General features: G+C 35.3%; 3 protein-coding genes across 5 annotated transcripts; 2 read left to right on the top strand and 1 right to left on the bottom strand.

Annotated features, from left to right (window-relative positions):
• Nucleotides 1–2,922: 2,922 nt before the first annotated feature.
• Nucleotides 2,923–77,453, bottom strand: PARPBP (PARP1 binding protein). 2 transcript variants are annotated; one of them, XR_008960793.1, is made up of 12 exons: nt 77,373–77,453; nt 72,877–73,032; nt 61,452–61,685; nt 55,034–55,141; nt 40,378–40,548; nt 39,120–39,274; nt 28,901–29,084; nt 26,103–26,281; nt 24,113–24,194; nt 6,557–6,692; nt 5,408–5,872; nt 2,923–4,230 (listed from the first exon to the last, which is right to left on the bottom strand). XR_008960793.1 is itself a non-coding variant. In XM_026499797.4 (11 exons), the coding sequence occupies exons 2-11, from the start codon at nt 73,027–73,029 to the stop codon at nt 5,535–5,537; spliced, it is 1,740 nt and encodes a 579-aa protein (XP_026355582.1). In that variant the 5' UTR covers nt 73,030–73,032; nt 77,373–77,453; the 3' UTR covers nt 2,923–5,534. The 2 variants fall into 2 exon arrangements, 1 of the variants encoding a protein (XP_026355582.1); XM_026499797.4 differs by having other exon boundaries at nt 2,923–5,872.
• Nucleotides 3,922–4,841, top strand: PMCH (pro-melanin concentrating hormone). Its single transcript, XM_026499800.3, has 2 exons — nt 3,922–4,293; nt 4,635–4,841. The coding sequence occupies exons 1-2, from the start codon at nt 4,045–4,047 to the stop codon at nt 4,839–4,841; spliced, it is 456 nt and encodes a 151-aa protein (XP_026355585.1). The 5' UTR covers nt 3,922–4,044.
• A 73-nt stretch (nt 77,454–77,526) lies between the features above and the next one.
• Nucleotides 77,527–117,216, top strand: NUP37 (nucleoporin 37). 2 transcript variants are annotated; one of them, XM_026499798.4, is made up of 10 exons: nt 77,527–77,596; nt 78,847–79,067; nt 87,173–87,297; nt 90,525–90,597; nt 91,981–92,075; nt 106,516–106,606; nt 113,724–113,905; nt 114,402–114,452; nt 116,353–116,446; nt 116,954–117,216. In XM_026499798.4, the coding sequence occupies exons 2-10, from the start codon at nt 78,912–78,914 to the stop codon at nt 117,065–117,067; spliced, it is 981 nt and encodes a 326-aa protein (XP_026355583.1). In that variant the 5' UTR covers nt 77,527–77,596; nt 78,847–78,911; the 3' UTR covers nt 117,068–117,216. The 2 variants fall into 2 exon arrangements, with proteins under 2 accessions (XP_026355583.1, XP_026355584.1); XM_026499799.4 differs by lacking the exon at nt 77,527–77,596 and adding an exon at nt 77,608–78,218.
• The last annotated feature ends 4,761 nt before the right edge of the window (nt 117,217–121,977 follow it).

The raw sequence follows: 121,977 nt of genomic DNA on the forward strand, positions 1-121,977 counted from the left end.
GGTAAGTTCATTGTAGTGAAAGATTTGTGAATATCTCTTTCAATAATTGATAGTCCATGTGGACAAAAAAATAAATGAAGCATACAAGATTTAAACAACATATTATCATGTTTCATCTTATGGACACATATAGAACCCTGCTCTCACAGTAATGTACACATATTCTTTTCAAGAATAAACAGAACTTTAATGTAAAGTGAAGATACTATAGGCTATAAGGCAAGTTTTCTATATGTTGAACTACATGAAATTGGCATTTCTATGTCAAAAACAGCTGAAAATCATAATTACATGTTGTTCAATCTAAGATTTTAAATACTCTATCATTTATAGACCAAAACTTCTGACAACAACTTTGTTGGAACTTGGTACTCCCCAAAATTCAATTCCCATATATTTGGAATGTTAATAAAAACAATAAAAACTTAGAATTAAACACTGAATATTCTATTTGTCAAAATTGTGGGAATTAGCAAAAATGATACATAAAGGGAAACATATAGCCTTAAGTGCTTATTTTTAAGTATAAATAATAATGATTTATTCTTCTAATTTAAGAAGTTATAACAATTTAAAAATAAACCCTCTCAAAATAATAAAAAGCAGAAATTAATGAAATAGAAAAATAGAGAAGAGCAACAAAACCAAAAGTTTGTTTTTGAAAAGGCTAGCCAAATTAATAAACCTTTAACAAGCCGATCAAAAAAGAGGGGGAAAGAGAGACAGGCAGAGACCACAAGACTACAAATAAACATAATTAAAATGAAATACAACTACAGATGGAGCAAGGTTTAAAAAAATTTAGAAGAAAACATTATTAATAACTTTATACTAGCAAACTTGAAAGCTTAAGTGAAATGGATAAATTCTATAATAATTTAAATTCCTGAAACTAAAAAAGAGAGAGAGAAAGAGAGAGAGAGAGAGAAAAGCTGAATGTTTCTACGGTTACTGAAGAAAGTGAACTAATCATTAAAAAAAATCCCACCAAGAAAACACCACACTCAAATAGTTTTACAAGAGGGAAAAGAAAAGGAATCAACTTACCCCCTAGTTCATTTTATGAAGCTAGTATAACCTTAATGCCAAACCAGACAAAGGCAATATAAGGAAGGGAAAGTACATATCAATCTCAGTCATGATAATAAATACGAAATGTACTAAATCAAATATTACCACAATGAACCCAATTATATTGTTAAAAGGTTTGTTTCATGAACACATGGTTGATTTAACATGAGAAAAATCTGTTCATTTCATTTACTAAAGACTGAAGGAGAAAAATGATATGATCATCTCAATAGATACAGAAAAAGTATTCAGTAACATTCAATAACAATTGATAAAAACTATTCATAAGTCAGAAATAGAACATCCTGCAAGTTATAAAGAATATCTATAAAAAACCAAGAGCAAATATGCTCAATGGCAAAACATTAAAAGCACTCTATAAAATCAGTAATACTGCAAAAATGTCTGTTACCTCCATTTCCAACATTTACTAGAGGTTTGGTCAATATCAGTGTTCATGCTCACATAGACACATACACACAGACACATATGAATATAGAAGGACTTGGAAGGAGGAAATAAAATGCCATTATTTTATTATTTATATCAATTATCTTTATGGAAAACCCCAAAGAATTAATACCCTTATACCCTATTTGGAATTAAAAAGAATTTAGAAAGTATTTTGTATATAAGAGCATTACACGAAAGCCAATTGCACATGTACAGCCAGGAATAACGTTAGAAAAAGTAATTTTTTAAAGATACCATTTACAATAACTAAAATGGTTTAATTATAATTATAAGGAATTATAATTCTTTCAACAAAAACATGTAAGAACTTTATGAAGAAAATAGTGAATGTTATTAAAAGATTTTAAAAATCTAAATAAATATGGAAAAGTACCATATTCACAGGTAAGAAAATGAATTATCTTGAAAGTGTCAATTGCAAAAAAAGAAAAAAAAAGTGTCAACTGACCTCCAGAATTAATCTATAGAATTAATACTATTCCCTTCAAAATCCCACCAAAGTTTCTACTTGAAAAGCTGATGTTAAGATTTATATGAAAAAAAAAAATGGTCAAGGATAGTCAAGAAACTGCTATGGAAGAAAAACTGGTGGGTGAACAGGGAGCTGGAAAACTTGACCTACTGGATATCGAAAATTATTTTAAAATTATATCAATTAAGACTGAAGATTTGGCAGTGAAATAAGAGTTCAAAAAGAGACCCACATGTACACAGAAAGTTGATACACTGCAGAGAAGTCAGTGCAGATTAGCGGAGACAGGATGAATTATTCAAGAAATGTGTGAGGACATTTGGAAAAAGTAAAATTGTATCTCTATTCTACATCATACACAAAATTTCAGATGAATTAAGAATTTAAATGTAAACATCAAAACATTTAAAATTTAGGATGTATAGATGTATGTTAACAATCTCATGGTTGGGAAAAAATTTCTAAATGATAACATGTTGAAAGTACTAATCATGGGGCGCCTGGGTGGCACAGCGGTTAAGCGTTTGCCTTCGGCTCAGGGCGTGATCCCCGCGTTATGGGATCAAGCCCCACATCAGGCTCCTCCGCTATGAGCCTGCTTCTTCCTCTCCTACTCCCCCTGCTTGTGTTCCCTCTCTCGCTGGCTGTCTCTATCTCTGTCAAATAAATAAATAAAATCTTTAAAAAAAAAAAAAAAAGAAAGTACTAATCATAAGGCGAAAGAAAAGAAATTTAAACAATAAAATTTAGCAGTTCAGTTCACCAAAAGACACCATAAAGGGGTTGAGAAGACAAGTCACAAAGTGAGAAAAAATATTTAAAACACATATAACTAACAAAGAATAATATCCAAGATATATAAAGAACTCCCATAAATCAATATGAAAAAGGCAAACAATCCGAAAGAAAAATGGACAAAGATATTTTTTAAAGGGAGTTTTATATAAGAGGAATGATAAATGGCTCATAAACACATTAAAAGACACCCAACTTCTTTGAGAATCAGAGAAATACAAATTAAAAGGACAATAAGAGACCCAAGTATTGGTTAGGACGTGGAGCAATGGGAACTGTCATACCTTGCTGGTGAGAGCGTAAATTAGCTACTACTATTCTGTAAAATTTTTAACATCAGTAAAGCTGAACATGTATATTCCATGACTCAGAAATTCCATACCTAGGAATATACTCTAGAAAAATTTTTGCACATATGTACCAGAAGACAAACACAAGAATGTATTCTCTTATTTGGTGGGGTCAAAATGAGAAATTATTGTGAAATATTTGATTAAGAATCATACAACATATTCATCCAAAATTTATATTTATGGAACACATAAATATTCTCTTCATGGACTTCTTATTCATTATCTTTAAATTCATTAATAAATGTTGATAATATCCTTTTGTAAATGCAGAGATAAAACACACCCGACAGGTCAATTTTTGATATATCATGAAAGACTTTTTGTTCACACCAACAGGCTTATATACTGTAATCACCAAAGACTAAACTGAGCATTTATGAAAGAAAATCCTTTTGAAGATTATTTCGATTTAATCAGGATTAAAAGTAAATAACACTTTTATCCTTATCAACTTTAAATAAAATACCTTTAGTTTAAATATCATACTTAATCAGAAAATATACAAAAGAAAACAAGAAGAATGTGGAGAGCCTGGTGTCCTATGGTCTTCCTTAATAACAATCCATTTTCAAGAGACTGTAATCTACTCAACAGAAAGCATTCTAACAAGGATCTTAATCAGATTCTGAGAAAATTCACACTCAAAATAAACAATATGCCACTAAAACCAAAACAATGTAGGTATTAGCAGCTATACAAGAGGTTAGCCTCTGTCGGATGAGTCATTTCTAACATGATGAAAGTCTACGTCTTTGAAGTGCTTTCTATTCAAGCTGGAAAATATATAAAGGTAGGAATCACCTACAAAGTAGGTTGACTGAGAAATTTTTCTTCATTTTACATATCCTTACTTGACTCTATGCAAACATCAAACTAAGAATGGCAAAAATGAGTCTCTCTTCCTACCTGTTAATACTAACTTTTTCTCTGTTTTCTCAAGGCATTTTACTTTCAGCATCCAAGTCCATAAGAAATTTAGAAGATGACATGGTATTTAATACATTCAGGCTGGGGAAAGCCTTTCAGAAGGAAGATACTCCACAAAAATCAGTTGTCGCTCCTTCTCTGGAACAATATAAAAATGATGAGAGCAGTTTCATGAACGATGAGGAAAACAAAAATTCAAAGGTGAGTGGCAATGTGACTTATCCTTTCTTCAATGGAAATTTGAGTGATTTTTATGATATCTTTGAATGTAAAATTGATACTTTTATAAACAGAAGTATATACAGTCACACTATGCTTTAGGACAACTGATGAAATTTCATACATACCAGGTTGTTCTTCCACTCTGGACAACACCTCATATCTGAAAGTTTTTTTCCCCAAAAACTTGTATCTTATGTATGTTTAAAGAGTCAAAACAGTGCAGAGGATCTTTGAGTTGATCAATGAGAATATTATACAAATATATTATAGTTCTATTACCAGTAAGACAGCTAAAACACAAATCAACCTTTTCTTCACAGAACACAGGCTCCAAACATAATTTCTTAAATCATGGTCTGCCACTGAATCTGGCTATAAAACCTTATCTTGCACTAAAAGGATCTGTAGCTTTTCCAGCTGAGAATGGAGTTCAGAATACTGAATCAACACAAGAAAAGAGAGAAATTGGGGATGAAGAAAACTCAGCTAAATTTCCTATAGGAAGGAGAGATTTTGACAGTGAGTAGTCTTTTTAAAATTCAATTCTTATATCTTAATACCATAAAAATAGAGCTCTGAGTTTAACTGGATTTGGATCCAATCTTAACAAAATCAAATAAGACCATGGCTCAATTACACTTAACATTAAGTGACCCTTGCCAAAGATGTGGGATTAAAGGGCATTTAAGAGTTATTGTAATTTTGATTTATTCAGAATTAGCTGTATTAGATCCATTCTCTTATTTCTAATAAATTATGTGTGATAATAATAGTGCTTTAAACAATTTAAACTTTTTTTTCCTCCAGTGCTCAGGTGCATGCTGGGAAGAGTCTATCGACCTTGTTGGCAAGTCTGAAACCTGTTGGACCACATCATCTTTTCTGAAGAAAACAAAATCATTTAATTGTCTGTCGGGGAAAAAGCCCTTAACATTACTATGACTTGTATTATTTCAAATGTTTGATTTAAAAGAAAGCAGCTGTTAACATATACCTGTAGCCTAAATGATATGCTTTATCTGTGCATTAAACTTTGTGAATATTCTGCATAATAACGACTTACTAGTATTTTTTAAATGCTTAACATACTAACCTTATATACACTTCAGACCAATATGAAAAAGAATCATAACTTGCGCCTTGATCTCTTAAAAATTAAGTAGATGCCTTTGGTGAATAGTTTGATATATACGGAAATCTAAAGCACATAAAAAACAAATTCATAGTCGAAAAAATTGAGTTAACTTTGTCTGGCCAGTAATCAATTTGTCCTTGGCTGTACACTTGTTTTTTGCTACTCTGGCTACTTTGCCGCATAATTTATTCTGGAAATTGTTTGATGTCTCAGGTATCTTAACATTTTTATGTTGAGGTAGTTCATTTCCATTATCACAGAGATTATTTTTATCACCTAAATCCACCTGTTTCCTTTTTGAGCTTTTATTTCCTGTCTGACTACTTGATTTTCTTGCTACTTTTTCACTTTTACTTCTGTCCAGATGAACATTTCCAGAACTTGTTCCAATTGTTGGCCTTCCAACAGATGCATTTACACCTTCTGTTATGCAAGATGAAAAGAGGAAAGAAATTATATAATATTTAGTATTACATGTGAAAATTTTACAATAAACTTTAAAAATCATTTAAGAATATTCAAAAATTTGATTTTCAATCACATAATTCTATAAGTTACATGATTAACAAATACAGCTACATTCCTAGCACATTACTCTTCATTCGCCATATCATTTTTTATCCCTCCAAACAACAAATATTTGCTTTCTTTGAATGTGTGACACTCAATCCGAAATGCTACAAATTATTTCTTAAATACATTTAGTTAAATCAAACTGTGTCCTATTCCTCCTAGATTTGTACCTAGATTTAACTTTTCAAATAAACCCAGGTCTTAAAAATATAAACCTTTACATTTCACATTTCATACTTTGCAAAACAAAATCTAGTTTCACTTACGGTACAACCAATTTTGGGTGCCTGGGTGGCTCAGTCAGTTAAACGTCTGCCTTCTGCTCAGGTCATGATCCCAGGGTCCTGGGATCAAGCCCAACACAGTGGCTCCCTGCTCAGGTTGGAGTTGGCTTCTCCCTCTGCCCCTCCCCCTGCTCATGCTCTTGCGTGTGTTCTCTTTCTCTCTCTCTTTCTCTCAAATAAATAAAATCTTTTAAAAAATTAATATACTAGAATTAAATAGTTATTTAATTACTCAAATAAACTCAATTACCAGTAAGGTCATCTTCCATGTGAAGCACATACAAAGTCTTGGATGTTGAATTAACATCATTCCATTTATCCTTGCTTACTGTGCAGTCATCTTTATAAGTACAAGCAAACTGGGATCTAATTAAGGTTTGCTTCATCTAGTAACCGGAAGAAAGAAGAAAGTATGCAATATATTTTATTTGATTTATTTTCAGTTATTTTTTCATCCAGATAGAAATATACTCTATGGTAATCAAGACACAAAATTTTCCTTAAAAATTCCATTATTCGGGGCGCCTGGGTAGACGTTAAGCGTCTGCCTTCGGCTCAGGGCGTGATCCTAGCGTTATGGGATTGAGCCCCACATCAGGCTCCTCTGCTATGAGCCTGCTTCTTCCTCTCCCACTCCCCCTGCTTGTGTTCCCTCTCTCGCTGGCTGTCTCTGTCAAATAAATAAATAAAATCTTTAAAAAAAAAATAAAAATAAAATATTCCATTATTCATTAGGAACTTTTAACCCTTGATGTTTCATAGTTTACAAACTCAACCATTGCTACACTGGCATTTTTCTTCTTTTCAGTAATACCAGCTTTATGCACACTTTTTATACTTTTTAACAGTTCAGAAAAATCAATTTTAGACTCCAGAATATGTGACTATTGAATATTTAGGAAAATAAGAAAGACGATTCAAATATACCATTCTAGGAATATTTGACCAAGTGATTTAATGGTCAAATATTCAAAATAAACTCTTGCATTTATCTTCAAAGATCATAAGTAGGAGAAAATTAGAAAGCTAAATTCAATTCTTAACCACAAAAAAGGGTGTTAAAAAAGTAGTTTTGGAAATGTATTCTGCAAACATAAAACCAGTGGCCATTTTAGGGATAGAAACAAATTTCAGAACAAAGTAAGCTATACGGATAATGCAAATTTCAATAATTACAGCTGATGCGTAATGACATTCAGTTATCATGGAGAGATATCTTCAAACTGAGACATCAAATCCTTTTCAGAAACAGACGTTTAAATTTCAGATAAATGAATAAATAAAGAGGACCTCAACAATTCAAAAATTTAACACTTCAAAGCATAACTACATTATGCTGAACATTACTTACAAAATACTGATTGATAGCAGTTTACAAAGTCTGAAACACCACAATTTTATATTTCATATTCAGTAGTTAAATATTATGTTATACATTCAGAGAGATCACTGCATTAACCAACTTAGATGTTAACAAAGATAATGGCAGTGAAATCCACAGACTACAGTTTAAAAGAAATTAGATTATTCCAGTTGCTTCATAAAAGCAAGTGTTTCCACGGGGTGTCTGGGTGGTTCAGGGGTTAACTGTCCAACTCTTGATTTCAGCTCAGGTCATGATCTCAGGGTCCTGAGAATGAGCCCCAGGTCAGGCTCCAAGGTCAGCAGGGAGTCTGCTTCTCTCCTTCTCCTTTTCCCTCTGCCCTTACCTCATGCTTTCGCTCTCACCTGTTCTTTCTCTTTCTCAAATAAATAAATAAATAAATGGATCTTAAAAAAAAAAAAGCAAGTGTTTCCAGAATGACAAGTTTAAATCTTTCTGACTAATGGTGTCTATGAGAGCTCCAGTCCCCAGATCACTAAAAATTATGTTTAATTTGCTTGAAAATTTAGAGTTTGGTTGGAGTTTGATATCTTCCATTTTAAGCACAAAAATTCACAAAATTGAAAAAAATACGAAAATGTAAAAGATAAAAAACTATTTTAAAAAGTACAAGAGAGGGGCGCCTGGGTGGCTCAGTTGTTAAGCATCTGCCTTCTGCCAGGGTCCTGGGATCGAGCCCCACATCAGGCTCCCTGCTCTGCTGGGAGCCTGCTTCTTCCTCTCCCACTCCCCCTGCTTGTGGTCCCTCTCTCACTGGCTGTCTTTCTCTGTGTCAAATAAATAAATAAATAAAATATTTTAAATAAATAAATAAAAAGTACAAGAGAGTACGCTCTTGATTATGGATGACGGAACTACAACCCAATATCTTCCTGAATCTCTATGAATACAACTACTATCACACAGTTTCCATCATGAGATGCCTTAAAATATAACCAAAGGTCTTAACTAGTCCTTTCTGGACTTTATAAATTCTATAAATACAGAATTAAAGCAAATGATAAAGGTATTAAAATAAATTTTGTTAATAAAATGAACTTTGTAAAGTTTATACTATGTCACGTTTATTTGAATAAATAAACAATAGCATTATCAAAAACCTTTTATTTGTATCGGCAAAACCAGTGCTGTTGATGTTATCTTTATTATTATTATTATCATTACTATTATCTGTGACATTACACAACACTTCTTTCATTTCACCAGAGTTACTGCTTAGAGAGAATTATAAACTTATTGCCCGTAATGAGTTATAAAGAGTATGGTAAGACCATGAAGGCAAATGAATGCTAAGTGGCTGGCTAGGATCACTTTTGTAGTACCCAGGTAGTGAATGCACCTGTGGGTGGCTTGGAGGACTTTAGCATCCCACCACAAAATCTTCATCAGCACCCCCCCCAAATACTCTAAATAAAAATACAATAAGTATATTATTTAGGACAGAAGATTAATGTTTTCTCAATCTCCTGGTTAGCAAAAATAAACATTTCTTTAGAAAGCTGTGTTATTTTTAGTAATTTTTGACACACATCTAAGTAAAAACCTTTCCTTGCTATGTAAATACAGTCACAAAATAAATGTAGTAGTCCCGCCTACACTAGGTTTCCTCTCTTCAGGCCTCCTATAGCGAAATTCTTGAGCCTCAGTGACAGCAGGGTAATTTCAGAAAACCATGGATTCTTAAAATACCGAGGATGGACTCAGATGTGAAAGGAAATAGTTAACCACTTTATTCACCATAAAATATATTATTTATTAAAATATCAAAACATGAGAACCACAACAGTTCTATGGTAAACTTAGAATACTTATGTCCAAAAGAAATAACTGACTAATTACATTGAAGATATTTTTTTTCTTTCTGTAAAAGATCATATATGAGGTTTTTTTCCCTGCCCTGTACAAAAATCTCTCTTTTTTTAAATCAATTATGACTTACTAAATTCCAACTATAGGCACACAGTATACTAAAGAGATTACTAGAATGGCTCCTATAATCACAAAGACATCTCACTTATAAAATCTGCTGTTGACACACAGCTGGAAGAAATAATAAATTGGATAACAGACTCAAGATTGAAAAGATGTCAGAGGGGCGCCTGGGTGGCACAGTGGTTGGGCGTCTGCCTTTGGCTCAGGGCATGATCCCGGTGTTATGGGATCGAGCCCCACATCAGGCTCCTCCGCTATGAGCCTGCTTCTTCCTCTCCCACTCCCCCTGCTTGTGTTCCCTCTCTCACTGGCTGTCTCTATCTCTGTCAAATAAATAAATAAAATCTTAAAAAAAAAATTAAAAAAAAAAAGATGTCAGAAAACTAGAACCAAAGTAGAAAACAATAAGATGAAAATGAATGAGGATAAACAAAGTCCTGTATTTAAGTTCAAAATATCAATTACAGATGAGGATGAGGATATCCTGACTTAAAAGCAACATATGAAAAAGACCTAGAGATTTTCATTGATCATGAACCTGACTGGAGCCAACAATGTGATGTCTGGCTAAAAAGATCAGCACAAAAAGACAATGATGTGATGGGAAAGGCACCAGATTTGCAGTTAAAAACCCGCCTTCTAATACTGGCCCATCAGCCCTACCACTTATAAACTAGGTGATTTCGGGTAAGCCTCTGAACCTCTCCCACTTATCCGCACATAAATGGGAATAATATTTATCTTACAGAACTGTCAGAATTAAATAAAGTTAAAAATTCGAAAGGACTACATAAGTTCTTAAGATCCATTTAGATACCATGCAATTAATTAATGTAATAACACATATGAAGACAGCTTTTCTGTAGAGTAAGAAATCTGTTAAATTAGATTCCGAAGGACCAGACCAACTCCATAAAATTATTCTAGGAATGCAACTCAAAAACTGAACTTACAATCAGTATCTTCATTTTAGTTATTAAAACAATACAAGCTGCACTGGCTTGTATTTATAACTTAAAAGAGATTGCTTTTCCTTTGTTCATAAAAGTTGAATTTTTCTGCACAGGATTAGTGGCTACATAGAACTGAGATTACTTCCTGTTGCAAATCTTCCAAATCTCTCTGTGTATTTGATTTGGAATCACAAACAAGCAAAACAATTCCCTCTTGAAAGTGCTTTTGAAGTACTAAACAACTAAGAATAATGTCCAGATTCATACATGGCTGTTAAAATCATTTTATGTTCAAGTCATATGAGAGAAAGGGATTGAACATTTTCCTTTGTAGAGTGATTTCCCCTCTTTGGAAAGATTTCTATCCACAGTAAAATTGCAATGAACTTCAAACTTGCCAAGAATTGGAAAAGTCCTTTTTGCCACAAGCTCTTTTTAAATTGGGATTATTAGTAGGTTCCCAGTTTGAGGAAAATAGTACTTCACATAGGAAAGCCTGACTCCAGTTAAATTAAAACAAATGAGTCAAAATACTGTAAAGTCACAGTCACTCCTGGAGTTAGCTGCATTAGTAAGGTAATGAAAGTGCTAAGCACCATTATGCTGATAAATATATCAACAAGTCTGAAAAAGGAAATTATCCTCAACATACTTATTAAATATGGAACTGAAAATAAATATTCTAAATTTATCTTTTCATTCTTACATTATCTTTTCCAAAGAACAAATTTGCTACCCTTAATGGTGTGTGGATTGTAAATACATCAAATAATCCATTTCTTCATCAGTGAAATTTCATTTATTTTGTTAAATAGCAGAAAGATAATATTTTCAACCTAAATAGTAGCATTACTTTTTTTATGACTCTTCACTATAATTACTATGCTTTTATTTACTCTTTGGAAACAGCATAAAGTCTTTGTAGTCTAATACCTGAATACAAACCCTTGCTCTTTTACTTACTAACTATAAGATCTAGAAAATGATGCCTTCTAGAATTTAACAAGGATTAATTGGGATGAAGGATATAAAATGTCTAATATAACACTTGACACTTAGTAGGTACTCAATATATACCAACCTCATTATTTCCTTCCAATGAATTCAACTTTAGTTCAGTCTAATGAAAACATCCCATATTCATTCTAATGCAAAATGCTGCTCACTCTCTTAAAGTCTTTGCTTAATATCACCTTCTCAGAGAGACCTCTGCTGAGCATCCTATTTAAAACCAAAACACACACAAAGGAACACACTCTCCTAACTTCCTCCCCCAGCTTTATTTCACTCCACAGCACCTTCTAATGTTCCACATAATTCACTTGTTCATTTTGTTCCTTATTTGCCTCTCCCAACTAAAATGTAAGCTCCACAAACAAACCCTTAGTTTGGCAACTGTTGGTGAACTGCTCTGGCCTTCCTGTGGCCCTCCCCTCCTTACTGGACTTGTGCAGGCCTCTTCTTCTAGGTTCAAAGGCTGATTGTTTATGGTGAAGGTGATGGGGAGTGTGCAAACCTCTTGGTGGAGTGTCCCTAAGAGTGTGAAACAGAAAGGGGGTGTAATGGTGGGCCAAGGACTTCTGTTTAAATTCTTGTACCCCAGCCCCACAAATATCTGGGGAAGACTTGTCCACGAGGGCAGGGGTTTTTGTCTGTTTTGTTCACTGATATATCTCCAGTGCTTAGGACATAGCCTGGTACCCAGGAAGCACTTAATACATGTTTGCTGAATGAATCAATTAAGTAAAATTTTAAGACTATAACAGATATATGCAAGAGAAAGGTATGAGGGAACAGAGACATTACGAAGCAAAGGCTTGGAGGAAGAAAAAAGATTTACAGAATGGATTCTACTCTTTAGTGAAGAGAAAGGAAACCATATGATACAGAAATGAGAGAGGCAGACTGGCAAAGAACAGCTAAATCACCCCAAGGACAAAAGCTTTGAGATAGAAAAACATGTACAAAGTAAACTCTATTCTGTTCAACAGAGTGGTGAAACAATTTGGTAAAGAACAAAAGAGATGCATACACACAGAGAAAACCTATATCACATTTACATATTGAGAATCATGCAGCTGAGTCCTTGAGCCCCGTTATATCCATGGGCCCTTTAAAGTTCTTAAGTAGTCCACCCCTAGATTCTCATGCACATATCCTTACAATAAGCCCTATAAAAAATAATGTTCCTTAAAACCACAAAAGCCATATTTTCCTTAAACTTGCCCCACACTATTTATTCACTTATTTTGTACAACTACCCAATAACATAGTCTATACGAGTAAGATAATCTATTATTTTCATCAGGTTATTTGCTCAGCTTGGAAGCCTCTCTTCCATTCTCTCTCCCTATTTCAATCTTATTCTCATCTCTCGAAGTCAGAGCATCATTTCTCTACTTATTGGTCTCCCATTATTCCTTTTGTAGCTATCTCTAATCCACCAGAATTGCAACTGCTTTAATACGCTAGCCACATGTCATTCATCAATTAAAATTAAATAAAATTAAAAATCCAGGGCCTCAGTTGCAGTGGCCATATTTCAAGTGCTTGAGAGTCATGTGTATTAGCAGAGTTACAGAACATTTCCACAGAAAGTTCCACTGGAGAGCACTATTCTAGAACAAAGCTTTATCATCTATACCCTGTGGCACTTTTTTTTTTAAAGATTTTATTTATTTATTTGAGATAGAGAGAGAGAGAGCATAAGTGGAGGGGGCAGAGGGAGAGGGAGAAGCAGACTCCCCACTAAGCAGGGAGCCTGATGAAGGGCTCGATCCCAGGACCCTGGGATCATGACCTGAGCAGAAGGCAGATGCTTAACTACCAAGCCACCCAGGCGCCCCATCCTGTGGCACTTTCATGTGCTGCAAATGGATTCGCAAAGGACTCTGGGACATTTTTTGTATGCTGTGTCTGTAATATTGGAACCCATATGCAACTTTATATTAGTAAAAAAGACTTCACATCCATTCCCCATGTCTTCTAACTACCATCTGATGTAAAAGAACCAATTAAGCTTTGGAAAAAAAATTACAATCATTATATCTTCTAGAAATACCATTTCTTTCCTATTTTCTCCTCTCATTCTGGGACTCTAATTAGGTTCCAAATTGTTGCCAGAGCCTCAAGATACCCACAATCTTTGTTAGTTCTTCTTTCCCTCAGTAGAGGTCTTTTACGTGGGCCAACATCAATTCTTGGCTCATACCTAAAACTGGCAAATAATCCCAGGGAAGAAAGCAGCTGATGAACTGCTCACCTCAAAAAGACTTTACCCTCCTCAGATTTTTAGTTTACTTAAACTGTTTTGCTTACATAGTTTCCCTATGTCTTTAAAATATATTCTCCCCTATTTATCTGCTTTTTATTTTGTTATTGTAGCAAAAATGGTATTCTGCTGTGACCTACTATATCCTAGTTCAAAACAGAGGCCTCCAAGTCTGAGTGATTTCTTGATTCTGTTCCCTCCTTATTTGAGAGCATTTTATTTTCTCCTCAGTTACATTTTGAAGGCCGCATACTTTCTGTTATTCCTCATTTTTCAGTAGCCTGAGGAGTGGTGGAAGCAGAAGTAGCATTCAGCAAAGAAAACAGACAGTTTGAAAACATTTCTGGGTTCTACACTCTCTCCTAAGAGTTTATTATACATTATATGTACTATAAGAAGTTTTACTCCCTCTACTTAGCCACTATATCTCATTCAAATGGAAGGGGATCATTTGAATAATTTCCCCAGTTCATTATGTGGCATTAGAGGCCATATTTGTGTAAGTGTATAAGTTCCAGGGTTCATTTTTCACATTTTTGCCACATTACTATCTAATTGCCACTTCTATTTCTCTGACAAGGAAAAAAGAAAAAGAATACACGCACTCAGTTGGCTCCTCAGTTTGGGAAGTATTAGTGATAATTCTCAGGATTTGTCAACTCACTAGTATAGTATCAGGGAGTGGGTCTATATTAAGTCGCTAAGTCATGCTGTGCCTCTTCCCTCTGAAATCTTTAGTTTCTTCCTTTGGCCATCGTTTTTGAAGTTACTGTATCTAATTGCATTAGTCTTTATTGTTTGCGCTTGGTGAATGTTTTTGTTAGTTGTTACTATTTTATAGACATTTTAAGGGGAGAGAAAGTCTAAGAGTTAAGTTTAATCTACCATTTTAATTTGGATATACTCAGTTTTCTAAGACTCTAAAGGTTAAATTTGGATATCTAATTAAGAATTTTCTAACACCATGAGCATTGGACTGCCTGACTGCTTACAAAGGGTACCAAAGTTATTGCCAGTCTATTTTTCACACTACCTGAGCCCTAATTTTCACTGTTCCAGCTACTCCATGTTTTAAAGATACAGTATTTTCCTGATCAGCTCACTTAAGTTACTAAATCTGTTAATGCTGATTATTCTATGTATTATTGTATGTATATGGGCAAAAACATTAGACTCAGGATAAGGAAAAGACTTGTACATGTTGACTTTTCAGTTATACCTGCTGAGATACTGCTAAACCAAGCTGAAAGGATTAAAACTAATTAATTTACAGGGATATAAGGAGGTATCTTCTTGAAAATCTTTAAGGAAGAGGTATGAGGATACTTGTATTAACTGCTTGGAATTGGGGGGTGGGGTGGGGAATGGGATGTAAACATTCTCTAAAGTTTCCTATCAAAACCATGAAGTTTCAAGAAGAACCTTCTGATTTCTGTCACAGGGGAATTTATTTGACTGTCATGGATAAGTTTCCTAATAATCAATAGTAGGAAATAAAACTCGAGGACTTAAAATGAATATGGTGTGATCAGAAGGGTGTCTATTTTTATTTATAAATGGGAAACTAAAGTTTAAGAAAAGTTAATTTGCCCCACCTAATAATGACATGGATGCTTCACAATCACTTATCATCTACAACATCAAAATTCTAAGTTCCCTAATATTTTCTATTTTTGAAGTGTTCTTTCCAAGACACTATTTCAAGTGTAGATCATATACTCTTTCCATGACTAAAAAAAAGAACTATATGCAAAAAGAGCAAAAGTAACCAGATAATAAGACAAAAAGCTGTTAAACTACTTTTCCATAGTTACTTAGTAGTAAATATAATAACATTTTTTTGTTACTCCAACAAAATACTTTAGCTGGCTATGGTTTAGCTCTATACCTGGCTAAACCAATTATTTTCACACTTTGCTTTTATAAAGACCACTATACAGTAAAATACAATCATAAACACCAATTCCTTCCTCTCTCTATTGCCATTTAGTGTCAGAGCCAAGTAGACTAAGTCAGCTCCACTATTAAGTAACAGAGGCAACATAATTATAATCTCATTAGTATTTAACCATGGCTTTGCACACTGACATAAAACATTTCATAGTAGTTATGAGATCTTGGATAAGGTGTTTCCTCAGGATTTTGGTCTCTCATCTATATATGATACTATATTAGATAATCTCTCCTCTACTTCCCAAAACTTTCTAAATTTGTCTATACATTTTATAGTAATTAACTCTTACTAGTTTCTAAAAAAAAAAACCCAAAAAACAAAAAACCTTCTCATTCTTCAAATAGATTTTTTCATTTTGATTTACTTAATTCTAACAAAATATCCCAATGATCTTTTTTAAATTTAAGTTCAATTAATATATAGCGTATTATTTGTTTCAGAGGTAGAGTTCAGTGATCCATCAGTTGCATATAACACCCAGTGCTCATACATCATGTGTCCTCCTTAATGCCCATCACCCCCTTACTCCATCCTCCCTTCCCCCTCCCCTTCAGCAACTCTCAGTTTATTTCCTATGGTGAAGAATCTCTTATGGTTTGTCTCCCTCTCTGATTACGTCTTGTTTTATTTTCCCCTCCCTTCCACTATGCTCCTCTGTTTTGTTTCTTAAATTCCACACATGAACGAAATCATATGATAATTATCTTTCTCTGATTGATTTATTTCACTTAGCATAATACCCTCTAGTTCAAACTATGGAAAGAGCCCAGATGTCCATCGACAGATGAATGGATATATATAGATATATATATAGATATATATATAGATATATATATAGATATATATATAGATATATATATAGATATATATATAGATATATATATAGATATATATATATACACACACACACACACACACACACACACACACACACACACACAATGGAATATTACTCAGCCATCAAGAAAAAAATGAAATCTTGCCATTTGCATCGATGTGGATGGAACTAGAGGGTATTATCCCAATGATCTTTAATTGAAAATATTAAAGTTTGTCAGTATCCATAGCAGGGAAAAAAATTAAAGAACTTATACATTACATTTCTGGTTCTAATGAAGTCCAAAGAATGGATTTTTTTAAAAAAGATACTATGCCTTGACTGTAAGTACTTGTGTAATATAACAAAGGATTAACAAATTTTACTCATAGAAAAATTGTATAAAACACTTTGATATATTCCACAGGTATTAAGTACTGACAACTAAAAATAACCAAAAGAAAGACAAGACATTAATATAAACTAAATGGATTTTGGGTATGAAACAGATAATAACAAATAAACAAATTTTACCCATAGAAAAATTGTATAAAACACATTGATGTATTCCACATGTATTAAGTACTGACAACCAATAATAACCAAAAGAAAGACAAGACTTATTAATATAAACTAAATGGGTCTTGGGTATGAAACAGATGTTAACTAAAAGTTCTTCTAATTGGGACTAACTTTCCAAATGGCAATATAAAGAGCATACAAATTAGAGTTCTCAAAGTTGTATCAAGATGAATAATGGTTTGATAATTTAAAGTAATTGTAAATTTTACACAAAAATTTTGTTGAACAAATGAATGAATTCCCAACCATAGAAGAGTATCTCTACCTGCACATAGTAGATGCTCAAGAAATGTAGCTGAATGCATTAAGACCAAGTTTCTTTTTGAAAAATAAGACCAAGAAAATTTTAAGCATTTAAAAAACATATTATTAGCTACTTACAGGCACAAATATTTGAAATGAGGACAGGAAAACTTAGTTCAAATCAAATAAAGATATAAAAACATAAAGAATAGCTCCAGTCAATAAACAATGTGAAATGTTCTTCTAGTCTTAATCTACAATTATTGATATTCTGCCGTTATGTCCTTAGACAGGAACAAAATGCAATTCATGTAGTCTCTCAAGATTCAGTTTAAAATGTGAGAAATGGAACAGAAGGAGGAGTCAAGAGATTCAAATAGCAAGATTGATTTAATGTGCTGTTGGCTTTGAGGAAGGAAGAAGCACTATAAAAAGGAACGCTGGCTGATAGCCTTTAGAAACTGAGAGTACCCCTTGACGGAGAGCTAGTGAAAAAAGCGGGACCTCAGTCCTACAACTCAGGAGCTGGAGTCTACCAACAACTTGAATGAGTTTGGAAGCAAATTCTTCTTCAAATACTCCAGATGGGAACCTAGCCTGGCTAAGACCCTGAATTTGGGTTTGTGAGATCTGAAGCAGAGAACAGTCAAGCTCGCTGACCTACAGAAACATTTTACAAATAAAGATGCTATCAACATTCATGTTCAAGTTTTTGTTTAAATATATGTCTTCATTTCCATTGGGTAATACCTGGAAGTGGACTGTCTGGATCATATACTAGATCTGTGAACTGAAGTTCTAAAATGTTAAAGAACTTAATCATAGTCACATATAGAAACCTGCAGAGCTGAATGTAATTCTGGATCTCAACTCACCAGGAAACCCATCCTCAAATTCAAAGAAATGTTTTGTGTTACATGACTCAATTAAAGTTGATTGACATTAAGAGGAGAGTTAAGATGGCAGAGGAGTAGGGGACCCCTTTTTCAGCCGGTCCCCTGAGTCGAGCTGGATAGGTACCAGACCAGCCTAAATAACCACGGAATCAGCCTGAGACGCAGGAAGATACATCTGGATCTCTACAAATGAACATCTCCAGCGCTGAGTATTGAGATAAATAAATAAATAAAATCTTTAAAGAAGAAGCCCACATCCCTAAGATCCCTATAAAACAAGGGGCACGGCCTGGGACCCAGTCAATAATTTGGGCTCTGGACAACCCCGCAACCTCTCCTCAACAGAATGACAAGAAGGAGAAGCCCCCCACAGCAAAGAAAAGACAATGAGTCTGTGGCCTCTGCCACAGAAATAATGGATATGGATGTAACCAAATTATCAGAAATGGAATTCAGAGTAACGATGGTCAAAATGATGAGTAGAATTGAAAAAACTATTAACGAAAAGGGTACTGAGAATATAGAATCCCTAAGGACAGAAATGAGAGCGAATCTGACAGAAATTAAAAATTCTATGAGCCAAATGCAGGCAAAACTAGAGGCTCTGACAGCCAGGGTCACAGAGGCAGAGGAACAGGCTAGTGAATTGGAGGATGGGTTAATAGAGGAAAAAATGAAAATAGAAGATGGTCTTAAAAAAATCCACGGCCACGAATGTAGGTTATGGGAGATTACTGACTCAATGAAACGATCCAATGTTAGAATCATGGGCATCCCCAAAGGGGTGGAGAAAAACAGAGGTCTAGAAGAGATATTTGAACAAATTGTAGCTGAAAACTTCCCTAATCTAGCAAGGGAAACAAACATTCGTGTCCAAGAGGCAGAGAGGACCCCTCCCAAGCTCAACCATGACAAACCTATGCCACGTCACGTCATAGTGCAAATCGCAAATATTAGATCCAAGGATACAGTATTGAAAGCGGCCAGGGCAAAGAAATTTCTCACGTACCAAGGCAAAGGTATAAGAATTACGTCAGACCTGTCTACACAGACCTGGAATGAGAGAAAGGGTTGGGGGAGCATATTTAAAGCTCTTTCAGAGAAAAACATGCAGCCAAGGATCCTTTATCCAGTAAGGCTGTCATTCAGAATTGATGGAGAAATAAAGACATTTCAGAATCGCCAGTCACTAACCAATTTCGTAACCACGAAACCAGCCCTACAGGAGATATTACGGGGGGTTCTATAAAAGTAAAAAGGCCCCAAGAGTGATACAGAACAGAAAGTCACAGCCAATACAAACAAAGACTTTACTGGCAACATGGCATCATTAAAATCATATCTCTCCGTACTCAGTCTTAATGTGAATGGCTTAAATTCTCCCATAAAACGCCACAGGGTTGCAGATTGGATAAAAGGAAATGACCCATCCATTTGCTGTCTGCAAGAGACTCATTTCGAACCCAAAGATGCATTCAGACTGAGAGTAAGAGGATGGAATACCATCTTTCATGCAAATGGACCTCAAAAGAAAGCTGGGGTAGCAATTCTCATATCAGACAGATTGGATTTTAAACTACAGACTATAGTTAGAGATGCAGAAGGGCACTATATTATTCTTAAAGGAAGTATTCAACAAGTGGATATGACAATTATAAATATATATGCCCCCAACAGGGGAGCAGCAAGATACACAAGCCAACTCTTAACCAGAATAAAGAGACATATAAATAAAAATACATTAATAGTAGGGGACCCCAACACTCCACTATCAGAAATAGACAGAACACCCTGGCAAAAACTAAGCAAAGAAACAAAGGCTTTGAATGCCATACTCGACAAGTTGGACCTCATAGATATATATAGAACACTACACCCCAGAACCAAAGAATACTCATTCTATTCTAATGCCCATGGAACATTCTCAAGAATAGACCATGTTCTGGGACACAAAACAGGTCTCAACCGATACCAAAAGACTGAAATTATCCCCTGCATATTCTCAGACCACAACGCTCTGAAATTGGAACTCAACCACAAGGAAAAATTTGGAAGAAACTCAAACACTTGGAGAATAAGAACTATCCTGCTCAGGAATGACTTGATAAACCAGGAAATCAAAAATCAACTTAAACAATTTATGGAGACCAATGAGAATGAAAATACAACAGTCCAAAACCTATGGGATACTGCAAAGGCAGTCCTAAGGGGGAAATACATAGCCATCCAAGCCTCACTCTAAAGAATAGAAAAATCTAAAATGCAGTTTTTATATTCTCACCTCAAGAAGCTGGAACAGCAACAGAGGGACAGGCCTAATCCACGCACGAGGAAGCAGTTGACCAAAATTAGAGCTGAAATCAATCAAGCAGAAACCAGAAGTACAGTAGAGCAGATCAACAGGACTAGAAGCTGGTTCTTTGAGAGAATCAATAAAATTGACAGATCACTGGCAACACTTATCCAAAAGAAAAGAGAAAAGACCCAGATTATTAAAATTATGAATGAAAAAGGAGAGGTCACGACGAACACCATTGAAATTGGAAGGATTATTAGAAATTTTTATCAACAGCTATATGCCAATAAACCAAGCAATCTGGAAGAGATGGAATCCTTCCTGGAAACGTATAAACTACCAAGATTGAAACAGGAAGAAATTGATTTCTTAAACAGGCCAATTAATTATGAAGAAATTGAGTCAGTGATAAACAACCTTCCAAATAACAAAACTCCAGGCCCGGACGGTTTTCCTGGGGAATTCTACCAAACATTCAAAGAAATAATACCTATTCTCCTAAAGCTATTTCAAAAAATAGAAACAGAAGGAAAGCTACCAAACTCATTCTATGAGGCCAATATTACCTTGATCCCCAAACCAGGCAAAGACCCCCTCAAAAAGGAGAATTACAGACCGATTTCCCTAATGAATATGGACGCCAAAATCCTCAACAAGATACTTGCTAATAGAATCCAACAGTACATTAAAAGGATTATCCATCACGATCAAGTGGGATTCATACCTGGGATGCAAGCGTGGTTCAATATTCGCAAATCAATCAGCGTGATACATCATATCAACAAGAAAAGACTCAGGAACCATATGATCCTCTCAATCGATGCCGAAAAAGCATTTGACAAAATACAGCATCCTTTCCTGATTAAAACCCTTCAGAGTGTAGGAATAGAAGGTACATTTCTCAATCTCATAAAAGCCATCTATGAAAAGCCTACTGCAAATATTATTCTCAATGGGGAAAAGCTGGAAGCGTTTCCCTTAAGATCAGGAACTCGACAAGGATGCCCACTCTCGCCACTATTATTCAACATAGTACTAGAAGTCCTTGCAACAGCAACCAGATGACAAAAAGGGATCAAAGGTATTCAAATTGGCAAAGAAGAAGTCAAAATGTCTCTCTTCGCAGATGACATGATACTCTATATGGAAAACCCAAAAGAAGCCACTCCCAAACTATTAGAAGTTATAGAGCAATCAGTAACGTGGCGGGATACAAAATCAATGCTCAGAAATCAGTTGCATTTCTATACACGAATAACGAGACCGAAGAAAGAGAAATTAGGGAATCCATCCCATTTACAATAGCACCAAAAACCATACGTTACCTTAACCAGAGACATAAAGGACCTATATTCTAGAAACTATAAATCACTTTTGAAAGACATTGAGGAAGACACAAAAAGATGGAAAGATATTCCATGCTCATGGATCGGAAGAATTAACATAGTTAAATGTCCATGCTACCCAGAGCAATCTACACTTTCAATGCTATCCCGATCAAAATACCGAGGACATTTTTCAAAGAACTGGAACAAATAGTCCTTAAATTTGTATGGAAACAGAAAAGGCCCCAAATCTCCAAGGAACTGTTGAAAAGGAAAAACAAAGCTGGGGGCATCACAATGCCGGATTTCGAGCTGTACTACAAAGCTGTGATCACAAAGACAGCATGGTACTGGCACAAAAACAGACACATAGACCAAAGGAACAGAATAGAGAGCCCAGAAATGGACCCTCGGCTCTTTGGGCAACTAATCTTTGATAAAGCAGGAAAAAACATCCGGTGGGAAAAAGACAGTCTCTTCAATAAATGGTGCTGGGAAAATTGGACAGCTACATGCAAAAGAATGAAACTTGACCACTCTCTCACACCATACACAAAAATAAACTCCAAATGGATGAAAGACCTCGATGTGAGACAGGAATCCATCAAAATCCTAGAGGAGAACATAGGCAGCAAACCTCTACGACATCGGCCACAGCAACCTTTTTCATGACACATCCCCAAAGGCAAGAGAAACAAAAGATAAAATGAATTTATGGGACTTCATCAAGATAAAAAGCTTCTGCACAGCCAAGGAAACAGTCAGAAAAACTAAGAGGCAGCCCACGGAATGGGAGAATATATTTGCAAATGATGCTACAGATAAAGGACTGGTATCCAAGATCTACAAAGAACTTCTTAAACTCAATACATGAGAAACAAATAAACAAATCAAAAAATGGGCAGAAGATATGAACAGACACTTTTCCAATGAAGACATACAAATGGCTAACAGACACATGAAAAAATGTTCAAAATCATTAGCCATCAAGGAAATTCAAATCAAAACCACTCTGAGATATCACCTTACGCCAGTTAGAATGGCAAAAATAGACAAGGCAAGAGACAACAATTGTTGGAGAGGATGTGGAGAAAGGGGATCCCTCCTACATTGTTGGTGGAAATGCAAGTTGGTACAGCCACTCTGGAAAACAGTGTGGAGGTCCCTTAAAAAGTTAAAAATTGAGCTACCCTATGATCCAGCCATTGCACTACTGGGTGTTTACCCCAAAGATACAGACGTAGTGAAGAGAAGGGCCATATGCACCCCAATGTTCATAGCAGCAATGTCCACAATAGCTAAATCGTGGAAGGAGCCGAGATGCCCTTCAACGGATGACTGGATTAAGAAGTTGTGGTCCATATATACAATGGAATATTACTCAGCTATCAGAAAGAACGAGTTCTCAACATTTGCTACAACAAGGACGGCACTGGAGGAGATAATGCTAAGTGAAATAAGTCAAGCAGAGAAAGACAACTATCATATGATTTCTCTCATCTATGGAACATAAGAACTAGGATGATCGGTAGGGGAAGAAAGGGATAAAGAAAGGGGGGGTAATCAGAAGGGGGAATGAAACATGAGAGACTATGGACTATGAGAAACAAACTGAGGGCCTCAGAGGGGAGGGGGGTGGGGGAATGGGATAGGCCGGTGATGGGTAGTAAGGAGGGCACGTATTGCACGGTGCACTGGGTGTTATACACAACTAATGAATCATCGAGCCTTACATCGGAAACCAGGGATGTACTGTATGGTGACTAATATAATATAATAAAAAATCATTATAAAAAAAATAAAATAAAATAAAAAAATAAAAAATAAATAAAAAAAAATAAAATGTGAGAAATGTAAATGAGAAAATCATGTCTTCCCCTTCATTCACTGAACAGATATTTATGGAACACTTACAATAGCAAGAACTTATTCCTTTCCTTCTTTCAGGTCCAGCAGGTGGAATAAGCCAAAGACTAATTAGTCAAGATTATATAAAAGGAAAGTTTCTATATGTCAGTATCATAATTCATTTTCCATTTAATTCGTATTGTTCCATGTATAATATATATTTATAATATCCAGCTCAGCTTTCTATATTTCTTCTACTAATAAAACCATTTTTATCATTTTTATGACAGTACATTAAACTATACCTTAATTTTTTTCTCTTGCATTGACTTATGGATGCGTTCTCTTAGGGGTTTCACTGATGAATTATTCACTTGTGTGGGAGATCTATGTCCAAAAAAAGTAAAAATATATAAACAAAGGTAGCTTTTTAACTTGTTTTTGCCCCTCCCTTACCCAAAAGCAGTAATAAAATAAAAAGACAACTAAATCTAGTTGTTTATAATACTGCATAAAAGTGTATTACTATTGAGAGTTCTAAATATTAATAATTTGCTAAGTTAATTAATTCAGTCACTACATACTTGAGTTTCTAATATACATATGGCACTGTGTAAGATATTATGAAGGATAGAAAGTAGATTCAGTCACTGCCCTGAATTCAGGCATCCTGAAGCCTAAGGAAATAAGATATCCACACAACTAAAATTTAAAATAAAAAAGGACAAATGCTGTGGCAGGGGAATTCAAGAGAAAAATACAGTTTAGAAATAGGACGGTCAAAGAAGGCACAATGGAGAAAGAAATGCTGGAGCTTTGGAACCAGGCAAACCTGGATTCCTCAATAAATTCCTTTCTGGCTTAACAGAGCCAGAGTCATAACCTCTTTAACTCAAAAGACTATTATATAAGAATAAAGAAGAGTCTATTCTAAGAAACACTAGTTTATAACCTTACATTCACTTATATTCATACACCACATTGTCCTTAATTTTATCATTTCAATGCAGACCATGAAAAAATTGACTTTACCATGAATTGGCCCTTGTCTGCACAAGGATAATTGCAAATGGTAAGGTAACTATAAACAATTGAAATATGTTTGGTCACGTGGTTGAGAAAAAAAATTCTTTAACATGGATGTAGGGATTGATTTTAATAAAATTCTATAAACACAAAATAACTTTCTCTTAAAGAAATGATAGAATTGAATCTGAGAGAAAATTTAATCATTTATGTTTTTACCTAAAAAGCAAACTTTGTTAAACAGAAGTAAGGTAAAAGAAGAAAAAAAAAGATTCATTTTTTCTTTCCACTTTTTTTGTAAATCACTGATAAAAAAATTTTCGTTGTTAGGAAAATATTTGAACACTTTTAAGGTAGAACATAGGAGAATTACATCATGTCCAAATATAAAAGAATAATCATTAAAAGCTGGTGAAGAGATTTAAATAAACTGGAGGACAACATTGAAGGACAGACCATCACAAAGTTTCTCTTTAAAGAGAAGACAAAAATGGAAGAGAGCAAACAAGTAGGATGACTTTGTAAAGTTTCTCCACAATGTACTAAATAAAATTTAAAATTGCTGTTCTAAAATTTTACATGTTTCTATAAATGAATGTTCATTAATGCAAAATATCACCAACCTACTCAATGTTTGACCTAGTTATTATTAAAACTGAAGCGTGTCAATGTCTTGCACACAATACCAAAACTATTTTGGTAAGTATTTTTCTTCACAAGAGGAAGAATCAACAGATGTCAATTCCAATGTGAGTCTGGTGTATACGCTCTCTCCTGTTCTCACGCAGAGCAGCACAATCCTTGGAGGACAGACCTTACGTTTTGGAGCAAGGCAGTTTTGCTACTTGCTAATAACTGTACTCTCCTAGGCAAATTACTTAATCTTTGTCTCTCAAGTACCTAATTGTTTGCTATTACTGAAAGATGTTGTTATGAGAGCTGAGATAATGTAAGTAAAAGCAGTCACCAAAGTTTTTTGACACACACAGGAAAGGAAATAAATATTTCCAAAGCAAAAAATAAGCGCAAAAAACTAAAAACAAAAATACCTGTCATATTCTCTCACAAAATATTATGTTTTTATAAAAACGTTCTCATATCCAAATGTTCAATCTCCCTTTAACTTTTGTTTTCTCTCTTCAGTTTTCTGTAGTCTCCAAGTTTCTTATCATAATGTATTTCTTTTTAATCAATGAGGTGTTTTTAAAAAAAATTCCCTTTATAGACTAGAGTTAGCATTCACATACGTATAACTTCCACATTACTTACCTAAAAAGTGTAAGAATAGAAGTTCCATTATGATGAATTGTGTTTTCATCGTCATATAAAAGCTCTGCTTTGTTTTTGGTAGGCATACTGGCTGCTTCTTCATCCAAAAGGACTAGTAAAGTTTTCACAGTATCTCTGCCACAGTATGCAGTGCCATGGTTTATGGCATAAGATTTTGGCTGGAACAAAAAATACTATTAACCAAATGTAACAATCACCAAAGTTGGGGCAATCAGCCATTCTTTTCCATTTCAATAACATCTGGCTTTAAGTCATAAAATTTAGTAACTATCTAGCTATGTGACCCTAGGTAGCCTCATGACTGGCCTCCCTGTGTATTTTTTCTCTCTTATACCAAAGAGAGATGGGGTTCCATTGATGTGAATACCAACCCCGCGGATGGTTGTAAAGATCTATTCAAATGCAAAAATTTAGAGCTAAGATTCATTCATTCAGTAATCTATTGATAAAGACACACCAAGTGCTAAGCACAGTATTTGAAGCTAAGGCTACAAAGGTAAAAACCACAGCCTCAAGGCACCCAAAGTCTCCTTGATAAAGTACGTAAGTAACCAACAACTGCATTACAAAGTACTAAGTGCTGTTTCTAACAGAATCTATACATGGTACAGTAGGAGCACACAAAGGTAGTGATCGATTTACTCTGGAATCAAGATGGCATCATGGAGGAGGAGACACACAGGCGTGGGAGGGAACGTGGCACAATTAAGGACCAGGTTAACATGATATGGCTGAAGAACAGGGTAACAGAGAGGGAGTTACGTGAGACGAACCTACGAAAGCTCTATAGATCTGGCAAAGAAATTATAAATCAGTCTGTTAACGGAGTTAAAATCTTTTGCTTTATTAATCAAGGACATAAATGCTCCTACTTAGATTATAAAAAAATGATGGCAATGCATAAAATATTCCAGGGTAAGAATGTTATTAAATCTGGAGACAGGGCCACAAATTAAGAGGCTGCAATAGTCCAGCTTGGAAATGAAGAAGGTAGTCGCAATGAACTAAAATAGTAGCAGTGCAGATAAAGAATAAGCAGGTTAAAAGAGGAAAGCTAGCAAAACTTAGTGACTAGACAGAATAAGGGAAAGTAGATGATAATATAATATATGCAGACACATCTAAGCACAAACTCTGAAAATATTTCTAGCTGGGTTTGATACCAACTTACCAGTTGATACCAATTTACCAACTGTATAATTCTGGGAAAGTTCCTTAACCTCATTGTGCTTCAGTTTAATCACTGGTTAAATAGGGTTGATGATAGAATGATAGTGCCCAACCCATACAGTATGTTAGACATTGTGCCTAAATAACGTCTGGGACATCTGTTGTAGCTGTGCCACTTTCCCCAACTGTCATTAACATAGTCTTGACCTCCTTTCTCTCCTGGGCTTGACCAAACTGTACTGTATAGCTACACTTAAATTTTAACAAACTGCTTATCGCAATAATGATTGCTATCACATTATATGTGTTTATCACAATAGTAATGGCTTATCACAATATATGTGCTTAACATATATTTTTCATTAGTACCGGAGAAAAGTCCATATTGTTTAATATTAACTTATTGAGAATTATTGGATAGTATTTTTCAAAGATTTCTGATTTGGTTGAAAACGTAAAATTAAGAACCAGGTTGTTTGTATCTTTATTTCTTGTGACAGGAAATGGCAGAAACTGGCGCTCTTAATTACCTGAATTGTGACAGTTTCTGATTTAGACTTTTAGTAATAACTTGGTTGTCTTTTGAGCCAAGCTACTCCACAGGAAGCATTATCACACACGAAACACATGGGGCAACAACCCAGAATCTCCCCTATGTCCCACCTTCCAATTAATCTGAAAACATGTATTGTTACAGAAAAATACCTAAAAATGGTTCCCAAGGACCGTGAATAGATGAATAATAAAACATAAGCAAATTCTTTCTTCAGACACTGATTATCACAATCACACCTAAGGAAAAGGGGCTTTTGCTGCTTGGATTAAACTGCAACAAATGGATTGTGACACATATGCCCAAATTCTTTTTTAGAGCTAAAAAGATGGTAGCCAATTTCTCTTATAATACTATAGTTACTGTACCGTACAATGTAGAAAGGACGGAAGGAAGGAAGGAAGGAAGGAAGGAAGGAAGGAAGGAAGGAAGAAAGAAAGAAAGAAAGAAAGAAAGAAAGAAAGAAAGAAAGAAAGAAAGAAAGAAAGAGGTAAACATTCCGGGAATATATACTTAAGAAATTTCTAATTATAGGAGAAATTCCTAATGTTTGCAGTAGGCTGGTAATAGATGTAGAAAACAGCAGATCATAAAGATGAAAAAAATTCTATTAAAGAAGAATAAATAGAAACCATTTCTGTTGCTGTTCTACAGAGTACCTAGTACTGGGGCCAGAACCGGAGAAACCTTGCTCTTATTTTATATTTGAATAAATGGCAAAATAATGATTTCATAGGAATAATTATTGAAAAATATTATAAAACACTTTAATATTCATCAAGAATTATAAATTTCTAGTGCTACAAGGGATACTGAAGATTATCCACCACGCTACTTTTAACAAATACAGACAATTTGGCCCAAAGATGTTATAATTTATTTCAAGTTGAACATAATCCTACATAATCCTATTGAGAAACTTAAATTTTTAACATCTCATAACACAGGAAAAACATTCTTCTGACTTAAGTAGCAATAGTAAAACATTTCTATTAACAAGTAGAAGCGATAATGTTTTGTATAGAAGGATAATGAAAAATAAAAAGCTCATTACCCGTGCGGGACTGACGTCAGTGGTACTAACAGCTACATCTCCTTGTTGAGAATTGATAATATTTTTAATCCTCAAATCCAAATCCTGAGTTACTTCCTCTACTGCTTTACAAAAAGGGTCCCTGCTGTTCTGGCCTTTAATCAGCTGCATCTTTATCACTGAGAGTATCCGACCCCCCGCAATGCTGAAAATAGAAATAAGATCACCTTTATAATAGTATTAGAAATGACAATATGCTTATAAGCTTGAAAATAAACTTCTCAAAGTTAATCAACACTTTTCAAAAAATACGACTTTGATCTTATAAATCAAACTAACACATTTAAGAAAAGGATGAGAACCATGAACAACAAAACTAAAAAATTTTTCTTAAAGCAAGTTATTTCAACAAAGTTACTTCTGTCCTGATTTGAAAGGTGAAGGGAAATATTTTAGTTATAGGTGATATACAGTAATAGATGATATATATAGGTGCAGTTATACACACATAAAATATTTAAAATATGTACCTTTAGATACAAGGTAACAGAAATGCTACCTCTCATTGAATACCGAGAATCCTACATTGCTTTAATCTTAAAATCATTTCAATAAGTATTATTATCCTTAAATCACACATGAGAAAATTGAGTCTCAAAAAGTTTAAACAGCTTGTCCAAGAACACAGAGTGTTTTGGGCTAGGAAGGAGGTAGTGAGGACTGACCTGAAACATGACATTGCTTTCTAATATGAAAACTGTTATTATGTGGAAGGGGAAATTAAGTTAGTTAATATTGATCTAAAGCAAACCAAAGACTGGACCAACTATGTTCAACAGACAAGTGTTTTAAAAAACCTGAAATCAATTATTTCTTTATACTAAGCCTGAACCTGAATGAATTTAGGTTGCAGTTCCTGCTCTAGAAGGCTGACCTAAAAAATGTGAGAAATATATAGGAAGAAGGAGTCTGATCTATTGCAAGGAAGAAATTAGAGGTGTCCAACAATAGAAGAGGGCTCTTTTTTAATGTCAGGAGATCTCCGCCCCTAGAGGTATCCCTGGAAAGGCTGTGCAGTGCTGAATGAGAAGGTGGTATGGCCTGGCTATAAAGTCAGAATGCCTGAACACAAAATAACAGCTCCCCATCTCTCCACTTCCCCCACCTCCTACCTTGAGTATGCTATTTAACTTTTCTGTGACTTTTACAGTGGCATAAAGGAAATTATGAATTAGAGTTTTTATCCACACTGCCTTATTGCCAGGTTTTATGTTTTAGGGAAGAAGCCAGGTTTCCTAACAAACACTGGAAATATGATTGTTCACATTCAAATAGCTGTTCCAAATAAAGAAGGGAAGTTAAAAGAATTGCAGAAACACTTAATGTATGATTAGACCAGTGTTTCCCAAATTTGCCTGATTATCAGAATCATATTCAGTATTTGTTTAAAATATCAATTCCAGATCCCACTCTGTTGAATCACAAAGTGCAAAGAAGAGTACTGAACAGTTGCATTGTTTTAAAAATACCACAGGTGATTCTGACAACTATATAAGCTTGAGAAACATTTCATTAAAAAAGAAAGAAAGAAACTGAAGGAGACACCCATATGTTATCAACTCTAAATTAAGCTGCTTTAGCCTTCCCTAACTCCTATTAAATTCTCAACTGACCAACCTTGACCCATAGGTAGACATCTCTATCTACTACCCCTATTCAGCAGGAAGAAACTACAGAAGATGGGACCTTCTGCCTTCAACAACCTTCAAGATTTAAGGGTCAAAGTTGTTTAGGGGGGCAATGATGAGGGAAACAAAGGCAAGAGAAATGTAGCTTAAATTAAATCTCCTTATAGCTTGCAGCCCAATGATACCCAAAACATGTGTGACCTTCCTCAAGGAACTCATGGCCACCTTAGTGCCTTTATGTTTTATTAAAGACTGAAAGTAACCTTAACAGCAGCTAACCCCTCAAAGTCCTGAAAGGCTTGCTTCCAAATTCCTTAGAAATTTGTACTATCCCTAAGCATCACTAATTAAAAAACATATAATCAGTTACTCCTCACAATCCCAAGGCAGTTCTTTCTGCCCACAGATCCTGTCCCCATGCTATAATAAAATCACCTTTTGGCAACAAAACAAAAGAAAGAAAGAAAGAAAGAAAGAAAGAAAGAAAGAAAGAAAGAAAGAAAGAAAGAAAGAAAGAAACAATATATTTACTAATCCTTATACTACCAGTTTATACTTGGCATACAGAAGAAATGATTGCTACGTTTCTTGAATAAATGACACTATCACACACGACAATCTGAAATTTTTAATAGTAAGACAAAAGATATATATTTTACTATTACTATATTATCATTTGTGATAAATACTTAGGAGCTTTCCACTTGTACTATGACAGACTAAATAAAAACTCTGGGGGAATATCTCACTGAGTTTGGCAGCAATAGGGGGAAATCTCTAAGTACCACTTAATCTCTCCCCAAAAAAGGAAAAAACAAGTGCTGGAGTGGAAAGTTGGGAGCTGTGAAGTGGGAGGCAAGCAGAATGAATGGATTTTTCTGAAGACAAAAATCTCTGGTAGCACTTTGATCAGGACACAAAGCCCCAGGTAGGAGAGGGCAAGCAGAGAATTTCACATCAAGTCTACACATTTTGAGGGAGAAGGAAGTACTATGGCTTTTATTAGACTTATTTTATGTATTTTATATTCTTGAAGCTCTTTTTTGAAGCACTAAATATCTATTTGGTGATGGCATAGAAATACGATTGTTTATTTATTGACCTTGTGTCCAGTAACACTGTTAAAACACTACTAATAATATTAATAATTTGCCTTTAAATTCCTGGAGTTTTATATACATATACAATATTATTATCATCAAATAGAATTTTATTTCTTCCTTTTCAATTATTATATCTCCACTTCTTTTTCTTGCCTTACTACTAACTGAACTGAACATCTGATATTACGTTGAAAAGAAATGATAAGAGCAGGACCTCTTATCTTGTTCTAAATCTTAAATAGAATGCTAAAACATTATACCATTAAGTATAGAAACCCTTTATCAGGTTAAAGCCCTTATTCTTAGTTCATTTTACACAGGGTGGGCAACCCTGCAGAGTAGGTATGTTCCAATAGACTCCTCATCTTAGACAGTCCCTGGGCTTTTGTCTTTGCACTCTCAGACTTTAGTGGCTCTAAGAACAGACCTTCCAAATCACCAAACACTCTCAAAATAAAAGCTCACTTCCGTGCTTGACTTCCCTTTCTGGCTTTCTTCCCTCCCCTAGTTTTTGGCCTGTATTCTCATTACATATGCCTACTCATCAACGCACTCAAGACGTATTTTAAAAATATGCTAACCAGCATTATTAACTATTTTCAATGGAAGGGTCAACCAGGGGACCTAGTGTGCCATATTTGTGTAATCAGAAGTCTGAGTAAACTCTAAGAATTCTTTGAGATATATATATATCATATATGTGTATATATGCACTTTCTTTTTCAATGGTTTTTTCCTTGATTTTCAGTCAAAATCACAGAAAGTAAAGTCACCTTTACTTCCTTTTCTCATTCTTTCTATAAGAACAAATACACTAAATATTAAAGATGATATGACTCCTTAATTGAATTATATTAGGAAAAAGTTTATAGGATTTGTGTTTCAGATACTTGCCAAGCTCAACATTTTGACGCTTGGCAAAATACCTCAAACACCAGGGCTACGACTAGTCTACTGCTATACATTCTCTACTAGAGCCAGATATTAGCTCTTCAAATATCTGCTCAGCAACATGGTGGCATAATCTAGACTCTTGCTTCTAGAGACTGGAGTCTCTGAAGTTTTAACTCAAATGACACCAGGACATTTGTGCTAGGCACTGGGATACGATGAATAAAATATTTCTCTTTAAGAGATCATGTGAGAAAGTGAGATATTAAAGGTATAGAGGGAGTTTGAGTGGGTGGGTAAGGGAAAAAGGAGTTATTCAGGAAGGCATCCCAGAAGATACATTATGAGTACTCTGCAGAAACATTAATAGAAGAATTTAGGTGAAAAAGAGGTATACTGCAGCTCCTGACTACCAAATGTATCACATTAGAGCCCTGGGGCAGAAAGAGAAAAATAAAGCTAGTGAGGAAAAACACAATTAAATCTCCAGGCCTGGGGGCACCTGGGTGGCTCAGTTGGTTAAGCGTCTGCCTTCGGCTCAGGTCATGATCCCAGGGTCCTGGGATCAAGCCCCCCATCAGGCTCCCACTCAGTGGGGACCCTGCGTCTCCCTCTCCCTCTGCAGCTCCCCCTGCTTGTGCTCTGTCTCTCTTTCTCTCTCTGTCAAATAAATAAATAAAATCTTAAAAAAAAAAATCCCCAAGCTTGTATTAAAGCATAGTGACTGAAAGAGAGCAATAAGCAATAATACAGATGATTGGTAATACTTTAGTGTAATTATTGAATATCTTTACTATATGGATTGGCTTTCCCCTACCATCTTCAAGAATTAGAAAACTATTTGCTAAAACATATCTTTAAAAATTATGATTAAAAGTGGTCCGTAAGATATATCAAAAATGCTTCTAGAATTTTTTTAAAGATTTATTTATTTATTTATTTATTTGAGAGGGAGAGAGAGAGAGGGCAGACACGGAGGAAGAAGGAGAAGCAGACTCCCCGCTGAAGAAGCCCCAGTGCAGGGCTCGATCCCAGGACACTGGGATCATGATCCAAGCGGAAGGCAGATGCTTAACCTACTGAGCCACCCAAGCGCCCCTAGAATATTTTTAAACGAGAAAAACGTAATAGTGAGATTTTGGACTGGATAATTTCAACTAGATTTAACATTGTATAAATGTATAACATTTAGTCCAATAAATGTAATTCAAGTGTACATTAAAAAGTTCTCATAAACTTGAAATACATAATTTTAAACATTTGAACAACAGAGAACTAACTAATTTATGTAACCTGAAACCGCTAATTTAAGATATTTTTCAGGAAAGTATAGTATGCATTTTATGGTGGCACCTACTGGCAAAAGATAGAAATACAACCAAATTACAGCTAAGATGGCCTGATGAAAAGTTGGCAGTGGGGAGGGAAGTGTGAGAATCAGTTCTTTTATTTCGTCCCTATCTATTCCCCATCCTCTTTTTGATTCAAAGATTACTGTGACTCCCTACCACCTCAACCCTATTACAGTCAGTTATAAGAGTTAAACGCATGTTTATCTTTAAGTTTTAAGGTTGAGAGACAGAGGCCAGAGCAAGATACAGGCAGGAGCTAGAGCACATAGGATTTCTATATCATATTGAGGCTTCTGGAGTCTTATTCTGTACCTAATATGAAATCACTGAAGGATTTTAATCACAGAAGTAACATTTGCTGTTTTAGAATGACCACTGGCAGCTGTAAGAACAACAGGATGGGGCAACTCAAGATTGGAGGCAGAAAGAACAACTCAGAGAGAAGTGAAGAAGTTCAAGCAAGAAAGGATAAGTCTGAAAACAGACTTTCCATTAAAAAATGGAAATAAGATAGCAGCTATAGGAATAGAGATGAAAAAAAGAATATCAAAAATGTTAAGAAGAATTCATGGATCTTGGTGACTGAAGAGATAGAGAAAGGAGTAAAAGGGGTTTAGGATATGTTTCAGATTTCTGGTTAGGTAGCTGGAGGAAGAGAGGCCTCATCGAGCTGGGCACTTCAGGAGGAGAAGCAGGTTTGCAGGAAAAGACAAAGATTTAGTTTGGAACATGTTAAGTTTTAATTGCCTTTGAGATCACAACATATAGTTACAGATATATTTTTGAAACTCAGGAAAGAGGTTTGAATCCCATTGAAATTTAGATTTATAATTTGCATATATGTAGTCCTAGATGTAGATGGAAAACAAGAGAATGAAATCTCAGAAGGGAAAAGAGTTCTAAGAAACAAAATGATCAAATTTAAGGACTCAAAAGAGACCAAAAATTCTACACCAACTAGATCACAAGTGATCTTTGGCAGAATAGCTTCAATAGAGTGGAAAAGTGAATTACTATGAGTCAGTTAAGTACAGACAAGTAAATAAATATTGAGTGTCTACTCTGTGCCAGAAACTGTGCTAGGACTAGGGAATATTAGTGCAGAAAACCAATAAAACCCTCATAGACTTTACAGCCTGGAGAGAAATATATATTAAATAATTAGAAATTCAGAAATGGAATAAAGGATAGCATTTTTTTTCAAGAATCTCAGCTATAAAAGGAAGAAGGAATTGACAAAAACAGGGAAATTGGCTTATTGTTTTATTCTTACAACCTTTATAGACTGTGATGAAAGTACTAGTAGAAGTTGAAATTCTAAGACAAAATGAATAACCAATAAAACAACGTCCCAATAGGTTAGCCATATTATCCCCACTATAGAATATCCTCCCTTCTCCCCATCTAGATTTCATTTCACACCCATTCTCCATGCCTGCCTAACTCCTTCAAGTTCATACTTCAAGATTAGGCTGACCTGTAACAGCCACCCAGGTAAGCATTCCTGACACTTTTATCCCTGGCTCCCACAAACTAGGTCAATTGTCCTTTTCTCTGTACATTCTTCTATTGTTGTATAAGCAGGATATATGTTCTTAGCTTTTAATAACTTTTAAAAATTATGAAATGATTATATACTTACTATATACAAAAATCACCATAAAGATGAAATAAAGAGAAAAAAAAAGAAAGATTTCTCAGGTGGACTATTTAGACACCCACATGAACATACCCACTATTTAGACACCCACTTCTTTAGTGTCTTCCCTAGAACATAGAGTAATTACTCACTGTGCTAAGATAGGATATTCAAAATAACTCATTGATGAGTTAAATAATTTAAGTCTAGGGGCGCCTGGGTGGCACAGCGGTTAAGCGTCTGCCTTCGGCTCAGGGCGTGATCCCGGCGATCTGGGATCGAGCCCCACATCAGGCTCCTCCGCTATGAGCCTGCTTCTTCCTCTCCCACTCCCCCTGCTTGTGTTCCCTCTCTCGCTGGCTGTCTCTATCTCTGTCGAATAAATAAATAAAATCTTTAAAAAAAAAAAAAAAAGAATTTAAGTCTGTTCTCATCCTAGATGCCTCTAAAATGTACTTCTGTCCTGTAGATAATTCATCCCAACCAGAAATTCCTCCGAAGGTAATGTAATTATAACAAACTACACTGGATTGAATATATGCATTTTTATCTGCTTCCTCCTAAAACTGCACTAAAAATGACAAAAAGGCAAGTGTTTCAAAATCCACAAAGAAAGAGAATGTTAGAGGAGACAATAACAGATGACAGCAGAGACATATAATGAAAGCATGGAAAAATGAAAAGCAGATGGATATGTGGTAGCTGACTACTCAGAACAGAGAAAGCTAAAACATAAGTAACTGTTAAAAGAGACACCAATAAGAAGCAACCCCAGAAATTCTCAGAAATTGAATTCAATACTGAAGGCTACAATAAAGAGGGGGTTGCAAATGAGAAAGCTGGTTGACAGTCTACACTGGAAACACGTAGACACCTAAATCTCCTCTCCTATTCTGAGCAGTCAGGCCTGTGCACTTCTCTCCCCTCAGCATGGAAAGCAAGATTACTCTGAAGAAACTAAGCCAGATCGGCTCTGGACCTCGAGGCAACAGGGACTGAAAACAGAGTGCTTAAGTAGAAGTCTACATACTGAACTGGGAGACTCAGCATCAACCCTCACCCTACCTCAAATTTCAGAATATTACTAGCTAGACTAAAAGCTTTCTGCAAGGGACTGAAGGATGCCACTCTGGAAATTTTGGTCTAAGTCCCAAAGAAAAGACCTATAGTTACCGACATTTGGAGAGTCCCCAACAAAAGAGCCAAATGGATACCATGCTATAATGAAATCCACTGTACAGAGCTACTAATCAGCTTTCTACAGTCTCATTCTTAAATATGATAAAAGTACTGTTTAGAATCACCACACATTTTAGAATGACCTCTAACATGAAAGAGGGCAAAACAAATAAAAACATTCAACTTAGATAAAACAAAGACCACCCAGGAAGCAGATAAAAATAATCTTAAAAAATAAATATAATAATCTTAGATAAATGAAACATGACATAAGATCACATATAACTAAATGTGAGAATATGATAAATATTTTTGCCTCCTATTTTCTCAGAAAGCCATGAGAATAAAATAAGGGGTTTACCAATTAAAAATAAGGTCACAAGATCCAAAAAACAAGGCAGAGGCAAAGAAAATTCACAAGATAATGAAGCTTCACCATTACCACTGTGAACAGGCCTAACAAGCAAAAGTACACACTCAATGAAGAACATAGAGGACACTCCAGAAGGAATGTCTTCAAGGGCAAAAACCAGAACTGACAGATGATCTAATAATAGGAAGAATATGTATGGTTTTATTGGAAAGCTCAAAAAAGAATCAATGATAAATATATAGTAAGTAAAGCAGAAGAGGAAAGTAGATAATTATTAACTCTAGGAAAAAAACAAAAATTTCTAAAAGAAAGGAAGAATAACCACAGCATATCACAAAGCTTAGGTATAGGCAGTATTTACAGAGTCTTAATAATATAAATTCTATGGGGCGCCTGGGTGGCACAGCAGTTAAGCGTCTGCCTTCGGCTCAGGGCGTGATCCCGGCGTTATGGGATCGAGCCCCACATCAGGCTCCTCCGCTATGAGCCTGCTTCTTCCTCTCCCACTCCCCCTGCTTGTGTTCCTTCTCTCGCTGGCTGTCTCTATCTCTGTCGAATAAATAAATAAAATCTTTAAAAATATATATATATATAAATTCTAAAATATAACAACCTGAAATTGTGGTATAACTATATTAGAAGGATGAAAGAAGAAAAGTCTTATGTGCGTAACAGGAGGGGGAAGACAGAAAGAGGGGCTGGGAGGTTGGTGAGTGAGTGGCAAATCACCATCTTCCAGGGTAGGAAGTTAATAATGTCTCAAATGGAAAAAGTCAACAAATAGCTGCATTAAAATTTCATTTAAATGAGGTAAATAGAAAAACAAACACAAAAAAATTTTAAGGACAATCTGTGGAGGACTTTTTTACTATTTGACTTTAACAAAATATAACTATATTTGCTTTGCTAAAAATAGAATATTTTTAAAAATTATCTGCTATCTCAGAAGAAATAGCCAGCTAATACATTATTTGAAAGTTCAGAAGATGTCCGATATTGGCTATAAGACATATTCAAAACCCTCTTCCAAATTTACTTTCTTGTAATGGATATTCATAAAGACAGAAGGACGCAATTCAGAATAAAATCCTGAGAAACAAATTTTTCTTGGAATCTTAAAATGAAAAGAAGTTTCATGAAATAAGATACAGTCATTAAGACAATGGATTCCAGGGTCAGAACTGAGTACAGATCCCAGCTCTGCTACTTAAATAACGATGTGACTGAGGTAAATCACTTAGTCCCAGAACTTCAGTTTCTTCCTCTCTAAACTGGGTATTTATATAGTACCTACCATGTAAGGTTGTTGTAATGATCAAATGATAATCCCCATAAAGAGCCTGACACATAAAAAGTGTTCAATAATACCAGCTGTTTGGTATGCTAAAGCATACCAACCAAACTGACAGTGACCTACCGTGATTGCTAACATATACAGCCCACTTCTGCACCCCCAAAATTAATCACAAAATTAGTAATCATCCAATATGCATATATTATAAATGGGAGTTTATCAGATATGAAAGAATCTCTTACTTCCAGTATCATATAAAAACAAATTCCAGATAAACCAAAGATTTACACCCAAGAAAATGGGAAAAAAGCAGAAAGTAGAATATAGATTTTATCATATCTTTGTCAATCTCCTCATTCTTGGTATAGGTTTCCCATTTATTTAGTGCTAAATAAAAATTTTAAAGAAATTATCTATTCAGTCATGTCCAGTCCTCCAAAATTTATTTCTTTCAGATAAAGACAAATAGCCCTCTTCTCTAGTCAAATTTCATGTGAACATGCCATTTGACTTTGGCAAAAATTTTAGAATCAAAGATAGACAGAAACTTAGGGGGAAAGGTCATGAGATTATACCTTATTCATCTAGGTATTTTGTTTCTTTTCCCTACTGTTGATGTTTAGTCATTTCAATAGCTCATGTATTCAAATCTACATCTGATTCTGTAAAGTTTTAAAGACAGATTAATAACACACATTGGTAATTTATGAAAAGTCATTACCTTGGATTTGGTATTTCTCCAAGAATCTCATCTAATTTGTCAATGAAGTTAATAAAATTAGACAGTCCTTTTACATGTGCCCTTAAAGGATCAGATGGTGATGGTGCATATCCCTTTCCTCCAAGCTCGAGTGTTCTAATAAATGATGTGGCCACCTGTGAATTAAAATAAATGATTTAGTTATATTTAATGATTTAGTGAGTTAAAAATAAAACTTTATGAAGCTGGGTATATTTATATTATTTCTGAGTATGCAGGTAAAGTAAGCATTTTTTATAATTCGTGTCGCTTTGATTCAGAAGCAAATAATTAAAGAAACAGATGCCACGCAAAATTTATGCCAACAAGGGCGATGGCAATGCAAGTGGAACTGAGGAGCCAAGTCAGGTGACAAATTAAGGGCGTAAGAATATATTCATAAGAGTATATCACTGACTATAAAATATTAGTGTATGAATATATTCTCATATAGATTGAACTGGAATTTTTAATATGAAACAAAGGGGTTTTTTAATGTTGACTGTGTTGATTTATTCAAGGGTGGGCAATTAATTCAACTCTTTCAAGCTTTATCTTCTTTATTTATAAACTGAACATTTAGACTAAATAATCACAAAGCCCTATCTAGCTTTCACATTTTAGGATTATTTGATCATGTGTGGTTCAAAAGGCCTTACAATGATAAAAAATACATAGAGGATGGCTACACCTAAGAGCATCTCCATCAAAGATGAAATGTTCTAAAGTGTATCCTAAAACAAATTCTATGAAATTTCAGTAATTTGGAAGAAACTTCCAAGGTTAAATAACTTAGGAAACAACGGATTAAGTAACAAGGTTATTTTACACCAAGTTCTTAATGGTAGGACTTCTCAGAGCTTTTGATATACAAACATGCATTACATATACCCAATAAAAGTAGACACTATTTCCAAACTGTTTGCCCTGGAAAACATTTATTCAAGGAGCATTTAACAGGGACTTTTGCCTTTAGAAATATTTATTCAAGCAGAATTTAACAGAGATACCACTCTATAGAACACATGTAGGAAAACACTGCTTTAGAGAAATTCTCCCTTGTCAAATTTGAAGAATATGGTAATAAATAAAAATAGCATAGATTTTCAAATACAAAGGAAGAACATGTATGCACAATTTAAAAGTTGTTTTATCATAGCTATAAGAATTCTATATTAAGTTACATGTATCCACTGTTCATAAGTCTTTAAAACATATTGAAAATGTAACATGTCCATACCAAAAAGATAGACATCTTTTTCTCTTGAGCAGCATGTTTCAAATCAGTGAAGGCTTCTCTTCCAAGTCCTCTATCAGGAATATTGAGAACATGAGCCAGAGCCAGGTCATTCTTTGAATTCACTAGCAGGCTTAAATAGGAATAGATAATTTTTCTTGCTAGTAACTGCACCTGTACAATAAAATATTATTTTCTTTATTGAAGTTGTACTAAATCAATAATTTTTTCTTCACACACAGTAAAAATACTTATGACCATTCAATAACAATATCTCACTCAACTCTATGTGAAAAGAGAGAACTGCCATACAACAAAAGATTGAGCTGGACAATTAAAATATCCCTGCTCATGAAACAAATGTGTCACCAATAAGTATCTATGAGCAAATCACAACTGTTGAAAAATACCTCTTAGAAAATGATATAAAAGATAAAAGTCCAAAGTCTGCGTTACTGATAAGGCTGGATATCATTCCTTTGCACACATTTGTCACTAAATAACAAGGAGCAATGAAGCCGCTTAAAGCTTAGGAAATGTGCCAACTGGCACTATTTGGTTCTATACCTATACAGGGCTGGAGATAAGGGCTTAAGTTAAATGGTTAAATTCAGGAGTAATTATTAGATACTGACTTTGACAATACCAAATAACCAAGTAGGTATAACAATGAAGAGATTCAAGCAAATGATAAGAAAATAATAACAAGTAGTTGATGTTGATATTAACTGGCCTAAAACAGAGTTATAGACTGTTCAAGCACAAGATAAATAATATTTGTGAGAATTTAATATGGGCATCTGTTCTTTCATATATACTGTACTTGTCTTTTATGGTCAAGGGCATTTTACAAACCAGGGCATTCAATGATCTTATTCTTAAAATTACCTACTTATAGCTAGTTAAGGCCTTGCAACTTCTAGTACTGGGGAAGTGAACTCCCACAGGTAACTATAAAATATTAGTAAAATTTCAAAAATGTAACTACACTGGGAAGTACACACAAAGCAGACCCAAACTAGAGGAGAATTTAATTTTTTTTTTTATTTTTTTTTATTTATTTATTTTTTTTAAAGATTTTATTTATTTAGGTGACAGAGAGACAGCCAGTGAGAGAGGGAACACAGCAGGCGAGTGAGAGAGGAAGAAGCAGGCTCCCAGCAGAGGAGCCCGATGTGGGACTCGATCCCGAAACGCCGGGATCACGCCCTGAGCCGAAGGCAGACGCTTTAACGACTGCGCTACCCAGGCGCCCCGAGAATTTAATTTTAAAAGAACTGCAACAAGAAAGGTTAAGAATAGCAAGTCTGTGGTTACTCAAGGTCCTAAACTTCCTGTAATAGTGGAGAAGTGAGTGATCCTATGAACCTCACAGATAACAAACATAAAATAGTAAGTAAGAAATTTTAAATACTATTTAAAGAAACTGGAAAGTATCCAGAAGAAGACAGAAGCTGGAGGAATATTTAATTTTAGCCTAACTGCAATAAGAAGGGAACAAATTAGGGGCATCTGGGTGGTTTAGTCAACTGAGCATCCAACTTTTGATCGCAGCTCAGCTCGTGATCTCAGGGTCATGAGTTCAAGCCCCACCTTGGGCTCTATGCTGGGCCCCCCCAAAAAAAGTATGATTTAAATTTGTGGTTTACTGGCCCAACTTTCATGATTATGGCTGCAGCAGATAGAAGTGACTATAATGGTGCCCTTGAATCCAGGGCTGCGAAAGCAGCTAGAAATTTAAAGGGGAAAACCCTAGAAATAATTGAGAGCATTAAGAGCCATAATCCATAGCTGACAGCAAAACTACACAAGCCTGGGGGAAATTCCAGGGAGTCCATCAAAAACACAGGCAGAAATCAGAAAGAAATATATTCAAGAAAGATTGAGTTACGAGGAACAAGAGCTATGAGTTGGAAGGTTTGCTAAAATGAGTGCATTCCACAACTGTGTGTAGCTTCAGTCGCAGAAAGATGAAGTTGGATAGGCTTGAAGTGTTAAGTGTACCGAGCCAAAACTTGTCAGAACAACTGGAAAATACAGGAAAATCCCTAGGAAAAAAGAATCCAAGGAAAGAATGAGCTCCATACTTTCCCAAATCTTTGGCTTACTGCCACATTTGGCAGGCAGAAGAAAGATCTACAAAAGCAAACCTAAAAAAAAAAAAAAAAAAAAAAAAAACACAGCAAAGGGAAAAACCATAAGAATAAATAACCCAAAAGATGCATACCAGGGAGACAAAATATGAAGTTGAAATCCAGGCAACAAAACTGCCTAATAGAATAAAAACTCAATTGTCTTGAGAAGAACATGAGAAAACCCAGAATCACTATAAAATAGTATCTGTAATGTCCAGTTTTCATCTAAAAATTACTAGACAGTTCAAAACAAAAACAAAAAAACAAAAACAAAAAGTGTGACCCCTTCTCAAGATAAAAAGCAATCAATAAAAATTAACAACAAGTGAACCTAGATGTTAGATTTAGCAGATAAAACACTGAGGTCACCACTATAAATAAATTCAAAGAACTCAAACAAAAAATGTTCAATGAATTAGAAAAGTGTTATCGATGAATTAACAGGGGAAATGACAACAGAAAAGTGGACACTATAAAGAAAGTAAATTCTAAAAATGAAAAGTACAATGACCAAAACAAAATAGGTGGGCTCAACAACTTGGAGAAAGTGGAAGAAATTATCAGTGAACTTACAAATATATAAATAGAAATTACCAAAACAGAAAAACAAAAGAAAACAACAGAAAGAAAAATAAAATCAAAGAGCTCTGTGGGACATGTATTTAGAATTCCTGCAGAAGAGTAAAAGAAGCAGAAAAACTTATTTCATGAAATTATGGCCAAAAAGATCCCAAATTTGGTGGAAAACATTAATTTGTAGATCTAAGAAGCTACTCAAGTAGGAAAACCACAAAGAATATTATTCCTGTATTATAAGTAAACACTGACAGCCAAAACTGAGAAAAAATCTTGAGAGTAACCAGAACAAAACGACACATTACATTATTTTGGAACAATGATAAAGTTAGTAACAGATCATCAAAAAGCCAGAAGACACTAGAACAACATATTAAATATGCTGAAAAATTATCTTAAATATTAGTATACAATCAAAATAATACAGTATTTATAAAGGGACACTCATGTCAATGAAACAGAACAGAGTCCACAACTAGACCTAACAGATATGGCCATTTGATTTTTGACATAGGTGCAAAAGAAACAATGGAGAAAGGACACTCTTTCCAATATTGGTGTGGAAGCAATTGATAAATCATATGTGAAACAAATGAAACTCACCTAAACTTCACCTAAACCTTAAAAAAAACATTTTTAAGATTTTACTAATTTATTTGAGAAAGAGAGAGAGTGAGCATGAGTGGGGGAGGGGCAGAGGGACAAGCAGACTCCCCGCTGAGTGGGGAATCCAATGTGGGGCTCAATCCCAGGACCCTGAGATCATGACTTGAGTTGAAGTCAGAAGCTTAACTCACTGAGCCACCCAGGTGCCTCAACCTCACACTATTTATAAAAATTAACTTAAAGCAGATCACAGGTCTAAATGTACGATATATATAAAATTGTAAAACTTTAAGAAGGGAACATAGGAAAAAATCTTTATGACTTGAAATTAGGCAGACTTATTACACATGACACCAAAAGCACAATCTATAATAGGAGAAAACTGATAAATTGGGTTTCATCAAAACTAAGTTATTTTTATGGAATTCTCATCACCTTCTCAAATACTTCCACCCCTTCTTCTTGCTCTGGAATCTTGTTTGTATCTAATTCTCAAATGTCTCTCCCATGCTATTTACCTGAAATCCTCTCCTTGCCTATTCCCTTAGAAAAATGTACTCCACAAATTATAAACTCAATTCACTCTTAAAACATGAAGTTCATTAAGTTCTTCAGTGACTGACAACTAAAGACCCCATAATTTATTATCTATAAACTATAAGAAAATATTTTCCTAATTTATTCAAAATGTTTTCATATTCTGTTTAGTCACATTTTAAATTAGGAAGCATAAAAGGGAGCTTTAGAAGCTAGCAATAAAAATTATAAATTATTAGGAAGTCTCTGAAACAATTATTAAGGAAGTCTCAAGTTCATAGACATATTAAAAGCACTTTTAAAGGTAACATGCTTCCGGATTATTTAAATTTCTTATGAAAACCAATTCTTAAAAAAAGGGAGGCAGTGTCAATTTTAAAAAACTTCATTTAACAGGAAAAGTTTACATTAAATATGGACTTGAAATTTAAGCAAAATTGATTTTTAAAAAAATCTTAAATATTTGTGGGAGTTAAGATGGCAGAGGAGTACGGGAACCCTTTTTCAGCCGGTCCCCTGAGTGGAGTTGGATAGATACCAGACCAGCCTGAACATCCACGGAATCAGCCTGAGACGCAGGAAGATACATCTGGATCTCTACAAATGAACATCTCCAGTGCTGAGTATTGAGGTACGAAGCGGGGAGCCATGAAACCGCGCACAGATATCGGAAGATAAATGGAAGGGAGAGGGAGCCCCCGTGTTTGGGTGCCACAGAGCGGTAGCCACCTGCACGGGGAATAGGCAGACTCGTGGACCGGCACCCCCAAGAGAGCAGACTGAGACCGTAAGCAGGGGAACACACGACCAGAGTGAAAATCGGAGCTCCGGTGTGCTCACTGGAACCAGAATGAGACCAGGAGCTCCAGAGTGCGGGGGAGCAGCTGGCGGCTGGCGGTGTTAGAAACACAAAGGACAGAGGCGCGCCAGCCCTGGAAGTGAGGGCTGGGACGCCAGGTGTGGGACGCACATCCCGGGACACTGCAGGGTTGAGCAGCACCAACAGAAACAGAGTTAAAGTGGCCAGAACATCAAAGGAGAATGGTCGACGATCCCTCTGTTCTGAGACAGAGGCTGAGATTCGGCCGCTGCTGCTCTGACTCTCAGAAGAGGCACAGCAAACCACCAGGGAAAGCCACCAGAGAACAAAAGCCTGGAAACACCGGCTCACAGCGTGCCCACCCCCATCCCCCCTCCCAGGGGACACAGAGACTGTACCCAAACAGGGTTACCTGAGTATCGGGGCGGCAGACCCCTCCCCCAGAAGGCAGGCTGAAAAATCAAGAAGCCCACATCCCTAAGATCCTTATAACAAGGGCGCACGGCCTGGGTCCTGGTCAATAATTTGGGCTCTGGACAACCCTGCAACCTCTCCTCATCAGAATGACGAGAAGGAGAAATCCCCCCAGCAAAGAAAAGACAATGAGTCTGTGGCCTCTGCCACAGAACTAATGGATATGGATGTAACCAAATTATCAGAAATGGAATTCAGAGTAACAAAGGTCAAGATGATGTGTAGACTTGAAAAAAGTATTAACAAAAATGTTAATGAGAATATAGAATCTCTAAGGGCGGAAATGAGAGCGAATCTGGCAGAAATTAAAAATTCTATGAGCCAAATGCAGGCAAAACTAGAGGCTCTGATGGCCAGGATGAATGAGGCAGAAGAACGTATCAGCAAACTGGAGGATGGGTTAGTAGAAGAGAAAACTAAAATAGAATCTGGACTCAAAAAAATCCATGCACAAGAATGTAGGTTACGGGAGATTACTGACTCAATGCAACGTTCCAATGTCAGAATCATCGGCATCCCCGAGGGGGTGGAGAAAAACAGAGGTCTAGAAGAGATATTTGAACAAATTGTAGCTGAAAACTTCCCTAATCTAGCAAGGGAAACAAACATTCGTGTCCAAGAGGCAGAGACGACCCCTCCCAAGCTCGACCACGACAGACCTACGCCACATCACATCATAGTGCAATTCACAAATATTAGATCCAAGGATACAGTATTGAAAGCGGCCAGGGGAAAGAAATTTCTCACGTACCAAGGCAAAGGTATAAGAATTATGTCAGACCTGTCTACACAGACCTAGAATGAAGGAAAGGGTCTGACGGACATTTTTAAAGCTCTTTCAGAGAAAAACATGCAGCCAAGGATCCTTTATCCAGCAAGGCTGTCATTCAGAATGGATGGAGAAATAAAGACCTTCCAGAATTGCCAGTCATTGACCAATTTCGTAACCACGAAATCAGCCCTACAGGAGATATTAAGGGGGGTTCTATAAAGGTAAAAAGGCCCCAAGAGTGATACAGAACAGAACGTCACAATCGATAGAAACAAAGACTGTACTCGCAACATGGCATCATTAAAATCATACCTCTCAATATTTGGTCTCAATGTAAATGGCCTAAATGCTCCCATAAAATACCACAGTGTTGCAGATTGGATAAAAAGACATGACCCATCCATTTGCTGTCTACAAGAGACTCACTTTGAACCTAAAGATACATTCAGACTGAAAGTAAAGGGATGGAATACCATCTTTCACGCCAATGGACCTCAAAAGAAAGCTGGGGCAGCAATTCTCATATCAGAGAGATTGGATTTTAAACTAGACTATAGTTAGAGATACAGAAGGGCACTATATTATTCTTAAAGGATGTATCCAACAAGTGGACATGACAATTATAAATATATATGCCCCCAACAGGGGAGCAGCAAGATACACAAGCCAACTCTTAACCAGAATAAAGAGACACACATAGATAAAAATACGTTAATTGTAAGGGAACTGAACACTCCACTATCAGAAATAGACAGAACACCCATGCAAAAAATCAACAAAGAAACAAGGGCTTTGAATGCCATACTCAACGAGTTGGACCTCATAGATATATATAGAACACTACACCCCAGAACCAAAGAATACTTATTCTATTCTAATGCCCATGGAACATTCTCAAGAATAGACAATGTTCTGGGACACAAAACAGGTCTCAACCGATACCAAAAGACTGAAATTATTCCCGGCATATTCTCAGACCACAATGCTTTGAAACTGGAACTCAACCACAAGGAAAAATTTGGAAGAAACTCAAACACTTGGAGACTAAGAACCATCCTGCTCAGGAATGACTCGATAAACCAGGAAATCAAAAATCAATTTAAACAATTTATGGAGACCAACGAGAATGAAAATACAACAGTCCAAAGCCTATGGGATACTGCAAAGGCAGTCCTAAGGGGGAAATACATAGCCATCCAAGCCTCACTCAAAAGAATAGAAAAATCTAGGGGCGCCTGGGTGGCACAGCGGTTAAGCGTCTGCCTTCGGCTCAGGGCGTGATCCCGGCGTTACGGGATCGAGCCCCACAACAGGCTCCTCCGCTATGAGCCTGCTTCTTCCTCTCCCACTCCCCCTGCTTGTGTTCCCTCTCTCGCTGGCTGTCTCTATCCTGTCGAATAAATAAATAAAATCTTAAAAAAAAAAAAAAAGAATAGAAAAATCTAAAATGCAGTTTTTATATTCTCACCTCAAGAAGCTGGAACAGCAAGAGAGGGACAGGCCTAATCCACTCACGAGGAAGCAGTTGACCAAGATTAGAGCAGAAATCAATGAATTAGAAACCAGGAGTACATTAGAGCAGATCAACAGAACTAGAAGCTGGTTCTTTGAGAGAATCAATAAAATTGACAGACCACTGGCAAGACTTATCCAAAAGAATAGAGAAAGGACCCAAATTAATAAAATTATGAATGAAAAAGGAGAGGTCACAACCAACACCAATGAAATTGGAAGGATTATTAGAAACTTTTATAAACAGCTTTACGCCAATAAATTAAGAAATCTGGAAGAGATGGAGGTCTTCCTGGAAACCTATAAACTACCAAGATTGAAACAGGAAGAAATTGATTTCTTAAACAGGCCAATTAATTATGAAGAGATTGAGTCAGTGATAAACAACCTTCAAAAAACAAAACTCCAGGCCCGGATGGTTTTCCTGGGGAATTCTACCAAACATTCAAAGAAGAAATAATACCTATTCTCCTAAAGCTATTTCAAAAAATAGAAACAGAAGGAAAGCTACCAAACTCATTCTATGAGGCCAATATTACCTTGATCCCCAAACCAGGCAAAGACCCCCTCAAAAAGGAGAGTTACAGACCGATTTCCCTAATGAATATGGACGCCAAAATCCTCAACAAGATCCTGGCTAATAGAATCCAACAGTACATTAAAAGGATTATCCATCATGACCAAGTGGGATTCATCCCTGGAAGCAAGGGTGGTTCAACATTCGCAAATCTATCAGTGTCTTAGATTTTATCCAGAAAGAAAAATTCAAAAATCATATGATTCTCTCAATAGATGCAGAAAAAGCATTTGACAAAATACAGCATCCTTTCCTGATTAAAACCCTTCAGAGTGTAGGGATAGAGGGTACATTCCTCAATCTCATAAAAACCATCTATGAAAAGCCTACAGCAAATACCATTCTCAATGGGGAAAAGCTGGAAGCCTTTCCCTTAAGATTAGGAACACGACAAGGATGCCCACTCTCGCCACTATTATTCAACATAGTACTAGAAATCCTTGCAACAGCAATCAGACAACAAAAAGGGATAAAAGGTATCCAAATCAACAAAGAAGAAGTCAAAATGTCTCTCTTTGCAGATGACATGATACTCTATATGGAAAACCCAAAAGAATCCACTCCCAAACTATTAGAAGTTATAGAGCAATTAAGTAATGTGGCAGGATACAAAATCTATGCTCAGAAATCAGCTGCATTTCTATACACGAATAATGAGACTGAAGAAAGAGAAATTAGGGAATCTATCCCATTTACAATAGCACCAAAAACCATACGTTACCTTGGAATTAACATAACCAGAGACGTAAAGGATCTATACTCTAGAAACTATAATCACTCTTGAAAGACATTGAGGAAGACACAAAAAGATGGAAAAATATTCCATGCTCATGGATCGGAAGAATTAACATAGTTAAAATGTCCATGCTACCCAGAGCAATCTACACTTTCAATGCTATCCCGATCAAAATACCGAGGACATTTTTCAAACAACTGGAACAAATAGTCCTTAAATTTGTATGGAACCAGAAAATGCCCCGAATCTCCAAGGAACTGTTGAAAAGGAAAAACAAAGCTGGGGGCATCACAATGCCGGATTTTAAGCTGTACTACAAAGCTGTGATCACAAAGACAGCATGGTACTGGCATATAAACAGACACATAGACCAATGGAACAGAATAGAGAACCCAGAAATGGACCCTCGGCTCTTTGGGCAACTAATCTTTGATAAAGCAGGAAAAAACATCTGGTGGAAAAAAGACAGTCTCTTTAATAAATGGTGCTGGGAAAACTGGACAGCTACATGCAAAAGAATGAAACTTGACCACTCTCTCACACCATACACAGAGATAAACTCCAAATGGATGAAAGACCTCGATGTGAGACAGGAATCCATCAAAATCCTAGAGGAGAACATAGGCAGCAACCTCTATGACACCGGCCACAGCAACCTTTTTCATGACACTGCTCCAAAGGCAAGAGAAACAAAAGATAAAATGAACTTGTGGGACTTCATCAAGATAAAAAGCTTCTGCACAGCCAAGGAAACAGTCAAAAATACTAAGAGGCAGCCCACGGAATGGGAGAATATATTTGCAAATGATGCTACAGATAAAAAACTGGCATCCAAGATCTACAAAGAACTTCTCAAACTCAATACACAAGAAACAAATAAACAAATCATAAAATGGGCAGAAGATATGAACAGACACTTTTCCAATGAAGACATACAAATGGCTAACAGACACATGAAAAAATGTTCAAAATCATTAATCATCAGGGAAATTCAAATCAAAACCACACTAAGATACCACCTTATGCCAGTTAGAATGGCAAAAATTGACAAGGCAAGAAACAACAATTGCTGGAGAGGATGTGGAAAAAGGGGATCCCTCCTACATTGTTGGTGGGAATGCAAGTTGGTACAGCCACTCTGAAACAGTGTGGAGGTCCCTTAAAAAGTTAAAAATTGAGCTACCCTATGACCCAGCCATTGCACTACTGGGTATTTACCCCAAAGATACAGACGTAGTGAAGAGAAGGGCCATATGCACCCCAATGTTCATAGCAGCATTGTCCACAATAGCCAAAGCGTGGAAGGAGCCAAGATGCCCTTCAACAGATGACTGGATTAAGAAGTTGTGGTCCATATATACAATGGAATATTACTCAGCTATCAGAAAGAACAAGTTCTCAACATTTGCTGCAACATGGATGGCACTGGAGGAGATAATGCTAAGTGAAATAAGTCAAGCAGATAAAGACAATTATATGATTTCTCTCATCTATGGAACATAAGAACTAGGAAGATCGGTAGGGGAAGAAAGGGATAAAGAAAGGGGGGTAATCAGAAGGGGAATGAAACATGAGAGACTATGGACTCTGAGAAACAAAATGAGGGCTTCAGAGGGGAGGGGGTGGGGGAATGGGATAGACTGGTTATGGGTAGTAAGGAGGGCACGTATTGCATGGTGCACTGGGTGTTATACGCAACTAATGAATCATCGAACTTTACATCAGAAACCAGGGATGTACTGTATGGTGACTAACATAATATAATAAAAAAACATTAAAATAAAAAAAAAGCTTAAATATTAACCCTCTAAAAATTTTTTCTTAAATATTAAAAATATGAGACAAATGTTACCTTTGGAGAGGGGCTCCCTGATCTCCTAGTATAGAACAGTAATTCATTTACTGCCTTTCTTATCACCCTGTTATAACTATGCATATTAGTCAATTATAATTCCCTGCATAGATCTTAATGGTTTCTGGTGCTGTGCATTTTCTTAATCTTTCTACTACTTCATGAATTCTAGGAGAGCAAATGATGTACCCTTAAGGCCTAAAAGAATGACTGGCATTATTGCAGGTAATCAGTCCATTTTGTTAACAGGTTCTCAATTAGTTTTTGTTCAATGATAAACGAAAAAAGCTTAATACGTGTATTTGGTCCTTTTAGAAATTTCAAAATGAAAACTATTGATAAAAACGTACTTGGGATCAAATAAGCACTCATATAATTGTATTACATTGCCTTAAAAAAAATTACTCCAAGCTACAACTAAATTAAAATCACCCTTAAGATCCACCCTAAAATATTACAACTTAAGGCATAATATAGTTTTCTACTTAGATTTCAAGTGTCCTTTTATCTTTACTTTTAGTGTAAATCATAATACTTCATGTGAATCTATAATACAAAAGTTTCCATTTTAACTGCACAGTTCAATAGTCTAAAACATATGAATCTCCTCTTTATCTTATCCTTTCACATTTCAAAAGCGTAACACATTTTGTGAAAAATCAAAAGAAAGAAAAAGTGACATTCAGATTGCAATTAGAAACTTCAGTTTTTATACATTTGATTTCATTCAATCCCTGTTTTACTGTGCTTCTGCTGTCCAAAAATAATGAGAATTTACCAAAATGTATATATCTGATCCTTACTGGGTACAAACCAGGGCTTAAACCATCACATCTACAACTTGTTCTTTAAGGCTAGCAAATTCTGCCCTTCTGATCTATGATGCTAGACGAACATCAGGGAAAAACATCTTGGAGTCCTCACAGTTAGAGTGTTTCTTTTAACTCATGGCTGCAATTGGAAATCTATCCCTATCATTATGGTCATATAACATGGCAGTTATGGTTTCCCTGCTCTTGTATTTGCAAGTGTGTTTTAAAGAGGCTCTCTGGAAAAGCATTCCACATAAATACAGTTAGGATGTCCAGAAGCAAGGGCCTAAATTGAAAAAATCCACAAGATTGAGGCTTTTACCAAGATACCAAAAATAAAGATAATGTTCTGTTTATTTATTTAATAAACTGATTCAATCCATACCACAAAGTATTTGCAATGTTTGTTTAGAAGTTGAACAATTTTATTTAAGCTTTCTGGCAATTCCATGTTTCTTTTCCTATCCATTAATTATTACTGAAATGCAGATATTCAATCTCAATTTGAAGAAAGTTTTCCTAGATTGAGATTAATAATTTATACAGTTATTTTTTTACTTTCTTTGCCAAACACATAAATTCTTACATATAATGACCAAAAAAAAGAGTTGGACTAGAACTAATATACCAGTAGAATTTTTTATTTAACTGATGATTTTCTTTTAGGGCTTTTATTTCATTTTTTCCCTTCTCTACTTCAGAACTTCTAAAGCAGTTTAGTACCTTAGGAAAAATAATGTAAGGAAGCAAAAATATTGTTTCTCAAATTCATGCCATTCATCTACTTGATGACTATGGTGTGGCATTAGTAAGCTACATTTTGTGATCAAAATATATCTATGCAAGACTGAGCCCGAAAAGTCACTTTGGAATTTTAAAAGAAAAACATTGCCTTCCAAAAATACTTTGCAAAAAGAAAAATTAGAAGTCTGCAAGTAACAGAAAAATAGTTGAGAGGAGGCTGCTACCTCAACAGTCCTCATGAAATCTAATCTATTGGCTAGCAGAGGATTAACACAATGAAACTATCACTGTTTTTTAAAATGAGAAAACTATATGCTTGCAGTGAAGACCCATTAGTTTCTATATGCTATACTCTTTTTTTCATGGATATCCATTTAAGATAACATTTTATATCCATAAGCGAAAAATTATAAACACCTAGGTATTTTACACATACAAATTAGCTAATTTCTCTTAAGATACAATAACAATTATTGTTTCCTCCCTATACAGCCTGTAAGATAAATCAGAGAGAAGAATAAGTGATCAACTCTCTTGATATATGAATGTACCCCTTAAATACCAATGAGAAAAGACCAGGCATTTGGTAAACATTTTACCAATATTTGGGACAGGAGGGAAAAACAATGTAAGTGAAAAATTAACTTCAAGCAAGAGAAAATAGTTACAAATCACTGAAAGGAATCACATCTGGGCAGAAAATATTGAAAGATGGACTTGGAGTATTTTGTTACGCCAGAAAAAAGGGAAGTGCTAAGAAGTCTAATAGGGAATGTAAAAAAGATACAGAAGCCAGCTTGAACGGAAGCCCTCCATTTTAGCATCAAAGATTAATGACTGCAATTAATTTTAAAACTGAATAAATAAAAATTCATGAGTTCATAGCAATAAATACACACATAAAAAAAGGAGAAAGATAAATTTAAAAAAATCTAATTTGTATCCTATCTTATAAATAACTATAATCCCAACTCCTAAACTGGTAATGAAAGAGAAAGAATTAAGTAGTGACTCTGACATTCTTAGGGAACTAGTTCCCTAAATAGCTTTATCTTACCAAGCTCTGCTTTACTGAGAAATGTCAGCTAATTAATGTAAAGACACGACAGAGTTAGAAACTCACCATTTTGCAAACACTAAAGAAATAACTGATTCAAACAAGGATCATGAATGCACGTGCAAAATCACTGGGTAAAAGGCTGCTGGGAAACAGGGAATTTACAGTGTCACCCCACAGATTTTGGCTCACAGCAAAGAGAGATCTGGCAATTTGGGACAACTTGAGTTTGTGTTCCTAATGTGGTCCTCACCATCAGTTATGAAGTATTTGTTATGAAACGTTAAACCTCAATCTAAGCAAGCTTTTGCATAAAACTTTCAGTTTACTGGAAATAGAGGAACAAGATAAATAATACCAGGAGAAATTAAATAGATAAATAAGAAGAGAAAAAGACTAAGGGGAATTCTTCTAGATTAAAAGAATCTAAAGAGATATAAAACCATTTGGGGGACAAATGGAGAAATCTGAATAGGGAAGACAGTAAGTGATATTAGGGAATACTTATGTTTTCTTATATATGATAATGATATTATGGCCATGCCTTTACTTTCAGGAAACGATATGCTGAAGAACTTTAGGGATTAAATGTCATGATGTTAGAAACTTAACTTTCAAATACAGCAGAAAAACTTATTAGAAGCAGATGTTCAAGCACATAAGTCTAGGAAGTAGGTGCACAGGTATTTAATTTTGGCCAGTGACAAATATATTTCTTAAAGTGCCATCTGTATGGCATGGGACTTATGGGAGAACCTGCCTTAACAATATTTTCTTAAAAATGAAGAAGCTGATTCATCAAACTGAATGAAGAAGATGGATTTAGATATGTTGAATGTAATTTTACTGCTTTTTCTAATACTCCTAAATTTTTATCTTGTCAATGATGATTTTATTTACCATAGAAACCTCCATAAACATAATCCCCATGGTTAGTAAGGAGTTACTATATTTAATTAGGTACCTAGCATAGCATTTAACAGAAGGTAAATTATATTAGACAAAACCTGTGGTTTGTTTTCTGTGGTTTGTTTGCACAAGAAACTCTATTATCACAATTTGTGATGTATCAGTTATCTACTGCAAAGGAGACAGAACAGATTTTTCAATTGTACATATCCTCGCAAGAATCATTCATTTAAAACCGTAAGTGAATTTACCAAATACAAAGATTCAAAGAGTTCTGGCAACCTAGACCTTCCAATTACTTTTCAGAGACTTAAGAGTGATACCTATTTTTGCACACTGCCTGTTACCTTGGCCCAAAACCAGGAAGAAACTGATTGTTAGGCTCTCAGCAGTCTCTAATGTATTACTCTTTGCAAATACAGTTTTGTCTAAACAAATTAAAAACTTTAAAAAATTAATAATAATAACTGTAATGCACAAACTCACAGTGATTTGAAGAGGATCATATCCTGCTTTAATCTACTCACAATTTATCAGTACCTTTTCATTATCCTGGTTGTGTTTACTCATTGGTGATCTTGGTACATAAAGATCAGTTTCATCAGCTACTACATACTGTCTCCCAGACAGAAAATCCCGTAGTTGACTCTGTAGAAAACACAGGAGGTTACTAATGATAAGGTGCTATGACAACTATAAAAAATGTTTCACACCAAGCTATACATAGTGTCACTGATATTCCAGTGTACAGTATTATTACCTGATCTTTGTTGGCAGTAAGTGCATATGGAGTTAAACTTTCTAACATAATGCTTGTTTCCAATGGCTGTAAACTTTCTAACATAATGTTTGTTTCCAATGGCTATACTCATAAGAGTTCACAAGTTTAGAGTTAAAAGATAACCTTGGAAATTTAATCTGAGCTTTTAGTTTTTATAGAAAAAAATGAATGACAAAGAAAAGGCTTACCTAAGGCACACAATAAATGCTTCATCTTGGAATTATATATAAGTAAACCTAATGTCCTAACAGCATAATATTTCAAACAAAATAAGAATCTCCATGAAAAAATAATTTATAAAGACATTTGCTTTCACCCTAGCACAGTACTCAACATCTCCATTATTTGTTCTAAGGGATCTAAGGTTATATAGGCTTTCACACACCCCATTCCTAATGAGTCAACCTGGAGGGAAGGTACAAACTGAATTAATGAAGTCTAATGAGACTGCAAACCACTTGTCCTCTCAGCCATTGCAAAATTATAACTAAAACAACTCACCAATATATACTTTTTTTCTTTTCTTTTTTAATTTAAATTCAATTAGCCAATACCAAAAAAATCATTTTGGGAGAATTTGTGTTTGACAATCACTGTTGTTTTTTTTTAATTATTTTAATTCCAGTATAGTTAACAGTATTTTATTAGTTTATTAGTTTCAGATATACAATATAGTGATTCAACACCTCTATACATTACCCAGTGCTCATCACAAGAAGTGCACTCATTAATTCCCATCACGTATTTCACTCGTTCCCCCACCTACCTCCCCTTTGGTAACCATCAGTTTGTCCTCCATACTTAAGAGTCTGTTTCTCGGTGTGTCTCTTTTTTAAAAAATAATTTACTATTTAACAAATTTTGAATAGAGGTAGTCCTCACACTTGTAGTTCGTATGTTTTCAGAAGAGATGTTAAAAGCAAAGATTTATTCTTCCATAAATACAATGTTATTTTTTAAATGGGATAATATTACCCTTTGGTTTAAAACTATTTTCATGTTTAATGACATATAAAGTACAATATTCTAGATCAGTTCAGTGAGTATGGTCCAAGGACTCCTGAGGTCCCCAAGACCCATTCTGGGGACCCAGGAGTTTCTCCATTTTCCAACTATGTACCAATGTGAATCCAAATTTTCTTTATATAATCAAAACAACATATCAAACAGAAACAGACATGAGAATCCACACATGACATCAAGGATATTTCTAAAAATGTAAAACAGTGTCACTATTCTCACAATTTTTGTATTCTTGGAAAATTTATTCATAAAATACTATTCACAGTAACACGTAATAGATTTGTTATTACTATTTTAATAACTGATACTTTAAACATATCTCAATTTTAATCTTTAATATCAACAGATATAACTCATATAAACAAAATCTCCTTATAGTCCTAAATAATTTTTAAGAGTACAAAGGGGTTCCTAGACCTAAAAATGTGACAAGGATTCTAGATAATATAGAGTAAAGCTTTCTAAGGTAATCACAAAAACCACAATGGATTTCCTGTGATACACTATTAATTTTACTGACTTATACCTTCCTGATTTGATAAGTTGTTATTCAATTTAATCCTCTTTTTTTAAATAATTTTTGTTATATTAGTCACCATACAGTACATCCCCAGTTTTTGATGCAATGTTCCATGATTCATTATTTGCGTACAACACCCAGGGCACTATGCAATATGTGCCCTCCTTAATACCCATCGCCAGCCTATCCCAGTCCTCCGACCCCTTCCCCTCTGAAGCCCTCAGTTTGTTTCCCAGAGTCCACAGTCTCTCATGGTTCATATTTAATCCTCTTTTTAGCTATATTTTTCCATCCAATTAATGGTTACCTTCACTTTACTGTACTCACATCAGACCCATTTCTTTATCATTATTTAGAAGTGAAATGACTGCTGCTTACCCCCAACAAACTACAATATTTAGCCATTTTAATTTTAAACTAATATCAGAATCTCCCTTAGTATAAGCCTTCCATTTTAGCACACATATTCCCAATCCATCCTTATCATTTTAACTAGACACACATACCCTCCAAGTTTCATTGCTCATTACCATCTTCCCCTAGACAGATATCTGCTCTCCAGTTCATCTGTTTAATTATTATGGTCTTTAAAAGGGCAACTTCTTCACTTGAAGTATGAAGATGACATTCTTCAAATTTTTGCATATCCTCACAAATCCTTCCTTTAACTTAGCTGGTAAGCGATACCTTGTTGAGGATAAGATTCTTAGGTCACTGTCCTCTTCTTCCAAGACATGTTATTTAATCACTGTTCTTTTTAAATAACTTGTTCTTTCCACCAGGAAACTTAAAATATTTATCTTTATCCTAAAGAGTTCGGAAATTTTACCAGGGTATATCTAGGTATGTGTCTTTTCAATACAGCCTGGAACTTCATAAACACTCTTAATTAACAAACTTAGAGAAATTTTATTATAACAAATGTGGTTAGAAGGAATATTTTATTTAATCATGACTTCTTCTGTATCTGTTCCTTTTTCTCTTCTGGAATTCCTATCATGTGTTATGCTAAATCCTCTAGATTCAACCTCCAAGTTTCTTAAATTTCCTTTAAGATTTCTTCATCTTCATATTTTTCTCTCTGTACTTTATATTTTTTAAAGATTGTTTTTTTAAAAAGATTTTATTTGAGAGAGAGAAAGAGAGAGAGCGAGAGAGATCACAAGCAGGGGGAAGAGGGAGAAGCAGGCTCCCTGCTGAGTAGGGAGCCCAACATGGGGCTCGATCCCAGAACCCTAGGATCATGACCTGAGCCGAAGGGAGGCACTTAACCGACTGAGCCACCCAGGTGCCCCTGTGCTTTAAATATTTATTGTATTTGACTTTCAGAACTCTAATTTGTGTCTGAATTCATCTGTTGCATTGGGAAGACTTTTCTTTTTTCTCCTTTTTTTAAATCTAGAAAGTCTTACGTTTAGGTGTATCCTTGAACTTCCTTGAGTACTTACTATATTTATGGATTCAAGTTGTCATTCACCACTAAGAGCTCTGTTCTATTGGTCACATGTGTTCTGAGTTAACTCATCTTTCTGTGACTGCTGGGAGTCCCTAAGTGGCTGTTGCTTTTCTTCATTGGCTCTTTGAGGCTCAACCTTGACTGTTGAGGTAACTTAAGTGATGACAATTTTACAAGTAACAGAAATTGAAATAGTCTCTACTCTTTATGAAGCATTAGTGGGAAAATAAACAGGATAGCAGTCACCTGCTTAAGCCAAGGGAGAGTCTTTTTGTGGTCTCTCAAGCATCACCAAAAGTATGCCCATCCATTCAGCTACTTCTTGCCTTCCAGAGTCAGAGAATCCCGGCACACTCACAGAGGGTATTTGTTGACCTTCCTCAGAAAATCCCCAGATTTTGGAGGACTGCTAAGCTCTTCTTGAGATCTACCATTTCTTCTCCTTGGGCTAGGTCTCCAATGTTCTTCAGATAATTGTTCAATTCATGATAAAGCAAACTCTGTACCAGTTATCTCTACTTGGACTCCATTTAGAATTCAAGGCCTTATATGCTCCCGGATGTTCACAGGCCCTGCATCCATGTTCCCCAGGAGATGAATTATAATGTATGAAATACAGGGGAGAGGGGCATTGTTCAAGTTATCATGTTCCCAGAACATCCCTGTCTAACCTTTATCTTAATTCCTCATAATTTCTGCTTATTTAGGCTACAATTAATAAGAAAGATACATAAGCATATGTATATTTAAAGACACTTGTAGGGGCATTGGGTGGTTTAGTCAGTTAAGCATCTCACTCTTGGTTTCAGCTCAGATTATGATTTCATGGGTTGTGGGATCAAACCCCTCATCAGACTCTGCTCAGCAGGGGGGATCTGCTTGGAGATTCTCTCCCCCTACCCCTCTCCTCTCTCTCTCTCTCTCTCAAATAAATAAATCTTTCTTTTAAGATACTTTTACCATAAATTAGGGTTATTTTAATGCATTTTTGAGGAAATCAATCTAGGGATCTATTTTCCTGCTCACTTTTTCTTCACTGGAAATTTCCCTAGAGCAAACAAGTATCAGAGATCAAATCTCCCATTTTAAGTGCAGAAAAATTTCAACTTCACATACTATCATCTCAGCAGCTTCCACTCCTTTCCTGATGTTCTGCAGAAGAATGTGTTGATATTTGGAGACACAGAACTCCCTCCAATGTAGACCTCTATATCTCATAATATAGTTGATGCACTTAAATGAAGAGGCTTATTAGAAGATTTAGACAGGAGCGAAGGATAAGGTGAAAACAATGTGCCCAAAAACCTCAGGCAGATTATATGCTCCCTGGCTTATCAGAAGATTCTCTTTGTTGTTCCTACAATCCAATACTTGGGTTTGATTAGCCTCTCTAAATTAACTGTATGAAAAGTAGTCAAAAATCTTGCTCTACAAGCAAATAAAATATAGGTAGGGAGGAATTAAAAAAAACTATCTTCCCTCACAAGTATCTTTACCATAGTGCGGGTATGCATGTGTGTCTCAGAAAGTTACAACAGGGGGCCACCTGGGTGGCTCAGTTGGTTAAGCATCTGCCTTTGGCTCAGATCATGATCCCAGGGTCCTGGGACTGAGCCCCAAAGCCGACATTGAGCCCTGTGTTGGGCTACACGGGGAGCCTGCTTTTTCCTCTCCCTCTTGCCTCCCCCCCCAAACTCGTGTTCTCTCTCGTTCTCTCTCTCAAATAAATAAATAAAATCTTTAAAAAAAAAAAAAGTTATAACAGGGGAGAGGGTTCCATTATAGCGCAGTGAGGCCAAGACAGCAAACTGCTTGCCAATATCCACTATCCCCTTCTTACTCAGTAACTGAGATTTTGTTTTTATTCTGGCATGTTACCCAGAAAAAAAGAGACTATATTCTTCATCTTCCCTAACATCTTGGTGTAGCCATGTGACTAAGCTTTGGGCAAGGACATGGAAGAAAAAGAGCTATGTCTCTTTAAAAGGAAAAGAGAGTGCTGTGCTCTCTTACTACTTCCTAAGGCAAGGAACACTGATATGGAATCTGGAGCTCCAACAGCTATCTTGGACCAAAATGATCTTGAGGGTAGAGGTCAAGAGCTAAGATGGGTGTTATACACAACTAATGAATCATCGAACTTTACATCAAAAACCAGGGATGTACTGTATGGTGACTAACATAATACAATAAAAAAATATAATAATAATAAAAAAAAAAAAAGAGCTAAGATGGGAGAGCAGAATGACAGAAAAATTCTAGGTACCTGATAACCACAGAGCTATCACATCACTCCCAGATGCTTACCTTAAGACTCCTTTTATAAAAGAGTGAAATAAACTTCCATTTTCTTAAACCACTGTTACTATTGAGGTTTCTATTACAAGCAGCCAAAACATGATTCCCAAGTATCAGATAGAAATATTTATAAAATATTTTAATATCTTAGAAAATATAATAAACATTTTCTCCTAATTATATCTACAATTATTTAGTTATTACCACTATTTAATTACTACTTCATTGGTACTCAGTAAATGTTAAGATAAAGAAATATATTTCAATACTTTAAAACAAACTAGATACATCCAAATATATTCTAAAACAGTTTATTAATTCTAATGTAGATAAAACCAAACTGCAAAGGATGGCATCCCATTAGTTTTAAAATTAATATTCATTAAAAAACTAAATCAGTGAATATGTATAAAAAAATAGTATATTACTTCCTATTTATTGCATCATACTATCATCCCAAAATGATACCTCATCTCAGTAAAATATTATTAATCCATAGAAAGTCAAAACTATCATTTATACAACATATGCCAAGTGAATAGATGCACGTTAAACCAAGAAAGTAAAATAGAAAAGCAATCCTTGGCACGAATTCAAAAAGAAATCATGCATTTGGGACTGATCTCTTTGTTAAAATTTTTTATCTGGTAAGAAGCTGTTCTTATATTTCAACCAAATAACAGAATTTCAGCAAAATTTACCACTGAAATATTTCTTTCCAGTAAAAACTAACTTTCAGGTAGCTAAAATTTCCATTTCTAACATGATCTAAAAAGCAAAAGCATTATCAAGTTACTATAAATGCTGATACCATAGTTTAAAATAAAAATAAATCTAGCCAAATTTTCATTTAAGATAGAATTATTTAAAAAATACTTACAGGGGATATGTTGGCATTATTTTCATAACTAGAAATCAAAACACTACATTTTTTATAAACATCGATCAGATCTAACATATTACTATTCTTTAAGAAATCGTCGTAAGTCCTCCTAATGTCCTCATAATGGTCAATCACTTCCATATTTTCAACTGGTAAGTTCAACTTCTCATGTAGGAAGTATTTCCAGGTCAACAGGACATCGCTGAGGGAAACTGTAAATTCTCCACTGTGCTGAAAGAGACAATGCCAAAAATAAAAAGATAAAATTGAGTGCCAGAATTTTCACTAACTTATAATTGAGATGGGAAGTACAAACTGAATTTTGTTACAGAAAAGTCTACATTGATTCTTGTGGATTTGAAGAGAACATCCAAATTGAGCTATGGAATAATTTTAAAGCCAGATATAAAAGAAAAAGATTTTGATGGTTTTATAAAATATAAACAACTATGGCAAGTTTGTGCATAAAAAAATTAGCAAATATATAGTCATTCTTCACTAAATTTCTTCTCCCCAAATTCAGGGAATGGGTGGGCAGTGATCTGTTCTTAAGTACTACTGATTGGGGAAACATTTGATTCTGTTAATATTTAGTTCCTTTTAGCTCTTCTAGCTAATGTATCTCTTATTCAAAACTTTCAATGCCATAGCGAATCACCACATACCACACGATTCCAACTGTTAGTCTTAAAACATGATCATAAAAACTAAATTTTTAAAAATCACGTTGTATTTCATTACTGTTCCAGGAAAAGCAAAATATCAGTGCTAAAACCGTGCATCAGAGAAGAATTTTGATTCTTCCCTGCTCATGGACACACTAAACTATAAACAAGTGCTAAAAAGCCTCAGTTTCTTTCTGTAACTTGTTGGATGTTCCTATTGAGGTAAAATTGTTCTTTTTTTCAATATCAACATGATGTATTAGTCAGTAGACATGCTGAAGGTTTTTTTTTTTAACTGATTGCATTCTGATCCCACTTAATATCTCAGATATTAATAATGGTGCCATCCAAAAAATGCCAGCCCTAATTGAGTAAAAAATTCTAAATACTCCTTTCCAATACAGCATGAGTAACAAATATTTTAAGTATCCATACGTAATTTTGTGAAATGTATTATGTTGCTCTCTTCCATAGTTAAGTTCCCTTAATATGTTAGTAGTTTCTGATAACACCAAGATCTTTCCATCATTTGCACTGAAAGATGGGTGGATATTTAAATAAACTATAATTCACTGGAACTAAATTTGTAACATCCTCTTTAGCCAATGAAAAATAACAAAAAGAATCAAACAGAGCCAAATAGGGGCACCTGGGCGGCTCAGTCAGTTAAGTGTCTGCATTTGGCTCATGATCCTAGGGTCCAGGGATCGAGCCCCATGTCTGGCTCCCTATTCAGCAGGGAGCCTGCTTCTCCCTATCCCTCTGCTGCTCCCCCTGCTTGTGCTATTTTGCTCTCTCAAATAAATAAATAAAATCTTAAAAAAAAAAAAAAGAGCCAAATAATATACGTTTTTCTACCTGACTCTTTTAAATCTATATTTCTTTTAGAAAAAGAAACTACTAATTACATTTTCTAATTACTATCCAAATTTAAGGCAATTATGCCCAAACTGCCTTAAAAATAATTAACTTTTTGTTCATCTTTATGGAGACAATTAAGAAAACTATCCTTACTGTCCTTGGAGGGACCTGTTATGTCAAAATTATAAAAATTCATTATATTTCATGAAATTAATTCAATGGAAAACCAAAAAAAAGTAACTCTCAAATCTTGAATCCATAACCCAAATGTAAGACAGATTTGTAATTTCTCAGCATTGCATCAAAAATTGTGTACTAGGACGCCTGGGTGGCACAGCGTTTAAGTGTCTGCCTTCAGCTCAGGGCGTGATCCCGGCGTTATGGGATCGAGCCCCACATCAGGCTCCTCCGCTAGGAGCCTGCTTCTTCCTCTCCCACTCCCCCTGCTTGTGTTCCCTCTCTCGCTGGCTGTCTCTATCCCTGTCAAATAAATACATAAAATCTTTAAAAAAATTGTGTACTTTACTTCCCAATCCCACAAAAATTACACAATAAAATTTCCAAATGGTATTTAAGTTAAATAAATTCAGCTATTCACAGTTTCAAAATGAAGCTGTTTTATCTCAAAAATTCCTAAAACTATTTTGATATGACATCCTTCATATGAAAAATAAATTAAAATATTGCCTAATGTAAATGTACAATTCATTCTCATTCTGTTGACCATAACTAGTTAAAGTAAAACCATGCAAGCTCTTGATCTTGTGAGAAAAGGTTTTGACTAGATTAACAGTGTTTATACTGGGATTGTAAAAACATTTTAAATCCAAATAAAAATGTACTCCAGATATCAGTTTTCATGATCAGGTGCCCACCATGACAGCATATTCTATTATTCAAACCAGTAACAACTGATTCAGAGAGCTTGTGGTCAAATCAGAAAATGTTTTGCTAGGAAAACATGCCAGCTGGCTAATGTCTGAAGGAAGTTCAAGATGGTCAATGCTTTAATTCTCTGATGGACATAAGAAGGATTGTATTTCATAAGAATAAAATGAGAAAAAAACGAAGTTACACTTTTTCGGAGCACTTGTACTTTGTATATTTTGCTGAAGTTATTTTTATAGTTATTCAAAAACTTGAATAAACTTTACATTTTAACTAACTGGAATTTTTGTTATCAAAACAGAAAAGATAGCAGGTCTACTTAAGAACATTAATTGGCTATGTGACCATGGGTAAAATACTGAAAATCCTGTGAATACTTTTCCTCGGTTATAAAATGAGATTGTAGAGATTAAATAATACCTGATGAATGGTAGATGATCAAAAAATGTCATTCTTTCTCTTTTCTTGTTCAAAGTAAAATAATTGTTTGTTGGGGGGAGTATTAGATAAATGTAATACAATTGTAAAAACTGTTTCTTCTTATTTATTATGTCAATGTTAGGTCATTTTCAAATCTGACGGTCAACCACAGGCTGTGGCATTCCATGAAGTTATAAAATTAATATCTTTGTTTCATCCAATGGAACATTTGTAACGTTCTTAAGGCTATTTAAGTTCGTGAAAAATAGCATTTATAATGTAATTGCCAGACAGAGTCAAACTATGAAGTCAATTCTAAGAAAAGGAAAAGCTAAAACACTATTTGCAACTTAATAATAAAAGTCATATATATTTGCCATGTAGTCTTCAATGAATCTATAAATTAAATCTCTAGCAGTATAAAACTCCTACAGGTTATCCAATTTAAGCTAAAAAATCTTCCCTCAGAAAACTTGCCTAAGACCTAAAACCTAAAGATTATTTTAATATACCTTTTCTTTATCCCCATTAAAGCAGCTAAGAAAACAAACATGCCAGTAGACAAACTAATAACTCTAATAGGTATTCACAAGTTTTATTGTAGTCAAATTCAGCTGGCAGGATCATACTTTAGAGACTCGTGTTCTCAAACTTCAGAGAATTAAAAACCTAAATAGAGGGCAAACACAAAGTGAAAAATATAGGTGAAGCATATATACAACCAACCCCAACTTTTTATTACCATCTACTACTTACAAATGCACTTGCCGGCATATGTGTATGTTGTTTCATATTGCTGAGTGATGTACAAGTCTGCACAGCCGGGGTGCCTGAGCTAACTTCACATGGAGAGTTAGAGTCAATCAGACCTGCAGCCCACCATCTCCACCACACATATGCACACAAATACACAAACTGTGATAAGCTCAGTTGCAATTCACCTCTCCTCTTCTTTCCCACCCAGAGTCTGAACTTTCACAGTGAATTAGCAAGTAGAAAATTAACAAGTAGAAAGAGATTCTGAGTGAGTGCTATACAGACAGCCCAGAAGAAAAAATGACTTGAACTGAATATTTCAATATATCAAAATTTTTACAATGAAAACTAAATTTTCTTCAGGGTACATTTCACTTACCTTTTTGATACATTTGTGTTTCAAAATTATTCATAAATGAATAGAAGGTGATTTGAACATGGTCCACTTAATCCCAAAACAACAGCCTTCAATTACTATACTATAATGATTGTTAATAATTGCATCAATTTCTCTCTCTTCTCATTTTCCAGTGAAAGGTCACCAAAGTTTAACCTTTAGCTAGTCTATTCCATTTATATAATATCCTCAGAATCTATTAATTACCTTGGTACCATTTCTTCAGGTTACTAAAGAAGGAGAAATTTTTTTTTAAATGCCCAGGCAGTAAAATTGGAAAGACTTGAATATGGATTACAATGGAGAGCAAAAGAAAGAGATTTTACAATGACTTTTGGGTGTCCAGCTTCACTGACTGAGTGCACAATGGTATATAAGACTGAGACTAAGAATATGAAGAAGAAGGTAAATTGAGGGAGGAAACAATATGGTCTACTTTTAAGAACTGATGTGGAGACTGTACTGGGACATCAAGGTAAAATGTCCAGTAAGTACCTGATCATAACAAAGTGAGACTCAGTAGGGAATCTGGCATATAAATACTCATGAAACAATGTAAAGGAAGTATATCCAGTGAAGGTAGGTAGAACAGAGTACATCAAAAGCTATCAACAAAGTGTGTTACAAAGAGTATCCAAAGGACATGTAGAACTCTTAAAGAGTAAGAAAGAGAAAAATAACTCAACAGTAAAATGAGCAAAGGATATGTATGAGCAGATAATAAAAAGAGGATACCTAAATGGTCAAATAAGCATTTTAAAATATGTTTAAATGCTCTAATTAACAGAAAAAGTAAAATGAAATACCCTCTTTTTTCTTGTTCTTAGATAACGACATCTAATATGGAGAAAGATAAGAAAATGGTACTCTCCTATACTGTTGATATAAATGTAAATTCTAATAACCAAGTTGAAGAGCAATTTGGCAGCATCAAGTCAAATTAAAGATGTATCTATCATATGACCCCCTGCATATGGGGCCTAGAGAAACTCTTGCTCCATGCACAGACATCTCATTTCAATGAAGAATTGTTTATAATATCAAAAAACTTCAAACAACCCAAAGGTCTATCAATGAGTAAAACATACCAGTCATACAAAGGACGATTGTTAAAATAAATAATTAGATCAATTTTTCTGTCTATCAGTACCTGAAGAGGTCTTGAAAACAATGTTGGATAATAAAAATAAGATGCAGAAAGAATGTATACCATCTGTTATAATTTTAAAACAGACATATTAACATGGCAAGCTGCCTGACTGGATACGCAGGTAAACCCCCCCGGTATAAAATACCCAAAACCAAAAGAGAAAATAGGAAAAATTTTTTAAGCATGACTGAATTGTTCATAAGAAAAGGGAAATTACAAAAGGTCAAAAAAAAAAAATGAGCAAGTGCCAACATAAAGGGGTAAGCAAATGGTGGGACCCGTATTTCCCTGGTAACTACCATTCCCTGGCGCTAAACAAGTCTAGGAGACAAAGCTAAGCATAAGAAATGTGGGAAGTTGGATCAGAGACCACCCACTCCCAATCCCCCCACCCTGCCAAAGAAGTCAAAGCCTCTAAAGGTCAACACTCTTACTATGTCCACTAGAAAAAAATCTGCCCAGTAAAAAGGTGATGATGGAGATACTTGCCAGTGAAGAGATTTCTGGAGTATCCTCAGTACTATGCTTACCTCTCTGGATAATCTTCATTCAGACTTTTTTTTTCTTTTTTTTTTTAAATTTAAATTCAATTAATTAGCATATAGTATATTATTAGTTTCAGAGGTAGAATTCAATGATTCTTCAGTCTTATGTAATACCCAGTGCTCATTATATCATGTGCTGTCCTTATTGTCCATCACCAACTTACTCCATCCCATTGCCCCACTCCCCTAAAGCAACCCTCGGTTTGTTTCCTATGATTAAGAGTTTCTTATGGTTTGTCTCCCTCTCTGATTTTGTCTTGTTTTATTTTTCCCTCTCTTCCCCTAGGATCCTGTTTTGTTTCTTAAATTGCACATGAGTGAGATCATATAATTGTCTTTCTCTGACTGACTTATTTCCCTTAGCATAATACCCTCTAGTTCTACCCACATCATTGCAAAGGGCAAGATCTCAATTTTTTGATGGCTGAGTAGTATTTCATTGTATATATATATATATACCACATCTTCTTTAACCATTCATCTGTCAATGGACATCTGGGCTCTTTCCATAGTTTGGCTATTGTGGACACTGGTGCTATAAACATTGGGGTGCAGGTGCCCCGTCAGATCACTACAAAGATACATTTGTATCTTTCAGGTAAATACCTAGTAGTGCAATTGCTGGGTTGCAGGGTAGCTCTAGTTTTAACTTCTTGAGGAACCTCCATACCGTTTTCCAGAGAAGCTGCTCCAGATTCCATTCCCCCAACAGTGTAAGAGGGTTCCCCTGTCTCTACATCCTTGTCAACATTTGTCATTTCCTGACTTGCTAATTTTAGCCATTCTGACTGGTGTGAGGTGATATCTCATTATGGTTTTGATTTATATTTCCCTGATGCCGAGTGATGCTGAGCATTTTTTCATGCGTCTATGGCCATTTGGATGTCTTCTTTGGAGAAATGTCTGTTCATGTCTTCTGCCCATTTCTTGACTGGATTATTTGTTCCTTGGGAGTTGAGTTTGATTAAGTTCTTTATAGATTTTAGATACTAGCCCTTTATCTGATATGTCATTTGCAAATATCTTCTCCCATTCCACCAGTTGTCTTTTGGTTTTGTCGACTGTTTCTTTTGCTGTGCAAAAGCTTTTTTATCTTGATGAAGTCCCAATAGTTCATTTTGCCTTTGTTTCCCTTGCCTTTGGAGACGTGTCTAGCAAAAAGCTACTGCGGCTGAGGTCACAGAGGTTGCTGCCTGTGTCCTCCTCTAGGATTTTGATGGATTCCAGTCTCACATTTAGGTCTTTCATCCATTTTGAGTTTATATTTGTGTATAGTGTAAGAAAATGGTCCAGTTTCATTCTTCTGCTTGTGGCTGTCCAATTTTCCCAACACCATTTGTTGAAGAGACTTATTTCCATTGGATATTCCTCCCTGCTTTGTCAAAGATTAGTTGACCATACAGTTGAGGGTCCATTTCTGGGTTCTCTATTCTGTTCCATTGATCCATGTGTCTGTTTTTGTGCCAGTACCATACTGTCTTGATGACTACAGCTTTGTTATAGAGATCGAAGTCCAGAATTGTGATGCCACCAGCTTTGGTTTTCTTTTTCAACATTCCTTTGGCTTTCTGGGTCTTTTCTGGTCCCATACAAATTTTAGAATTATTTGTTCCAGCTCTGTGAAAAATGTCGATAGTATTTTGTTAGGGATTGTACTGGATGTATAGATTGCTCTAGGTAGCATAGACATTTTAACAATATTTGTTCTTCCAATCCATGAGCATGGAACATTTTTCCATTCCTTTGTATCTTCCTCAATTTCTTACATGAGTGTTCTATAGTTTTCTGAGTACAGATCCTTCGCCTCTTTGGTTACGTTTATTCCTAGGTATCTTACGGTTTTTGGTGCAATTGTAAATAGGATCAACTCCTTAATTTCTCTTTCTTCTATCTCATTGTTTGTGTATACTCATTTAGACTTTTGCCTAATAATTAATTTCTGCTGAGAGAAGGGAGAACAGTCAACCACTTTGGCAGAAAATTGGGAGTTTATTCCCTGGAGAGGGCGAAACGGAGTCTCTGGACCAAAGAGTGCAGGTAAAAACACGAGTACCCAAATGAAAACAACAGGAATCGGGGCGCCTGGGTGGCACAGCGGTTGGGCGTCTGCCTTCGGCTCAGGGCGTGATCCCGGCGTTATGGGATCGAGCCCCACATCAGGCTCCTCTGCTATGAGCCTGCTTCTTCCTCTCCCACTCCCCCTGCTTGTGTTCCCTCTCTCGCTGGCTGTCTCTATCTCTGTTGAATAAATAAATAAAATCTTCAAAAAAAAAAAAAGAAAGAAAGAAAACAACAGGAATCACGCGACCATTTATATTCTAAAGATTGATACTTCTTTCAAGCACCCAACACATTGGCAGATCAACTTTACACCATTTGTGTAAAGACTCTTTTCCGAAGAAACTGTTCTAAAAGGGAGATCTTAAAGATAAGCATCAGATGTTTCCCAGCCAAACTGCCCAGTCAGATCAGATTGACAATCTCTAACCCTCCATGCAGAGTTTCCAGTAAGCATTTTAGTGCTCCACTTAAATATAAGTACATGGTCAAGGATCATCATGAAGAAAGTCTCTGATTGGAAGAATAAAAATTCTTCCTAAATAAGACTAATAAAACAAGAAACTTGGAGGATACAGATTATGCAAGAAGAAAACCTCAAAAAAATATTAATAGTCTCAAAGGAGAAATATATGCTTGAGGCAAGAAGAGTATGATATTTTAAAAAGCGAGAACAAAAAAGAGCTCTTGGAAATAAAGACAGATGACAATGGGCACGTGGCTGGCTCAGTCTATAGAGCATGCGACTCTTAATCTAGGGGTTGTAAGTACACATTGGGTGCACAGATTACTTAAAAATTTAATCTTAAAAAAAAGAGGATGATAACAGAAAATCCAATAATTATTAAACTAAAAAGCTATCAAATATTGAATATCTTATTGAATACTGTTTGGAAGAAAAGTAAAAGGTAAATGGATAAACTGATACATTCATACAGTGGAATATTATTTACTACTGAAAAGAAATGAGCTTCAAGTCATGAAAAGACATGGAGGAACCATAAATGCATCTGAAAGAAAGTGAAAGAAGCCAATCTGAAAAGGCGATATACTTCACAATTCCAGCTACATGACATTCTGAAAAAGGCAAAACAAGGCTGACAATTAAAAGATCAGCCGTTGCCAGGGGTTGGTGAGAAGAAAGGATAAATAAGTGGAACAGAGAGGATTTTTAGGGCAGCGAAACAATTCTGTAAATACTATAAAGGTGCATACATGTCTTATACACTTGTCAAAACCCACAGAATGTACAATACCAAGAGTGTCTAGGGATAAAGATTCAAGATGTCCACCGCTTACCATCAAATTGTTCATACAGAGTAATATGAATAATATGTATGCATGTGTATGATACATACATGTATATATTTATGTATTTATATTACGTACACATACAAAAATATTAAAAGAATAATGATGCAAAGGTGGCAAAATATTAATTGGTGAATTAAGTGAAGGGCATAAAGGAATTCAGTGTACTATTCTTGTGACTTTTCTGGAAGTTTAACTTTTTTTTTAAACACAAAGTCCAAAAAGTATGACTTCCATTTTTTTTCTTCAACATACGTATAAAAAATTGATTTTTAACAATGACTGTGATTAAAAACAAGAAACAAACAAATGGAACATGTAACCATCACCACTACCCTTTGGTTACACCAGTTCTTTGGCATTTTCTCAAATCTCTCTACAGTCTCTTGTCCAGGGCCGCTGCATATGCTGTTTCTTCATCTTCATCATCTTGCCTCCAACTCTTTGCCTAGTTAACTCCTCTCCTTCCTTAGCAATCCAACTTGATCTCTCCAACCAATTCAACTCCTTGGTCTCATAGCATCATATACCTCTTCTCACAGCTATAGTTTTGTGTTTATTTGTATTTTTCTCTACTAAATGTCTACCTCACTCACCAGACAGTAAGCTAGGCAGGAACCATGTCTGGTTTTGCTCACTATTTTAACCCCAACACTTATCATAATGCCTGGCGCAAAGTAGCTTAAAAAAAAAAGAAAGAAAAAAATATCCAGAAGGGAGAGTGGAAGGGAAGAAATTAATATTTAACATGTATATAAACAGCTGTGTGGGCCTCTTTGCTGTTCCTTGAACATAACAGGCATATTTCCACCTCAGGGCCCTTGCATCAGCTGATCCCTTTGCCTCGTAATCCCTTCCCACAAAAATTCCCATGACCAGTTCCTTCTTTGCTTTTTTCAGATCTTTGCTCAAATGGCAACTTGTAGATGAGGCCTTCTTTGACCATCCTATTTCAAATTGCCAAGAACTCTTCTACCTCAAACTCCATACAATCCTTAACTACATCTCTTTTTTATTTTTCTCTGTAGTACTTAAATGACCGAAAATACTAAATATCTTATTTATTAGAGTATTATCTGTCTCTCCTCACTAGATTAATGCCATAAAAGCAGAGACATCCTTCAGAATATTTAGAATAATGTCTAGCACATAGTAAAAATTCAAATATTTGTTAAAAGAATGACTATGTAAGATAGAATTTTATCAAATCTGTGTTCAAAATTTACCTTAATATATAGTTTTAAACACGCAAAACTGCCAACTGACATGTGTAGTAAAGACTATCTCTTATTTTAAGATCATACAATTCCTAATCTTTAAGCGTTAAAATACTCTTCCTTTTTCAAAATGGTTCTATTCTCAATGGCCTTATTTGCCAACGTGAGAAATGTTCAAATCTGTCAATGTCTAATTTTTTTTGGAAATTTTATTGGTATATGAAATCTAAAAATCTGGGAACTATTGACATATACGATTAAAATAATTCATCAGAATGTCATTTCACTATCTAGCCCAATATATCCACTGAAACTATTCCACGCTTCAAACATGCTCTCTGGTCAAGAAAATCTCCTAATTATCTTCAAACCGTCAAGACTTTAATCCCCCTGGATGCTGCTTAACTGATTTTTCCCCTCCTTCATCCCTTCTGTAAAAGCTTCCCACCCAAAGACTTCCCCTCCTTTAAGTATACTAACTGAAATCTAATATGTTTAAGTCATTTTCTTACCACTCCAGCCTATATTCATCCTTCTCTTATCTGAACACCTCAAGCCCTTCATGTACAGCTCATTCCAAAAACTAGTTTGGTCCAAGCCAACTACATAAAGATCAGATTAAGAAAAGATTTTAAAAAGACAATTTCCAGAGTCTCAGTGCAGATTAGGAGAATCAGAATTTCCAAGACCGAAGCACAGAAGCCAGTATTGTTTAAAAACCCTCCCAAGTGATTCTGATTCATAGCCTGGCTTAGGAATAATCAATCTATACCATAGAGTCTGAAATTAGTCATAAAATACTTTGATTATATTAAAATAAACATTATTTATGTGTGCCTTCTAGAACTTTTTAAAGAAGAGAAATCATAAATAAAAATATTTTAACCATAACAGTTGCATGTTTAAGACTTCAAATTAAACATGGAATGTACATGTCCTACATTATATTATACATATGAAGGCTTTAATTTTGAAGCAAATCATTTCGAATCCAATTGTAATATTTTGACATAGACATGCAGAAGCATTTTTGAAAATAGTGTATTGATATTATCATAGGAGGGCATATATTGCAAAGAAATTAATGTAATTAAAATAAGCAGCTACCAAAATTCACTTAAAAAAAAGAGTAAACCTAAATATAGTCTACTAACCTGTTTGTTGTTCTCCGCCATGGAAAGCTGCAATGCCAGCAGCATGGAGTCCGCACCACATACAGTAGTTCTCTCAGAGTTACAAAGAGTGTGCCAATTCCTCCTGAACTCTTTAATCATATCCAAGATAGACTTCTGATTAAGCTCAGCCATCCTCTGAAAGTAGGACAGAATGCAATGTTAAAAAGCTTTTTTTAATTGGAAACTAATATTTAACATCTGTAAGGAAGCAGAGTCAGAGAAAAATAAGCAGTAAATGAGAGGTCATTTCATATTTACTAAAATTGCTTTTAATTAAATTTCGGAAAACAGAACAATACAATTTCTGCCCAATCATATTTTCCTCTCCTTTAGTTTTCTTAAGCCAAATCTTTTGAAATAATAAAATCCAACCTTCAATCTGAAAATTCATACAAAACAGATATGCAAATTCTGTAAACTTATAATTATAGACACAGACATAGCTAATTAAAGTTGTATTTTCAAAATATTTGTTTTGAGATAGATGGTAATATGTGTGGTAGATAGCCACCAAAAAAAAAAAAAAAAAAAGGCCAATTTCCTTCCATCCCTATATTGTCCCAAAAGAAGTGATCTATTTTTCTTTTTTTTTTTTTTAAAGATTTTTTATTTATTTATTCGACAGAGATAGAGACAGCCAGCGAGAGAGGGAACACAAGCAGGGGGAGTGGGAGAGGAAGAAGCAGGCTCCTAGCGGAGGAGCCTGATGTGGGGCTCGATCCCATAATGCCAGGATCACGCCCTGAGCCGAAGGCAGACGCTTAACCGCTGTGCCACCCAGGTGCCCCAGAAGTGATCTATTTTTCTACCCTTTAAATATGGATCAGTCTAGTAACTTGATTTGACCAATTGACTATGGAAGAATGACATCCTGGGGGTTCTAAGTCTAGACAGAGCTCAAAAGGCCCATGAAGAAGAGTTAATGCAGCAGGCCTGATGTCTATCTTTTGAAAGGACTGATTACAAGGTTGGCCCTTGGCTGTACCTGTGAACTTAGAATTCAGGAGGGTTTCCAGTAAGAGTGGCTCACTTGCCTAAACTGTTTACACAAATAATATAGTTTATGCTGAACACATGCTTTTCTTCTGAGTCTGGAATTTTGGAACATAGACCGAGGATGCCTACATCAGTACCCTGGACACTGAGTCTCTTAAGAGCTTCCCTGACAGACAATATTTCATATGGGTTCACAATTTGTTGTTGGAGGATTTAAGCAAGTCCTGTGTGACTCCACTAAGAGAGGAGTTTTGGAAGCTTATGTCTGATCTCCCCAGGACTTCGTCCCACGCAACTTCTCCCCATATAGCTTCTCTCTTTGCTGATTTTGTTTAGCATCTTTTTGCTGTAATAAATTATAGGTATGGGCACAACTATATGCTGAGTCCTCTGAGTCTTCTTAGCAACCATCCAACCTGGGGGTGGTTTGGGGGCCTCTTGATATAAGGCTTTGCAGCTTTAGTCCTTACTCTCTTGCTACTCTAGACTATCACATGAAAAATTCCGAGTTCAGCTGCTGGAGAAGCCATATAAAAGAGAACCAAGGCACTCCAGCTGACAACCAATACCAATTTAAAGACATGAGAGGCTATGTTAGACTTTCCAGCCCCAATCAACCTGCCAGATGAACTGCAGCCACATTAGTGATCCCAAGCAAGACCAGCAGAACCACCTAGATGAGTCCAGCCAAAATTGCTGGTCCACAGAATCAAAAGCAAATAAAATGGTTGCTGTTTTAAATCCAGTAAGTTTTGAGGTGGTTTGTTACACAGCAATAGTTAACCAATACAGTATCTAGCATTTAGGAGTTTTCTTCGTGCCAGAAACTTTTCAAAAGCTTAATGTTTATTACCTCGTTCAATCTCTGCAAGAGTCCTATGAGGAAGGTTCATTATTATCCTCATTTTACATCTGAGAATGTGACATCCCATGTCACTCAGCTAGCAAAATGGCAAAACAGACTTAAACCTAAGATACTTAACTCCATAAGCTGTGCTCTTAAACCACTGTATTACATAACCTCTCCTGATAGACAAAAGTCTTTCAAAATAATTGGATGTAGTTCCAATGTCTCAAGTCTATATAAGGAAGCAACATATTCAAGTCTATATAAGGAAGCAATTCCTTTCTCTGAGTTTATAGACAAGGCTGCTAAAAGGTTTTTTTTTTCCCTACTTCCTTTTAAGTATGCTAGTCTCCAACATATACATATGCTATTATCTTATTTGGGGTATATTTTACTGTACACATCCCATTTATTAACTCTTTCTGTTATCTTTTTCTTTTTTTATGTGGCATAAATAGAATCCCAAACATTTACAATGTATTTTGGGTTTATACAATCAAGAAAAGGGGCATATAACACTTACAAAGCAATAATTCATCAACTTAAAGATACAAGTAAAAAACTATCAATTAAATATCTACATATATAGAAATACCAGTAAATAGCTAAAAGTTATATTTCTCTTCAAAATATTACCCTCGTCACTTAAAAGAAAAAAAAAGTGAAGAAGTAATGCTTCAGTGATATGATCAGTTTGCCTGAAATAAATCTTTAATACTAAATTATTTAGGGTACTATTTAAAAGTATTAAGAGTTCTGGAGCACGTGGGTGGCTCAGTCAGTTAAGTGACCCACTCTTAATTTTAGCTCAGGTCAGGATCTCAGGGTCCTGAGATCCAGCCCCACCCAGTGCTCCAAAGCACATAGTCCAGCTTGAGATTCTCTCTCTCCCTTCCCTTCTGCCCCTCTCCTGTGCTTGCGGGTGCACCCTCGCTCTCTCTCTTTCCCTCTAAAAAAAATAAAATAATAAAATCTTTTTAAAAACTTAAAAGTAATATGAGTTCAGATTGCTAAGAATGAAAACTAGTCAAGAATTAGACTGTTCCGAATCCTGGCTGCACCACTTACTAGCGGTGTGATTTATACCAAGTTATGTCACCTCCACTACCTCAGCTTCCCTGTACTGAAAATGAAAATAATAATAGCTTCTACCTCACAGGGTTTTGTGAAAAGTAAATGACATAAATACAAGTTTAGCTTTTAGCACAGTGTCTGACACATATAAAAGAAAACAGTCTTGGGGCACCTGGGTGGCTCAGGTCATAATCTCAAGGTCCTAGGATCAAGCTCTGCATCATCGGGCTTCCTGCTCAGCGGGAAGTCTGCTTCTCTTTCTCTCTCCCTCTGCCCCTCCCCACTGCTCGTTCTCTCTCTCTCTCTCTCTCTCTCATATAAATAAATGAAATCTTAAAAAAAAAAAAAAGCCAACAGTCTCATCCAAGGGTCAGCACACAAGTTGGAAAGGGCCAAAGAGTAAATATTTAAGGAGTGTAAGGGATAGTCTCTGTCACAACCATTCAACTTGACCTTGCTGTGTGAAAATAGCCACAGATAATACATAAACATATGAGCACAGCTGTGCTTCAACAAAACTTTATGGAAACTGAAATTAACTTTCATATAATTTTCACATGTCACAAAATATTATTCTTTTGCTTTTGTTTCAACTATTCAAACATTTAAAATCTATTCTTAGCTCAGGAACTTGTGGCACAAAAGCAAGTTATGCCCTAGTTTGCCAAATCTGGTCTAGTCTTAGCTCTTTCAGCAGCTAGCTGGCTGTATAAGCCTAGGCAATAAGCATTACAACTGACTGCCTAGGTGAAGGAATCATCACATAGAAAACAATACCTTCCAGCCAGCTTTGAGAAATCAATGAGACAATAAATATGTATGTACTCTGAATGTCAGGCTGCGCTATACAAAAACAGTAGAAGGTGGCAGCAATAATAAATACTTGTTTTTTAAAAAAAAAAAAAATGGATTCCAAACTGCACTGGAGCAAAAACTGGAAGACAGGAGATTATCACTGGGGAGACAGTGTGAGATGGTAAAAGAATTTTTGAGTCAGACATTCAGGCTCCACATCCTGGCTCCCCAATTTATAAGACGTATGTCTTTCAGTATTTAAAATTTCTGATGAACATAAATTTCCTCAAATATAAAAGTTAAGATATCTTACCTCAGAAAACTATGAGACACAAGTAAAAATTCACCTAGTGCCATGCACTTAATAGGTGCTCAATTTTAAAAAGGGGGGCAGGCGTTGGTACTATCATCGTCAGAGTGCAGATCCTAAATATTATTTGGGAGAATATAACAGGGAGAGGGCTAAAGTAGTGGAATTGGAGTCTGCGCACGTCTTGGAACTAGAACCTTGGTCTCCCGCCAACCTAATGAACTTAAGTAGGCCTCTACTGGCCCCAGACTTCCAGTCTGCAGATGACCCCTCAGGACCTTCTAGCTCTATTCGTCACTAGATATTGTGAATTCTTCAATACCCCCAAATTCAACCCGGTTCCAGAGCAAAGCCTCTAAACAGTCACTTAGCTGTCACCGAAAATCTCTCACTAGCCCCGGCCGGAATCACAATTAAAGTGTGACAGGCGAGCAAACAAGAAATGAGACTCACCTGACTCGGGATAGACCTGATAGGCGCAGACTGGACTGAAGAATTGTCCTGCCGGGCAGCAGTCTGGAAGCTATGAGTCCGTCGCGAGTTATATTTTAAATCTCGCGGGAAGGCTCGGGAGCCAATCGCCGTTTCCGCCCTGTGACCCGGAAGCAGAGTCGGCGCGCGCCGAGGCCCGCCCCGGCGGAGATCAGCTTCCCTCTGGCCACTTCCCGGTTCCCCCGGTGCGTATCGCGCGGGAACCTAAGGGTTCGCGCTGCTTTGCTACTGGCCGCTCAGCGCTCCCATCCTATTTTTGCGAGTTCCTTCTTTCCTGGGCCGTAGTCCACCTCTTCCCTCTGATCTCGGGCCTCGGGAGGTGGTAGCGGGGTCTCGCGGGACTTGCCTGTCTGGGAGAGGCGGTGGGGTTCTTTGCGGGCACTTAAGTTGTTTTTTCCCTGTTCTGCCCTTCCAGTTTTACAGGGCAAGTCCAGCCCGCGGTGTGCAGTGAAACCCTGAAAATGTAGTGAGACTGGACACAGTTTAACAAGCAATAAGGGGACCGAGTTTCCTGACCTCGAATCTTTTCCACTTCCCACACTGCTGTGCCTCCGAGGGCATCCACCTGCTGGTCACCCTTAACAAATGTCCAGTCCTGAATTCCCACTCGTATGGTTACTGGTTTATAGGCTCCCATACGTGGGATTCATCTGATTCTCCGTAAATACTTATCAGGTTTTGATGTGTTCGTTACTGAGCCCAGCTATTCTCAGGCAACTGCATCCAATTGGGGGGGGGGGGACTTATTTAGATCCCTAAGTCTCATCTGGGAGTGCTACTTCCAGAGTGCACACCAGGCCATAACAGGTTGGTTGAAGTTTTGGCCTGGTTTTATGAATATCATTTCTATATCACGTATTTTGGCACTCCTTTCTCTAGATCTTATATTTTTGATCTGCTTGTTATTGTGCTTTTCACACTGAATCATAACTGTTACCGGATATTGTGATCTTCAAGGCAGAGGGCTGTTTTTCTTCTCTAGCACCGGTATCTAACACATAGTAAAGTATTTCAAATGCTGTCTCGTCTTATGAGCTTGGCAGCTAACTAACCTACTTAAGCCTCGATTTCTTCTGTAAAATGGGAGCCATTTGCCTCCTCTTAGGTTTGCAAGTATTAGGTGTCATAATGTCAGTAAAATCCTTAACATGGCACCTGCAAGTAATGCTCTATAAATGTTTTAATTTTTTATGAATATATTTACTACTAAAGTGATTACATCTTCAAGTACTATCTTTTAGTTAATCTAAACGATATTATGATTATTTATTCTGCAAGTATTATTCATAAGGTATTTAAAGAAGTTCTTGATTTTTTTTTTTTTTTTGGCTGTCCATGGCATCTGAAATACCGTGTCCTTATTTTGATCCATTTGCTGAAAGTGACTGACACTTTGATGCTTTCTATCTAACTATGTCTATGCTGTAATCCACAGTTTCCTGACCTTGTCCAGTAGAAGGCTATCTTATTTTTACAACTGTTCAAGTATTGACATACAAGATGAAGCAAGATGCCACAAGAAATGCTGCCTACACTGTGGATTGTGAAGATTATGTGCATGTGGTAGAATTTAATCCCTTTGACAGTGGGGATTCAGGAAACCTAATTGCATATGGTGGCGGTAATTATGTGGTGGTTGGCGTGTGTACATTTCAGGTTAGTGTACAAAACTCAGTGAATGACAATGAAGCTATTTCACTGGTTAAAAAACAAACTTTGGTAAACTGACTAAACTTGGAAAGCATATTGAGTTTGAATGTAAGAAAAAAAATGATGTTAAGAACTACAGAGGAAGATATTTCCGGTAATAGATGCCTGAGATTTGTGCAAACATCAAATAGGTAGTGAAAAAAAAGACTATGAAGCTTCTCTTTTGCCTTGTGATTAGAAATGGAATATACTGGTAGTTGAAGGTTATGACTAACTGGTATGTTAGTCATAGAACATTTGGTATGTACAGAGAAAACACCAGTTAAATGAGATCTAAGTAATTACTTAATCCAGTTTTTTCTACATTCCACTTTGACGTAGGGAACAAGCCTAAAAAATGATCCTCCAGGAGATTTTACAGCTTTCATGATATTCAGCTTTTGTATTAGTATGCTCTCATGCTTTTTATACATCTAAAGCATACATCCGGAGTGTACAAAGTATGGGACCCTATTAGTTGAATAGGCAATTTAGCATAGTCATTAAGACAATAAACTCTGTAGCCAAAATGCCTAGGTTTTTACTCCTGCCTGGCTTTACCTCTTAATAGCTATATGACCTTGAGCAGGTACTTAACCTCTCTTCTATAAAAATGAGGAAAGTAATACTTAATAGGGTTTTATGAGAATGTAGTTAGTACATCATGTGAAGTTCCTGGAAGGCATTTGGCACATTTAATTCATGTATATATGTTTTAACTATCATTAATTTGGTCAGTGTTGCCCGCCAGAATAGGCCCATATTTAATCACCAAAACAAGATTGCACTGTGGTGAGCACACACCATGTTTTCTCACAGGAAACCTAGATCCACATGTGAAAGAGTCTAAACAATGCGAGTTCAACCCTCAGAAATCTTGGCTAATCCTTTGTTTATCAGAATATTATTCATAAAACAATATTTCTCAAATTAAGATTAATCAGTGAGGTAATTTGGCAGTGATCAGTTCTCAAAGATTTAAAGTAACTTTACCACTAAAGTGGTACTATTATAAACATTATTTCCTCTTTTACTCAGGAGGCAGTTCAGTATTTTATTTCAGCGCAGTGTTTTGACATCATAAATGCACTTTAGCATTTTACAGTGCATTAAATAAAGTTACAAAAAATTAAACTGCATGAGTATTTATCCTAAGGAGAAAGTATGAATTAAAGGCTTCAGTTTTTTGGTGTCTTAAGTAGAACACAAGGGCTCTTACATTGTCCCACATTGTCTCTTAGGAGTAGGAATTGCTGGCTTTCAGGCTAAGTGACCCACAGCCTGACTTTAGCTGGAACTTGGTTAGGATCATAAAAAGTCCACATGATTAGGAGAAATAATATGACACAGTCTTGAAAAAGACTGACAGAAAAACTGTTTTTCTGGTGCAGTCTGCTAACCCATAAAAGAATAAAGCAGCTCCCTACAGGTGAAACTAACTTTTTACTTCATTACTTTTTAAATTAATAACTGAACACAGACTTGTGTCAAAAAAAACCTGAAAAATATGTTTTATCTCTATGTTCAGCTAAGAAATGAGAAAGTCAAGAAGAAAAAAAAATCAGGAAAGAAAAAAGGCAGGGGTGATGAGTGACAGAAAAAGACAATGAGAAGAAAAAACTAGCAAAAAAGATTTCTATTGCTCTGTCATGTCTTGCACATTGTCCTTGTTGATCCTCAAACCTGTCAGATTGGCGATCTAGGTCTTACAGCCAAACTACCTAAGGAGGGAATTGGATTTTATTAACTTGTCAAGTTTCCGTGCCAAGTCCTGGCAATAAAATTAAGCAACTGTCCCTGTCCTCACAGAGTTTCCATTGTACTTCAAAGATGCTTTGATGCTGCTATTCATATAGGTTGAAGCCATAGTTCAAACAGTTCTAGAGGAGAATCAAGTCCCAGTAATTTGCCTTTGGGGATTCATAATAAATTATCACTTCCCTTTAAAGTTATTTTGTTATCTAATTAAATACTATTAAACATTGTTTCTATTCTCTCATGTTAGAATCTTCAAGTTCCATAGCATCCAATTTCATGCCTCCCTCTTGTCTGAGAGAAAACTAAGTAAAGGTAAATTGAATTGAAAGTTTTCCACATTCCTATTGGAAAGGCAATCCTCATTCTAAGGCTGTTAGGAAAACACCATCAATACAAAATTTCAACAAAGCATTTTTCCAAATCTTATGGTGTTCTTTTGAATATGATGGAAATTTGAACTGAATGATAATACTATTAATTGGTATCATGTGTTTGTCAAGTATTAAGTGCAAATCAGGTGCTGAGAACTGGTAATACCTATGTTAAAAAAGCAAGGACCCTGACCTCAAGATGTTTAAGTGTAAAACAATGCAGTAAGAAAACTACTATAAGAAATCATATGTGTAAAGGGTAGAGGGAACACAAAAGTTTCTAAGTCTATTCAAAGGATCACCAATAATGAATTGGGGACTTGAATTTCAAGAACATTTGGTTTAAGCAAGCACATTGAATTTATATAGAACATGAAGCTAAGAAGGATACCTTATGCTTTAGATGATAAACTCCACTGAAGTATTTATTGAGCACCTGTTGTATGCCAGACACTGTGCTTAGAATTCAAATATTTAATAGATTGAATTAATGTGCCAAGTTGAACAAGCAAAAATTTAGTGAAGATAAGGTCTTAAAATGATAGACTGCTAAAGCTAGAAGGGACAATTGTGACACAGTTTTTAGTCACCTGGATGTTCACCATAAATCAGTGCAATTATTAAACTGCCAAAAAGAGTGAATTCAATGCTGTCCAGTAACAATACAGTGTGAGCCACAAATATAAATTTAAGTGTTAGAGTAACCACATTATGAGAAGTAAAAACCAGATGAAATTAATTTTAATAATGTATTATTTTACCCAGGATGTCCAAAATATTTCATGTGTAACCAACATAAAAAATTAATGAGATATTTTATATACCTTTTATACTAAGTCTGAAATCTGGTGTTGATTTTGCACTTTATAAAGTATACACAGTTTGAACTAGGCATATTTCAAGTGCTTAATCACCCCATGTGGCTAGTGGCTACCATATTGGATAGCATAGCTCTATATCCTTTAATCTTTACTTCATTTCTCAGCAGTGTATGTTATGATGCAAATTATGTATTTGGAGACATTTCAGAATGGTATTAAAATGTTTAAAACTGTCATGTGAAAGAGGGATTAGACTCAGAATGGTAAATGTATCTTGTGTTATTCGTCAGTTCTGTCTGAGTGAAGTTGTGGCTTGTAGTGCTTTAAGACTGGTGCTAAATCTTCTTTTGTGTGTTCACCTAAGATCAGCTGTGGCCAAATACTTGCCATCACTGAAGTGACTTCATCTGTATGGTTCCAGAGAGCAGAATTTGGAGCAATGAGTAGAATTTACATGAAAACAGATTTGGGTTTAATGTTAAAGAGAGCTCTTTGAATTAGAACTACCACTTAGTTGACTAAGCTCCCCCAAGAAATAGCTAGTTTCCTGTCACTGAAGTGTTCAGAGAAGCGTTGTGCAAACTCTCTCCAGATGTTATATAAATTCAAGTGCAAGGTGAAAGAAACGGACTAGGTAAACTTTACTGTCTCATCTGACTAAAATTCTGTATTTGGCCTTGACTGGGTGTGGTGGGAAGGCCTGCCAATTTCAAACCCTTAGAAGAGCCTTTTCATCAACCTGGCTTTGCCCCAACCTCAAATACGCCAGAGCCTTCTATAATGATTTGTATTGTAGCAGGTTTTCCAAAATATCTTAATTTCCTGCCTATACAATACTGCCTGCACCCCAGACTAAGCCCAAAATAGCATTTGTCTCTGCCTATACCACACACACACCCTGGCCTTTAGTTGGCTCAGTGGCAGACATTGTTGCCAGGAAAAAAGATTTCACTGGTAATACATAAAGCTCAAGCTATACAGTCCCTGGAATTTCTGTATCTCCGTGGCCACCCAATAACTCCATATATACTTTGGGTAGCAAATTACAGGACCTAATGTCAACACTGTTGTTACAGTAGCAAAGTAATGTGTGTTTTGATGGTAAAAACTTCATTTTTAGAAGATTGATTTGTCCAGTGTGGAAAAACAGATGTAACCCAAACTATGAAGTCCACTATGATTAGGCTCTTAACCTTATTTTAAAATTGCTTAGTGGTTGCTGCCTTGGCATATCTGGCTGTTAGCTATACAGTTATTATACACACAGGTTATGAAGTAATGAAATTTGGCAGTGTTTTTCTTTCCTTGATAAGTACATTTCTATTTCCTATTTGCATTTATGGAAAAACTTTTTGCTGTTAACTCTAAGTTTGACTGAAATGTAAAGTTAATTTTTGAGGGGCATCTGAATTATGTAGAGAAAACCACGTGCAATGTATTTGTGAAATGGCTTAGCTAGGATCCCAAAAACTATCCTGGAAAAATCAACACATTCAATAGGATTCAATTAAGGTACACATTATAAAACTTTGCATTTAGATTCAGGATGAATGGAATTCGTAGAACAGGCCTTCAGATAATATTCCTATCTATGTAGACATGTATTCCATTAAATAAGTTTCACCTGCTCTGGATTTTTTTCCCTGGTGATATTTATAATTCTATAAACTTATAAAAGATAGTCACTTAATACAGAGGATACCTTGGGAAAATTTGTTATGAAAATTTTTGCTGTAGTCTCTAGACCCAGTTAGGGTATTGATTTAAATAACAAAACAATTTTTAAATTATAATATTTTAAGTTTATAAAAAGTATTTTAAAATGTGTTATCTGTATAAGGTAGAAAGAACAATAAAATAGATTCCTGGATGCCTACTACGAAATGGAACATAAGCAATTCCTTTGAAGCCCTCTGGGTGTTCTTCCCTTACTGCCTTTCCTTCTCACTCCCAAGTGAAATTTTGTGTTGGTGATTCCTTGTTTTTCTTTGTAGAGTTACCATATATGTAGGTGTTGCAAATGAGTATATTATTTTTCATCTTTTAAACTTTGTATCAATGAAATTATTCTGTATTATGTTCTTCTACAGTGTGTTGCTGTTAACATTGTATCTGTTAGATTCCTACATGTCAGAATTAGTTTTCATTGTTGTGTGGTATATTATACAAATATACCATCATTAATCTGTCTATTTTTCTATTGGCTGTTAGGGTTGTTTTTAGTTTTTCACTCTTGAAAACATTGCCAATATGCATATTCTTATGTCTTCTGTTTGTGTTTTATTACCTCCTCCTTTCATTGTTTCCTCCCTCATAATTTAGAGGTTGTACGTGCTGTTTCTCTTTTTTTAATGGTTATCAAAGACACTTTAACATGCATACTTAATTAAAATCAAAATTAATATCTTTAACTTCTACATGAACAAAATAAGGATCTTGTCTCTTGAACTATTATCACCCCTTCCAGACTTATATTACTGTCATCTTTTAGTTCTCAGTTGTTTTTCTTTTCATTTTAACCCACACATTGTGTTTTATAAGGCTAATATTTATTTAGATTCACCCATCTGTTTGCCTTTGATTTTTTTACTCACTGTTCCTTACATCTCAGGCCTTCCTTCTGGGGTCATTTTTCTTCACCTGAAAGCACATCCTTTAGTACAAGAAAAAGTTTACTACTAAATTTTTAATATAAAAAGCCAGATAGTGGATATTTTAGGTTTTTCCAGCCACTTACGGTACCTGTTGCAAATTATTCTTTGTTTTTTATAACTGCTTAAAAATAAAAAAATGAGGGGGCACAGTGAGATGGCTCAGTCAATTAAGTGCCTGCCTTCGGCTCAGGTCATGATCCCAGGGTCCTGGGATAGAGCCCTGCATCAGGCTCACTACTCAGCGGGAAGCCTGCTTCTCTCTCTGCCCCTTCCCCTGCTTATTCTCTCTCTCTCTCTCTCTCTCAAATAAATAAATAAATCTTTAAAAATTGTATAAAAATGATTCTCAGTTCATGGACCGTACAAAACCAAGCCATAGGCCAAATTTGGCCCAGCTATAGTTTGCCACCTTCTGCTTTAGAAGACTTTTAGTGAGAGTTTATTGATGCTTAAGTCTTGGTTTTTGTTTTTCTGAAAATACCTTTAATACAGCTTCATTCTTGAAAAATAGTTTTGTTGTGTGTATAGTCCTAAAGCTTTTTCTGTCATTTTTTTGAAGATCTTATTCCACGATCTTCATGCATTTGTTTCGAGACGTCTATGTGCCAAGAAGTCTATGGCTGTTCTAATTCTTTTATGGGAAAACTCTTGTATAGGAGACTTGTCTTTTCTTTCTGGCTGCTGTTGCTGAAATCCTCACCCTCACTCCGCTTTCTTCTCCCTCCTTCCCTCCCTCTCTCCCTCAATATATATATATACACATACACACAAATATATATCATGAGAGTTTGTGTGTGTATTCTGAAGTTGCACTATGTTGTATCTGCCTGCAGATTTCTTTTTATTTAAGCTGTCTGGGATGTATTGTTCTTTCTAAATATATGTACTGGTGCCTGTCATCAAGTATGGAGGATCCTTTGCCATTATCTCCTCAAATATTGCCTCTTCCCTCATTCGCTCTATTCACTCCTCTACAACCCAAATTAGGTATATGGTGGAACTTCTCACTGAATCCCTTTTAACAACTCCTCCTCCTCCCCCGTCCTCCTCCTTTTTGTCTTCTCTTTGCTCCATTCTGAGTAATTTTTTCAAATCTGTATTCCAGCTGCTCTAAGCATTGATTTTTTTTTCCATTATGATATTTTCATCTAAAAGTTTTGTTTGTTTCTTTTTAAAAGCTGCCTAATCATTTTTGGTAATCTCTTGTTGCTTACTCATACTTGTTGTGTTTGTGGTTCTTTGTTTTCACATGTATGAGTGCATGTGTGTAAGATCATATTTGATTGAACTATATCTGTGGGAACTTTCTGAGACCTGGGTAGAGGTAGTTCATGCAAAGAGAATTTGCCTTTGTCCGTCAGGTGCTCTGGGCCACTACCAACCTATGGCCATTTTGAAATCAATTGTCATTTTCTGGAGCACATAATTAATGTGAATTCAAGCCCCAGACTCATGTTATGGCTAGCTAAGGGTCGAGATTTCTCGTAAGTGGCTTTTCTCTCTTAGCCTTCACCCATGGTAGATGTTTTGCATGACTCTTTTGGTTTGGGTTTTATTTTTTCTACTTCCCCTTTAGAAGACCTGGATCTATGCAGAAGTCTCCAATCATCCTTCCTTTTGTAGGCACTAAACTTTGTCTTTTTGCCCTGCAAACTTAAGCTATTAGTTTTTGTATGCGGACAGAAGTACTTAAGATAGCTGCATTACATTATTTTTATAATGGGAAAGTTTTTCAGGTGATTATCCATATTTCCAGACCTAAATGACTCTTCAAAATTCATTTTTTCCCCCTCATCTTCCCATGAGGATAAACCAAAAATCATTTTAGTAGTACCAAAGCAGGTAAATAAGCTGACTTTAATTAAATATCTAAACCAGAATCCTGTATCCAAACGACTAAATTAACCAGATTTTATTAACATATTCACTATTCACAGTCCATAACAAATGAACAATTTGTGACATCTTACACATGTATAGTGCCATTTATAATACTATGTGAAAATGATTGATACTTGTTAATAATGACTGAGGCATCATAAGGTCCCAAAGTATATTGTACATGATCAAAACTTTATGTTCGGTATGTATTTTTTTAATATTGTCAGTTGATAATATGCGTATGGTACTTGATTTACCTAGAATATTCTAATTCCTAGAGCATTCCATTTTCATTGCATTTGCTGTGAAATGTGTTTACTATTAGGAATAAAATGTCTCCTAAGGAAAATAAAATATAACATGTTTACTGTTTGTTTTTAGTTGCCCTAAAGAGTTTTCCATGAGGCTTAGACAGTTTTAGCTATTTTTGTTGTTCAGTGAACCAGTTAAATCTCAATATGTAATCTGTTTTTGAACTTCTCAAAAGAATATATATGGCCTCCTGATAAATTCTTCATTATGGTAAAATAAGAGTATTATAGTGTTTGTTCTCATCACTTCTTAAAACATTTACTGTGTATGCTTAGGAGGAAGAAACAGACATTGAAGGAATTCAATATAAAACACTACGAACATTTCAGCATGGAGTCAGGGTCGATGGCATAGCTTGGAGTCCAGAAACTAGACTTGATTCATTGCCTCCAGTAATCAAGTAAGTTTAAAACTATTAAGTGCAATATTTATTAATGTCCTTTTGTTTTAAGTGATCTGAAGTCTTTGATCATAGGACTTTTTTCCCTCCATTTCCATTTTCCCCAATTTCAGATATTAGATATTTTAACGTCAGCCATTATTCCATAATTTAGACTTACTATCTGAAGTTGTGATTTAAATATGCAACATGGTGGTGATGCCTTGAGTATATGTTGGAGCCTGACTACAAAGCTCTTTACTTGAGTTTCATCTGAATCATTTGAAGTCCTCACAGATTCTTCACTGAGTTCACCACTTACTGAAAGTACAACTCTGTTGAAATAAGTAAATTTGATTGAGTCATTAATGAACTTTACTGCTGCACAAATAGGCCAGTGTCACATTTTCATGTTTAACACTACCTAAAACTGCAGTTCTAATCCTTGGGCTTCAGTTTTTATGAACGCATTTGAAAAGAACACCTCCTTTTTGAGAAAAATCTTGACAATACCTGCTGAGGCCTTCTTCACAAAGGCAGTATGTGTCAGGTTATTTAATGTTTGTTACAAAACAGTAACCTCGCTTCCACAGATATCAAATCTAAAAGATATGCCTTCTTTTAGTAAACAATACAGCAGCCATAAGTTAGCTCTTACTGAGCTAACCTAATTTTTTTAAATTAAGGGATAATACACATACAGTGAAATTCTCAACTTCTGAGGGTACCATTTGATCAGTGTTGACATGCATACACTTGTATAACCCATACGCTGGTAACACATAGCATTTCTATCACTTCAAAAGGTTCTTTGTGCTCCTTCCCCGTCAGTCCTTTACCCCATCTTCTGCCAAAGCAACCATTAATCTAATTTTCAGAAATTAGTTGTGCCTATTATAGAACTTCATATAAGTGTGATCATACAGAATGTATTTTTTGTGCCTCGTTTGTTGTTTTGAGATTTATTCATGTTATAACTACCAGTGATTCTTTTTATTTTTGAAAACTATTCCATTACATTGTATACATACCACCATTCTCCTCCTAAGTAGACACCAGGGCAGTTTCCAGTTTTTAGCTATTATGACTAAAGTTGCTAGGAGCACCCCTGTATACAACTTTTAGTAGATACATGGTTTCATTTCTCTTAGGACTAGAACTGCTGAATCAGAGGGTAGATGAATTTTTTTTAACATTTTAAGAAAGTACCAGTTTCCGTAGTGGTTCTACCGTTTTATATCCCCGCCAATAATCTAGAGATGTTCAAGTTGCTCTACCAACTCTTCAACATTTATTGTTGTCGGTCTTTATTTTAGCCATTATGGTTGGGACCACAATGACATTTCCCTGATGACTCATGATTTCGAGCACTTTTTCATATGCATTCTATTTTCTATCTAAAGAATATTTGCCTACAACAAGATTGTGAAGATGTTCTGTTTTCTTCTAGAAGCTGTACAGGTTTTAGCTTAACTGAATTTTAAATAATCCACACAACAGCATTTGTTAACATGCATATATCATTGTCAACAGCCAGTTTGCCATTCTTTTCCTTTTATATTAAAAGAAAGTGTTCACAGAATCAGGAGCTAAACAAGAGTCAGTCAGTCTGTGCATTCTCTAGCAGATTCTGAAAGCTATACAAACTGTCTTCTTCCATGGTTCTGCTTGGTGCCTGTTTTCCTGTCCTCCTTTTAATGGATATGCTGTATTGTTTCATCTTTGTTGTTGTTGCTTTTTGATAAGCAGCCTCAAATTTTTTTTGGAATTCTGCAAATATATATGATAAATTCAGAATATTAACCAGCCATCAATTTTAAAGACAGTATTTTTAGAGCAAGCTGACAGTACAGTTTTGTTTTTAAATACCTTACATGTTTTTATTATTAAACAATACACATTTACTATATCAAATTTGGAATACACAAAACCATTTTTAAAGGTCATCTCTACACCCAATAGCCTATTTTTTTTCCTAAATAATTTTACACAATTGTGATTAAACTATATTTGTATTTATTTTACTTAACTTTTATATATATTTACATATATATATTACAAAGTAAATACTACTTTTTTCATGAGTAAAGATTGATCTATCAAGATGACTGAGGTATAACTTGGTGCCTGTCTTATCATCGTTAACTTTTAACTTACAGCTAGAAAGAACCCATTCCTAGTGTTTTATCTTTAGCATTTAGTTGCCTTCAGTTCTACACTCTCTCTCTGTTCATCCCCACTTGCCTTTCCTTACACTTGCTGGAGAGTAACTCTTTACCTTCTGTTCTCTGAGGCTTTCTAGCTTAATTAAAGTATAGTGTAAATACACTTACCATGTATAAACTCAAACAGCAAAGTTCGGAGAAAAGTGGAATGAAAGGTTTGCCATAAAATTGTGTGTGTGTGCGCATTTCTTTTAATAAGATTCTTTTATTAATTTTTTTTTAGTAAATAATCTGACCCCTGTAAGTCCTTTGTTTTCTGATGTTTTTGCTGAACTTGGCCTTACTCTTCTACAGTACTTTCTTTATAAACGTTTTTGCTTGGGATATTTCTTTTAAAAACCTTCTAAAAGTAGCCTTTTTCTGTTTTAGAAATGATATTTTGAAGAGAGATTTTTAAATGATTTCTTATGACATAAGTATGAGGAGATCTACATTAGGAGACCTCACATTAGTAATGTTGTTGTAGCAAGTCTGTTTTAGAGTTTCCTCTGAATGGGAAAATATGAATACCCAAAACAATAATGGGACAAATTCAAAGGAGCAGAATTAGGTAGATAAGCTTTGTTTTTTAGTTTTTCTTACCTTTTATTTATGTGTCATGAAGTACAGCATACATGCCAAAAAGTGCAAAAGAAGTACATGAGCAGTTTAACATGACTACTGTAAAACAAACACCCATGTAATAATCACCCAGGTCAAGAAATAGAACATTCCCAGCACATAAGGTCCCCCCTGTGCCCCTCCCTCATCAACATTCTCCCTTCCCCTTAAAGATAATTCAATCTCATGATTATTATGACGTCATTTTCTTGCTTTTTAAAATAGTTTTAGTAGCTATGTATGCATCCCTAAAATAATATAGTTTATTTTTTCCTACTTATGAACTTTCATACAAATGGAGTAATAATATCCCTTTTTAGTCCTACTTTGTTCACTTAACATTATGTATGTCAGATTCATCCTTGTTTCTGCTTGTAATTCTAGTTATTGATTTGTGTTGGGTTTTCGTTTTTTTACTTCCAGATTTTGTACTTCAGCTGCTGATATGAAAATAAGATTATTTACTTCAGATCTTCAAGATAAAAATGAATACAAGGTATGTTGACAAGTATATTTCATAACTCTTTATTTTAAAACATTTTTTGCCTTTTTAATTGGATTTATCTCAACTTAAAATGATGTTTAATGGTCATCTGTATATAATTCAGGATCTCATTTACTCTATTTTTGGCTATAGTAAGGACTACAGATTATATATCTGATATCATTTGTTAAAATATTAGGTAGGCACAGCAAATGAGGGAGATTTAGAAATTCACATTTGGGTATAGTAGAAGTATAATAGACATGAACACACATAGTGTTGAGAGTCAAACTTCAAGAGAAGCAATGATTAGTGCAGCATATAGGGTAAGGTGGGATTATAAAGCGCTTAAGAGCACAGACACAGGAGCCAGACTGCCTGGGTTCGAAGCCCAGTTCTATCATGTTAGTAACAGTGTGACTGATCAAGTTCCCAACTTCTTTGTGCTCAGTTCCTTATCTATAAAATGGGGATAATCATAGCATCTGTCTCATAGGGTTATGAGCATTAACTAAACTAATTCATATAAAACGGGTAGAACAATGTATTGTACATAGTAAGTCCTATATATGTGTATTCTATTAGTATAATAAATAACCCTGTAAAATAAGAGAAAGACAAATACTGTATGATCTCACTAATAGGTGGAATTTTAAAAAGCCAAACTCATAGAAACAGAGAGTAAAATGGTGGTTGCTGGGGGAAATGGGGAATTGTTGGTCGAAGGACACCAAACTTCTAGTTATAAGATAAGTGAGTTCTGGGAACCTAATGTGCAGTGTAGTGTGTATAGTTAACAGTATGGGTTATATACTTGAAAGTTGCGAAGAGAGTAGATCTTAAATGTTCTCACCAGAAAACAAAAATGGGTTTCTGGGTTGTTGTGATTATGGGCTTCTAATACTAACTTGTCTCCTGTGCTGGCAGTTACATTGAGGAAGTGAATAAAGACCACCTAAGGTGAAATCCATACTATTTATTAGGCAGTGAGTGTGCAGAGCAGTAGGTATGAGTTAAAAAGTTGAGAGGGCTCTATTTCAGTGCAGTGCCCCTAGAAAGTTCTTCTAGCTTTTTTATTTAAGCTTTATGTAATAAGTAAGAGAGCAGGTGAGATGAGGACAGGTACAGTAAAAAAGTGTGTGTGTGTTTTTATAAGAAATGCATACTAGAAAAGAAAGATCAAGCTAATAGCAGTGTGTTGAATGATCGGCTTCTTTCCAAGATAAACCTTCCAGAAAAGTGGGTGTATAAATCATGCTTTAAAAATAGCAGATTGCTTAAGAAATATTTATAGAAAAGGGAAGCATGCAGTGAAAGCTTTTAAGGCAGTGAAGTAAAAATATTAGGTAGAAATATTGTAGATTATTTTCCTGTATTCTTTTTCCCTTATGTCAGGTTTTAGAGGGCCATTCAGATTTCATTAATGGTTTGGTGTTTGATCCCAAAGAAGGCCAAGAAATTGCAAGTGTGAGTGATGATCATACCTGCAGGTATGTTGCTTATGTTAAAACCACGTTTTTCAATTTTCGTCCTGTTTTAATGAGAATTACATTATAAAAATTATAGAAAATTTAACTTCTGTGTATACTCCAAAACGTTGTAAAAGATGCATACTTTACTTAAATTATAAGCATGGCACAAACATAAATTTCAAAACTGGTGAATTGAGTTCTCATCCCAGTTAATGGAAACTTCCCTCTCTGCCTCTTATTGTAGATTTGTACATTTATGAAATTTAAATATATATTGGGTCAAATTCTCCAATATTGGGTAAGATCAGTAAGATAATAAAAGGTAATTGCCGTATTGTGAAGTTATTTCACAGATCCTGTCTGATAAGTTAATGTTTAAAAATGAATTGCAAATCTCATTTGCTAAAGTACGACTCACAGGAAATTTCCTGTTTTGACAAATTTGGAAGTCTCTATATAAGGTTTTCTGTAGATATAATGCACTTCAATATCCTGTTCTTCCACCCCACCCCTAGTTTGGAATGGATGAGATAGCTATGACATTTTTTAATAATGCCGAAAGCTGGAGAATATCACAAGTAAAGAACAAGATGAAGAGCAAGGGTAGGAGGTGGAAATAAGCTGAGGAGTCAGGAGTGAAATGAGGGAATTCTATAGGCATGCCAGTTGCTTCGTTTGCTTTAACAGTACTGTGAAGAAAGAAAAAACCCACAACTCTGCTATTTTACATAATTTTACTGTTTGATAAGACTATGACAAAATCATTAGTATTCATAAATACTTGTATACATATAAAACCATTAAATATGTGTCCTTTCACACTGGAAGTAAAGCCACTGGCTACTTTTTAAATTTTAATCTTAATAGCTCATCTTTTTAAAGTTATAGTCATAGGCCATTATTCTTTATGTACTGCCTGTTAAAATTTTCATGTCAAGGACATGAAAGATTTACATCCCATTAATATTTTAGGGCCTCCAGTGTTACAAAACCAAGTTTGTATAGAGACCTACAGAGTAAATGGAACCATTTTTAAGGTAAAAGTTAGATTAGATCACTAGATATAAATAATGAAATTTTAGTTCTCTAACTCGTGGACTTTCCTAATCACAAGCATTTGGAATAATGAAACCTGAAAGGGGGGAAAATGAGTGTCTTTGCAAGCCAAGGAAGAGCCTCTGAGTAGTGAACAATAGCCAAAGACCTGGGATTATATTCAGTGGTCTGTGATTACATTTTTTCTCATAGTAGAATTTTGGGTTTTTGTAGGCTAGTAAAATTGTCCTAAAATTTTGGGACTGATAAAGGGTTGCCGACTTTTTATTTTGTCAAGTAATAAGAATTTTAAAAGGTCTACTGCCTTCTATTGTTACCATCATTTTATGAAAGTAAGAACATTACTACTCTAAAAAGGAGAAAGGCTTAACTTCAAAGTAAGTCCTTTAAATAAATTTAACTTTTAAAAAAAAATGTACTGTGTTGCCCCTAATTGCCTTATTTTGTTAGACTGTGGTTGATGATGTTATTGTTCAGCAAATACTCTCCCTCCCCCCTTCCCATGGAAGGAGGAGATTTTCCCACGCCATTAGCTTAGCTGTGTGACTTGTTTAGGCCCACACAGTGTTAGCAGTTGTGATGCAAGTAGACGTTTAAATGATTTACCTGGTTTTTTCTTGACCTACTGTCCTCTGTCTTCTATAAGATGAGCATGTCTAAGTAGTTACTGGTCCCAGAATAAGAAACACATGGAACAAATATGGACCCATCTGGCATTATGAAATAGAGCTTCCCACAGACTCATGAGCAAGAAATTTATGCTTATTTTTGTAAGCCACTGAGATATGGGGGTTGATAACATCATTATAGCAATAGCTGGGGAGCTAAATTCAGAATTCATCAGCTTAGTTCGCCAATCAGAAGTAAAGGACAGTTCTGATTGGCCATTAAAGTCAAACCTCTTGGGCCAAAAGCAATATAGATAAGACTTTTAAAAGAAAGAGCATAAATCAAGAAGTTTAAGGAAGAATAGTAGGTATCATACACTCTCATAGTAACAAGGGAAAGGAGAACTTCTGAGAGGACACAGGAGAAAAACGTTTCCGTACAACTGTCTTCATTAATTCAAAGTATAGAGTTGCCAAGTTACTAATAAAGACACCCAAATGGCAACTACAGTTTGAGCAATGCAAATAGCTTCTGTATCTTAGGTATCATTCCTATCATTAGACTGAAGAAATCCCTGCCAATTAGTTTGGGTCTGCATGTATCACTTGTTCATTTGGACAAATGAAATCCTTGTCCAGTCATAGGCAAAGCCTGTTTCAAATTGGGAATAGTTTTATATGCAGGTGATACCATGCTTAAAAAATATATGCTCAATAGAATAACTAGACTGAAGGTCAACAAGGAACTAGAGGATTTGAACAACATTATAAACAACTAGACCTAACAGACGTTTACGAAACACTCCAGACACTTTCAGTATCAGCAGAATATACATTTTTCTCAAGTGCACATGAAACATTCTCCAGAACAAATCATATGTCAAGCCTAAAAACAAATCTAAATAAATTTTAACGGAGTAAAATCATGCGTTGTCTTCTTTGACCATAGTGGAATAAACTAGAAGTTAGTAACAGAAGAAAAATTGAAAAAAATCTACAAATATGTGGAAATTAAGTATCAACCTACAAACAGTCAAAGAAAGAAGAAATCATGAGGGAAATTAGAAAATGAGGTGACTAAAAATGAATACACAACAAAATTTATAGGATGCAGCAAAACAATGCTCAAAGGGAAATTATTGCTGTAAACACCTACATTAAAAGAGAAGGGAAAAAAAGAAGAAATAACTTGAATCAGTAACCTCAGTTTACACCTTAAAGTAGCTAGAAAAAGGACAAAGGAAACCCAAAGGTAGCAGAAGAAGGAAAATAAAGTTTACAACACAGATAAACAAAATAGAAAATTACTAATAGAGAATTGATGACACCAAAAGTTGGTTCTTGGAAAAGATATAACAAAATTGGCAAACCTTTGGCTAGACAGAATACTCCAATTAGGAAAATCAGAAAAAGTGGGACATTACTACCAACCTTACAGAAATGAAAAAGATTTTAAGAGAGTATTACAACAGTTACACACCAACAAATTTACCTAGATGAAATGGTAAATTCCCAGAAACACAAAATTCCCAAAACTCAAGAAAAAGAGAGAAAATCTGAATAGACCTATAACAAATAAAGAGATTGAGTCAGTAATCAAAAACTTCCCAACAAAGAAAGCCCAGGACAAGATGTTTCACTTGTGAACTCTACCAAACATTTAAAGAAGAATCAACACCAATCACTCAAATACTTCTAGATAAAAGAAGAGGAGGGAACATTTTCTAAGTCATTCTATGATGCCAGCATTATCTTGATACCAAAGGCATCACAAGAGAACTGCAAAACAAAATCCCTTACAAATATCAATAAAAAATCCTCAACAATATCTATTTAAAACTAGAAAGCTCTTAGAAGATAACAGAGGCAAATCTTTATGACCTTGGATCTGGCAATGATTTCTTAGATATGACATCAAAGGTGACTATAACAACAACAAAATAGATATAAATTGGACTTCATCAAAATTTAAAACTTTGGGCACCAGAGGACACTGTCAAAGAGTAAAAAGACAACTCACAGAAAGGGAGAAGATATTTGAGAATCATAACTGATAAGGGTCTCATCCAAAATATATGAAGAACTCTTACAATTCAACATTAAAAAGACAAAAGACAACCAAGATAGAATTGTTTGGTCACTATATTGTACACCTGAAATTAACATAACACTATATGCTAATTATGCTTCAATAAAATAAAGACAACTCGATTTAAAAACTGAACAAAGGACTTGAATAGACAATTCTCCAAAAAAGACATAAGATAACCAATGAGCACATGAAAAGATGCTAAATGTCATTAGTCATTAGGGAGATGTAAATCAAAAGCACAATGAAATACTACTTCACATTCACAAGGGTAGATAAAAACAAACAAAAATAGAAAGTAACAAGTGCTGGGAAAAGTGTGAAGAAATTGGAACCCTCCTACTCTGCTGATGGGAATGTAAAATGGTACAGACACTGTGGGAACATTTTGGCAGTTCCTCAAACGGTTCAACATGTGACCCAGCAATTCTACTCCAAGGTATATATTCAAAAGAATTAAAAACTTGTGTTCAAACAAAAACCGACAAAGGAATATTCCTAGCAGCACTCTTCACAATAGCCAAAAGGTAGTAGAAACAACCCAAATGTCCATCAACAAATGACTAGATAAACAAAATGTGGTATATCCATATTTTGAAATACTATTCAGCTATAAAAATGAAGTACAGAGATATGCTACAACATGGGTGAAACTTAAAAACATGCTAAGCGAAAGAAGGTAGACATAAAATATTCTCTGATCCCATTTATATAAAATCTCCACAATAAGCAAATCCATAGAGACAGAAAACAGATTAGTGGTTGCCAGGAACAGTGGGGGTAGGAGTGACTTCTCAGTGGGTACAGTGTTCCCTTTTGGGATAATCAAAATGTTTTGGAACTAGAGAGTTGGAGATGGTTTCATAACATTGTGAATGTACTAAGTGGCCCTGAATTGTGCCCTGTAAAATGGTTAAAATGGTGAGTAAAATAAAATAAGTGAATAAAATGTCAATAAAATTTTTTAAATACTAAGCTTTATTATGTAAAATGCTATAGTCTGTACAAAGGAATATTACATTATCACATACATAACAAAAGAGACTGTAATAGGACTACAATATGGATTCTTAACATTTTGTGCTATAAAGAGCAGAAGAAATATTTCTCTCTGACTCAGTGCCAACTTAAAATAATTTTTAAAATAAATATATTTTGATCTATACATATTTTCTAATGTTTGATTTTGTCATTTCCAAGAGAAACAAGGGCTAGATTTGTGGCCTTAGGGACATCATTTCAAAGCAATCTATCCCCTGAACAGGTTCATAAGAGTCATGTATTTTATCAAAATTGCCAAATTCTTAATCAGACAGAGTGAAGATAGTTCTTACTTATACTAGTATGTCAGTCTATGGATTAAAAAGTTGTCACTTGGGGCGCCTGGGTGGCACAGCGGTTAAGCATCTGCCTTCAGCTCAGGGCGTGATCCCTGCGTTCTGGGATTGAGCCCCACATCAGGCTCCTCTGCTATGAGCCTGCTTCTTCCTCTCCCACTGCCCCTGCTTGTGTTCCCTCTCTCGCTGGCTGTCTCGATCTGTCAAATATACAAAATCTTAAAAAAAAAAAAAAGTTGTCACTTGTTTATCTCTTTTTATAAAGGATAAATAAATGTATTGAGAGTAAATTAATCTATAGACTAGTTCGTTCAGTCAGCAAATAAACATCTGCTGTGTGCCAGGTACTGTGCTGGGTACTCGGTCATCACTGACTTACTTTTTTTCTTTCTTTCTCTGGAGGGTTGGGGTGGTAGGGGAAAGAGGAGAGGAAGGGGAGGGGGAATCACTGACTTATTTTTAAACCTGTGAATAATCATTTCAGAACCATTTCAGGCTTCTCTAAGACTGACAAAGGTATTTTATTTTGTATAAATGAATTATAATATTAATAAGCAAAAATATTACTAAACATTTTGAGTGCTTTACTGTATGTTAACCACCACTCTGATTACCTTACCTATGTAAATTTAATTTTTACAACAACTCTGAGTTAAGTACATTTTATGCTCATTTTACATGATGGGGATACTAAGAGGCTAAGTAATTTTTGGAAAGGGACATAGCTGCTCTTAAGTAGAGGAACAGGCATATGAGGCAGTCTGGCCCTAGTAGCTGCACTCTTAACTCATTCACCTGCCTGAGTGACAATTTTCAAGTTTATCCTGAGAAAATGGTTTTCATAATCTAAAAATATTTTAGATCTTTCTTTCCTCTCTGTATTCTGTAATATAACTTCATTAATTCAAACTATGAACCAAGGTGCTACTCATAGTCTGAAATGTTATTATAGAAGATGGTAAATTAGATTTTCTCTAAGCTTCCATGTAGTTTTAGTATTCTGTGATCAATGCAAGTTTATAAGAAAATCAAGTTCTCATTTAAGTTAGCAGTTCTTTATCAGCCCCAATATCCCCCTTTTAAAATAAATATTTTATAATGCCAGCTATATAGTTTTAAACTCATGAAAATATAAGCTGTCAAAGTATAAAGTCATCAAAAATAATTTTAGTACCTTAATTGTACTATACATTTCTATAAGAAGAAAACAAATTGTTGTAGAATAACATTGCAGTGTGTGTGTACTCAGGACTATATAAGAAGACATAGTGAGACAGTCTTTGTCCCTCTTTACAATGAATAAGTTGAATATGAGAAAAATAAGATGACAGGAAAATGTAAGGCAGAGACAAGGCTGCCAATACAGAGTTCCAGGGATATAGTTTGCATAAAGTACAATGTAAATAGTGCCATCTGGAGTTCTGCAGTGACATAGCCCTGAGTAAAGCTACGGTTATTAGAAAAAAACGTCAGTAGTAATAGAAAAAAGTGAAAGAGGGAAATAATGTTTCAAAGTAGAAATAACACAAGACAAATTATAGAATGTCAAGTTGAAAAACTAAGGAAGGATAATATTCTTGCAAATCAGTCAGTTTTTGTATGGATAGTATCAGAATAATTCAGTGTTAATGCCATGGGATGGAATACTAACAAAGATTGCAAAAAGTGTATCTTCTATCTTGAAACAGGTGCACCTTTTAAGGTGTTTCTAAATTTCATTCTCATTTAATCCTCAAAAACCTTATGTGGTAGGTTTTCTTGTTACTCCTTTTATATAGAAGGGAATTCCAGGCAATCTAGCTTACCACATTATGCTGTTTCTACTTTAACACTCTTTAAGTTTTAGTCTTTTTATATTGTTGAAAAGGCAGATACTCGGATTACCTGTGTGTTATCAAAATCAAGCATTATGTAGGGCTTAGTAGAATGGATAGAATTGTAGTTAGAGTCATGTTTAAAGAAGTGTTATCTTCTGCTTGTGAAGAATTTATAATTTTGAAAGATACCTTTGCTAAAACATTCAGTACCAGTTCTTGAAATGAAGATGTCATATTCCTTCTTCATACTTCATTAACCCAGTTTATAGATGAGGAAGAAGAGTAAAGAGAAACAAACTTTTGTAGAGGATAAGGAAAATTATTCTAGAAGAGACTGCTCTGGCCTTTGCAGTAATAAGGCATTTTTAAGGGTCAGCCTTGCTTTACTGCCTTAGAGTCATGACAGCATCTAGAAGGATGCCCTTGTGGCGGGTACTCAGTGAGTGGGTGAAGGAATGAATACCACTCTGTACTTGTCACAACATCTTGCCACCACCAAACAAAGCATCTGTCAGGAGCTGTGTTTAAGAAAAATTCCAGGTAAATCATGGCATTGCTAGCCATTCAGCCTCATGTTTGATACCATTTCCTTTGTGGTCCTTCATCCTGTCCACCATATTCAAATGTATATACATACATACACAGAATTACATATACATGTGTATGTGTATATAATACATACATACATATATATATATATATATATATATATGTGCATATGCACAGGGAAATGTCAGCACTGGTGTTCATAATTATGACCCAGCATTATCAAAAGAAGGTTAAAATTATTATAATATTTGAGAAGTAAATAAGTGCATATTAATTTAGAAAGATTAATTATCCCATACCTCAAAAAGAACGTAAAAATGGTGGTTAAGTATTTAATGGGTTAAGCTTATTATTTTAAAAACTCAGTAATACAGAACATCTTATTCCCAGTCAGTGCCAAATAACAGATGTTCTTGTATATTAAAAACAGTACTGTTCTGTAAGAACAAGTCAGATCAACAAGTATTTATTAAACACATTTAGTATAGCCAACATTCAGTACTTTGGGGGATACAAAAGAAATAGAAGACCCAGTACTCACTGTAACTATAAAGGATGTCAGAAGTAAATCCCTTTCCTCCTCCACCCGCCCCCAATAGTCTTTTTAAATATTAGATAAAATTTATGGTGAAGGAAGATTGGCTTCTGGAAACCAAGAAATTCTTAGTTTAAGACCAAAGTAATAGAAACATGTAATGTGCTATTCATTTTGTCTATAAAACATGGGATATTAGTAGCAGTCATGTTGTAGCTGTCATCATTTTTAAAAAGAATGGGAGAGGGGTAGCATATTAAAAATAAGATTTTTTTTTTAGGAATATAACCAAATCATCAGATAAGGGAATACTAAATTACTTAAGATATTCACTAAGCCAGTGTTTTTTTGAAAAATTGTATAAGAGGAAAAAGGATGTTTATCAAATATCTTCTATGTACCCCATGCTAGCCAAGTTCTTTCCATATTACCATTGTTCATGTACATTTGAGAGTCTTCAAAATCTATAACTAAGATGGAGTGTTCCTACCCCAACCCCACTCCAACTGGGAACACATAATACATGATCTATTTAAAAATAGTCCTTGCAGGAAACAGAAGGGGACTGAGAACCTTCAGCGAAGCATTCCTTGGGAGGTTAATCCCTATTCAGGAACAAATAAAGTGTACTTAAATAATTTCAGGTACAAAATGAAATCAGGAGAATTTATATTCTTTATTATAATGTTATGGTTAAATAATTGCCAAAATAGAGTTCTCTGCTTCGCTTCTAAAATTCCATGTAATTTTTGTAACAAATTGAATCAAGATCAATTATTGCACAGTTACAACAAGAGCTTTAAGAATGGGATAAATAAAGTTTGTGTTGGGTTTGGTAATAGCTTACCTCCAGTGAATGGAACATAAGGATTCTGTGTCTTTATCAGAACTATCCAAAAGTTACACTCAAATCTGTTGATCATATTTGCAGACCTTTTTTAATTCAATGCAGTGAAATAGTATGTTAATGCAAGATTATAATAGAGTAGAAGTTACAAAGTGATGCAAGACTTTTCCAAACTTTTACATGATCGTGTATAGTCACACCACTCTGTAGTATTCAACTCTTTGTTCTCTCTCATGTCCCTTGTAGATGAAATACAAAACCAGTATTTCATAAAGTGTATTACCATATCAGTGATTGCAGTAATTTAAGCTTGTTTTATGTGGCCCTCGTGTGGTTGCAGTCAGTGAATTGTATAAATGAGAATCAGATCCATAAACATTTTTCAGGTTTATTTTGAAAGCCCATTTATGTCACTAATAAGGACTACTTTCCGTCATTTACAACATAATAGCCAAATTTTAGGTTGTAAAATATATCAAAATTTTTCTTGGAAATAATGAAACGCTAATATTTCCAGGATAGTATTACTGGTGTTTATGTTAGTTAAAGGAAAGGTCCTTTTACTCTGAATTCCTTGAAGATGAAATCATCATATATGATCTGTTTGAAAACTACCATATGGTATTTCTTTGCAGTTGAGAGTTTAATTTTGAGGTTTATTTTTAAATGTGACAAAATATCTCACAATTCCTATCCTTCAAAAATCTATCTAAGTTAAGATATTAATTCTCCCCTGGGGCAGCCTCAGCTAGTTTCTCACTTCTGTGATGATAAACTTATAGTTTCTGCTGAATTTGTTTATAATTTCAAGAAAACAAAAAGAAGCAACATGTGAGCTTGTAAGATTTTTTTTAATCTCTTCTAAGGTTTTGTGAAGATTTACAATAGATTATTTTATGTATGGTATAGTTGGTTTTTTAGTGTTATGTTTGAAACAGGCCACCTTTGTCTCCCCTCTAAAACACACACAGCCTTTGATTATTGACTCTATTTTTGACTCATTTTTTTTTTGTTATTGAAGGATCAAATAATAAGCAAATGCAATTATCTCTCATTTTCATCCTTACAGTTCTTCTTACACTCAAGTCAGTAAAATTTCTGGTAATCCATTTCTTTTATCATTAATAGTAGTACATTAATACTACTTGCTTAGTAGTCCCTACCATTTAAAAAGAAAAAAGCAAAATTAGTCTAATCTTATTTCTCAATATATTTGAAACCCTGACACATACTGAAAGTACCCTATACAAAATTCTTATTTTATACTATCATGTATTTTGTCAAAGGCTTTTGCCCAGCTGACAAAGTTTATTTATTCACCACGCTAACCTGTCATACCCACTGTCAAGACTTGCCCATCTAATCCCCAGATTTGTGTTTTCAATAATGTGGTTTCCCACCTCTGAACTGCTTTTGCACCTAAATCCAAACATTTTAGCACTAAATTACTTTGTAATTTGTTTCGCTTCTCCCTAATTCTGCATTCACTTACTAAGGAAATATACTGTTTTCCCTTTTTTTGAATTATCCATACTGTGATGAGTAACTTAGTGATCGATTATTTGGAAGTGAGAAGGGAAAGTCTTCATTTTCTTATCACAAAACTCAATGAAAAAAGTGTGTGTTGTCTAAGAATATTGGAAGTCCCTTTCTTGCGCCCAGTAACATTGTAAAGTACCTCCTCCACCTTTTTTTTTTTCTTGCCTTCACATTTACTTAATCAGTAGTGATTCGTGTAATCCAGTCAAGTCTTTTAGAAGATGACGGTTAGTATTTTTTGCTTTACTGGTTAGAGAAGGCCAAATGGATACAGATGTGCCATTTAATGTCATCCATTCCTTCTTTTGTCTGTGTTGTCAGAAACATTTGGTAGCAGAAATTTCCTTCAACAGTGAGCTCCTTAACAGACGATGAGATGCCAATAAAAAAATGGAGAACAAATAAAAAGAACAGAGTATTACCCAGGAAATTTCCTTTCAAATTCTCAGAGGGAACAGCTCCCTCTATTAATTGTATATTTAAAAGACTCTTGAGAATAGGATATCTCCAATATGCCAACACCCAATTTATGGGACCTTTTTATTGATTAAATAGGACAATTACATTTAAATACCATATGGTAGGGATACTTTATGTTCTGCTGAAAAGCACTCAGCCTGAAATGAGGCTATAATTTTAACAAACTACCAAAAGTAAAGTGTAATTCATAATCTTAGATCTGGACAGCTCTCCATCTGTACATGTTACAGCTAAAATCTAAGAGTTCAACTTAGGACCAAAGAGTTGGGGGGGCTAGAGGAGTTTGTTATAATTATAGTCAAATTGGGTCAAAACTCATTTTTTTTATTTTGCTTGAAGAAGGATGCTATCTATACTCCAGTGCTCTTTGATTTAATCTATAGTTTTGGCTTCTTAATATGTCAGTAAATTAATTTAAAAGCTTTTTCTTTGAGATTTCCCTTGCAAACATTTAGATAGGTATACAGTATATTTCATATAGCTCTGATTTTTAGTCAAGATAGTTTAATTTGATAATGTTATATTTTATATTTTGATAGTGTATTATCTTTCCATGTGTTTGATTATGTCTATTAAGAAGGCTATGAATCCTTATAGCTTTTCTCTTTTTGTGACGTACCACTTCCCTGAAAAGTATGCTTCTCTGGTTGTAATTAACTTTAAGTAGTTTTATTCATTATAAATAAATTTAGAAATGTTAATATGAATTTTCAAATTTATTTTTTTCCTGTTACAGTAGAAACTCTCTTATCTGACATGGTCTAAACCTATAGTTTGTTAAATAAACAAAAAGTCAGTTAACTCAACCAACAAAACTAAAAGACAACCTACTGAATGGGAGAAGATACTTGCAAATGACACATCTGATAAAGGGTTAGTATTCCAAAATATATAAAGAACTTATACAACTCAACACCAAAAAAAACAAACAGTCCAATTAAAAATGGGCAGAAGACATGAAGGGACATTTCTCCAAAGAAGACATACAGGTGGCCAACAGACACATGAAAAGATGCTCAGCATCACCCATCATCAAGGAAATGTAAATCAAAGCCACAATGAGATAGCACTTCACACCTATTAGAATGGCTAAAATCAAAAAGAAACAAGAAGCATTGATAAGGACATGGGGGAAAAGGAACCCTCATGCACTGTGGGTAGGAATGCAAACTGCTGCAGCCACTATGGAAGATGGTATGGAGGTTCCTCAAAAAATTAGAAATAGAACTATCATACAATCCAGAAATCGCACTACTGGGTATTTACCCAAAGCATACAAAAGCACTAATTTGAAAAGATGTATGCACCCCTGTATTTATTGCAACATTATTTACAATGGCCAAACTGTGGAAGCAGGCCAAGTATCCATCAATAGATGAATGGATAAAGAAGATGTGGTGTGTATTTGTGTGTGTGTGTATATGTATAACATATATATTGTACATGGAGCTAGAGAATATAGTGCTAAGCAGAATAAGTGAGAGAAAGACAAATATCATGATTTCACTCATATATGGAATTTAAGAAACAAAACAAGCCAAGGGGGTAAAAAATGAGAAATAGACAAACCAAGAATCAAGTCTCAACTACAGAGCACAAACTGATAGTTACCAGAGGGGAGGTGGGTCAGGGGATGGGTGAAGTAGGTGAAGGGGATTAAGAGTACACTTATCTTGATGAGCACTGAGTAATATATGGAACTATTGAATCACTATATTGTATACCTGAAACTAATATAACACTGTATATTAACTACATTGGAATTTAAATTTAATTAATTAATTAGTTTTTTTTAAGCATGAGGTTCTGTCAGGATAAAGTACTGTTTAAAAATTAGACTAAAATTTGGTTCATTGGACCAGATTATTAAAATACTCTTCATTAATTGATCAGTTTTCGTAGAATATCCTTATTCATAATTTGTACCTCTGGTTTTCTTCATTTGAAAGGAAAAAATCATGAAAATATTCTGATACGTATTTATTCAATTTATATAATAGTAAACAAAAATCAAATACGTATTAGAGTAAGTTCAAAAGAATGGAGCCTTTAAACCATTCTCTTACGAGACTCACTGAATTTGCAAGACAGTCCTATTTATTATTCCAATAGTAGTAAAGTATATGCTAGCAGAGCACTTAATTATGCAAGAGGCAATGGAGAAGAAAGAAATATTCAGTTGTCATAATTAATAATCTTATTCATTGTGGGGAGTGAAACGCAATTGCACAAACCATTGGTAAATGTGATTCCCCTCTTCAATTAAATTATAATTGTTTCCCTTGTGTAGTAAATAGAGATGAAAAGTTTTGATTTGGCAAGAGAAAAGAGTATGCTTCTAAATTATGTAATCAAGTAGATAATCATTTTGAAAACCATTTATGTTAGTTTATATATAACTATAATATTTCATGATCGGAGACCCTATAATTTCTACAAAGGAGAAAAAATATTTGAAATAATGTGCTTGGGCACAGAATAGCAGCATTGTTCAATACATATGTCTACTGTTTTTGAACTAAATCTTTCCCTAAACTTTAAACATATATTCCTTAAGTTTGTTGAAATTGTTTTATGGTCCCTAATGAGATATGAACTATAAACCCTTGAAGAAAAGGTCTAAGGCATTCTAATGAGCTGTCTTAATTCTTAATTTAAATTCTTAAAGACCAGAATTCTGTGGGTACTTTGCCAACCACTCACCACTTCTGCCTCCTGCCATGCTAACTCTGTCACACTCTGTACCAATGAGATATAACTGGCTGAGTGTGAAGGATGAGCAGGACAGCTAGCAGTCTGGGTGGAAGAGTAGCACTTCTTGCAGTAGAGTGCCGTTGAGATTTCTAAGTCTTGATCTCTACTATGAGGTTGGGAAAGAAATTGAGATAGAAAGCCATATCAGTGAGTAGCTTGGTCCTTGTCACTATGGATTTGTAAGTATTGAGGAGAGGAAGAGTAGGAGGAACCAGGTATCTGTTCCTTCAATCAACCTTTAATCTGGTAGCTTTCAGTCAAGGCCACCTCTGATACGGAGAATTGGTAAAGTGAGCCAGATCAGAGAAGGTATAAGATAAGTAGCCCCTGGCATGGAAAGCCAAAAGCAGAAAGAATAAACAAGTATGGAAATTATTTCCCTAAATTCACATCACATCACCTCATACTAGCTTCTTTATATGTTATTTTGAAAAGTGGGAGTTTAGGGTATGTGTGTGTGTTAAGCACCCCTGGCAGAAATTGTTATTGAAATGACTACTGAAGTAACAATACAACCTATGTAGTGAACTGGAAATTTAAAGATTCTGCCCACAAAATAAAGATTATATGAATAATTTAATTTGATTGCTGTGTTACAGTGTTGTGGTGTTAAATTAGAAAATGTGACTCTTTTTCTATGACTGTGGTGAAACTTAAATTCTTCATACTACTTTCACATTTTCTATAATAATTATGTTACAGTTTTTTTTTAAACTTATACTTTAGGTATAAATGTCTATACATTATAATCTCCAGTTAATAGCTTTGAATAAATTCATGGAAGTGTCATTTTTTTAGTAGTGATATAGCAAAAATATTTAACATTGTATTCCTATTCTTTTATTAGGATTTGGAACTTGGAAGGAATGCAGACAGCTCATTTTGTTCTTCATTCCCCTGGAATGAGTGTGTGCTGGCATCCGGAGGAAACTTTTAAGGTTGTTATTTATAACTTAGCTTTCTTCTATTAAGCTGAAAAGACATATACCTGTGTAATACATGCATATATAGAGGAGAAAAATCAATTACTTTCTCCACCTCAGAGATTCTAATTGTCATAAATGCATTTGGACTAGTCTAGAATTCTGTAACTTAAAAACTCTCTATAATTAAGTTTTTATTTTACAGCCATCATCCATAAATGACATTTTTCAGAGTACATTTTTCCTCCCTTTTGGTAGATTGCAATCTAAAAACAGATGCCCAGACTATCTAGTAGCAGTATTCATTAAAAAAAAAAAAAAAAAAAAAAAAGTAAAAATCCATGCTTGAAGCCATAATACATAAACAAAGCATCAGTGGCAAATTTGAGCTAGCTGCAGTGGTATTCAACTCCTATACAAAGTAGAGCTTTCAAAAATTCTAAAAATACACTGCAAGTTATTATCAATTGACCTTTATTCTTATTTCATTGAGAAGATAGGACTCATTCAACAAGAGTTTGTTGAATGACTCTCATTTGCCAGTATCTGCTCTTGGGCATCACTGTATTTTATCTTTCCCTAGAAGCTAAGAAGTTACCGTGTTCATCTTGTTAAAGTTAATTCTTCAGCTGTGTAGATCTCATGCTAGTTCCCTAGGCATCTTGCTTTTGTATCTAATGTCTTAATGCTTCTCCATTGACTCTTTTCCATCCTCATATTTACACAAAAAGATAAGCTTGATTAATTATAACAAACACTTATATAGTACTAAATATACTTGGCCCATTGCCAGCATTTCATGTTAGCTCACTTAATCCTCATGGCAACCTCATGAGATACCAACTATGATGACCCTCATTTTACAGATAAGGAAACCATTTCTGTCACTTCTATCTTGAAACACTGCTCACTTGATTTTCAAAAATGCATTATTCTGGTCCTCTTGAGCATCTCTGCATGTGTCTTCCCTTTTTCTTTCTCCTCTGCTAACTCTTCTTTTACCATGTATTTGTGAATTGTTGGAAGAGGTAGTTCTCAACTGCCCTCTGCCCTCTAGGTGTAAGAGAGGGTAAAGCCCCTGCCCTTAAGTTACACAATGACTGGCTTATAAGGAAGAAGAACATGTAAATACAACAACACAGATTTTAAGCGTTGGAATAAAAAAATCTAGTAAGTAGATCAATGACATAAAAAAGGATTAATCAGATCTGCTCATAGCCTTCACAGAGGAGGTAATCCTGGGTTGAGATGTCCCAGATTATGTAAGCATGTTCTCTGAGCCTTGGGATACCATGAAGACTTGTTTCAGACATGTTGGATCTTTCATCAGTAGAACTGTGCATTCTGTATATGTGCATGAGTAAAATTTTCCAATTTATTCATATTACATATGTAGGGATTGTTCCTTATATAAGTATTGTCGTATATTATTATTTTTTATAAGATTTCTCCACTGTAGCAGTGAGTCTATGTGAAGTATAACAAAAATTCTACCTAAATGTTAATATCACCATGTAAAATACAGTAGGCTACCTTTTTTTTTTTCCTAGAGAGAGCAAACGAGGTGGGGGCTCAGTAGGAGAGGAAGAGAGGTGTTTTCTTTTGTTGGTTTTTTTTTTTAGTTTTTATTTATTTGAGAGAGAGAGAGACAGAGTGAGAGAGAGAATACAAGTGGGGTGAGGGGCAAAGGGAGAAGCAGACTCCCCACTGAGCAGGGAGACCAATCTGGGCCTTGATCCCGGGACTCCAGCATCATGACCTGAGCCGAAGGCAGACACTTAACTTACTGAGCCACCCGTGCACCCCAGAGAGAGAGAGTCTTAAGCAGCCTCCATGCCCAGCATGGAGCCTGACACGGGACTCAATCTCCCAACCCCGAGATCATGACCTGAGCTGAAATCAAGAGTTGGACACTTAACCAACTGAGCCACCCAGATGCCCCAAATAGGCGACTTTTTTAAAATCTGTGACCTAGAAGAGAAATGAGAACTTTTCTTACAGCTTCTATCCCAAAACTTGTATCTCAATGCTTGTGATTCAGATCCCTCTCCTCCATATGCTTTAAGTTAATTTCTGTCTTTCTTCTGTATATCATTAAAACCCCATCCCACCCCACCTCCTTTTTTTTTATTGTTTCCATGACTTCAGAATGTTTGAAAGTCCCTACTGTAGATCACATCCACTCAAAATCCTGAAATCGCTTTTGATGTCTTCCCTCCATATATGCAAACTTTTCCAGGTTTTTAATTTTTCCTTCCCTAGGAACACATTACTAGAACACATTCCTCTGTCGTTAAGGTGCATTCTTCACCTTTCTGTTCCCACCAGTAACTCTTGCCAAGGCTTAGCTGTTTCAAAAGTTTTGGCTCTCCACTCTGATTTTTCTTGCCTACTTTAGTTTAATCTTAAAATACCAGTTTCTTCATGTCACCCCTAGACTCAAAAACCTAAAATACAGAAAGGTGACACAGCAGTGATTAAGAGTATGACCTCTTGAGATAACTGCCTGGAGTCGAATCCCAGTTCCACCACTTACTAACTGTAATACCAGGCAAGTTACAAAAGCTCTCTCAGTCACTGCCTTTACTTCCTCCTCTTGTAAAATAGAAACTCATGAAGACTAAGGGAGTGAACTCTTAAAAGTCCTTAAAAGAGAACCTGGCACATTATAAGCACTCAATCAATTTTAGCTGCTTATCATTATTGACACTTATTACTACTAAATCAATCAAGTAGTTTTCTGTGGTCTTGACATAGCCAGTCAAGCCCAGAATTTTTGTTCCGTTTTGCTTAGCCTGGATGAAAATGAGGCAGCCAGAGAAGAGAGAGATGGGTCTGTGATTACCCGACTTAATAGAATTCTTATGAAAATCATGAGGTGTGAACTATGCAAAAGAGCACATAATCTGGAAAGCACAAAGAAAATGCTAGCATTTAATAGTTAATAAAAGATACAACAGTCAAACAATCTCAAGAAATTAAGATCTTAAATCCAATTAACCACAATTGGAGCTGGGATTTTACTAGATAGTAATAACAGAACCAAACGTTTAGGATGTCATGGAATCAGAGAAATGGGACTGAGGTCATCTGAGTCTCTGACTAAGAGAGTAGATTGCTGCTAAATCAAATGAAGTGTAACAACTGACACTTGTTGAATGCTTTCTGAGCCAGGAACTTTGCTGAGAGTATTTTACATGTGTTCTCTCATGTAACTCTCACAGAACACTCTGAGGTTGGTAACATTTTTCTATCCATTTTATAGGTAAGAAAACTGAAGCACCAAAAGTTTAATAAGTAATTTGCCCAAGGCCACACAGTAACAGATTTGACCTTCCTCTGGTTCAAGTACTAGTGTTCTGTGCTACAAAAGATACATCCCCTCTGAAAATTCAGTGCATATTCTGTTTATGGTTCTGAGAAGTCCTAAAGGAGAAATTCCCCTGTAAACTTTTTAGCTCCATTAGTTCCCAAAATTATTTAACTTTTTTACTCTATCTGCTTTCAACCAAAAAAATAAAATAAAATCTATCATCACAATTGAGCACAGTTTTAAAAAGATAAATAATTGAGAACTGAGTTTTCAATCTGACTTTAACCTATAATAATAGTGAATTTTTTTTTAAGTGCCTGTTCTGTGCTAAGACCGTTCTAAGTGCTTTACATGTATTAACTCATACCATACTATGAAATAGGTACTGTTATTAGCTCCACTTTTACTGATGAGGACTTAATGCACAGAAAGATCATTCGCTCGAGGTCATACAGCAGACCTAGGACCCACCCAAGCTGTCTGGCTAACAAAGGCTGCATTTTAAACCCACCTGCTTTATCGCCTCTCCTAATTTAGGACCTAGGACCCAGATGGACTTTGCCTGTCCGCAGTCCATAATTTATACCTGAAATCCTGAAGATTTTTTGAGTCAGGCTTAAAATCTCAAATATTTTTATTAGTTCCTAGTGAGGTTTCCTTGGTCTCCTCCCATTTCCACTGCTTCCCCACCCTCAACTATATATTAGCACACCAGACCATTCATCGGTCTTCCCAGTCTAGCTTGTAGTAAGAAATACATGTGCTCTGTAGTCAAACAGACCTGGGTCCAAGACCTGAGTGCAGATGCAGGCTCTGCCACAAGCTAGCAGTGAGACTTCAACAAGTTACTTTTGTCACTCTGTGCCTCAGTCTCCTTTTCTGAAAAATGGGATTAATGATAGTAATTTTTTCATGAAGTCTTTATGAGGATTCAGTAAGGCAGGGCATATAAAGCTCAGTGTTGCATTTGTTTTTGTTATATATGTCGTTGACCTGATGTTATTGTTAGTAGAATCAGAATTATTTTAACATTCTGCCTATTAGAGAATGGTTTTAAATTCTACCTTTTCTATTAAGAATCCCATAATTGGGTGTAAGAGACTTATTCTACTTATATTCTGTGGTCAGTTTTTTTTCATAATTCTGTTCTCTAGATAGGAAATTTCTTGATATAAAGGATCATCTTTTACTTTTGACTTCTGTTGAAATTAGCATAGTATTTTGCATCAACATGTGTACATAGTTGATCTTCCTTATTCACAGATTCTATATCTGCAAGTTTGTCTACTCACTGAAATTTATTTATAACCCAAAATCAGTACCCATGGCATTTCACAGTCGCAGACATGCTCAGAGCAACAAGAAATTCAAGTTGGCTAATGTGCACATTTCTAGCTAAGGCTGAATGAGGCCAGCGCTCTGCCTTCTTGTTTTAGCTCTCATACTCTAAACAAGTGTCCTATTTGTGGCCTATTTAGTGCCACATTTTTGTACTTTTTGTTGGTGATTTCACCATGTAAAATGGACCCCCAAGCATAAAGTATAAGTGCTAAAGTGCAGTCTAGGGCTCCTAAGTGCCAGAAGGCTGTGATGTGCTTTATGGAGAAAATAATATGGTGTTAGATAAGCTTTATTCAGGCATGAGCTATAGTGCTGTTGGCTGTGAGGTTTGTTTTCTTGGTTTGTTTGTTTGTTTGTTTTTTAAGATTTGTTTATTTTATTTTAGAGGGGGCAGGGAGGGGCAGAGGGAGAAAAAGAGGAACTCAAGCAGAGTCCGCACTGAGTGCATAGCCTGATGTGGGGCTCGATCTCAAGAACCTGAGATCAGACCTGAGCCAGAACCAAGAGTCGGGTGCTTAACCAATTGAACCACCTGGGCGCCCCGGCTGTGAGTTCTATCTATGTTAATAAATCAGTATATATGAAATATGGTATCTTAATTTTTTTTAATTTTTTTTAAAGATTTTATTTATTTATTTGTTTATTTATTTATTTGACAGAGATAGAGACAGCCAGCGAGAAAGGGAACACAAGCAGGGGGAGTGGGAGAGGAAGAAGCAGGCTCATAGCGGAGGAGCCTGACGTGGCGCTCGATCCCATAACGCCGGGATCACGCCCTGAGCCGAAGGCAGACGCTTAACCGTTGTGCCACCCAGGCACCCTGAAATATGGTATCTTTAAGCATACGTAAGACCAGATTATGTACTGGTCAGTTTACAAAAAATATTATGCCCAGAGTCTCACAAGAACCCAACCCTTTATTTCTTCTAGGATCAGTGTTCAGTATTCACTAATTCCTCATTTACAGCAACTTAATAGACTCTAACTACCATGAATAATGAGACTCAGTTCTGTGTGGGGGCAGTGGGAGAAGGTGGAGGTAGATGCTTGTTAAAGAAAGGTCTCTTACATGATGAATACTAGAATGACTGCCAGTAGTCTTAAGCCAGACATGATCTGTCTTATTAGTAAGTATATATTATTATGGTGTTTTATGGGTTTAGGAAAATACTGTTATGTACAATATCACATTATAGCCATATGGTAACATTTTGAGTCTGATGTAATTATCCCTCATTTCACAGATAGGAAAAAAGCAAACTCCAGGTCACTCAACAGATTAGTAGAACTTGGGATTATTGACACTAAGTCTCTCGTTGTTCCAGGCTACCGCTGGTACTTCACACTTTCAGGAATGTTTTCACCATAATATAATCAGAATTACAAGAACATTCTGTAAAAGAAGGAACTTTACAGAAAATGTAGAGAGTTTTTAAACCATTTTATTTGGGCGACAACTACTTATCTATTCATAGCAACCTCTTTACCTTAAGTCCCACAAATGGGTATCCTAATGCTTTGCTTCTTTGAGTCTAAGAAATAAATTTTTTCACATGTTAATATTTTGTAAAATTGAAATATATCTTATAATTATTTTTGTACTGATAAAATATTTCTTAGAAAGGGAAGGAAGAAGAGAGGGATCAGGGAAAGAAGGAAGCAAGCAAGCTCATTATTCAACATCTTAAATCAGTAGTATTTTAGAATAAAGGAAATATTGAAGTAAGAGTAACTACTATTTATTGAGTGAGTGGCTACTTTATGACAAGCATAGTACTGGATGCTTTACATGTATTCCATTTTAAAGATTTTGTTTTTTTTAAGTGATCTCTACACCCAACATATGGGGCTCGAACTCACAACCCTGAGATCAAGAGTCGCATGCTCTACCAACTGAGCCAGCCAGGCAGTCCCCCGCCATAATACTTATTTAATCAAACAACAATGCTGTAGCTATTCTTATCCTCATATATACATTTTAGAAAGGAGAAAGCTGCCAATCAAAGACTTGCAATTTGACCAGTCATTTAGCTTTTAAGTGGAGAAAGCAGCCTTGTTCCCCAGGCCAGTCTGTGCTCCTTATGCCATGCTGCCTTCCATTCTGGAAACAATCTCACATCACATAAAGATGTGTGACATGTAATATAGTTCTGTTGAGAAATACACACTTAGCTGTCCTTTCTAGACAACATAACTTAAAGCTGTAACTTTTCCTAGAATGATTCTTTAGTCTTATTTTTTCCTAGTAACCGTACATCATCATTTAAAATTATACTCAACTTTCCTGAGCCTTTCTTTCACCAGTTTTCTGTAAGTTTTTTAATATTTGACAGAGATTTTTACGTAGGCTTCTCCTATTTCATTTGCATTTGATGTCCCATTCGTAATATATGCAAATGTTACCTATTATATATAATACTGAATTTCTGCCTCAGATTTGGCTAGTGAATTAGGTGAATTTTTTTTTCTGTCTTACAGCTGATGGTTGCAGAGAAGAATGGAACAATCCGGTTTTACGATCTCTTGACTCAACAGGCTATTTTATCTCTTGAATCAGAACAGATGCCATTAATGTCAGCCCACTGGTGCTTAAAAAATACCTTCAAAGTTGGAGCTGTTGCAGGAAATGATTGGTTAATTTGGGATATTACTCGATCCAGGTACTTTCTTAGCAACTATCTGTTGCATAACCAGAAAGTCAGTCACTATTGCTAAATGATCCACAGAGCCATTCTGGTATACCTGAGCCTCACTGTAGAGCAAAAACAAGTCTCTCTTGCAAAAGGACCAGAGCTATGGGTTTTTACATAACAGAGATAGATGCCCATGCTTTGCAGATTTACTTTGAGAGTAACCCAGGAAGAACAATGCAAAAGAAAAAAATCTTTGATCTGAGCAATGTTTATTTACATTAAAAAAAAAAAAAAGAAAAACATTGACTGTTGCATGATGGTGTTCTGTAACAGTTCTAAATCATGTCTATGTCTCTATCGTATTTCATCTGTGTTAATCCAGTGCTTATTTGGAATTTTGTCACAGTTTGAGTACATTGGGCATTGTGTTCTTTAAAGAAAAAATACCATTTAAACCTTAATTTAAGTTCCTCTACTTGAGACCAGCACAGAAATTCATAAAATACAAAATGTTACCTTTTAGTTATCCTCAAGATAAGAGACCGGTCCACATGGATCAAGCCTGCTTATTCAGGTAATGTACCATTTTTGTTGGAGTTATATTTAATTTTTTGAATTTGGTTACTTCGTCACATGCTATGCCACCATCTCGAATACTTTCCCATTCCTCTCCTTTGCACTGAGGTGTTGGGGGCGTTTTGGGGTTTGTTTTCTGATTGTTTTATAAATGGTTATTTTGCTTTCCTAACTAAGTCTTTGCTTTTGTCTTTTGGTCTGGGCGAGGGAGTGATTCGTTTTCCAGTATTTTCTTTGAAAAGTTTTATAAAATACAAAACACAATGCCATTCCATTAATACCACTCCAACAATTTGGAGTATATGCTTCCTTATATTTTGTTCTGATAAAGATGTAAAATGTAGGTGAGCCATGTTTATGCATATAAACTTCATTGTTGTGCTTTAAATGAGAACATACTATATTATGTATCTGTGACTTTTTTTCTTCTTAAATTAATATACATGTTGGGGCGCCTTGGTGGCTCATATGGCTAAGTGTCTGCCTTCAGCTCAGGTCATGATCCCAGGGTCCTGGGATCAAGTCCCACATCGGTCTCCCTGCTCAGCGGGTAGCCTGTTTTTCCCTCTTCCTCTACTGTTCCCCATTTGTACTCTCTCACTCTGTCAAATAAATAAATAAAATTGTTTATAAAAATAAATTGTTTTTAAAAAGTTAATATACATGCCTACCTTGTTCTTTCTCATTGACTTTTGCATAATATTCCATCGTATAATGTAGTCATTAGGGTGCTTTTAGCTTCCAGTAACATGAAAACTTACTAACCAAGACTAAAACAAGTAGTACATTTCTTATATGCTGTAATTCATGAAATCTAAAATACCCCCAATAAAATTACAGGACTTGGGGACACCACCATTTTTTGTACACCTTAGAAAAAATACGTTCAGCAAAATGTAAGCTGCCATAGATTGTAAGACGCATTCTGATTTCAGAAATGTGAGCACATCCCAGAGACGTGATGGCCTCTGAAAGAGGAGGCAGTCTCAGTTTTGGCTCAGTAACTCAGCAGTGCCAACAGGAGTACAGCCCTTTCCCTCTGCCATCCACAGTGCAGGGCTTTGGGCTTGTTGTTTCACAGTCACAAGATAACTACCAGAGTTCCAGACATCATAGCCTCATACGAGCTTGTCTAGAGTAAGAGGAGAAGGAGCACTCCTCTTTTATTAGGGATTGCTATCATTGCCTGTCATCCCTTGTGGTCACACTGTCAGAATGTAGTTGCGGTTCAGTTAGCATCGTAAAAGGGCAGAAAGGCTATTGGACAGCAACTAATAATGTCTGCCTGTATAAAAATATTAACTAGACTTTAGCCTTTTCTCTCTCTTTCCTCTTTTTTTTCTCAACGAATCCTTTCTTTTTTCACGTATCTTCCCCACTGCACAATAATTGTTATAGTGCTAGGCATGTCGCTGGAGCTATATTAACACTTTTTGATTCATTAACTCACTGTATTTCAATGTCTAGGATATCTTGAAACTTAAATATTCAAATATCTAAATACTCTAGGTGTTTAAATGCATGAATTTATCACTAATTTTCTAACAAATGTCAATAAGAACATTAATTTTTTAATGTATTGCTCCTGGAAATATTTTATATTTGTCTGATGCCTTGTTTATATCCCCCACCACACTGTTGGACCTTTGGTTATAAGAAAGGAACTGCTAACTTTGTGTAACTTTGGAATTAGCAAATGGCACATGGTAAGTATTTAATATTCACAAAATGAGAAAATATTTATAGCTAACTTCCCTGAAATTTCCAGTCCAACTGTAAAGTTGTATTAACAAATTTAGACTTACAAAATTATTGGTTTTGTGCAAAAAGAAATAAATTGTTTTAGAAAAATTAATAGTTATCTCTAGGATACCATGGGTATTTTTGTCTTTTCTTAGGTGGTCCACAATTAATGAGAACTTGTTTGCAACCACTGGTTATCCTGGCAAAATTGCAAGCCAGTTTCAAATTCATCATTTAGGACACCCTCAGGTAATTTGGAGTTGTTTAATGGCATATGTGTTTTTAAATTTGTGTTTTCTACTTTTCTACTCCTAGCCCCCAAATTTGTAATGTGTAACTAAAGACATTTGTGAATGTCTTATCTGCTTAAATTGGAAAGAGAAAGCATTTTTTGGTGTTTAAATCACTAGCGGTAACAGACCTTTTTGCCAGTATTCATGTAAGAAGCATTTTATTTCTTTTTTATTTCCTTCTTCATTTAAATGTAATAATTTTACTTGCTTGCTTGGTTTAGACTACAAAAATGTTTGAGTCCAAGCTAAACCAGTTATTCATAGATTATTTGTATCCTTCATTCTAGCCAGCTGCAAACAAATAATGTGTATTTCCCCTATGAGGGAGCGTATTTTTAATTCTATTTCCTGTTTGTTAACCGAAGACAATTTATGAATGCATTTTTTTATTTTTTAAGGGTAGTTTTTACTTATTAACTTTGGTGATTTATTAAGTTTCTTTAATTCTTCACGTATTTTGTAGCCTGTCCTCATAGGTTCTGTAGCTGTCGGATCTGGCCTTTCCTGGCATAGAACTCTCCCACTGTGTGCAATTGGAGGAGACCACAAGCTGTTGTTTTGGGTAACTGAAATGTAAAACAAATTTTCTGTGTACCTTAGATCCGTGAACTTTGTATTTTTAATACATATTTTGGAGAATTCCTTATTTTTATATAAATACAGAAGATGCTCTAGAAATGTCCCAGTTGTTGCTTCTGTTAAATAAAATGTTAATGGTTTGAAAAATCATTTTCCTGCTCTGTTCTGTATGTGTGTGTGTATATATACATACATAACACATACATATATTTTTTTAAATCATCTTTTAAGACTGTAATTGACTCAGCAGCTCTAGAAAAGAGATGACTAGGGAAACATATATATTTGTCACTTTATCACAGGATTATCCAAAGTATATCCTGTCCTCTATACTTTAAATACACTGCCGTTTTCCTAATTCTCAGAGGCACAAACATTTACAAAAGGAAGAATAGGTCTTTCCTTTCAGTGTTACTCTGGAAATGGTTCAGTGTGTATGTGTGGGTGTATCCATTTTTGTTAGCATTCAGTATGTGTAAGTGTCTTACAACTTCCTCAGTAATTATAAAAGATTATTCAATTTAATATAAAGAATGATTTTCAGGGACTCCTGGGTGGCTCAGTTGGTTAATCATCTGCCCTTGGCTCAGGTCATGGTCCTAGGGTCCTGGGTTTGAGTCCCACATGGGACTCTGTGCTCAGCAGGGAGCCTGCTTCTCCTTCTGCCTGCTGCTCCCCCTGCTTGAGCTCTCTCTCTCTCTCTCTCTCTCTCTCTGACAAATAAAATCTTTTAAAAAAAAATGAATGATTTTCAGTTTCTTAAAAAATGTGACTGATTTACTCAACCCTGTATACTATATGCCAGTTTCTTTTGGGTTTTTTTGTTTTTGTTTTATTTTTAAATCTTTTTTTTAAGATTTTATTTATTTTTGACAGAGAAAGAGCACAAGTAGATGAGCAGATGCATTTGTTAAACTTTACTATGTTCAGTTGCTTTAAATGGTGTAATGATATTCTTTTTCCTTAGAAAGCTTTGTTCTTAGTAAACTGTTTAAATTAGACTAACACAGGAGGCAATGTTTAATGGGGAGTTTTTATTAGTCATAACTTCTGATTCCTGATAAATAACATGAGTTCTGATTTTGTGTATGTGTATGTATCCCAGTTAGTTTTAGTTTTTCCATGTTTGTGTATGTCTAAGGGGTTTTTCTTCTGTTGAAAGTAAGTTTCTCTGAGGATTGCTTCACTTACATTGTGGAAAGGAAAAAAAAAGTTATGTTCTAAAACTCATATTATTTAGGATTGTTGAAGCAAAAGTCAGGATATCACAAATCTGCAAGATGTCAGAACTAAATCCTACTCTTTCAAAATGATGGGATCATAAGTCCCATTTTATTTTCATGTTTTGGCTTGTACACTATGAATATTTCAATGTCTCTCCCATGCCAAAACACAAAATTGCACACCCATGCACTCCCAATTTGTTTCTTTGGTAATTTGTGACTACATATTGACACTGACCTAGAAATGTTCCTGTTGCTGTTTTAAATCTCATGTCAGTGAAGAAGAAATTGAAATCTGGTTTGCACATTTGTGTCTGGTTTTTTGTAATTGTCCAAAATCTGACATTATCCCAGAAATGCTGATTGGGAAGTTATGAGACAGTATTGTGCCCAAGACTGATTTCTGAGGAGAGAACAAGAATTTGCTCCAGATTATTCCCCATGTTTTTCTGTAGCTCAAAAAGTTAAACTCAACCCAACTTTGTAGGATACCGGTAATAGCCTTAGTTTTGAGCCCGAATAAAATGTGCAAAGTAAAAATCACCATTATGACGGTCCATTTCCACATATTCCTCATGAGAGCATAGTCAAGTCCTCAGAAGCAACATTCTGTTCCAATAGATCTTTATCAAGCTGTCGGTGTGCTTAGTAACAGGGACAGGAGAGAACACTCTGTTTCTTTAATCTAACACCTTGCTGATTCAAAAACATTTATTTTAACAGGCATTGAGAAAGAATTTCAAAACAGCTAACATTCGTTTCTAATTATACGTTTAAAGAAATATGCCTTTTAAAATATAGGTAGAAGTTTTCTTTTGTTGTTATTAACATGACTTTATAGCAACCATTTGTTAACTAAGCACAGTAACACAAAAAAATAATTAGGATATCAGCTTTGAAGATCTCATTTCACAAAAGGAAAAACAAATACACATTCGATGACATATCCATTACTCAGATTCAACATAACCAATTTCTTTTGCATGCATGGATACAGACTTCATGGGAAATCAAAAGCACTGACTCTCCTTTCTGACTTTTTCAGCTGTTCTTTGAACTACCTCGGTAAAAACAATTGTTGCCTGTATGTAAGATCAAGTTACATTTGCCTGGAAATTTCTTTGGATCGGGTTATTTCTGTTTAACTTAGGTGTTTGTTATATTGCTGTTTGCCTTCTCAACTAATTTTTAACAGAATACTCTTACCTTGGGACTTGTAACACTTATGCAAGTTTATAAAATCCATATGAACAATGGTAAGTAAGAGGAGAGGCCACCAGGTTTCTCAGCCTTTGCAAACAATTTGAGTAACCCAGTAGATTTAAAGATGTATGAAATAAGCATTTCTACCAACTACATTTTTAGTGCTAGATTGAGTTGAGTGCCTGTTTCCTTCCTTTATAGTAAAAGACAATAAATGGTGCTGGTATCTTTGCTTCTAATGGTGGTTAAACACAAAACTTTGATCTTTCTTATAAACACAGCTGTTGTCCTATTACTGAGCCAAATCCAGACAAGATTAGACTCTGGCCAAAATTACGGTTAATCTCTGCAACCATCTCAAGAGATTTCTAATGCTGTTTTAGGAAATCTCTATTTTTGAGACAGTGGATAAAGGAAGTAAGACCCAGACAACCAACCTCTAAGCCAGAGGCAACTAGTCATAAATTATGCCACGGTGATAAAGAAGGTGGACAATGTCTAAACAAATTAGTTCATTTTGATTTATTTTCACTTAGACTATAACTGTAAGAAATGACTTTGTTAGTGGACATTAGTTTAAACCAGACCAATAGAAGTTATTTTTTAAAGAATTTCTCCCTACAATCTTTTCTTAATGTTTCTTTGGTTAATTGCTAGTTCTTTCCTCCACTAGTACTGATGAAATCTAGGTGCTCATTGCAGATAAAATAACTCAGGTATATTTTATAGTAATTATTGTATAATAGCTCATTTGGTTTTCAAACCACAAAAAAATGTGGCGTTTTTTTTCATTAAGGCTTAGACTCTGGAATTTAAAATACTTTGCCAAATGTTATGTAGAGCTGATTTCTCATGAGAGTTGGACACTAATGCCCCAAGCTGTTGTGAACACCTAATATGGCATTTCTCTCCCAGTTGCCTGCATCTAGGAGAAGTCTGTGGAAGTATCCCTCACTTGAAAGGTATAGAACTCTAGTAAGGTTTTCCTGGCATTTTATTTTGAGCAAGTACAGGACCTGGTCATATGTATAGCTGCTTCAGAGGTCTCACCCAATCCTGGACTTACCCACAAATACATTAGACCCCAAGTCCATGGAGTAATTCTAAATTTTCTTTCCTTTTCCCTGTCATTCCACCTACATGCCACAATAACTAAGATATGTTCACAAGTGTATATCATCTTCACAAAACCCTGGGTCATTGCTTCCCAATGTGTTGATGGCAAATGGAAGAGTATGGAATTATTGTAATGGTTTCTCAATATTATATTCATGTTATCACTATCAGAATCCTCTTTTACCTTTGAAGCCATGACCTCCTAGGTTCTTGAGATAATATAAACAGCCCCAAAAATCAAACTTGTCCACACAATTCTAACAGATGTTAACTTCAGGTGTTTTGCCAACGGCTTCTTCCTCCCCCAAAACACCATTAAGAGGTAGTGGGAGGAATGCACCTGCCAATGAACCCTTCTCCAATTCAGCAAGAGTGGCTTTTGAAGATCTCATTCAGAAATCTTGAGAGGGTTAAAAAGGTCCCAGATACATCAAGGTGTGCTTGTCATCTTGATATCTACAATTATGATATCTACAGTGTGACCCCCCAGGTTTGGCCCTGGAGTTCAAATAAAAGCCAGAATAATAATTCCTGCCTACGTGATATATAAGAGGCAAGAATTTCTAAGGTAGGATATGTTATAGGAAAACTAATAGAACCTAGTCTGAAAAATAAAAGGGAGGGAAATGCTATTTTGAATGAAAATTTGGGATTTTTAAGGTGGATTTCCCAATATAGTTCACCCATTTCCATTTAATATTCCTATTTTAAATCCTCAATAGTGTGTATATATTCACTCAATGGACATTAAATGTCCAGCCACAATCATCTGGGGTTCCTCAAAATTTTTTCCTATTAAAAAGGGCTTCTCATACTGGAAAATATTGTGGACCACTTTCCTAGACTGACTGGCTCATACCTTCTGGCCCAGTCATTTTTTAAAGGAATATTGCAAAGGTTCTAACATGATCATTTTGGACTCTAGAAACAAGGCTGCAGGAAGAAATGTTGATGTTGAACTTCCACAGTAGTGTTAAGTGATTTTATGTGGTTGTGATTCAAAATAACCTGACCCCTTTAATAAGTCCAGGTGCTGAGTCATTTACTGAAACAGCCAGAGGAGGTTAATTAGAAGCAGCTGATAGTGGCATCATCTGCTGCTTTTTTTTTTTTTTTAATAAATGGAGAGGGTTATTCTATGAAGAGGACAGAGTGTTATAAAAGGTGTACAAAGCTAAGCAAAGACTCATGACTGAGGCCTACTCAGTTACACCCCCAACCAATGAGGAAAAATCTGACTTAGTAAATTCAAGATAAAAGACCTTGGCAATACAAAATTGTAACGGTTACTTCTAAGAAGAGTGACTGTGGGTGACATTTTTCCCTCCTATGCTTTTTTCTTTAAGTTTTCCATGATAAATATTTC

This window comes from Ursus arctos, unplaced genomic scaffold, assembly GCF_023065955.2.
Source record: "Ursus arctos isolate Adak ecotype North America unplaced genomic scaffold, UrsArc2.0 scaffold_21, whole genome shotgun sequence".
Classification (NCBI taxonomy): domain Eukaryota; kingdom Metazoa; phylum Chordata; class Mammalia; order Carnivora; family Ursidae; genus Ursus; species Ursus arctos.

What these genes read in the sequence shown, in the direction of transcription:
- PMCH (XM_026499800.3), top strand. Translation starts at nt 4,045, where the DNA reads ATGGCAAAAATGAGTCTCTCTTCCTACCTGTTAATACTAACTTTTTCT. An exon ending in AGGAAAACAAAAATTCAAAG is followed by an intron (nt 4,294 to 4,634) that starts GTGAGTGGCAAT and finishes TTTTCTTCACAG; the next exon opens with AACACAGGCTCCAAACATAA.
- PARPBP (XM_026499797.4), bottom strand. Translation starts at nt 73,029, where the DNA reads ATGGCTGAGCTTAATCAGAAGTCTATCTTGGATATGATTAAAGAGTTC. An exon ending in ATAATGCCAACATATCCCCT is followed by an intron (nt 55,142 to 61,451) that starts GTAAGTATTTTT and finishes TGTTTTCTACAG; the next exon opens with AGTCAACTACGGGATTTTCT. An exon ending in CTGACGTCAGTCCCGCACGG is followed by an intron (nt 26,282 to 28,900) that starts GTAATGAGCTTT and finishes TTTTTGTTCCAG; the next exon opens with CCAAAATCTTATGCCATAAA.
- NUP37 (XM_026499798.4), top strand. Translation starts at nt 78,912, where the DNA reads ATGAAGCAAGATGCCACAAGAAATGCTGCCTACACTGTGGATTGTGAA. An exon ending in TTGGCGTGTGTACATTTCAG is followed by an intron (nt 79,068 to 87,172) that starts GTTAGTGTACAA and finishes GTGTATGCTTAG; the next exon opens with GAGGAAGAAACAGACATTGA. An exon ending in AAGATAAAAATGAATACAAG is followed by an intron (nt 90,598 to 91,980) that starts GTATGTTGACAA and finishes CCCTTATGTCAG; the next exon opens with GTTTTAGAGGGCCATTCAGA.